Genomic DNA, 144,179 nt, shown 5'->3' on the forward strand with positions numbered 1-144,179 from the left:
GTAGGCGTTCAGATTCAAATTTATGGAATATCCTGATCTAATAGCGAGGTAAATACCAACCGTTTTTAATTTTTTGCATCTGCCTTTATAGCAGGAATTTAATTCCCAGTGTCTCACTAACAGCTATGGATTCATTCAAGATCATTTTATCAAAAAATCTTAGAGACTGTCAAATTCTGTTTTCCCACAGTCATAAATGATGGTATTCAGTTTTACGGATGTCACAGCAATACTTATCTAAATCAGATTGTGCTAGATTGGAGATGAGCAATATGTAGTTCACCAAATGTTATTCGTTTAGTTAGCAAGCTATTAAATCTTTAGCTCACTTTTCTGTTTGTAAAAGCACTCAGGGCGGCTTACGGTTCTCATTCTTACCACTGGTAAGGCCATTCAAGGGATATGCTGAAGGATAGTTGAGCAATAACTGGATAAACCCATATTTCCCGTCTATGGGTTATGTGATTAAGAATTTCATGAATACTGTAGAAAATATTTATTTATTTATTGGTTCGATTTATATGCCGCCCTTCTCCAGAGACTCAGGGCGGCTTACAATGCATTAAGCAATAGCCTTCATATTTTTGTATATACCTGCTTAGTAGGGCTTTCAGGGCCCCCTAAGCAGTGTTCTTTTTATACAAAGTCAGCTTATTGCCCCCACAATCTGGGTCCTCATTTTACCTACCTCGGAAGGATGGAAGGCTGAGTCAACCTTGAGCCTGGTGAGATTTGAACTCGCAGTAACTGCAGGCAGCTGGCAGCTAAGTGCTACTTAACAGCACTTTAGTCTGCTGCACCACCAAGGCAGGCAAAAAAAAACCAACCCTAACAGAAAAATATCTTACAAAAATTTGCTCTTACTACATAGTCAATCTTCACTTTGTTTTGGCCAGCAAATGGTACTGTTTTAGTGCAAGGCAAATTAAGTTGCAATAAATGGTGGATTTTTCTGCAGGCTGAAAAAAAATATATTCCCCAACCAGTTCTCCTAAAATGGGTTAGGGGAGGTCGTGAGTTTTGGCAGATAGTTACCCCAGTGGGTTCGGCCATCTGTTAAAACCTCTGTGTTCTAACAATCTTTGTCCAATCTAGTTGTCAGACACAAATAGGAACCGTGAAGCCCAGATGATAGGCAAGATGATTTAGAAAGGAACTGATCACCACATGCAATGATCATGGCATTATTTTAGCCATAGCAGGCAAAACGGAACTTAGTAGTATGGTAAATCAACCTGCCTGATGGGGCATTTATTATTAAATGGAGCTGACAGGCTGATCAGTTAGAAGGACACCCATCAACTACTTCCTCTAGCAATCTTGATGGCGTTTCTCCACCAGTGTCACATCAGTGTACCAGAACAAACCCTACCCAGGGAGGGAGCTGGTTGCAACCAGAGAAAAGGAGATCTTCCCACAGCAGCTCAAAGCAGGCCATAAAGGTTGGGGAAATTGCAATCCTTACCATTTCATCACCACGTTCATGGTAGAATGACAGAAATCTTGCATAGGAGTAAGGCTGGTATTTGGAGAAGAAATCTAATATCAGGGACAAAATGGTTAATTGTCCTTGGCTATGGGTTGAGTTGAGAGGAAGGTTACATCATGCAAATATGTCATTATAGAAGACATTGTTATTATAGAAGATAACAAGACATTTTCCTATTGAAATTAGGGGGCTGTGAGGTTATGTGTTTTCAATGACATATGATGATGTATGCATTTGTTGTACGAAAGATATTGTAATATGAACATTCTACTCAGGCTAAGATACAATTACTAAGATGAGGAATCTTCCTGTGGAAATTCATCTATCAATGCTCATTTATCTAAACATATTCTAAATAAAAACCTGTTTGCTTTAATGATTAATTATTGCATGTTACTACTGAGACTGGGAATGACAGTACAGTTATGGAGATGTGGCTTGCAAGTGCATCTTTTATTAAAAGATGTAAATTTTCATAAGCTATAGCTCACTTCATCATAATCACAGAATGACTAAACTTATATAGGATTTAATCAGAATGTGGTGGAAGAACTACTGAACTCATCTACATTCAAGTTTCAGATAATCTAAATATCTCAATAAACACAACTGAGGTTTCATATATTACAAATGTTAATTGTTAACATTACGATCTGTTTTACATGTAACCTGCATATCTTTTTTCTTTTCTGTGGTCTCTGAGCCATTTTGGCTTCGACTGCAGCAAGCATCTCCAAATTCATCCCATTTGCCTCTTCCAAACATCTTATTCATTGGCTGGTTTTGGATAATGTGTTCCTTCTTTTTTAATAAAATAAATTTTATTAAAAGTTTTACAAAGAACATAAAAAATATTAAGTTGGTAAAGGACAAAAAAAGCAACAAAAGAAAGGGAGGAAAGGAGAAAAAGAAAGGAGAAGAGGGGAGGGAGGGAGAGAAGAGAAGAGAAGAGAAGAGAAGAGAAGAGAAGAGAAGAGAAGAGAAGAGAAGAGAAGAGAAGAGAAGAGAAGAGAAGAGAAGAGAAGAGAAGAGAAGAGAAGAAGTGCAGAAACAATGAAGCAAAAAATGTAGAAAAATTCTGCAGCAATTTCAAATTACAATATTGGTTCTCAGTCTATGATTACAAAATCATTTTTTCTAAATCATCAAAAATCACAAATCATTAGTTCATTTTTTTCTGCTTCATACAAAAAGTCCATTAGAGGTTTCCACTCAGCCATAATATTGTTTTTTATCTAATCAAAGAGGTTTATTTAGCCACCTCTGCAAGTTCAATCATCTTCGCCAACCTTTCCTCTGTTGTGGGTAATGTTGAACATTTTCATTTTGAACATATTTGCTGTTGTTATATATAAAAACAAAGTTCCATTATTATTTTTTTCTTATTGTCTGCCCATTAGTCTCAAAAAAAAAAATTCCCTGGTTTCAACTGCACTTTAACCTTCAACATCTTCTGGATTAATGTATTAATTTGATTCCAAACATTTTTGCTTTTTTCCATGCCCAGCAAACATTGTAAAATGTCCCTTCAAGTTGTTCATGATTCCAGCAAAGATTTGAAGTTCCTTATATATTCTAGACAATTTCTCTGGTGACAAATACTAGCGATACAGCATTTTATAAAAATTCTCTTTAAGGCTACAACATGAAGTGAATTTCTATCCTTCCAATCACATTGTATGTTCCCCTTTGTATATTATAACCAACATTTTAGCCCATTTTATCATACATACTTTCACTTGTTCTTCAGATTTAGGGCACTTTCAAAATAGCCTGACAGGTCACATAGGCAAGTTACTACTTGTGACCTATTAGACAACTTCACAGTGGCCAAAACCATCATTCAAAGCACTAGCTTTCATTCAAGCAGCTTTCATCCACCTCCACCCACCGCGTGTTAAGAAAACTGAGTGGTGACCAGCAGATAAATGTTAGCAGGAGAAGAAATTAAGTATGAGGAATTATGTCACTGTTGATAGGAGGGAAAGATCTGTCTCAAGACTCTTGCTTTGCAGGGTGCCTCATGGTTTCATTCTCTCTCTGTTCCTGTTCAACATCTGTATGAGATTGCTAATCATCTTTCAGTATGGGATTAGATGTCATCCTTATGTTAATGATGTTCCACTATACATCTCAACTTTAGGGCCTCCATCAGACATTCACTCTTGGTGTCTGAAGGCTGTAGGAGCCTCAATGGATGCATTCAGTTTTATAAGACTGAGTGACTGTGATTTGTGGTATCTTGGGTCTAGATATATTCCTTCTTTGGTCTGGATGGAATTGCACTGCCCAAGATGCCATGTATAATTTGAGATCTTCCTCATTTTACAGCTCAAAGGGCCTTGCACAGCTCCATCTTCCACATCAGTTGGGGCTGCTCCTGGATTACAGTTGTTAAGGATATTGTTGTTGTGTTACCAACCAGCAGAGTGTAGAGCACAGAGAAACGTTGCTGAGAGCAATGAATAAGAGATGTGCAAACTGGTTTATCAAAAGTTTACTTTATAGTGAAAAAAACAATCTCATAGTCTTTAAATCAATCCAAGTCTTTGCCAGTTAAATCAGTCCAGTGATACAAAAATCTTCTTACCACACAAACAGTAGTTGGTTAGAATAACAAGTTCACTCTGGTTCACAAACTACGATGGTAGCAGATCCATCCAACCGATGATAGCACAATGATAGCAACTCCTCACACGATGGTAGCTTATCATCAACTGAATACTTACAGTACCTTTCTTAAATACGTTCATAACCAGTGATTATCTAATTACAGCATGACTCAGCATTACAATGAATCAGCAAGAAAACTTTAAAGTCACACAATACATATTCACATTAAAGTCACAGAACACATATATTGCCTGGACAACTTGTTAGGCTCAAACCATATCCTAACAACAGTCACTCACATCTCAACCGCCTTGTTGAGGAGATTGCTGCAATGTATTCCACATGGGGCTGCCCTTGGTGACCAGTTGGAAAATTCAGCTAGTCAAAAATGCAGTATCATTGGTAGTTATAGGCAAGCTTTATTATATTCATGTAGTATATCTGCTTCCCAAGCTGCACTGGCTACCAATGAACTTCTGGGTGCAAAGTAAGGATTTGGTTCTTACTTATAAAGCCCTTCATGGCACAGGGCCGGGCTACTTGTAAGATCATCTGCAAATCATTATTTCTGCCCATTCAATAAGATCAGACAGGCTCAAAGTGCTCTGCGTCCTGCTGTTGAGTCAACATCTTCTGGTGGGACCAAAGAGAGGTGTCTTCTCTGTTGCTGATCCAACCTTTGGAAAAGTTTCCTCCTTGAGATTCATCTTGCTCTGCTCCTCCTTCCTTCCAGAAGACCTTCACCATTTTTCCTCCCCCCCCCCCCACCTCCAGCATTAGATCTGACCTATTTGGATGATTTTTTTTCCCCAACACTTTATGTTTTTCTGTATTCCTGTTTTCGATTATATTCATTATGCTTTGTTTTATTGTGTGTGTGTTTTTAATTGAGCCATTATTTTTTATTAGCGAAATAAGCCACCCTGTTTCATTTGCTGAGTGGGCAGTGATATAAATCAAGCAAACAAATAATTAAAATACTATGATGTGTGAGTTCAGCTATTTGGCTTTATAAATCATGGTTGATAGCCTGGCATTATACACAAGCCAGGCCATTATGACTTGTTTAACTAACCTTGGTAAAAGTAAACATGACCATGGAGGTCAGCTAAACTCCAGTTAAACTGTTCCAGTAATTTCAATTCATATCCAACCTGTAATAATGTATGGTCACAGGAAGACCACCATAGTGGTCTATCAGAATGCTGTGGAATAACCAGAGATCTTTTAATGCCATGTACAATTTCAGACTCACTGGAGAAGAGCCTAATGCTGGGAACGATTGAGGGCAAAAGAAGAACGGGACGACAGAGAATGAGGTGGCTGGATGGAGTCACTGAAGCAGTAGGCGTGAGTTTAAATGGACTACAGAGGATGGTAGAGGACAGGAAGGCCTGAAGGAACGTTGTCCATGGGGTCGCGGTGAGACGGACATGACTTCGCAACTAACAACAACAACAACAATTTCAGCTAAAGAGCACAGGTGAATCACTGTTTAAAGTAATAAATTACTGACCCCTCCCTCCCAAAAATATGACATTAAATATGTTTTTAAATAGTTCACACTCATAGTCCTTTAGTTAGGCTTAATTTCTAATTCATATTATCTATATTTACAGCCTTCCTGCATTTAAGCGTAATCTTGCGTAAAGCTGTTAATTAATTTCTCAAACGTGGTCCCTTCCTTTCCAGTTACTTAGCTTTGGTTTTTCAATTAACAAGCTTATTTTTTTTCATTCATATCATCAGTTCAAAGGCAATTTCTGCTCAGAACGTCACTCCACATTATGGAAAAGAACAGTTGTACAACAGCCTTATGTGGAAATAGATGGAGAGAAATTAGAGTTTCCTACTTTCCACAGAATCTAGAACCTAAATCAGAAGAATATGACTTTTTTTAAAAAAAGAGTAACTGGAACACTGCCTCTGGCAACTTGAAACTGAAGGACATAAAGCATTTCTTGGGTGAAAACTATTCACACAAAATCCTTCATGATCAAACAGTAGTAAGCAACTCCTTGTGGTCAAGAGCTCCTGGTAGTTGCAGAAGTACCTTTCATATATCACAGAGTCATCAGAGTGGGATGCAAGCTTAACAGTTCATGCTCAGAGACCATAAGCCTAGTCAAAAAAAAAAAAACAGTTTAAATCTTGGTCTAGCCACTCCAGGAAGGCATGGAGGTTTCTAGGGATATAAATGCTGGAGGGACGTGGTGGCTCAGTGGCTAAGACACTGAGCTTGTCGATCGAAAGGTCAGCAGTTCAGCGGTTCAAATCCCTAGTGCCGCGTAATGGGGTGAGCTCCCGTTACTTGTCCCAGCTTCTGCTAACATAGCAGTTCAAAAGCACATAAAAAATGCAAGTAGAAAAATAGGGACCGCCTTTGGTGGGAAGGTAACAGTGTTCCGTGCACCTTTGGCATTTAGTCATGCTGACCACATGACCACGGAGACGTCTTCGGACAGCGCTGGCTCTTTGGCTTTGAAACGGAGATGAGCACCGCCCCCTAGAGTTGAGAACGACTAGCACATATGTGCGACGGGAACCTTTACCTTTACCTAAATACTGGAGACACCACCTGGCCTATGAGCCACCTACTCCCTTCACAGTAGAATTATGAGGGTAACATGGGTCAACTTTGAGTTACACCTGTTGGCCACGATGAAGCCTGGATGGCTATGGGAAGGACAACTTCATTGTCCTTCTCAAGATAGTGGGAGTAAAATCATGGGCAGAACGCAAGGAATTATAGTATCCCAAAGAACACAACAAATGAGATGTGATGTCTTTTCTTAAGAAAACCTTTTCCTTTGGTTCATCAAGATGCAGGACACATCCGTAATCCTTCTATAGACAACTTAAGCCCAAGCAATAAAGAAGCAACACCGACAACCAACTTAGAAATGGCACTTTAAGGAATGGAGGCAGGGAAGAACGGCCAAAACACTGTACATTCCAGAAAAAGACATTGACTTCCCATTTCCTTGCAATTCAGCCATGCAAATGTTGTATACAAAACAAATTACAAAGTGATACAGGTTTATAATAACTAACCTTGTAAGGATGGACAACCTGTAGCCCAAAACTATGTATTTTCCTAACCTTCAGCTGTGCCACCAAGAACTGTAATATACAAAGATGCCAAACTGGATGGGAGTGAAAAGCTTCAGCCCTGTCTATCTGCATGACCTATCACTAGCAATTTGGGGGTATTGCTCATCCTTTGTGGCTTTGGCATATCACAAAAAAAAAAAAGAAGAAGAGAGACTGTGTGATTTCCAGGTCCCTAAATATTGTCCAGCAGAAAAAGCTGTCTGCTTTCCTGCTTTTGAGTGATGATTCTGCTCCATCATTTCATAGCAGTTCCATCACCAAGAGATCCATTTGGTACCCTCAGATGTACTGAGACTGCAATATCCGGCATCAGGAAAGTGTCAAGTTGCCAAACCGTCCTGGTATAAAACTTATTACATTTATATGTTATGGAATAGAGGATCACATGGCAGGGTGACCTTTGGAACTGCAGCCATTGTGCTTCTTCATTTCGAAAAATGGCAAAAGAGCCAGGGAAGTCACGGCGTTGATTGATAGAGAAGTGTTTCCTGAAGAAATGAGTCAGCCTTCGTTCCATGATATAAAAAAAGCAGAAGGCAAATGCAGTGAGAGGTTCATCTCATTTGGGGCCAATTCCTCTTTATACATGCACAATGCAGTCAAAGACATAAGGGGGAGGGGAAAAGAGGTGAGATCAGGAGGATGTGGGTTAAAGCATAATTTGATGTACCTTCAGCTCATCTGGAAGCCCATCAACAGCCAACCTAGAGCAAGATGGAAAGGTTAAAAAAACCAAAAACCTAGTGTCAGAGAGGCAGAAGATGAGATGTTTGAATGGAATTTATAGCTAGATAACTAGAAGCACGGGGGATCTGGGATTCCTCAAAGGAAAAATCAAAGAAAAATCAGCTGGGTAATTTGTGAATCAAAGGACTCCCCATTCACTCCTGGCTACTCAACACAACTCGCTCACTGATTTTGGACAGGTTCAACCAGTGATGTCCCTCTCAGTGTTGGTGAGAAGGCATTTATTATTTATTATTTTTTTATTGGTCAAATTTGTACAGCGCCTATCTCACAAAAAGAAACTCTGGGTGGCATACAAGAATTAAAAAAAACAGATACAAAAACATAAAAATCCATATTACAAGATAAATATTATAAAAGGTTCCAAGCTAAGTCCATGTCATTTTTATAGCCCCACGATGGATGCTAGTAAGAACAACAGAAACAGAAGCTATAAATATTAGTTTAGATACTGCAGACCCAAGTGCCTAAAATCCTAAATCCTAGCCTCAGACGCCTTAAACTCAAATTGTCACAAGCAACACACAAGACTAGATTTTCATCCAAAAGGTTGTAACTCTGGACCCATGTCATCTATTGATACAAAAGCCTATGTGTAGCTTTGAGTCAATTTTTTGTCTCCTGGCAACTATTAGGATTAGTCCCTGCAATTTTCTTCGCAAGGTTTTTCAGAAGTGGCTTGGCATTGCCCCTTTCCTAGGTCTGAGAGAGAGGGACTGTCCAAAAGTTACTCATGCTGCCTTGTGCCCTAAGTTGGACTAGAACTCAGAGTCTCCTGGTTATTAGCCTAGTGTCTTAAGCATTAAACCAAACTGCTGTGCCAAAAATGGAAAAGGGCAGAAGGTCTAAGAGCAGGGGTGAAATCCAACAGATTCTGACAGATTCTGAAGAACCGGTAGTGGAAATTGTGAGCAGTTCAGAGAACTGGTAGCAGAAATTTTGAGTAGTTCAGAAAACCAGCAAATACCACCTCTGGCTGGCCCAAGTGGGGAGGGAATGGAGATTTTGCAATATCCTTCCCCCAGAAGTGGGGAGGGAATGAGGATTTTGCAATATCCTTCCCCCAGAAGTGGGGAGGGAATGGGGATTTTGCAATATCCTTCCCCTGCCACGCCCACCAAGCCACACTATGCCCACCAAGCCATGCCCACCGAACCGGTAGTAAAAAAAAATTGGATTTCACCACTGTCTAAGAGTCACACCATGCCAGAGGCAGCAACCCAGCTATTTCACTTTCGCCACTTATTCTTCATTAAACCATGCACTTTCCAAGTTCCTATCTAGGAATGACATAACAAGGGAATCTCATCCCATTAAGAGCTGTTTCTTTTCTCTCCTGAACAGACAACACTTTCCTTCCTTTGGTCTTCTCATTTGCTTTCCTCTTGACTTTCCCTCCCATCTTTTGTCTTCCATCTTCCCCATTCCATGCCCAGAAGAGACACACGCTTTTGCCAACCTACCAGATCCAGCCTCCTTCCTTCCTTCCTTCCTTCCTTCCTTCCTTCCTTCCTTCCTTCCTTCCTTCCTTCCTTTCCTTCCTTTCCTTCCTTCCTTCCTGAGACAGTGGGGCAGACCCAGATCTCCTGGTTAAGCCTTGCCTCCTTGCTCCTTGCTGCCCCTTCCCAGAGAGTCCAGGGGAAGCAGACATGCTGAAATGGGAAGGAGTTTCCCCAAAGGCAGTCTTACCCAGAGCAAAACGATTAGGACCTGAGACAAAGTCACAGCTCTCTCTCTCATCCCTGACACTGATGCGCATTAGGTCGCATTCATTTCATCGGCTCCAAAAACAATTTACAACTATTGAAAAAAGCCATGAATAGAAGCTTTTCACAACTCTGACTCATCTCACTATTGATTTGGTTTGCCGTAGTCTATAAACCTTAGTTAGAGATTTAATCTGTTTTGCTCCTTTGTTTTTATATCACCTCTACTGAAATAATTTTTTCTCTGATGCATCACAATGGCAGCTCAACTTACTCATCTTCTGTATGTGGAAGACTACCAGCCTAATCTGTGTTAGCAAACAACTTTCTAAGGATGACCTAATAAGGATGACCAGTTTATTCCGATAGGATATGAGCAGAGGTGGGTTTCAGCAAGTTCTGACCAGTTCTGGAGAACCAGTAGCGGAAATTTTGAGTAGTTTGGAGAACCGGTAGTAAAAATTCTGACTGGCCCCGCCCCCATCTATTCTCTGCCTCCCAAGTCCCAGCTGATTGGGAGGAAATGGGGATTTTGCAGTAACCTTCCCCTGCCACGCCCACCAAGCCATGCCCATCAAGCCACACCCACAGAACTGGTAGTAAAAAAAATTGAAACCCACCACTGGATACGAGGCATATTATACCCAGCTCATACATCTGAAGTTCTGAATAAATAGAGCAGACTTTTCCAAGACAGAAGGAACCAGTATTTCCAATTTTTGTCTGCTCTGGGGTATCCCATACTACCATTTTATTTTATTTTATTTTATTTTATTTTATTTTATTTTATTTTATTTTATTTTATTATTTTATTTTATTTTATTTTATTTTATTTTATTTTATTTTATTTTATTTTATTTTATTTTATTTTATTTTATTTATTTTATTTTATTTTATTTATTTATTTATTTATTGGTTCGATTTATATGCCGCCCTTCTCCGGAGACTCAGGGCGGCTTACAATGCGTTAAGCAATAGCCTTCATACTTTTGTATATACCTGCTTAGTAGGGCTTTCGCCCTCCCCCCAAGCGGTGTTCCTTTTTATACAAAGTCAGTTTATTGCCCCCACAATCCGGGTCCTCATTTTACCTACCTTGAAAGGATGGAAGACTTAGCCAACCTTGAGCCTGGTGAGATTTGAACTTGCAGTAATTGCAGGGCAGCTGGTGCTACTTAATAGCACTTTAGTCTGCTGTGCTACCAAGGCTCTTACCTTGATGAGAGGTAACCTACCTGACCACTTCAGTCTTGCATGGTTGGCTTGTACACAATTCTGTAGATGACCAGGCTGAACCGGTCAAAGCATGTCAAAGTCATGAGTCCCTTCCCACCCACAAGAGATCTAAGTCATCTTGAATTCCTTCTACCCTTATCTACCCCCAATTTCCTTTGGCCGTTAGTAGTTCCGATTCTTGTAGAAAGCTTAAGCTTGCAATAAAATCTTTATACCCATTTGAACTGCCTGGATCTCCTGATCTCCCTGATACTTGACATGTTCCTTCAATTAAACGTCACCTATCAGGATCCTAGAAGATAATCCAGACAAGAAATATAAACAGGAGTACCACCTCCATTTTTATTATAAAGCTATATTAACAGAACTTTGCAAAACTAAAAGTATTTCTCCTCTCCTTTCCTTTTACTCTTCAGAAAACAAGGAAGGGTCCATTTTGAAATGTTTCCCAACCTTGGCTGGGCTCAAGGTTGACTCAGCCTTCCATCCTTCCGAGGTCAGTAAAACGAGGACTCATATTATTGGGGACAGTATGCAAATAATGCTTCTAAGACTGTAAACAGCCCAGAGAGAGCTGTAAAGTGCTATGGGGCAGTATATAAGCCTAGATGCTATTGCTGTTGCAATTCCCACACCTCCCCTCCTTCCCTGGGCTGAGATATCCTTTATGTGCCTGTTGTCCAATCTATGGCTCTCACTCCTGTCTCCCAAGATCATTCCACATGTCATTACAGGAAGCACAACTTCCCTGAAGAAATGCCTACCTTCGGGAATGAGGTGGGGGCCCCCTCCCAAGATCAGATGCCCTCCCCTTCTGCTGTTATTCAAAAGAGCCATGAAAACCTGTTTTTTTGGGCAAGCCTTTAGTGAGGGAGAGTGAGACACCTCACTTCATTGCCCTTGCAACATATGCCTTTATTTTGTAGTAATTCTACTCTAATGTCTGATTGTTATGAGTCACCTAGGGTTGTTGGAGTCAGGTAGAATATAAATTTAAGATGTTCTGTTGTTGTTTCATCTTTCAGAATGGCAGCATAGAATCCTGATGGTCGGCCTGCCTCAGAAGAAGATGGTGGAGGTTAAGAATCCTTTCCTGGAATCTACAAGAGCCTTTCTACCAATAGAATAGAATAGAATAGAATAGAATAGAATAGAATAGAATAGAATAGAATAGAATAGAATAGAATAGAATAGAATAGAATAGAATAGAATAGAATAGAATAGAATAGAATAGAATAGAATTCTTTATTGGCCAAGTGTGATTGGACAACAAGGAATTTGTCTTTGGTGCATATGCTCTCAGTGCACATAAAAAGAAAAGATACATTCGTAAAGAATCATAAGGTACAACACTTAATGATAGTCATAGGATACAAATAAGCAATCAAGTCATGCTAGGAAACAAGTCAATATAAATTGAACAAAGTTACAGTCATACAGTCATTAGTGGGAGGAGATGGGTGATAGGAACGATGGGATTAATAGTAATGCAGACTTGGTGAATAGTTTGACAGTGTCGAGGGAATTATTTGTTTAGCAGGGTGATGGCTTTCGGGGAAAAAATGTGCTTGTGTCTAGTTGTTCTGGTGTGCAGTGCTCTATAAAGAGCCTATCTCTCAACAAAGCAGCCGAATCTAATTAAACACACCCATTTCCATTCCCAGACAATATCCATGTCCTTGAGAATCCATCCTTCAATTAGAAAGAGCTGGACGATTTGTTGATCTAATCCATTCATGATATGTTTTATTACTTACTTATTTAAACCATTTATATGGCCACCCATCCAGTGATGAAATCCAAATTTTTTACTACTGGTTCTGTGGGCGTGGCTTGGTGGGCATGGCTTGATGGGCATGGCAGGGGAAGGATACTGCAAAATCCCCATTCCCTCCTCACTCCTGGGGAAGGATATTGCAAAATCTCAGCTCAGCTGGGCATGGAGGGCGGGGCAGGGATTTTTGCTACCGGTTCTCCGAACTGCCTGCCGCCATCACTACCTACTCGCCCGAGCCGGTCCAAACCAGGAGCATTTCACCCCTGTGGTGTGGTGCTGCGCCAGCAGCCTGTGCAGCTGGCATTCGAGTCAGACCATGAGGAGACTGGAGAAGATGTGGTGCCAGAAGCGAGGATTCAGCCAGGGCCTTCAAAACCTCCAGAACCTCCCTTAAGTGAAGAGGATGAAGAGGAGGAGCCTCTTCTCAGTGCACGGGTGCGCAGAGCTGCCAAAAGGCAGGAGTGGCTCCTCAGGAGGAGGTCTCCTCAAGAGTAAGGCTTGGAGCTAATTGGCCACTCCCTTGGCTATTTAAGGAGGAACGCCGACTGAAGCAATTTGCAGGGAACAACTTCATTCACATACCTTCGTGTCTTGTCTTGCTTATCTTATCAGCTTCCTGCAAATTGCTTCTGGGCATTCTGCCAACCACAGTAAGTTTTCAGTATTATTCTTTGAATTCTTGGCAGCTGTTAATGCAGTTAATTAACAGCCGTTGTTGTAAAAAACTGGTTTATTTAGTAAACTAAGGTTTGAACGGACTTTGTGTGTGCTGCGTTCTTTGGGGTCCGTAGCTGGGGCAGAACAACGCAGTCCTAAGCTGTATTAACAAAGGGAGAGAATCAAAATCACGTGAACTGTTAATACCACTTTATAATGCCTTGGTAAGACCACACTTGGAATATTGCATCTAGTTTTGGATGCCACAATATAAGAAAGATGTTGAGACTCTAGAAAGAGTGCAGAGAAAAGCAACAAAGATGATTAGGGGACTGGAGGTTAAAACACATGAAGAACAGTTGCAGGAACTGGGTATGTCTAGTTTAATAAAAAGAAGGACTAGGGGTTACACGATAAAGTGTTCCAATAGCTAAGGGGCTGCCACAAAGAAGAGGGGGGTCAACCTATTCTCCAAAGCACTTGAAGGCAAAACAAGAAGCAATGGATGGAAATATTCAAAGAGAGAACCAATCTAGAAATAAGGGAAAAAATTCTGTCAGTTAGAACAATTAATCAGTGGAATGGCTAGCCTTCAGAAGTTGTAGGTGCTCCATCACTGGAGGTTTTTAAGAAGAGATTGGACAATCATTTGTCTGAAATGGTATATGGTTTCCTGCTTGAGCAGGGGGTTGGTCTAGAAGACCTCCAAGGCCCCTTCCAATTCTGTTATTCTGTTATTCTATAGCCAAGCAATTCTCTGAGACGTTTTAACAAAATATTTCCCTGTCCCACTAGATTTCAGATTAAAATAAAAAACTTCTTCATACAAAACACATGCTTTCTGTCCCAAGGGAATTTTCTTGAGGGGAAAAAAATCATATTAGAAAGAATAATGAATTCTGGTTTAACAAATTCAATTATCAAGGCATTCAACCCATGGTGCCAATTGTACACACAATGTCTCTGTGATTTATACCCATCTTTCTTGTTGTCTGTGTACTGCTCAGATTAAAAAATAATCATTTCATGGACAGACTTATAAATTCCATAGAGTAGAAATAAAGTGCAACAAATATTTAGAAAGCTCTAAAGCAGTGATGGCAAACATATGACATGTGTATGTCAAAGATGTCACACCACAACATTTTGGGTGACATGCCAGCATTCACCAACACCCAACAACTATTCTCAAAGGCATGATTCCAAAAATGAGTGTTTTATTCATATTTCATATTTGTAATTATTTGACATTTCTTTATATAATACATATCACTGCACATGATTGGATTGTATTTTTTTCAAAAACAATAAATATGTCAAGAATAGTTTGTCTTTTGTTGGGGTGGGACATGCCAGCAGAGTCCAATTAGGCATTTTTTTAATTTTTGACATGCCGAGCCCAAAAGGTTCACCATCGTTCCTCTAAAACATCTGAGAGTTTAAGGCACATTTCAGGGAAGCACTGAGGATACATTTCAGAACCAGTCTCATCCTTCACTCCACACCCCTTTTTGGATGGCTAGTTAAACGCACTGAATACAAAACAGGTGCAATCAATCTGACCAAAGTGGAGAAAAAGATGTGGTGTTTTAACAGATTAACAGAGTTGGAAGGGACCTTGTAGGTCTTCTAGTCCAAGCAGGAGACCCTACACCATTTCTGACAAATGGCAGTCCAGTCTCTTCTTGAAAGCCTCCAGAGATGAAGCTCCCACAACTTCTGGGGGCAAGCTGTTCCATTGGTTGATTGTTCTCACTGTCAGAAAATTTCTCCTTATTTCTAGGTTGAATCTCTCCTTGATCAGTTTCCATCCATTATTCCTTGTCTGGCCTTCAGGTGCCTTGGAAAATAGCTTGACCCGAAGGCCAGAAAAGGAATAATGGATGGAAAGTGTTCCACCCACTAAAACTGGGGTGGGTAGTTAATTTTCCCAAGGAGGTCACATGAGAACCTAGGACTGCGGTGGAGGGCCAAACCAATAGGGCTGTGAAAGTGCGTAGGCATGCACGCATGCAAATATATACCATACATTGGGGGGAAAAATAGCAGTAACCTTCAAAATAAAAGCAATCCATGTGGCCAGACAGGGACAGCCAAAGGGCCAGATTTGGCCCAGGGACTATAAAAAGCCCAGGTATGCACTAGAATGAATATCAACAGATTAAAGATGGAACAGCCGAGTGACAGGTCCTCATGATGACTATCTGATGTCAAGGCTCTATGTTCCTTACAACTGCAGGAAGATTAGCAATAACAAAATAAAAAGAAAACCAAATATTTTAGTAAATAAGAAAGACAACTAGGAAAACACAGTGCAGAGAGACATCTTGTTTTATAGAAAGGTTGGCAAGACTAAATATATTTGCCCAATGACTCTTCTAACTTTTTGAAGTTGAAAGATTGACAGCTTGGAATTGAAGACCTGAGAAATGAGTGCATGCTTATATAAATAATTGATCCACTAAAATTGATCCTAGTTTTCTAAAAGAGGACACATTTTCAAGGCCTTGGGTGAAGGTCTTCTTTGGGCCTCTTATTCTTTTACTGAAGATGCTGAATCCTGTGAGTTCTTGGACAAGGTGGACTAATAATTAGCGGTAAAGCAGCTGTTTTGCATGTAGAAGGTCTCAGGTTCAGTACTTGATATCTCCAGGTAAAATGTGGAGAAGCCATATGAAATTGGCTGTGTTAGAGCAGAGATTCTCTAAACTTCTCAAAGCAGGACAAGAAGTAATGGGTGAAAGATTATCAAAGAGAAATCCAACATAGAATTAAGGATAAATTTCCTGACTGTGAGAACAATTAATCAGTGGAATGGCTTTTCTCCAGAAGTTGTGAGTGCTTCATCATTGGAAGTTTTTAAAGAAGAAATTGGACAGCCATTTGTCCGGAATGTAATAGAGTTTCCTGTTTGAACAGTGAGTTGAACTAAAATCCCTCCCTACTCTGTGATTGTGTATTTATTCTAAATCCTGGACCACAAAAATATGCATGCCCTCATTTAATAAGGAAAAACGCTGCATTTAGTTTAAGTTAGTCCAACTACTGTATTTCTCCAGGATTTGAAGGTTTGAATCTTTTTTGTCAGTCAACAATGCTCACCTGTCCCTCCTTTTAATCTGAAATTCCCCGATTAAATACTAATTTCATTTAGTGTCACAGCATTATAATAAATTAAACAACAGAAACTGTGAGAGTGATGGATTTTTTCCCCCATGCCAATTACCAGCTGGTAAGCAATTTAGGAAATACGCAGAATTGTTAGACTAAAACAACATCAAAACATTATTAAATTATATCCCTGTATTATTCAAGTAATTTAATTGTGATTCAGATTTATGGAAATAGCTTGATTTGTAGATGAAAGTACACACGGAACAACAACGCAAGTCCTTCACCCTCCCTGTCCAAAATCTAATGTTCCAGTACATTTTAAAAATCTAATTTTTAAAAAAAACAGAATAAATAAAATGTCTCAAATAAAATGCATTATACACCTGTCTTTTCAGAGCAAGTCTTCTTAATCCACATGTCCATCTAGCAAATGCCACAGAAGCAGCAGCACATGTGGGAATTTCAATATAAACCTTTAGCGCCACCACTGGGAAAAATTGGGTATCGCACTAGACAACCACAAGAAACAGGAAATTTTCTGCCTTGAGGTTTAGAATGCCAGCTTCAGCATTTTGCTTGCTACTAAAATAAATTTAGTTTCCAAAGTACATACTGTGTGACAGGAATCAAAAATGTACCTCAGGTGAAAGACTGTATGGAAGAAAGAATCGTGAGGATGGCAGAGATAGTAGAAATGGCTCTATTGATTTGTCTGATTAAGGGAGGGAGCAGTAAATATTTTTATAAAAGACAGGAAACCCTATATGAATTTTTGCTGAAAATGGATTAAGCTGAATTGGGGATTTTGGGAATACATTGATTTAAAAAAGTAGTTTATTGAAAGAAGGGAACATATGTCGTTTGTGAGGCTGGAAGTGGCAATTATTTATGTTTGAAAGATTGGACGTTACTCTTTAGATCTTTTTTTCCCCATTTCTTTATCTTTTTCTTTTACATTTTCTGTCTTTTTTCACTTTTCCTTTTGTGTTTCTGTAGTTTTTATAATCTTGTGTCAAATTCCCTTTTAATATATTTCTTTTTAAAGAAATTGAAAACATACTTTAGAAAATTAAACTGAGAGTTTTGTATTTGTGGATGGGAAGAAGGGGGAAAGGCTTTTACTCCATGAAAAAGTGCAAACACAATTCACTTGAGAGGGGAAGTTATCAAGGAGGGAGGGAGGGAGGGAGGGAGGAAGGAAGGAAGGAAGGAAGGAAGGAAACATTGAGCATCCCTCCTGCTATGGATACCTCCAGAAATGTTGAGACTGTTTTATATGAATTACACAGGAGTTGCACAGGTCAAGAACTGGCATCTCCTGATCAATCTCTGGCAGAATTCTGTTGCTTTTTATTATCTCCTTTATTGTATGGTTTGTTCAATGATTGCGCTGTTCTGTGATACCCAATAACATAATTTGTAGTAAGAAAGTGTTATGCCTGATCACTCATGTTTACAGGTAATCCCTGAGTTATGAGCCTTCCCCGTAGCGAATGTTCCAAGTTATGCGATAAGTGCCCCGTAGTGTTTACAAACAAGTCCCAAAATTACAAATCATGACCACCATGGCTGTTTTTGCCCTTACAAACAGCAGAGGCTCTGCAACATTCATCCTGCACTTTGCTGGCCAAAATGGAGCTTCAGAGGGGTGGGCCTACCCCGGCCTCTGCCCCTCCAACGCTCTGTTTTAGGCCGGCAAAGTGCCGGGTGAGGCCTGAGCACACCAAAACAGAGCTGCAGAAGGGCGCGCACAGCTGAGAGGCTGGAGAGGAGTCAGCTTGCTAGATCTTCGCATGGTGACATGCCACAGCAGGTTGGTTGGGTAGGAAGCAATTGTGGGGAGTATGAGGTATTTCAGTGGGTTGGGGAGGCCTTGGGTGGTCTTAAGCAGGTGGCCTGTTCCATCACTAGCCCCCCCCCCCCATGGCCTTCCCCACCCTGAAATACCTGTTGTGCACTTAGCAAACTGCGCATTCGATTAGCGAATGTGTGGGCAAATGGAGGGAATGATCGCGTTCAAGGTATGAGATTCACTCCCACAAATCCTCAAGTTACGAATGGAATGGGCAGGTTCCCATTCCATTCCATAGTAACTTCCTGCATTTACTAAATGGTCCACATCTTACAAATTTTGCAAGTGTTGTATAAAACCTAGGAGCACAACTGTACACACTGGGCTCAGGAATTATTTTTAATGCCAAAAGCCTCATTTTCTCCACCCAGTTCCAAATGGTGGAAGAGTAGTAAAAATGAACGGGTGAAGTTGTATATGAAACTATAATGCAGCCGCTCCATCTGTCAGTACCAATGACTCAGGAAAGGCACTGGAGGCTCTTAACAATCATAAACAATAAAGAGATTGATTTAATCAAAATGCTTCTGTGAAGATTTTGTAATTTATGCAGATTACAGGGTTGCATTTTGTAAAACTAATGCAAAATTTTTAACTTTTTTTTTTTTGCTCTGGGTATATCTAGCAAGAAATTTAAGTCACCATGTAGGAGAAAACAAACATGCTATGTCTTATTGTGGGAGTCTCTAAGCTTTTAAATAGTGTTGCAAGTAAGAAGCTCAACAAAAGGACTGCCACAGGAACATAGCCAATCATTTGTAGTAATTTTTTGTAAAATAGTTACCTATAGACTTCTAGTGTAAAGGTGACAAACTGATGCAGAGATCAGTAAATATACATGATTTTTTTTAAAATTGCTAAAATTATTACTGGAGTATCTCAAAAATGTCTCATGTATGCATTTCTGTGACACCAAAAATCACCAGTGGCTTGAATTTTACAATGCGATCTTCTGAAACCAATACACTCTTTAGGGGGTTTTTTTTGGGGGGGGGTGATTTCATGTAAAAAAAATATATCACAAAATCAAGGTATACATATATCAAAATAATTAGTTTTTATCCATATCTAAGTTAAGTCAGTTAATCCATGATCTAACAATTCAAAATCCATAGATGGACAACTGTTTTATTAGAATCAAAAGACGTGTGTGTGCATGAATTCTCCAAAACTTATCAATAGTGAATACTACAGTACAGGAGCAATAAATTAATTGGTTGGTTGGCTGGTTGGTTGGTTGAAAGGACGGATGGATGGATCTCAATCCATCATTGCAGCTATGAAGTCTGCTGATAGGCTGGTTTTAATTTACAAGCCTTATGGCTACGTAACAGGGTGAGCTCCCGTTACTTGTCCCAGCTTCTGCCAACCTAGCAGTTCGAAAGCACGTTAAAAATGCAAATAGAAAAATAGGGACCACCTTTGATGGGAAGGTAACAGCGTTCCGTGCACCGTTGGCATTGAGTCATGCCAGCCACATGACCACGGAGATGTCTTCAGACAGCGTTGGCTATTCGGCTTTGAAACGGAGATGAGCACCGCCCCCTAGAGTCGGGAACGACTAGTACATATGTGCGAGGGGAACCTTTACCTTTATGGCTGTGCTAAATTTTGAATCTTCATAAACCAAATGCATTAGTCAACCAAATGCATGTAGATAACAGATTATATGTTTCAGAGACCAAAAAACTCACAGAAATCACTGAGACATAAATCTGCTATCTGCCATGGGATGGATTCACAGGCAGATAGCCTAGCAGGCAGCTTTTTCATTGATTGATTGATCATGTCCCAACATGTCAGTGTCAACTCTTGGCAATTACATGACAGTGTATTCCTAAACTAGTCTTTCAGGTCTTCCATTAGAGCAGTGGGTCTCAACCTTCCTAATGCTGCGATCCTTTAATACAGTTCCTCATGTTGTGGTGACCCCCAACCATAAAATTATTCCTAAGACCATTGAAAATATGTGTTTTCGGATGGTCTTAGGCGACCCTTGTGAAAGGGTCGTTTGACCCCCAAAGGGGTCGCGACCCACAGGTTGAGAACCACTGCATTAGAGCATGTTCATTGTACTGGATTCCACGGTTATTTGCAAACACAAAGAGAGATTCACCTGTTACTTTCACACCCTTGAAAAATAGAGATCGGACAACTTTTTTTTTTTTGCTTTTATTACAAGCATATAATATTAATTGGCAGAACACTGAATACAAGCTTCACTATAATAAAAATCAAAACAAGCAATAATTCCCAGAAAGGCTTATTTAGACAAAAACTAGCCACCAATAGTACAAAAGTTACACAGCAACACAAAGCATAAAAAAAAATGTAAACGTCCAATTGAAACCAAGCCAAAACTATGATTTTTTTTTTCCCCCAATACGGCAAGAATTTTCAGTCACTTTATGATGCCACATAGTAAGGATAAAGGATTAAATGGTTGCACTGGCTTATTGTCCTATAACCCTAAATTGCCTGGTTGCTATTTTTAAAAAATTGCATTTAAAAAAAAAATTAGGGCATTTTTTGGAGGACCCTGTTATACAATGGTTATACACAGCACATCTTAGTTGACTCCTCATGCAAGAACATGTGCCCAATCACACAATGTAAAGGGGACAGGGTGACTTATCAACATTTTCTTTAATTGAATGTTCATGGACCTTAAGTTTGATGTTAGACACCTGCCCTTGGCAAAAGCTATTCATTCAGCAACAGATCTAGATATGGGATTCCAGATATCTACCAAAGAACTTCAGTGCAGTATGTTGAGTGTGTGTTTTGTAATAAACAGATGGCGGACAGGCAAGAAAGAAAGCACATGGTGCTTCCTTTACCACTTTTCCTTGTTAAACTTCCTTGTATTCTTCAGTCATGGATAAAAATGTCTGTTTGCTGGGTTGCAGGACAAGTGGTGGATAGGAAAAGCTGTTAAGCACATGCACTCCTACTCCTCCACTGTACATCACCCTCTTGGCATTTTTAGGGTTAGCTATCTAGGTTCTTGGAGAATTTAGGGTTAGAAAGAAATTCTTGGAGCAAGTTTATATCATGTAAGTTCCACTTAGAAAGGAAAGCGTGTTTCCAAGCCAAGAATACACCTCTGAAGAAAAATGCTGTGTTTTCTGTGCACATTTTGACTACAAGGTGAAGATATCCACTTGCAATTTTGACATGCAATGGTCTGCCTGTGTGCCTTGTCATTTTATATTTTAAATCCCAAAGCACACACACAAATATATGCTAAGTTAAGGTATCACATGAAGTGTTTAACACCAGAGCAATTACCTGAGGAAATACAGAAAGAGGATTTTTTTCTGTAAAATACAGTTTGGTCTGCAGTAAATGCATTTCTTATGTACTGATTTAAAATATAAAGTTATCAAAGAGTCATAGTGTAGATGTACAAACTGGTTGGCTTTCTCCTATTGCATTTGCAGCTCAGTTTCAAATAATTGCAAATAGGTTAACATTAACTTAATGTTAATAAATCTGCCATCCACTGGAAAAGAAGACAGTAAATTTCCCAAAGATTAATTAAATTGTTGTGAAAACAACAGGAGCCAGATAAACTTTCCAAAATCTCGAATCCAATTGAAGAGAAAAAAAATAGCACCATCATAGTTTGTAATCTGATATTTAAAATTATTGTATTACTCCCAGAACATAAGAGATTGTGTCTAGAACATTGCACAACCGCAAAGAAATAAATATTTCCAAGTTCAATGGTATCATATTGAGAAATACCAGACATACCAATGGCACACAAGAAACATTTCTGATAGGCTGCAAGTTTCCACGGTTCACATTGAAGAGGTCTTGCCAGATTGCTGTTCAAATATTGCCGACAGGTAGTTCTTGCACACAGACACAACTCCCCATTTGTCACTCTTAAGAATCCCAAGAAAAGGGAGAAGGAAGGAGATCCCGTTCGAATGTAAACTTAAAACTACCTACATCATCTTTCTCCAAACTGCAGTTAGTCAATGCTACATTTACCATTTAAAAAGTATGCCTAACAGAAGCATGTTTCCAACCTATTGCACAAAAAGCATAAAGTAATGCTCTCTTTATCCATACAAAAACATACCATTTATTTTTTTAAAAAAATAATAAGAATAAATGGGGCCAAACTAAAATTACACTAAATGTGGCAACTATGGTAGCCAATCGCTGCTCTATGTTTGTTTGCTACTTTAGGACATTTCATTAAATTTACCCAGGATATAAGTTACAAAGTTGTTCTCTGAGATTTCCTCCCCCCCCCCCCTCCAAGTGATGAGAAAGAAATACAGAATGTAAAGATACCATGCTCTTTACATCAGACCTTACAACAGGTGGAAAGCAGGCAGACAGTTGCCATTTTTGGTAAGAGACCTCATTTAGTGCAAAATCTAATTTGGCCCCTCACAAAAGGAAGGAAGAAGCTTGTAAAAAACATCTCACAATTTCATTTTATATGCCCATAAATAAAGCTGGACCATCAAAACCAAAAGAAAGTAATAATAATAATTAAAAAAAAATACTTAGATGGTAAAAAGTAAGAGAGAAAGCTTAAAATAGAATAAATAATTTTATAAAGTTAACTTTTCAACCCCCCCATCTTATTTAAAATTCAATATTATATATTCTGATTTCTCTATCTTAAAAAGAAAATTATACCAAGCGAGACCATCAGCCTGCCTCGTCCTGTCTTTTTGTTGCTAAAGATAATGCAACAAGACCATTTGACTGCTTTCGTTTACCAGTGGTAAGCAGTTAATTAAAACAAAGAACAGAAATTACTTCACAGTTAATCATGTATCACTTAATCGATCTAGACAAACTTAATGTGGCCGGAGCAACTCCAAACCACTTACACTAGAAGTGAAGACCTAAAGCCAGAAAAATCAACAGAATGTTTTCCCACCCAAATCATTGTGCAACCTGCCCCTTAAAAGCTTCACAGAAGAGAGACAGCTGATATAACAAGAATCTGTTCTACTGGTATTAACCATCGTTTTTCTGATAAAACAAGACAGGCCTTTGAAACAAATAATCCCCAAAGGATGCCGTTTCCATAGGAGAAGAAATATTCTGAGAAACTGTTTAGAAGGAAAACAAAAATTCTTTTTTTAAAAAAGTATTTTCTGCCACTGTCTTTGTTGTCAGGCTGTTAGAAAATAATCATCTATGAGTGAAAAAACCAGCTTGGGTGTCAACAGCTGGCTTTTGTTCCATGCACCTGATTACATAATGTAGTAATATAGCACCGTATCAAATTCAAGTGATTCAAAAACTTGCTAGAAACATAGCAGTGCGGGTTCTGTAAACGGCTGCAGTCGAAGAGAGTAACGGGGTTACAGTTTGCACCTTAATACTATTTAATCCCTCAGTTTAAATTGCGCAATGTGTGTGGGGGGATGTATTCTGCATTTTAAGATGGCATTGGTGGAACAATTCAGCTGTGTATCTGTTCTGAGGTAGAGTTAATAGTTGCACAAGGTCATTATACCCTCTAAAGGTTTAACACACACTTTTCCCCAACCTGGTGTTCTCGAAATAAATGTATTGAAATAAAACTCTCATCAAGCCCACTGGCCATGTCTAGAGAGCAAAAGTTTGGGAAAGCCTGAATCAATTCAACAGGCTGGCTAAATTTAAGGCTCACTAAGCACTGTTAGCCAGGATGTTTTCAGATAGCACCTGGTCACCTATAAAAGGAGAAGATGGGGAATTTTAAAGGCTGTCCTATTTATGGCAGCCTGGCACATTTTCCCACAGCCCCCCCTCTCCCCCCCCCCCAATTTCAATAAAGGTGTTTTCTTCCATTCCCTAACCATTTTATTTATATCTCAGCTATTTTTCCAGAATAATGGCGGGCAATCATCTATCATTAGTAAGCACTTACTTATTATACAAATTTTATATAATTAAGAACTATTACCTTTTTAAGCGCACTTACTAGTAGAAAATCTCCTGCAACACACCCCAATTTAAATGAGTGCAAATGTTACAAGGGGTGCCAGTGCACTCATGTTCACCTCGTATGGTGAGTGGAAAATTGCTTTTAAGGTGTGTGTGATGTACTTTTTTTTTTCAACTCTAGCTCATTGCAACAAGACATGCGCAGAACGCTCTCTACCAAAAGGTTGCCCAATGTTTTTTCCATTTGTCCTCCATTCCCACTTCCACTGCTCATGTGCAAGCCGACTCTTGTACCTTTCTCCATCTCCTCCTGTTTCTTCTTTGTTCCTTTCTTTTGATTTCCATCTAATTTATCATTATGAAATTAGAGAAGGAAAACAACTCGGGAGGGATAGGCTCCTAACATAGCTAATATGTCCTGCCGACAGGAGAAGCCACAGGAGGAGAAATTGGTACTTTACAAAAAAAAAAAAAACGTGACCCTTTTAACTTCAGCAGATATATAGGAAATAATTGGCATTATGAAAGGAATGCGTTTTGTCTCCTTCTAACAGAAATTATAAAGGGTTTCCACGGTGTGAGAACAATTCATTTCAGAAAATGAGATCTAATAGCTTAATTGAATATATGTTATCTGATGCATTACCGATGTCTAAAAAATCCTGAACAGTATGAAAAGAGCCCTTCCTTGCCTCACATTTGCATTTACTCATTTCCATTTTGTTTCCTGCCCCATCCCTGTACTTATTCAGGTTTGTCCACTCACCCACACCCGTCGTGTATCTTTTTGCTGAGGCTTGCTCCCTATAGGAAAAATTCCCTGTGAGTCACACTTGCAGAGCAAGGATATTCAGAAGAACAAGAAACAAATGTTAGCAAATTGCTACCAGTCCTGAATATTCACCACCAGAACATACACCTCCAAACGGAAGTGACTTCCGTAAAGGATGGCGAAACTCAAGACTTTTGTCTTCCTAGTGATCTCTCTCTCAAACTCAGCCAAAATATAGCCCATCCTCATTGGGCTATCCTCTGCTTCTGCCTAAGGACCTGTTCAATCAGCAGCGGGATTATAAACAATAGAGCTAGTAAGACAGAGTAAAGGCAAATTCTGCATCAAAGAGAAAAATCTTGAGAAATTAAAAAAATATACCCTCTCAGTAATCCTTCTCGGCAGCACCTTCTTCCCTGTTCTGGTCATATCCCATCCAAACTGGTGTCCCAATGGAGGAAAGGCAGACTTGTGTTCATGCAAAGAATACTTGTGCCTCTGCATATATGTATGTGCATATGGAAGAGAGAGAGAGAGAGAGAGAGACAGAAAACATGCCTATATACATGCAACAAGGAGTATGCGCATGCATTCTTGAACACACTGGAGTATTTAAAATCAATGACGTGGTTCTCCCAGATGAAAGTGTCTTACATATCCCGTCCAGATGAAGAATAACATATATTTCGCATGGTCCATATTTGCGGTACCACCACTGAATGCAACCTTTTTTTAAAAAAACAAAAAACAAAAAAACAACCCAACCTTAAAGATATTAAAGGGAAAGCAACATTGCCCTTCACACACCGTTCCCACCTCTACTTAAAGAGAAAGTGCACTTACATAGTCTAGAGGGAGAAATCAAATCCCTTGGGGGGCTGGATTTAAAAATAAATAGATTTATAGGTTAAGGCCCAAAAGTACCATAGTGCCAACTAAATCCGAACACGTAAAGATAGTTCAAGTAGAGAATTAGGCAAACACAATGGTCTTCTTATAGAAGCTAGAACCCAGCAGGAAGGTCAGTGAACTCATGCCTGTCATAGAATGCATGCTCCAGCATTAGTATTATGTGTTGTTCAAGAGAACAATACTGGAGTTCAAGTAGTTAAGGCTGCTAAAGGCTTATTTCATTTTTCAGAACAGGAAATCCCAGTTTCCGCCCCAGCTATGTAAGTCACACATATTACAGAAAAAGGATGTTCCCCCCCCCCCGCCACCCCTAAATGCTCAACAGTTTGTGTGATCTGAGAAAACTGAAATAAAATGGAAATCACTCATTCCAATACCTTCCTCAAATGAATCAGCAGAGGAACAAAGGAGCAGAATCCAGAACTGTATCATGATCTCAAGTCACTGCCAACCATTACATTTTTTTTTCCAATGTTAAATACTATGAAGGGCTTACTGATCAACAATTGCCCGCGAGGTTTAAGAGACAGAACACTTGGAGAGAGAGAGAGAGGAGGGAGGGAGGGAGGGAGGGAGGGAGGGAGGGAGGGAGGAAGGAAGGAAGGAAGGAAGGAAGGAAGGAAGGAAGGAAGGAAGGAAGGAAGGAAGGAAGGAAGGAAGGAAGGAAGGAAGGAAGGAAGGAAGACGGAAGGAAGGGCTATGTTTAAGCTAAGTTGCAAAAGAATCCAAGAGCTGCTTGGTGACAAGAAATTGAAAATTACCTCCTTCCCTTACATTTTAACCTATTTTGCATCTTTCAAGATGATGACCAAGAACTGAGCTACACAGAGGGAACTGTGAAGTGCTTTCAATGTCTGTAAACATCATGCTGGTAGTGTCCGTTCAAACTGCACTTTCCTTTTTTTTTTTTTTTTTTTGTAGAAAATAGTATAAATATTTTTACTGTCCTGAACGTTGAGTTTAATGCATCTCTCAGAGAAATATTCAGAATGGTGGGGTGGGAAAGTACTACTGTTTTTCAGGAATGGATTTTGCTGGTCTATGTCACGAGTGAATTGAGTAACGATGCACTAAGAAGGTGCCTGATGATAGTCTCTGCAAAAAAACCGTCCACAAGGACAAAACAGTTCTTACAGCAAGTCCATTTTCGGTCTGTAATGTAGCAGTAGAGGTGCTTTCTGAAAAATAAACATAATTGCTTGAGGAACTCTCTGATGCAGACCATTAATAAACAAACGAACTTGTTTTTAAGCTTAACCTTTGTTTAGGACTCTGATGCCCATGATTGATGGCCCAGGAGACACAGCAACCCTCAGGCTCAATATCTCAGCAGGTTCTGCAGGGCTACCCCTAAGTGGTGGGGAAATTAGACATTTCTGGTCCGAAGACTTTGGCAGACATTATCTCTATCTTTGCCCAAAGCAAAGATGTCCCAAAGCCAAGCATCCCTCCCCCCTTTATTTTCCTGCCCAAGCTAAAACAAAACAGTAAGATAATTTCTGACCTGAGAACATGGAAAGAGAAGGACCACAAGGAATCAGGACATCAGTTATATCTTTATGAATGATAAAGTAAAGGTTTAGAGTTTCAAAGGGAGAATATTAAATGCATCAATCGATTACCAATGCTGCATACCTTAAATCTCCATCTTGTGACAACTACAAATTTGAGAGTATGGTCCTTGCCCAGAATTTCTTCATTGCATAATATATCCAGCTGATAAAGGAACAAAAGATTTATATTTTTACTAAAGAGATCGATTTACAAGATGCAAATAATGATGCAATTAAAACAAAATTTTGTTTTGCTTTTTAATGGCATGAAATGGTATGATACTACCAGTCAAATATTGCCTCCCAAAATCTCTTCAGGTGTCTGGACTTTTCCAATACTGTAAAACTCAGCTAGAGATTTAGTTCTAACCAACCATTATTCTACAAGTTGAATAATATGTATATTCTACCATTTAATTTTCCTGGTGGGTGGGAGATAAAAATTTCAGCACTTACAGGAGATGCAGAATTATTTCAGGGCATAAACTTCACTCTTCACTCTGCTGGATCACCATCTGCTCCATAATCTACAAAAGACCAGATATTCTGGCCTTACAGAAATTAACTAAATCCAGAGTGAGAAAATTAACAAAGTGAACATGTGCAAGTTCTGAGCTTCATCGTCTGAAAAACCTGGAAGCAAAGGCCTGAGAAAATGAGTTCTAAAACTGGTAGTTTAAAAAAGTGAGTTCCTGATAGGATTCTATATTGGATATGTGGAGGCTAACTTAATTAGCTGTCCAGGGAATGATTATTTCCAAATAGGCAAGTTACAAGCAATAGCAAACAGAAAATGGTAGAAATTGGATGTGAAATTTCTTGCCTGTTTTTAATTTGAAAGCCAGAGTCTGATATTATGAAGAACAAAAACCTCACGTAACTATTTCAGCTATAACCTATGTATGCCCTCAAAACATAGCAGATGTCCTACTTGACACGTAAATGATTGTACATTTATTTTCTCCTTCTGTTCCATCAGTTGCTGATACTAAAATTCTCACACTCCAAAAGTTCTTCTCACAATTTGCCAGATACCTCCAAAAAAGAGAGCACATATTGCCTAATAATTGGAAAATCTTTTCTCTCTGGATTGTTTCAACAGGGACTAGAACTTCATTCCCACCTCCAAAGAGCTACCAAACCAGCCTTGACTCTCAGTGTCTTAAGTTCACAAAGTTAAAAAAACAAAACAAAAAGAACTGTGGTCCAGGTTGAATAATCAGTTATTTTCTCTGAAATAAACACTGCTCCTGAATCAAATAGATGGTCTATAAGAGACGAATTTAGATATTAAATCCTAGAAATCCTTTTGAACCATTTTTACTGCCTATCTCTTCCAAACTACTAAAGTAGTACTGCTTCCCTCTGTAATGAAACCACCCCAAATCCTCCTCATATTTGTGAATATTCTCACCACACATTAACAAGTTCTAAGAAATGGACTAGAGAAACCAAAGGGGAAATTTCTAATGAACTGGAATGTTTGAAGACATGCAAGCATGAGCGTTTCCCAACTTTGGCAATGTTAAAATGTGTGGACTTCAGCTTGCAGTTGGCTGGTTGGTTAATTCTAGGAGTTTAAGTCCATACATCTCAAAATCACCAAAACCAAAAAATACTGATACAGATCAAAATGAGTTTGCTCCACTATAGTCTAAGTGAGGAAAAGAGGAAACTGAGATATACCTGAGTGAACAAAATTTTCAATGGAAACAAACAGTAAGATGATTTACATTTATCAACAGATCATACTAAACTGTGTGTGTGTGTGTGTGTGCACACGCGGGCACGTGTGTATGTGCATGTGCGTGGATAGGTGGGTGTTCTTAGTCAAACCTGCGAATCAAATGCAGGTTGAATTGTGCCATGAAACAGCAAAAATCTTTCTGCCTTTCATAAAATCCATGATTTTCCAAAATCAATGTGCTGAGGGCTATTTTCTTGACTTCAAGTTGATTTTCCAAAGAAATAGAGAGTCTCTGCATTTTAATTAACAGATCTTCATTAACATATATTAGAACATTTTGCTGTTTTTAAGACAGTATTGACTGCTGGCAATTGGATGGACAAGTCCCTGGAGTTTTTTTGGCAAAGTTTGTCATTGCCTTCTTCCTAGAGCTTGGAAAGAGTGATAGGCCCAAGATCACCCAGCTGGCTTTGTGCCTAACATGGCACTAGAAAACACGGGCTTCTAATGCCTGGTTCTTTAATCACTACACCAAACTGGCTGTATCTTACTCAAAAGCCCTAGTATACTGCCAAGTAAATATCAGACTAGACTTTTCCTCAAATGTAAGCCAATGTGTTTGCAAGCTAATGAAAAATGAGTCAAACTCAATTTCCTTGCAATAAATACAGCAGATAACCTAGACAACTGGCTTTCAAGATATTATTTAAATAAATGCATGGCACTTTAGCAGACATTAGTTGTAACAGATTATTTTTCAATAATATGCACTGAAATTTTACATCATCTCTTTCACAATCCATCCACAATACATGTGTAATTTAAAATCTTAAAGTTTAAACTTTTTTATTTTTAAAGAAATTATTGTGACCTTCAGAATTCATATAAACATCTGAAGGCACTTGCTTGTTCTGCAGTTTTTAAACTTGTCTCCACTAAAGGTCTCCCCGTGAATTTTTCTCACTAGATATATTTACATTAATGCTTCAAGTGCAAACTAAGGAATATTGGGAAGCTTCAGAATCACATTTTGAAAGCTTAATATCTGTTAAGGCACTGCTTCATTTATTATACATTAGTTAAGTGACTGAAACAGCAATTCTGTTTCAGGAAAAATCAACCATCTCTAAGGATTTAACATGACTTTTTAAGAAAAAAAAAGTTACACAGTTATTTTTTTAAAAAAAACCAGCCACACTTTTTTGTTTCTCTTTGTTTTACTCTATAACCCCTGATTACCTCATTAAATGAAGAAAGATTAAGTTTTTTGGCAATGAACTTCTTTAGATGCAAGACTGTAGCTTGTGCTGAACAACGAATCCATTTTCTCTTCAATCCACGCAATTTGCTACTGTTGCATTCCAAGCAGATGCTTACCTGTAAGGAAAGAGCAAGTACAGGTTACAATTTAAGTTCTCATTTCGTAGCAGCAGAAGCAGAGCATTCTAAACTGCATGATGCCCACGTTACGTAACAAGGGGAAACAACAGATCAGTGGTGGGTCTGCTTAAATTCAGAAGGGAGCCTATCTGGCAATCCTAGCTATAAAGAATGGTTTTCTGTGGTGGGAAAGTCCTCCCACCACAGAAAGCTCTTATCCTTAAACTCTTCCAGGAAATCTGGAAGAGCTTAAGGATAAGAAAGTAAAAGAGTGCACTAGAAAGGGGTGTTCTAATATGCTCTAAGGCAGTGATGGCTAAATATTTTTCCCTTGGGTGCCAAAAGCATGTGTGTGTGCACGACCACATGCCCACACCCATGATGCAATCCCCTGCGTGCCCCTGCGCGTGACCCCTCCGCACCCATTTTGGGCCTAGCAGGCCTCGCTGAAGCCTCCTGGGACCAAAAACGGGCCACGGGGGGGTGGGCGGTGCGCCACACCTTCCCCATGCCCCATTTTGGGCCTAACAGGCCTTCCTGAAGCCTCCTGGAACCCCCCCACACATGCGCACATCTCCCACATGCATGGCAGAGACCTGAAAATCAGTTGGCAGGCGGGAGGCGTGCATGTGCAGTGGAGCTGACCTAGGGCAACGGCTCACATGCTCGCAGAAATGGCTCCACATGCCACCTGTGGCAAGCGTGCCATAGGTTCACCGTCACAGCTCTAAGGAATTTTCTCTATGATACTTGGAGAAATTTTCACTAAGGTAAGGGCAATTGCCTATCAAACTGAATTAAATCATTTGTTTGCAAGTGTGTGTGTGTGTGTGTGTGGGATGGAGAAATTCCTTCACTGTGATGACAGTTTCTTATTGTGTGCAGTTGCTGGTTTACTAAAGGTTGTGCATACACCGTTTTACTAATCCCATGGACATTTGGATCTATGCTCATCCTAGAATCTCCAGGTTCCATAAACTTTTATTTTTTTATGTGTATGTATATTATTTTCCTGGGCTCCAAGATCATTGCAGATGGGGACTGCAATCAAGAAATTAAAAGAGGCTTGCTCCTGGGGAGGAAAGCTATGGCAAATCTAGACAACATACTAAAAAGCAGAGACATCACCCTGCCAACAAAAGTGTATATAGTCAAGGCTATGGTTTTCCTAGTTGCAATGTATGGCTGTGAAAGTTGGACCATAAGAAAGGCTGAGCACCAAAGAATTCAGGCCTTTGAACTATGGAGAAGACTCCAGTGAGTCCCTTGGACTGCAAGGCAATTAAACTGGTCAGTCTTAAAGGAGATCAACCCTGACTGCTGTTTAGAAGGCCAGATCCTGAAGATGAAACTCAAATACTTTGGCCACCTAGTGGGAAGGAAGGTCTCACTGGAGAAGAGCCTAATGCTGGGAACGATTGAGGGCAAAAGAAGAAGGGGACGAAAGAGAATGAGGTGGCTGGATGGAATCACTGAAGCAGTAGGCGGGAGCTTAAATGGACTCCGGAGGATGGTAGGACAGGAAGACCTGGAGGAATGTTGTCCATGGGGTCGCAATGGGTCAGACACGATTTTGCAACAAACAACAACAAATACACACACACACACAAATAAAACTTTACGGAACCTGGAGATTCTAGGATGAGCATAAATCCAAATATCCATGGGATTAATAAAATGGTATATGCACAACCTTTACTAAACAACATAAATTCCTCTCTGCCTAAGGCCTTTTCAACTAGAACACTGAGAAATAAGTTCCAGGTCTTCTGCTTCCAGTTATTCTCAGATGTTAAGCACAGATGCAGTTGGTCACTTTACATTCTTCAGTTCAAAACAACATAAATTATGCAGCAAGGAAAAATGTTGTGTAGACATGTAGTCCTCAATTTACAACCACAAATGAGCCCAAAATATCTGTGGCTAAGCAAAACAGTTAAATGAATCACTGCAGTTGTGAAGTTAGTAACACGGTTGTTAAGTAAATCTGGCTTCTCCATTGACGTTGCTTATCTGAAGGTCACAAAAAAAGGTGATCACATGACCCTGGGATGCTGCAACTATCATAAATATGAGTCAGTTGCCAAGCATCTGAATTTTGATCACATGACCATGGGGATGCTGAAATGGTTGTAAGTGTGAAAAATGGTCATAAGACACTTTGTTAGTGCCATTGTAACATTTCATTTGAACTAGGACTACCTGTAACATTTATTCATGCAAAATGTTCTAGCCCCGTGAACATAGGCGAACCTATGGCACGTGTGCCCAAAGTAACACACGAAGCCATGTTGCCCTGTACGCGGGGCCTTGCCTGTTTGCCTTCTGAGTTTCTGCTGTGTATGCGTGCACAACGATCAGCTGTCCTTCGCGCGCATGGCAGTGCTGAAAACTGGTGTGCGCCTGAGTGCCAGAACCCAGAAGTTTGGCTTTTCCGAAGCGTAATCCCTTTGTGTGCACCGCAGTGCTGAAAACCGGCCTGCGCATGCACGCTGACCAGCTGATTGTCGGGCGTGCATGCGCACTAGAACCCGGAAGATTGGCTTTTCCGGAGCGTAGTTTTGATGAGCATGCACTAAGTTTCCGTGAAAAGGTTCGCCATCACTGTTCTAGCCCTTCAGTTTAGTTCTAATGAAGTTGGTAATTTTTAGAACTGCTGAAGTAACTGGGAACAGCCATATAGGCCGGCTGACCACCAAAGTCAACCTACAGCTGCAAGCTATTGCGAATGAAAAACAATTTCTTTTTCTTTCAAAGAATTTTGAATAATTTGTAAGGAATAGATTGAGTTAGTAAATGAGAACAAAGTTAATAGTGAAAAGGGAGTCAGCCAACTGTGAGGGGATCACTAATGTCTCCCCTCATTTATTTTTGCCCAGAAAAAATTCAAGGACTGGTGCCAGAGATTTCAGTCAAGTTTGGGAAGTCACAACCAGCCATTCTTAGGATTTTTAAAAATTATGGTATCTAGGACATTCTTACTTTCATTTGTGACAATTTCAAACATTTCTTCTAAAAATGAACCTCCCTAGTTATTGATGGAAATGAATTCACTGAAAGGATCGTTGTGATTTAGAAGGTATTTTAAGGGAAAAAATTAAAGAAAAAATCCTATAACTTTAAACATGTATTTCTGTACTTGGGCAACTGCCAAAGGTGTGAACTTCAGCTCTTAGAATTATCCAGACAGCATATTGAGAATTCTGGGAGTCAACTCTACACATCTGGAAATTCCCTCACTGAGAAATACTGTCTTAAACCACCAAAAAGGGAAACAATTGCTAGTTCAAAGGTTATATTTCAACAATACCTGTTCATCACTTCTGTGATAATCATTATCTTCTTCCTGTTTCTCTTCTGATGTTTCTTTGTTTGTGTTCTCATCTGCTTTAGTTTCCCCTTATGACAAAAGCATAAAGGATCTGTTAGGAACGGGAAGACTCCAAAGATAGAAATATTTGCATGAAACAAAATGAAATCAAGATCAACAGCTTTTTCAGAATGAAGCCCGTTAATCACAGACAAGTCAAATCTCTTCACATCTCAAATCTCTGTAGGATCAGCATTATATTTTGATAAACTGTGTTGCAATAGCACTTAGCAAATTCTATCTAAAATATATCTGCAACCTACTTTAGCACTGAGAAATTTACAGTCTATCTACTCAATTTATATAGCTGACTATCTCACATACTTGACGTTGTGTAGTTCAACGTTAAAACACAAAAAAACCCAACACATTTATTTTAAAGTCCAACCCTGTTGCTCAACTGTAACCTAAGAAGCTCAACCAATTCATAACAAAGTAAAAATAAAGGAGAATTCTACAGCCAGCAAGTCATCTCTACTACATATTAAAATAATGCTTGTACAGACAAAGCACTACAAAATGACCACACTGTGATTTGAGACAAAGTGGCCCTCTGGATTTATTTATTTTTATTTATGTATTTATGAAATCTATTGGCCGCCCATCTTGTATCCAATAAAACTGGGCGCTTTATCCTTGTAAAGTGGCACAATCTTCTGCAATGATGCTATGCTCTATTACTGAATGAGGTTCTGTCACTGACTCTGGTGCAGCAATATACACTTTCCCAGCGGAGCCAAGTCTAGCATTTACCAATGTTATCTGCCTCAGAATTAGCAGCATGAACTCTTCTAGGAATTGCTCTCAAAAGAAACGGTTGCCACAAGACTTACCTAACAGATTTAAGGCACATAAAAAGGCAAACATTTTTGGAATGTTATTAAATGCAGCAAGCTCACAGGACTTGATTATTGATCATCAAGCTTGCTGCCTTGGAACAGTTTAATTTACAAGAACATCCAGTGTGCAGTAGTCTGTGAAGATTAGGATTATTGTCCTAGATCAGCAGAGGGCAACCTATGGCCAGGAAGTCTCAATATTTCATTTGTAGCCCTTTCCCAATCCCAGAGTCAATGGGGTTGAAAATGTAAGATCTCTTTTATTTTGTTATTATTTCTATTTAATTTTATTATTTATTTTAGCAATTTAAGGAGCATTTTACTCCTTTAACCTTACACAAAACTTTTAATCTTATACAGAACCTTACACAAAATCACTGATTTATGAGGCTTTGTGCAAGGTTAAAGGAGTAAAATACTCCTTAAATTGCTAAAATAAATAATCTACACTAGTGATTTCTACACTAGTGATTTCTTAGCAAAACTACTGTGCCCCATAGTGACACACCCAGAACTTTATAAACTAACAAATCATGCAAGAGCCGTCTTCCTGGAATGAGATTTTGGATCTTAATGTTTACATTTATACAATTGTTTATCTATTTCTTGGTGCCCATAACTATGTGTGAAATCACAAAATGGTTTCTGACAGTGAAAAGGTTGCCAAACCCTGTCCTACCACAGAGGTTCTCAACCTTTTTTTGTTCTAGTGAGCGTCACATGGAATTTTGGAAGAGTGCTATGCTTTGGTGAAGCTTATACCCATTTTTACAAGATATCCACAATTTATGGATACCATAAGTCTAAACAGAGAGACTACATATGCGCAAATAATGGGGCCACTTTAACAATTCTGGGGCTAAATGGACCATTCCAAAGCTTAGAGAGAAATCCAACTGTGAAGATCTTGTTGCAAACACATGGATCAGAAAATTAGTGAATTTTCAGCTTTCTAGTCAAGTACTCACAGCAAAGCCCTAATTTACGCAAGAAATTGACAGTTTGTATTTCTTTAGCAAGGTTGTGATAAACGTACTAAATTAAACTAATCTAGTTAAACAAAGAGCAAACAATTTCCTTTGGTAAGCACAGTAATTATTCTGAAAAGAACAAGCACATGCATTTCTATTTACCATTACGGTGAGTATCTAAATGCTGCTTGGCTGAGCACGTCTCCCCTTTGATGTCACCTGGTACTTCCATGCCCAATTTGTGGTAGAATTCCCTCTGCTTTTTCATTTCCGCTGTTTAACATTTTAAAATAGTGTCTTTAACTAAGAATGTGGACTTCATCAACTCAAGCAAACATTGTATTCCTCTCTCTTTTTTTAGAACATATAACAAGAGCCCCCTCTAATGTTCAAATGCTTTTTTTGTGGCTAACTCGTAACACAACTGGATTTTAAAAATATCCCATACAATGCAATACTACTTTTCAAGTGTTGCATCCCACATTAAGATGACTCAATACTGTTCCTCTCACTTGTCTACTTGTTCAGTAACATTTGGCAAAAATTAGAATCCAGGGAACAAACTAATTTTTGTTTTATAATATTTACTTATGCATTCATTTTTTTGAATTTTGGAAATCACTTCCCCCTCCTATTGCCATACATCAAGAGATGTATGTTTTCCAACCACACTTTTGGGAATAGAGCCTAGCAACTGGGAGTTAACTTCTTATATTAGTCTTCTGCTGAAGTAACACCGGATTGATCAAAAATATGATCCACCAACTATTATTTTATAACATAGTTTTTAAAATCCTAATCATGGTATTTACAGTCCATCTATCATAAGATTCAAAATATTTATGTGAGTGAAATAAGTAAATGTAAAATTGGACACTTTAATTCCTTCTATACTATCAAAATTACTTCTATATTCACTTTATGTTTATAAGTATGAAGAACTTTGGGAGATGCCAATATTCCTTCAGATTTAGAAAATGTCCTGGGAGGTGCCAGGAATGTTTAAATTGTAAAACCTGTTTCTGTCAATTTCTTCCACTGTTTTTTAGAAAAAGACTTTTTTGAGTTATATGACTAAAATGAGGATACAACCAACCATTTACTGAAGATATTTTAACTTTTTACTTATTAATGTTGAGGATACCTGCCTCTTTATTCCTCTTCAGATCTTGTAAACCATCTTATATAATTTATGATTATTATGTGGACAAAGAATGGAGAAATTTAGAGCAATACCAGGTATACTGATTGGGGAATTCTGGGAACTGAAGTCTATCTATCTGAAGGCTATCCACATTGGGAAAGGCTTCTTTGATTTTTCTTTTCAATTCTGAGGACACATTTAAAAAATAAAACTTTTGCCGTGGGCTCCAATGTGATGTGTGGTTGCCCTTGCTTTCACAAAGCAAGCAAATAAAGCGAAGCAACAGTAAATTGTATCATTTCCTGCAAACATCCAACAGTTTAAATAGTGTCTTCCAAACATCACACAGAGGCGATTTATTCACATACAAATGCCTTTTGAACAGTTTACTGTTCTCTTACCTTCTTGAAGACCTGGAACAAGCTTGTAAACAATATCTTGCATTGTTCTGTCATGACTGACAAGACAAAAAATGAGAAATTAAAATAGTTACTGCAAAGACCTGTAATAAACCTTTATATATTTAAACCATTAGGATAACTGAAAAATATCCTCTTCCTTTGGGCACAAATGAAAGGGAAAATAAAGAAAGAAAATAAGTGGTTGCTTTATCTATTTCCATTTTGCTGAAACACAATGGAAAAATCCAATCATAGGCACACTGTTTTGTCCAATTCATGTTTTAGAAAAGGCACATCCAGGAAATTTCTGCACGTATTTCTTTTAACACAATACTTACCCAATATACTGGAGAGGGTGACTCTGGTGTATTACTATCCTGCATGTGGGGCAGGTATTATTTTCCTCCAAATATTTTACCAAGCAACTCCTGCAAACTGTTTTTACAAAAAATATATATATCAGTTAAAATGATTGTAAGGAAACATTTTCATCTGCTAATAACATTTAAATTCTGCACATAATTGAACCTGTATTGCTCAAGGAAACAAAGTTAAACAATGTCACTGTTTCATAGTTGTGGATGCAGAACCAAATGGTTGCTTTCAAAGCCCAGTTTTAACAAACACAGAAACTGCCCCAAAGGGTGCTTGTAGTCTAATGAACATTTTATAAGGAGAACTTTCTTTTCCTGAATAAACTTAGCATATCCCAAATTTGCATCAGAAAAATGCAAATATAAAGACTTTAGAAATAAAATCAGTGTCTTTGTTGTTATTTGAGATATGTAAGACTGAAATAAATTTATAAACATTGTGGGGTCATTTCAAACACAAAATAGACAGCTACTGTCCTATAAGCAGACTTTTTTTTAAAGAAAAAGGAGTATTATTTAATATTTATAGTGATAGATTACTAGCCTTACTTAAAAGTAAGTAATATACTGAAATATAAGCAACAGCACGGCATAATTGGTTGTTGGCTGTCGGTATACTTGCAACCAAGCTTATTCTGAAGCTAATGATTGCTGTTGGAAAAGTGAAACTTCCTCAGTAATGATTCGATTAACATTTCGCTGTATCTTCAACTCTTGAAAAGTGACAACACCAAAGACTAAAAGCTGCGGTTAAACAGTGCCATCTACTTTTCATACATGACGATACACATTCTAGCAGATACATGAGCAAACTTGGGATAATGTTTACAGAACAGAGAAGAGATTCCCTTCAGAGGGAAACTCAGAAAGGAAGAGGGTAAATCCACACACTTATATACTGGCCTTCCAGAAGACCTTGAAAATCTGGTTTTGTGCCCAAGCCTGGGGCCACCTATTCCTATTCCTGCTCCTTCCTATTCCTACTCCTTCGAAGCCTCCCCGAAGAATGTGTGTTGTTAACACATTTGGGCATCCCCTGGACAAGAGCTTATAGCTGGCCAATCCTTTCAATCCAGAAGCATCCAAAGCGTAGTGAGGTGCTCATTGATATGTATGTATGTATGCATGCGTGTTTTGTTGTGCATCACCCAGAGTCATGTATGTGAGATGAGGCCATCATACAAATCAAATCAATAAATAAAGTATTATTATCATTTTTATATGTGAGTAATCTACATTTAGTTTCACAGTCTAAGATTGGAGGAAAGTTAATAATTCAAATCCTAACCAAGGGCCTAACAATTATTAAGATTGGGGGAAAGTTAATAATTCAAATCCTAACCAAGGGCCTAACAATTATTAAGGTAGCATCTAAGAATGTAGGCAGTTCCAAGCAGGGTTGTTTTTTGTTAAATTAGGGTGTTCCAGTCCAATAAATTCTGTATTTTCAGATATTGAGGGAGTTGTTTAGGTATTGCTCCAAGGGCTCCAATCACAATTGGTATAAGAACTGATTTTTTCCCCATAAACATTCAACTTCAAACTGCAAGTCCCGGTATTTTGAAATTTTTTCCAGTTCCTTTTCCTCAATCCTGGCATCGCCTGATATAGCAACATCAATGAACCAGAATTTCTTCTATTCAATAACCATTATATAAGGCATGTTATGAAAAACTTATCTGTCTGTTTGGATCTTAGCGTCCCGTAAGATCTTAACCTGCTCATTTTCCAAAACCTTAACTTGATGGTCCCAGTACTATTTACTACATTCAACACTAAACCTCTAATAAAGTTTCCAATGAATAATTTTAGCAACTTGATCATGACCCTGCTTATAAACAGTTTGTGACATTTTGCTGTAGACACTGATCAAATGGTTAATTGTTTCATCCTTTTCACTACAATGGTGACACTTCTTGTTATCTGTTACATGTTGAATTTTCACCTTCTTCCTTTCCAGACCAACAGACCCTATTCAGGGTCACATATGCCCTAGACACCTTCCGCCTTGACTGCTGCAATGAGCTCTAGATGGGGGCTGCCCTTGAAAAGTATTCAGAAGCTTCAACTGGCTCAAAATGCAATGGCTCACATTATTTATTATAGAGTTGCACATGTGTCACCCCTCCTTCAGGAGCTTGATTGTCTGGTGATTTGCTTCCAGGTCCAATTCAAGATGCTAATTATCACTTTTAAAGCCCTACAAGGGGCCAGGTTATTTTGAAGGACCATCTTTTGCTAGTTCCATCTACCCAACCCACCAGAGAGGGGAGGCAGGGAATGCTAAGGGCCCCCTCTCCTAAGGAAGTCTATCTACTGGGACCAAGAAGAAGGCCCTTCTCCATGGTAGCTCCCTCCTCTGTGGAACATCATCCCTGCAAAAATAAGATTGGGCCCCCATGTTAACACTCCTCAAGGCCCTAAAAACATGGTTTTGCCAGCAGGCTTAGGAATCCCCCGTGTGATATAGAACCCATCACGTAGTTGATTTCATTGTTGTTGCCTGAGGGGTGGGGGATTTATTGGTTTTTGTACTGGGGTTTTATTTCTATAAGCCACCTGGAGACACCACAAACGAGTTGGGCTGACATACACATTTTCTAAATAATTAGGTGTGCACTTGAGGAGGCAAAAGAGAAGTCACTGGAAGGAAGTTCTTGGTTTTGGAAGCACCGAATAATGGCAAGTTCTATGAAGATTCATTTTATTTGATCCATTCTTTCTGTTCACAAAAAAGGAGGGTCTTTAATATGCCATCATATTCATAAAATCCCCAGTACAAAAAGTAAAAACTAGAAAAAGCAAAGAAAGATTAAGGTGATTAAATGCAGTGCAGCTATACCTGAGCTAAAGAACTTTATCGCAAGCCTCTCAGCTTTTTGACCATAATTACACATTACATAATTCTCATTAGCTACCCTGCAAGCTGTCAGTTTTGTAAGACACTCTAGCATTCAAATTAGATCCCATCATCTTGTTAAACAAAGCCGTAACTGGGTCTACCAACTCCTATATAACCGTGATGGCAAACCTGTGGCACGCGGAGCCATATCTGTGGGCACATGAGCCATTGCCCTAGCTCAGCTGCATGCGTGATTTTCAGCTGGCCCGCCCACACTGCCCCTCCCCTTCCAGGAGTCTCCACATGGCCCATTTTGGATGCCAGGTAAATACAGGGCTTGCGCGGAGGCTCTGGGAGGGCATTTTCAGCCTCCAGAGGACCTCCAGGGAGATGGGGGGGGGCTGTTTTCACCCTCCCCAGGCTCCAAGAAGCCTGTGAAGGGCAAAAAATGGGCCTCCCGGGCCCACCGGTAATCTTTTTGCCGTCGCTTGCCAAAAGTGGGGATCACGTGGGGGTCGCATGCGAATGCATGGGGGGGCGGGGCATGGGGGCATTGAATTATGGGTGTGAGCATGTGCACATACACCCCCCCCCCGCTCCCCTCACTTTTGGAACGCGACTGCAAAAAGGTTAGCCATCACTGCTATATAACAATATGGCAAACATTGTTTTAACTAAATCAATTTATTTGTTATTTCTAATATCCTTTAATGTACTGTCAGCAAAATTCTCTTCATTGTATTAGCTACAGATCTGCTCATTCAGTTCAAAGGGGAAAAAGAGGGGGGGAAACATGATGCCTTTGCAGCAACAATTAGAAATATATTATGACTTTCAGCAAAAGGGCATCATAACCTTTACATCATGCTCTTTAGTAAAAGCTCCCTTTTCAGCATTCCTAGGTATGTACCTGAAGGAGCCATTACCTTCTGTTTTAAGTAAAAAAAAAAGTTCAGAACATTATATGATGTCACGTATTTACATCCTCTCCTAAATGAATAAGTAAGAGGTCTTAACACCTCAGTTCAGAGCAGAGGATTTTTACTGCTATGTTCTGGTCTCTGGAAAGATAATAAGGTGCCTCAGTTTCTTCTGCAAGAGCAGAACTGTTCTTCCCCATTCCTTATATAATCAGCCTTCATTTATTTGCTTCTCAGAGAATTACACAACATCCCAATATTATGGGATTAATTAAGGGAAAACCTTTTCAGGTATTAATAGAATTGCACAACTGGCTCACATTGGTTGCCCCATTGGTTGGTTCACTAACTTTATTGCAAGGTGAATCAAAACAGAGCTGAGAGTGGACACCTTTTAGGCAAACCAAGTGTGGGAATTTTAAAAATAATGAAGATTCGGACAATTTCTATTCCATACAGAAACAGGTAGAATAGAAGTGGTAAATGAATAAAATACATGCTCTACCCATCTCAGTAAGTAAGCAAGCAAGCAAGCAAGTAAGTAGATATATCTAATTGTGCCAACTACTGTAATTCAAAGTTCTCTGAATTTCTTGGTAAGAGCCGAGGCATGCATTTAAAGAAAGATTCACATATGAATAAATCTTTTGAAATTAAGGTCTTTTAAGCATTAGCCTTTCAAATAAAAATCAAAACTAAATCCCAAATGATTATCTTTACATGAAAGTAAATCTTAATTCACAATACACGGTAATAATCATACTCACAGGTATGCAAGCATTCCGTTACAGTGGTAGCATCGATAAGATAACCATTGCAAAGGCGGCAGGTTATATGGGCATTGATGTCCCAAAGTTTAATTTTTCTTGTCAGCATCTTTGGTGTCTGTAAGAAAACCAGGATAGGCAGGTATTTGAGATATAAATGTCTACTTCTTTTAAAATATCTGACCTTCATAATAAGCCTTGAATGCAGGAAAAAATGAAAATGATCGAAACAGTTTTCTTCTCCAAAGCACCTTATTTGGAAAAAAAATAAGAGTTGTTTAAGAATAATGTACAACCATAAAGCTAAAGATAACGCAGCAACTGTTGTTCTGGCCTTTACACTGCAAGATTTACAGCATTCCACCCCACAAATTTTAAATCAGCCTATTTTTCAGAAACATAAATGAATGCACCAGTTTTATCTGTAATCCATATTCTGGAAAGTCTTCCAAAAAATGCTTAGCTCCTTAAAAAATCTATACTTTTCTGAATCGTATCAGTAGTGTAAGAAAAAGCCAACTCTAGTCAACATATCTTTTCAGATGATTAATTTTTAGAAGAATGTACATATAAGATAAATTTTACAGCATTTGGGGAAAACAAAGTTTCTTGCTTAAATATGTTTAGGAGTTAACTCCCCACTTTTAAACTATAGCGAAATAACTTAAAGTAGTTTTCACAAATTGAAAAATAAGCGCATTATATTTGAACTTTATAAATCATAGCTTTTTTCATTTTTCCTTCCAGAAAACATTTTAATAGAATTTGGTTTCTGAAAAAGAAATTACTGTATGTTTTTATGTAGCATTAAAAATTTCCAGGAAAGTATTGGAAAAGTTTTTGGATTTGGTTTTTTTTTTTGGTTTTCCAACATTATTTGGGAAAGTCTTCACCAGGTAGACAATTAAAAAATAAATGCTGCAACCTAAAAAATCAGATGCTGCACCCTAACTATGGAACTCTCTGCTTCTTTATCTCCTTTCCTACTTGTGATTTCACTGTTTGTTGTTTAAAAATCTATAAATAGCTTTAAAATTTGAAATCATTAGTTACCCTGGGACCTCTTTTGGATAAAAAGGTAATTTAGAAATTCCTACATAACTGTTTATAAAAACCTTCACATCTATCAGAAATAACATAAAAACATCTGCTTTTATTTTCTCACTGGGGAAACCAGTGCACCAGAGGAAACGAAATAGAGTACTAAATAATAAAGACAGGAGGAAAGTATTTTTACCATATGCTGCAATGAGTTTTTACACAGCAGGTGTCACCAAACTAATATGTTTTCAATAAAAATTGCTGAGACATTTTGGCTGAAAAGTTGTAAATTTTTGCAACTTAGCCTTATAAGTTGATTGTAATTAAGACAGTCAATGTTTATGACCTTAAAATCAGCATACCTAAAAACCAGGGTTTTTTCACATGATATGTAGTCGGCTCGATTAGCAGCTTTTTTTCCCTTCTTTCATTTTGTGTCACTAAAAAAAACTTGCAGCTTTCCCACCCTCCCATCCTTATCTTTCTCTGAGCTGAAGATGTGGCAGCCAGCCAGCTTTCCCTAGTTGGCTGGCTGGTTGGAGCCTTACCCCTGGAATTGGGACAGGGAGGGACCCTGGGGGAGATATATGGGAAAAGTAGTCCCCAGCAGAGGGAATTAAATTAGAGTGCTGGAGAGGGGACTACAGATTCCAGCAGCTCAGAGAGAGAAAAGGAGGGGTGGTAGTTTTAAAAGGACTGAGAGGGAACAAAAAAAGGAATACTACTATGGGGAAGGAGACTGAACTTCTTTGGAATGAGAGAGGAATTGCCACCCCAAGGAAGAGCAACTGTTATATTTTGGCCTGGAGACTGTATCCTAGCTGCCATGAGAGGGGTGGCATCAGTGGTAAAATTCAATTTTTTTTACTACCGGTTCTATGGTCGTGGCTTTGTGGGCATGGCAGGGGAAGGATACTGCAAAATCTCCATTCCCACCCCACTCCAGGGGAAGGATACTGCAAAATCCCCATTCCCTCCCCACTCTGGGACCAGCTAGAGGTGGTATTTACCGGTTCTGCGAACTAGTCAAAATTTCCTCTACCGGTTCTCTAGAATCTGTCAGAATCTGTTGGATTTCACCCCTGGGTGGTATTCTTATCCAAAGCATGGTTCCAGAATAGCTGCATTTTTGGTTCAATGGAGCTCCTGAGCCATTGTCCCTTGCTGGAAGAAGTGGACCCCATAAGCCTCTCCCTGGCTTATAGAGGACAAGTCTGCAAGACAACAAGATCGGCGAGGAACCATTTGTCCAAAGGACAGTCTTTGGGACCTATTTGCGTGTTTTAACTAAATCCTCTAATGGAAGCTTGAGCCTTTATGCTGGCCATTGCTGAGCCACATCGAAGGCACTGGGACAATTGTTGCTCACCATAAGGTTTAACATTTTATACTACTGTGCTGTTTAATCTTATTTTATCTTGAGAGCCACCGTTTTAATGTATTAGTTGTGTTGTGTGTCTATTGCATTGATGCTTGTTGCCATTATCTGTAGTTGTTGCTTAATTTTATTTTATTTTAAGGACCACTATTTTAATCTGCTTGCTGGGTTATTGTTTGTTTATTGCACTGGAGCTTGTTGTTACCTGTAGTTGCTGTTTAATTTGTTTTTCTCTTAACAGCCATTATTTTAATTAACGCCCATAATTCTCTCCAAGATGTGTTGGTGTGCCTGGGCCAGGTGGGCTGGTCACCTGGGAAAAGGGATAGAAGGGCCCAATTGCTAGCGTCCCCTTTGGGGAAAGCACTGCATATATTTACATCATACCGTCTTTTTTATCAAATATATATGAAATGATTTAGAAGTAGCGAGAACCAAGAACCAAGTTTGAGTAGAAAAAATGCAAAATCTTCAAGTGATTCACATTCCTTTTCCATTCTCCCTTCAGAGGATTTCTTCAAAATGCTAATTTGTTTTAAATAAAAATGTACACCCATCAAGCAAAATATTTTTTTGTTAAAATTCTCAAGGCATTCTGCATATCTCAAGACCTGAGGAATTCACACAAAAGTGTGATGTGGTAATCATAGGTGCTTTTCATATATCTGATAGAATATAAATATAATAGCTAACAAAAAAGCCTCTTTTATTTGCTTATCTTCTTTTCTCTAGGATCAGCTAAATGTTTATATAACAAGATTTAACCATTATCATTCCCTCACCAGCTAATGTTACCAATTAATTACCCATTGTGCAAGCAAGTAAACAAAGATGCAAGCCATCTACTTAATCCAAAAGACAATGAAAGATATTTTCCAAAATCCACAATAAGTAAACAGTGTACCATGAATCTGAGATATCCAATGCCCAGAGGTAAAAACTGAACAAGTTAATCTAATCCTCAAAAAACATAACTTAATCCTACCTAATCTATGAAAATAGAAAATTCAGTTGCTTCAGGAAAAGCAAGGCATGAATTGAGTTTGGACTAGCAATTGTAATGAGATCAATCTGCAATCAGGAATACAGTATTTACTAATTCAACTGTCAGAGAATTTCCAATTTCCAATCCTTATCCTAGTCTGTTGCTGACTTCTTTGGTATCTTAAAAACTAAACCCTCTCGAATACTGTATCTGTGAAAAACTGCATCTTCTATTGAGCAAGTGGGAAAGCAATTTTCACTGAGAAATAGCACCAGGAAAATATTATATTTGAAAGTTCATTAACATCTGAAAATGCAACTATGAAACAAGTATGCATGTGTATGGACATATTATATATCAAATTATTAATGATACCAACACAGATGCACAAAGAAGATTATGCTGGCTCATACCAAAGAGCTATTGAGTCCAGCATTCTGTTTCCATGGTAGCCAATCAAATGCCAACAGGAAACTGACCAGCAGAATATGAGCACAACATTGTTCATGTTCCCTATGACACTGAAAGAATTCTACTTGACTGATATTACAGGTGATATATATACCCATTTCAAATAGCAGTCACATCCCATCCTGATCAAACTGAAGATACAGCATTCAAGAACATGCATGGAAAAGAGGAGAGGGAAGCTGAATTGTAGTTCTCCCAAGTTGTACCTGGCTTAGTCCCGAGATACTCTTTGTTCCTTACAATGGCAATTTTTAAAGTTATTTTTCAATTTATCAGCAATAGTTGTTGTTATTCCCCCCCACCCACCCAAACAGCATAAAATTGCAGTGCTTGCTTTCAGAGAAAGTCAGTCAACAGAACCATTTTGTTCATTTCCTTATTTTTGCCTTGTTACACAATACATATATATTTAAAACCTTGCATTTGACCTAATTTCACAACTGAAGCAGATATATATATATATATATACTGTACCTACAACATTGTATTGATTTGCATAGTTTTGGATAAAACTCTAGTAACTTCCCTCTTTTATTTCTAAATCATGGGGAAGACTCCACTTCTTTTCCATGTTTCACCAACTGTGTAAAGATGGATATTTTACATGATGCTAGCATGAAAATGAGACAGCAGCAATTATTTTACAAATCTGCGTGGCTTGCATATTTGTGTAAATGCAGTTATCAAAGTACTATTTCTAAAATATTAGTGACCAATTGTTGGTTCATTAATTCCCAAATTATAGCTACAGGAAAGAACATGCATTTTATTTTGAAAGGTTCTGCAAGCTGAATGCCCACCCACAGAGTTGACTGTATACCCCATTGCTTTATGAGTCACTTTGTGTGACTAGTAGCTTGGATGAACTTCCTTTTCAACAGTTTCTGCAGAAGGCTCCTTTCAGACGTGTGTCTACATTGAATGCAGCTGAACTTTTCACTTGATCTGTATGGGAAGTGAAGCAGTTTTCCCATAGATTAGGTGTTTCACTTTCTCCATAGATTTATCAAGTATTTCTTGTTAACAATTACATTATTTTGAATATTGTTCCTCCGATGACTAATGTAACTACTAAAAAGCTTGCTTGCTTGTTAAACTTTGTGCGACATGTCAAAATTAGTAGCATGAAAGAGCACTTGCCACTAACAGGAATTCCCTAATTCCTATTAGCATAAGTGATATGGGAAAATTCAAATATTTTTCTGTGATTTACATTTAAATAGGTTTTAGGAGTTCCAACTGAAACATTTTCACAGATCAAATATTATGATTAAAACAATGAAATTATTCCTTTTTAGTTTCAACACAGCTATCACACTGTAGCACTTGGAAGCCAATATAAAAACAGCTTATACCTGGCCTGGGGAAAAAACAGGATGTTCACATTAGAAATATTGTAGCCATATTAGGTGAAACCATAGCAATATTTCCTGTATATATCAAAAATAGACATTCCCTAAAGAAAACACTCTTTAAGCTATAACTAAACCTCAAAAAGGTTTTCAGTTTTCAGAACACTTAGTTTTTTTTAAAAAAAATCACCTTCTAGATACTTTTATATATATTGAAGGAGGTTGTAGAATTCAATCAGAAAAAAATCTCTTCACATACTGAGGGAAAAGTATTATTTTTCTCTAAGCATACCTCTTAAAACAGCATTTCTTTTCAGTGTCTGCCATCCAGAGACCTGAAAAAATAGAAAAACAAGTCTGAAAATGAACAGCTACTTAGAATACATTGAAGGAAATTCAACAGTATTTATTAATAGACAAATATTAGATGAACTATTCGTTTTTAACATGAAAATGGTTAATTTCAGCTAGAAATCAGTGGCTACAATTTAGTCTGAATTAAATATTGCTAAGTAAAACTGTTGCCATTCTTCTTACCACCACAGGGTGACAGAAATGAGAAGACTAATGTTTTTCTATTAAACTTTCGTCAGCTTAAAATCAAGTAGATTTTGACCTAACTTTGATATCAAAAAGCCAGTTATTTTGTTATTTAAAATAGCACATTCAGTAAAACATCTCCCAAGATCTATACAATGCTAGTTCTTCCCAGTATTTAAAGGTCTAAATATGTTTCTTGTATCAAGTTAAATAATTTATTTATGCTGCCAAAATATGCTCTCACATTTATATTCCATATGTTTTCCCAAGAAAAAGACAAACACCAGTTCAGCTCTATGCAAAACAATCTTTAAAACCAAAATGAGCAAACAACAGCATAGCACTTGACCGTAATTGCTTGAAATGGTTTAAAAGAGATGCTCAAGGGCTAATAAAACTATTAACTAATAATGAGAGTCAGTAATAAATGGGAGGCCCCTAGAAAGGGCTGCTCACTTTTTCCTCTATATGAAGACTGTTTCTGAACAAGTTTAGGAACTAGCTTTAATTTACAGCTTAGCTCCAGTTTGTCAATCCCAGTTTTGAAAGGCAGGGAGGGGTTTTCTTGCAAATATTGTGTGCATTCTATCATCTCTCCAGCTCCTGTGTGCGTAGTAAGCCTTTTGACCAAAATTTCACAATCAAGATCCAAGGCCAAGGAAGTAAAGAAGTATCTTGAGAGGACTTTTCAATGTTTCCTTAATTCTGTCAAAATAAAGCCCAAATCTACAGAATGAACTGCAACCAAGCAGTAGCCAAAGTATACTCAAATAGCCTTCAGAATTATTATCCTTTTTAAATGAAAGTAACTATTTGTCTACAAGATTTCATAGATCTTCCAGTTCTGCCTTTCAGCAAAGTCACTGGATATACAGATATATAAAAGATGATTAATATTAATGACATAATTAATATTTTTAGTTGGATATCTATTTATCCAAAAAAAGGTACCACTCATGGACTTACATTTTTCATTATGTACTGTAAGTAAACACCTAAAAATATGGGACCATATAATTTTCAAAAATCCTCTATCAAAAAAGGATAATGGAGTTAGGACTGGCTATGTCCCCTTGCTGAAATGATCAAGGATTAAGGTATTTTACTGTGAAGAAATCAGCTGCTGCAGTTCCTTATACAGGTAGTCCTCGACTTATGACCACAATTGAGCCCAACATTTTTGTTGTTAAGTGAGCCTTGTCCCATTTTACGATATTTCTTGTCACAGTTGTTAAGTGAATCACTGCAGTTGCTGAGTTAGTAACCTAAGTTGCAAAAGAGGATCACATGATCTTGGGACACAACAATGAAATACGTAAATATGAACCAGTTGTCAAGAATCTGAATTTTGATCACATGATCATGAGGATGCTTCAAAGGTCACAACTGCGAAAAATGGTCATATGTCACTTTTTTCAGTGCTGTTGTAACTTTGAATGGTCACTAAATGAACTATTGTAACTCGAGAACCACCTATAGATTGTATCTTTGTTACAATACATCTGTATGTATACATCAATGCACTTTTCAAGTGCATAGAAAGATTTTACACTTGACTAAATCCTTAATAAGATTATTTGTAAAAGCTATTAACAAATGAGTCCTAGTCGCTCCGATAGTAAGCTGATTCTCTGATGAACATTTGGTTTCGTTCACATTACTGATGGGTGTTACATACATGCACAGAGAGACACACACACACATACCCACCTACAAGACAGTGGTGGTTAAAAGTTCATGTACTTTTGCCACACATTTTTCTTAATAAAAAATTGACAGATGTAATGTTTTGGACTCTTTTTTTTAAATTCTCTTTATCTTGCTTTAGGATTTGTGTAGAGAACAAATCACATTTTAGGTCATATTTATGCAGAAATATTGAAATTTCAAAAAGGTTCGCAAATTTTAAATCACAATTATTGTCTATGTGTGTTTTTAAGAAATGTTTTGACTAAACAATCACAAATGACCAATTAAGCATCATTTGTTCAATGACAACCATTATTATATAATCATGTACCATTTCCTTCACCTTCTTCTCAGCATTCTTTAGCGAACAGATGGTGCCAAAGGAATGGATCAGAACTGCCTGGTTAATTAAGCGATGTAAGGAAGTCTAGCATCATTTGCCTGCAAAGAGGATAACCACAGTGGGGAGGGAAGAAGACTGATATCAACTTTCCCTCGTCATATTATCACTCAAACTAAGTAAGCTGGTGAGCACACCCTGCAGTTCTTACTTTTTGGATGGAAAGAAGAAACAAGCCCATATCCAAAATGGAAATAATGGGCAGAGTTCAACTCATCAAGTCATCCAAAAGCTAACTGGAAGATAATTCCAGATAACAAAAACACTAGAATCTTTTGATACTCCAAAAACAGGGCTAGTAACTTTGGGGACAAATGAGTAAAAAGCTAAACTCAAAGATGCACATACTGTAGCATTATACTACATACTACTAGAATTTTGATTCTAGTAGTATAACTAACATAAAGCTAGAAACAAATTTCAATGAAATATTGATAAGGGGGAAACATTCAAGCAGATGGCTCAGCGTATTTTTTTCAGAGATTCTGAATGCAGGTAGGTGGGTACTAGGTAGGTAGGTAGATACCGTTTCCCCAAAAATAAGACATCCCCTGAAAATAAGCCCTCCCTGAAAATATTTAAATGCATGCAGAGCCGGTCCCTGCCATTTTCTCTGGTTAGGTTAGGGAGACAGAGCTGGAAATCAGGTAAGAAAGCAAGAGGAACCCCATCATGCACCCCAGATTAATAAGACCTCCCCGAAAATAAGGCCAAGTGCTTATTTCAAGGTTCAAAAAAATATAAGACAGGGTCTTATTTTCGGTGAAACACGGTAGATAGGTAGGTAGGTCGGTCGGTCGGTCAGTAGTGTAGGTAGGTAGGTAGATGGGTAGACAGCTAGATGGGTAGATGGATGGACACCTGCATGCCACCACAACTACAATCTCTCCTACAGTTTACTAAGATGTGATCGATGCTCATAAAATCCTTCAAAGGAGAAGTTGTGGAATGTAAACAAAGTGCTTCATGTGCCAATATCAACTTCCTCCTTGAAATATTGCAGTTTCTGAATAACTCAGAGACATTGCTCCATCCATTTAAGCTTTCTGCAAATCTACGAGAACTTTTTCATCAGCAACTTGTTCAATTCACTCAATAATACAAGCAGCTTTATGAAGACAGCAGTGGCTCTTGCAAATCTAAGCTCTTTTGCGAAAGCACGCCTTTCTGTGCCAGTAATAAAAATTAAAAAATGACAGGTTAAGATGAAAAGTAAACTATCATAAATTCAGGAGCAGAGTTAGCTTTCTTTTACACCTGGAATGCATACCATGGCCTGGTGGTCTTCCATTCTAGTAATATCCAAGTTTGAACCTGCTTAACTTTTTGAGATCAGCTAAAGTTGGTTAAGCACTGTCACATACATGTTCGGATAACATATGGAGTCCACAGTTTTTAGTACAATACACAGAATTTCTCCCAGAGTTGCAACTAAAATCTCTTTTAAAAATGGCACAGCAAGAAAATAATTAAATAACCATATTAGATGATCTTGATTAAAGTTTAATTAAATTTAAATTTAGTATTTTATTCTGGTCACACTCACTACTTCTTTTCCCTAGTCCTACTTCTTTGGCAGTGCAGCTCCTGGTAAGGCAACGAAAAATTGAGAATAACCCTTAGCCTAAAAACCTAGTTCAACTACTTGTTCAATTGCTTTAACAGGAGGAGCTGACACTGGGACAGGGCCTCATTAATCAGAGATACAACAAGTAGTTTGCCTCTTGTACTTTCTTTACACAGATACTTAATTTGAATTACTGTTCTTCAAGAGGTCTCAACACCAAAGAAGTACAACAGGAGCAAACCACTTTACACTCTCCAAGTGTTTTAGATTACACTTCATAGAGTCTGTAATTATTGGTCATTTTAACTGTGGATTATAAAACTTGAAGTGCAATAAAAATGGAGGGTACCACATAGTCTGGAGAAGCAGAACAGAAAGCTTAATTTATTCTGGTTTTGTGGCTAAAGAAAAGCTAGATATACTGCCTTGAATTCACAAAGAAAGGAGTGATATAAATCTTACATAATTAAATAAGCAGAAACTGGTTTTGCATCGAATCACAAAAGATTTCAACTGAATTTGGTTTTCTAAAATTACCAAAGTATTTTTAAAATACAAAATTATTCCACCACTCTGCTACAGTATGAAAGTCCTCCCCAAAGAGGAGTTGTTGTTGTTATTAGTTGCGAAGTCGTGTCTGATCCATTGCGACCCCATGGACAACGTTCCTCCAGGCCTTCCTGTCCTCTACCATCCTCGCCAGATCCCCAAAGAGTAATGAGTACAAAATATAAAATATACTAACCAGCAAGCAACAACAATAAAAAAGGAAACAGTGGTGAAAATGCAAGATGGATTTTAATAAGAGGAAACAGCACTGTGAGAGATGGCCTTGACATATTTCTGAGCTCCAGAGGACCTAGTTATGGGAGAAAAGTATGCCTACGAGCCAAAACAGAATTAAATCAATCCCCAAGATCTTAACAATGGCCTTATACAAGGCAAACAAGAGCAGCTTCTGTGATACCCAAAGCTAAAAGTTTGAAGAGCTTTAAAAGCCTTTGCAAAAACTGAAATGAATCTGAACATCATTGACAACTGCTATGAAGTGCAAGGGACGCAGTGGTTCAGTGGCTAAGAGATGCTGAGCTTGTTGATTGAAAGGTTGGCAGTTCAGCGGTTCGAATCCCTAGTGCCACGTAATAGGGTGAGCTCCCGTTACTTCTCCCAGCTTCTGCCAACCTAGTAGTTTGAAAGCACATAAAAAATGCAAGTAGAAAAATAGGGACCATCTTTGGTGGGAAGGTAACAGTGTTCCATGTGCCTTTGGCATTTAGTCATGCTGGCCACATGACCACGGAAACATGTTCTGACAGCGCTGGCTCTTCGGCTTTGAAATGGAGATGAGCACCATCCCCTAGAGTTGGGAACGACTAGCACATATGTGCGAGGGGAATCTTTACCTTTATGAAGTGCAAAGTATACTCTTCTGGAGCTCACCCTCTCAAGCATCCTATCCTGCTTTGAATCAAATATTTATTCACGAGAACTGGAACCACAAAATGTAATAATACGTTTCACATTCATGAGATAAAAGCAGTGAATTAAATTTCTGAAGCTAGAGGGCAAAGTCATGGTACTGTTCTTCCCATCTGATCACCTTTACAATTTAAAAAGTCTATATTAAACTAATGAGACTTGCCATCTTGCTAGTCCTCAAGGGCCACCTTCGTAAGTGCTTGAGAAGATTCAGTTCCAAACTTGGGATGGAAATTCTGAAGTTCTGAAATACTGAAGGATAATATGGCAGAATATTCCGGTTTGTTAATATTTGTTGCAGAGTTTGTGACATAACAGAATGACTTAAGGTGCACCAAAATGTTTCGAAATTCCTTAAAAAATTATCAGTTAACTAAAAATACCATAGAAAGACTTGTTTCCTTCTTAAAAAATTTCATCCAAGATGGTTTTTATCTATTGAACATTAATCATACAAAATTTTATTTTAACTCATACCTTGATTTGTCTAATTTAATGTAATCAACTTTGGTTACTGCATATTGGACTTTTAATCGTCAAGATCCTTTTTATTTAGAGTTTCATTTCATTTTATTTTAAAATTTTTATATACTGGACGGACTCAGAGCAATTCTGGCATTTCACAAACAGGGCTTCTCGCTTTCGGGAGAGAATTGACATTTGAACCCTTACACAAATCAGCTTAAAAATAGTTGCAGCAGTTAATCTCACTATAGCACAAGAATTAGCATCTAAAAGAAACTGGATCGCTGTATTCACAAAACATTGTATGCGTGTCAATTTACATTCAGTTAATATTTATTCCCAGATAAGTATGCAAATGATTGCAAACTCAAAATGTATAATCATTATATTGTACGGTAAACTTCATCTTTGAAATTTCATTGCTTAATTTATTTGTTTGTAACCAGCTCTACTACAAGAATTTGGAGAAGTTTTTTGTATGCTGTAAAACCAGTTTTGGAAAAAGACAGCAAAACAAGCTTTTACACAAAGGAATTTTGGCCCTATTGCAAATTATCCTGAAAATATCATTACACTGTTACTCCAGACTACTGTAAGTAAATCCTCAATTTACAGCCATTTGTTTAGTGACCGTTTGAAGTTACAACAGCACTGAAAAAAGTAACTTATGGTTTCCACATTTACGACTGTTGCAGTCCCCATGGTCACATGATCAAAATTTTGGTGCCTGTCAACTGGCATGTATTTATGACAGCTGTACGGTCCTAGGGTCATGTGATCCCTATTTGTAATCCATTGGCTTCCAACAAGCAAAATCAATGGGGGAAGCCAGATTCACTTAACTGCATGGTTCACTTAACAGCTGCAGTGATTCATTTAACAACTGTGGCAAAAAAAAGTCATAAAAAGCGGCACAATTCACATCACAACTGCCTTGCTTAGCAACAGAAATTTTGAGCTCCATTGTGGTCATAAATCAAGGATTACCTGTAATAGGTAAAAATGGTTGATAGCATTTAGGGAACCTGGCTCCCCCCCCCCCCCCCCGCTTCAACTAGAAATCTATTATTCCATCCTGGGCAGCCCAAGAAATGATCAAGAAATGGGTCGATTAATGATCACTATTTTCCTTTCTGCTTCTATGTCATATTTAAGTAGCAGGTTGTAAAATAATTATCATTAACATAGGTTAGATGATCTACTCTCTATAGACAACTGCCTCAGAGAGATAACTGGCCTAAGCAGCAACATTTGAACTCTAATATTTTAGAAAAACATACAGGTGAAACTCGAAAAATTAGAATTTCGTGCAAAAGTTCATTTATTTCAGTAATGCAACTTAAAAGGTGAAACTAATATATGAGATAGACTCATTACATGCAAAGCGAGATAGTTCAAGCCTTGATTTGTCATACTTTTGATGATTATGGCTTACAGCTCATGAAAACCCCAAATTCACAATCTCAGAAAATTAGTTTATTGTGAAAAGGTTCAATATTCTAGGCTCAAAGTGTCCCACTCTAATCAGCTAATTAAGCCATAACACTTGCAAAGGGTTCCTGAGCCTTTAAATGGTCTCTCAGTCTGGTTCAGTAGGAATCACAATCATGGGAAAGATTGCTGACCTGACAGTTGTGCAGAAAACCATCATTGACACCCTCCATAAGGAGGGAAAGCCTCAAAAGGTAATTGCAAAAGAAGTTGGATGTTCCCAAAGTGCTGTATCAAAACACATTAATAGAAAGTTATGTGGAAGGGAAAAGTGTGGAAGAAAAAGGTGCACAAGCAGCAGGGATGACCACAGCCTGGAGAGGATTGTCAGGAAAAGGCCATTCAAAAGTGTTGGGGACTTTCACAAGGAGTGGACAGAGGCTGGAGTCAGTGCATCAAGAGCCACCACACACAGACAGATCCTGGACATGGGCTTCAAATGTCGTATTCCTCGTCAAGCTGCTCCTGAACAACAAACAATGTCAGAAGCGTCTTACCTGGGCTAAAGAAAAAAAGAACTGGTCTGTTGCTCAGTGGTCCAAAGTCCACTTTTCTGATGAGAGTAACTTTTGCATCTCATTGGAAACCAAGGACCCAGAGTCTGGAGGAAGAATGGAGAGGCACACACTGCAAGATGCTTGAAGTCCAGTGTGAAGTTTCCACAGTCTGTGTTGATTTGGGGAGCCATGTCATCTGCTGGTGTTGGTCCACTGTGCTTCATTAAGTCCAGGGTCAACGCAGCCGTCTACCAGGAGATTTTGGAGCACTTCATGCTTCCTTCCGCAGATGAGCTTTATGGGGATGCTGACTTCATTTTCCAGCAGGACTGCCCACACTGCCAAAAGTACCAAAACCTGATTCAATGACCATGGGATTACTGTGCTTGATTGGCCAGCAAACTCGCCTGACCTAAACCCCATAGGGGATCTATGGGGCATTGCCAAGAGAAAAGATGAGAGACATGAGACCGAACAATGCAGAAGAGCTGAAGGCCGCTATTGAAGCATCCTGGTCTTCCATAACACCTCAGCAGTGCCACAGGCTGATAGCATCCATGCCACGCCGCATTGAGGCAGTAATTGATGCAAAAGGGGCTCAAACCAAGTACTGAGTACATATGCATGCTTATACTTTTCAGAGGTCCGATATTGTTCTATGTACAATCCTTGTTTTATTGATTTCATGTAATATTCTAATTTTCTGAGATTGTGAATTTGGGGTTTTCATGAGCTGTAAGCCATAATCATCAAAATTATGACAAATCAAGGCTTGAACTATCTCGCTTTGCATGTAATGAGTCTATCTCATATATTAGTTTCACCTTTTAAGTTGCATTAGTGAAATAAATGAACTTTTGCACGATATTCTAATTTTTCGAGTTTCACTGTAGGCCACAAGGAGTGTATTTACATATTCATATTTATGCTCGTATGTAGTCAGAAAGCTGCATGCAAACTCCCGCCAGCATTTTGCAGCTCCAAGTTCCACCCCCAAGATCAGAATACAAAATTCTGCTGTGCAATATTTCTCTCCCACCTGGTCAGTGCACACAAAGTGATTTTTTTTTAAACATTTTCAGACCCACTTCCAGATACCTTTTAGCACTTGGGTAGTACTGCTACAGAACTGAGTATCCTGAAAAATGAGGTGTAGGGCATTTTTACATAAAATCATAAGAGAAATTTGATATAATTTGGAAACACATGCTGCTTTATCTATTCTGTCTGCAAACCTCTATGTAAATTACCTGAAAAAAAGGACTAATCTGATTGTTTTTCCACATTACATAATCTTTTAACAAATGGCTCCATTATAAATAACCTATTATTGTTCTATTTTTCAGACCTACAGGCAATCTGATGCCCAACCAGACTTCAACTGCATTTTCCACTTCAGAGATGGTCATGCTAGCATTCGTAATCAAAATAAAGAATTTTGTGAAGCCTTAAAACATTAACAAATTTATTTTAAAATGTGTTTAATTATCAGATGCTGTAAGAAAAAAGAAGCAGCTAAGATGCAGGGCAAAGAGATGCAGTTGGTGGAGAGGAGTTACAAAATGCCTTTTTTTTAAGTATGCCCATTGTGGATCCTTTGTATCATCATTTTAGAGATATTTTCCTACCAGATTCCTCAGTGCTTTCAACAATATCCGAGCTTCTAATATGTTGCATTCACTGGAAAAGTTCATTAAAAAAATTCAGGGAAATATTCAGAAAAAGATCTGCCTTGAAAATAGCCCATATTGAACTGTATAGCGCAGTCAAACATCAGTAGTCGACCACTAGAAATGTTTCATGACATTTTTATTACTTCATAAAACGCTTTATGATAATTTATCTGTCATAAAATGTTTTATATAATTTGCCAAATTCCCATTCCACAGGAGACATGGGTTCGGTATTTTAGAGCTATTCTGTAAATTAGATTATTTAACATTGATTGTGTACATATATATAAGCAAATTTTTGATATATATACAAGCAAGCTAATTTTATTATCTCTTTTTTACTTTTGTTTCAGTTGGGGTAACTGCTGGCAGCTTTCAATCCATAGCTTCTTACTCTGGCCTTCCCCACACACACACACACTTTTTTTTTTTTTTTTTTGGTTTGGTTTGCTCTTTGGTCTTCTAAACACAGAGACCATTTTTTTTAATGTGTGTATTTTTGCAAATATAGGCAACAATATAAAACCTCCTGGCAAGAGGGGAAAAAAAGACAGGAGAAACAAGAACAGAAGAGCAAAATAATCAGCTGCATCCAGCTTATCTCACATGATATTTGTTCTTCCACAGTTAGATAAGTTTCTGTCTTTACCCGAAAACAAATGACCCTGATTTTAAGTTGACCATTCCAAAAACAGAAGTACAAACACAGAAATAAAAATCCTCTGCCATTCCCACCTTCCAACTAAAACTAATATTTTTCCAACATATAAGATCTTAATTTTTATCTTAAAAAGTAAGGTAGCCATTTAGAAAACAAACAGATTTGACAGCCATCCCATGACACACATGAAGTACTCAGAAAATCACAAAGCTACACATAACACTCTCATTCCTTCTTCCAGTAAAAAAGAAAAAAACAGCAAAAGGGGGGGAGGGAATGGCAATGGGTTAAAGAAGAATAGTTACACTGGATACTTTCTCCTTACAAGCACAAAGAAAACTTTACAGAAATAAATGTCTATGGAGATTCTCATTCATCTAGGTCATGGTTATCCCAAAGGTTCTTTTTCAAAAGGTAACTAGACTTTGTTTTTCCTTGAAGATGTTTCGCTTCTCATCAAAGAAGCTTCTTAAACCGAAGAAGTTTCTTAGAAGAAGCAGCGAAGTCTTGAAAAAGCACCTTTGTACAGAAATCACTAAAGAGTTTGTTTCCACATAGATTACGAAAGGAAGGGACATCTCTCTGAAGAAAATAGATGAAATTCTAAATAAACACAATCTATCGAAGATTACAGAGGAACAGAAACAATTGTGAATAGATCTATCTAAGGAAAATGTCTAAAGCTATAAAAAAAAATAAACCTGGAAAGGTGCTTGGACCATATGGATCATCAGGTTCTTATTATAAATGTTTTTAGGATGAACAAAACACTATGAATTTTATCAAGGGGGAAAGTGCCGGACAGCTGGAAAGAGGCCAATATAACACTAATATTTAAAGAGGGGCAAGATCTGACTTTAATAAGAAACCACAGGTTGATATCACTACTGAATAATGAGTATAAGCGATTTACAATTCTCTAGGAGATTAAGTTTATTTGCCATCATTAACAATAAAAAAGGAAAAGGAAAAGACTGCACTGAATGCTCGAAAGCTCCAAACCAGTTAGGAAATAATTAACATAACATTTGTACAATTCAACACTTCAAAATGCAGAGTTAAAGAGATATTTTCAAAGAACTGCAAAAACTTAGAACAACTCTATCACTTTTCCTCTAACTCATAATCACTGAATAGAAGTGAGCAAGTCTAAAAAAGTTGCTCTTGTAAAATGTGGATTACAAAAATAATGTGAAACAGATAAACATTTAGCTCCCTTGTGGAGGAAGAGACTTGAATATTATAGGAATTCTAACAGAATCAACATTTTAATATTATTTTATGTATTTCTCAGTAAACCCATCAGCTATCAGAAAACTAACTCCTGAACCTACTTGCACTAAAAAATTAGTATAAAGAAACCATCCACCTTATTTTAAGCTTTAAAAGTGTGCCCCTTTGGAACATCATTTCTTTGGAGATTAGATTGGTCTTGTCCCCGTTAGTCTTTCATAAGACCCTGAAAACTTGCCATTGTGCTCAAGCCTGGGAGCCTGGATGTGGGTTAGATATAAATATATGGATGATAGTCAGATCATAACTCCGCTGCAGAGGACTCATGTAGCAGCTGCTGTGTGCTTTTATTTTTGTTTTATGTTATGTATTTTGATCTGTTTTATTCTAAGTCATCTAGTCACGTAAAAGTATCTACAATGAACAGCTATATAAATTGAGGAAGTAAATAAATACTCAACATATATATTTACAGAATAGTAGAAAACTTTTTTAAAAATGAAGAGGGGGGAAAAAAATGACAGTTCAGGCCCTATAGAAAGAAATGACGTGGCCGATGATGAAAACAAGATAAGAAAGAGGAAGTGGAGAATGAGACAAGGGAATAGCGTTTATCAGAAAAAGCAGCAGCTTCCCAATAGGTCATTGCTCCCACAAATATGTTTCTGGATTTAAAAGGGGTGAGGGAAGATATATGCCAGGTCTTTGTAATCTAAATACTGTAGGCCTTCAGGCAATATTTCTTCTTTGAGGACTTTTTGTGAAAGCCAAACTATTCAGTATCACAGGTGAAGAGGGTTTTAAAAAAAATCTTCAGTGCAACAGCATTCTTTCATTCAGCACTTCTATGCAAATGAGTAGTTTTTTAAAAAATATTCCTTTTTTTCCTGAAGTGAATTTAACTGGATTATTTAAAAAAAAGAATCATCAAAACTCACCAAAGAGTTTCTAGGACATTGGAAATCACATTTAATCCATTTAAAATTTAGTTAAAATTATAATGGTAAATGCTCAAAACCTTTCCCCCTCTGCTTTACCACTTCAAATTTTCACCAAGATTTCGTACAATACTGAATACGTGTCCTCATGCTTTCTATAGAAACAATGCCACTAAGACAGGATTTTGACTTCACTGGATAAAATCCTTGAATTAAAAAAGGCTCAGAGAAACCCATAAGGACAAAGGCAGATGTCTGAAAATTTTATAATGAATCATGCAAAATCAACTGGAATAATGAAAAAAGCGGGGAAGGTTTATCAGAGGTTTTCATACCACAAAGCAACCATTTGAGTACTTTCTCCATAAAACTGAACAGAGTTGAACAACTAATAATTAGCAAACTTCTTTTTTTTGCATTTGAGTCAGACTTTATTCCTAGTGACAACCTGAACAAGTCTATATGCTTTTCTAGACAAGGTTTATTACTGCTTGTTGTGGCCTGTCAGCGGCCTGTGCAGTTAGTAACTGATTCCGACAGCGAGGAGGCTGGTGTGGTGCTGCGCCAGCAGCCTGTGTAGTTGCCACTCGAGTCGGACAATGAGGAGGCTGGAGAAGATGTGGTGCCAGAGGCGGGGATTCAGCCAGGGCCTTCAGAACCTCCAGAAGCTCCCATAAGTGAAGAGGAAAAAGAGGAGGAGCCTCTTCTCGATGCACGAGCGTGCAGAGCTACGAAAAGGCAGGAGTGGCTCCTCAGGAGGAGGTCTCCTCGAGAGTAAGGCTTGGGGCTAATTGTCCACTCCCCTAGCTTATTTAAGGAAGGACGACGACTGATGCAATTTGCAGGAAACAATTTCGTTCAAATTTCTTCACGTCTTGATTACAGAAAATGTTTGATTTGGCTCTTGTTTCTTTCTTATCAGTTTCCCTGCAAATTGCTTCTGGGCATTCTGTCAACCACAGTAAGATTATGGTTATCTGAAATACTGTGCCTCAGAACTGAGTTATTATTCTTTGAATTCTTGCTGGCTGTTAATGAAGTTAAATTAACAGCCCTTGTTCAGAAAAGACTGATTTATTGTACTTGTGTTCAAACAACTACTAAGAAAGCTCATTAGTAGTCTTTAATTAGTAAATTAAGGTTTGTACGGACTTTGTGTGTGCTGCGTTTTTTGGGGTCCGTAGCTGGAGCAGAACATTGCCTTCTTCCTAGGGCTATGAGAAAATGACCGGCCCAAAGCCACCCAAAGTTGGTTTCCCTGCCTAAAGCAAAAATAGAACCCAATTTTCCTACTCCAGTACCTTCATCACTAGACCAAACTGGAACCAAATGATTTGGTTCTCAAATCATTTCTTCTATGTAGAAATGGTAGGGCCAGTAAAGGATCCCACCAGCTGGATCATGCTCCAATTACTGAAACGGTTATACTCATTTCAGAAAAGGAGGAAAAAAGATGTTATTTCCTTTACTTCACAAATTTATATTCTACTTACTACAAAATGACTCTGGCCAGCTTACATTAAAAATACAAACAGATTGAAAACCATGTATGAAAACTTTCAAAAAGCAACTACATAAGTTCACTCAAACTCAAAATTTTCAATGATAAGAAGATACAAAGAGAAAACATGTGAACAACTCACTTCTTTCACATAAAGCTGTGTTTTGTGTCACTACAGGAGCTCCAGGTGGAAGTTACCGAGTGACAAACGACACTGAGAAAAGACCCTAAAGGATAAGATAGAAATGCAGGTAAATCCTCAGGTTATGACAGCAATCGAGACTGGAATTTCTGTTGCTGAGAAGTGCGGTCATGAAGCACAATGCCATATGACCACATTGCCTAGCAAAGGCGATCCCACAATCCTGGATGCTGCTGTAATTTCAGGACTGCGCAGGCAGTTGAATGGGAGGTGGGAGTCCCAGGCAAGCAGATTGGTGAGTGTCCAGGTGCCATAGTAGAGTGGGCATGGACAGAGATACTCTAGTGCAGGCAGGTGTGTGGGTGCTGCAGGGGCAGAAGGGACCACCGGCAGGCACAACAGAGCAGGCAAAAATGTAGTGCAAGTGGAAGTGATTTCTTACCAGCTTCCAGTGGTGGGTTTCAAAAAATTTTACTACCAGTTCTGTGGATGTGCTTGGTGGGCGTGGCATGGCTTGGTGGGCATGGCAGGGGAAGGATACTGTAAAATCTCCATTCCTACCCCACTCCAGGGGAAGGTTACTGCAAAATCCTCATTTCCTCCTGATCAGCTGGGACTCGGGAGGCAGAGAATAGATGGGGGCGGGGCCAGTCAGAGATGGTATTTACCGGTTCTCCAAACTACTCAAAATTTCCGCTACCACCTCTGCCAGCTTCCCACTAATTTTGCTTGTAAAATCCTGGCAGGAAACATCAGAAATCACCCTCATGTGACCATATCTTACTAAACTATTGTAAACATGACCCCAGCACCAACAGCCTGGATTATGGTCTCTTGACCACGGAGGCACTGCAATACCTGGAACTCTGTCCCCCTTATTCAGTGCCATAACTTTGAAAGATCACTGAACAAGCAGTCATAACCAGAGGACTACCTGTATATTCCAGGCAGTGAATTCCAGACTCCAAATGTGTGACAGTAGTAACCAAGGAGGGTTAAACTTTTTCAGTGTGACAAAGGCCTTGACCTCACAAAATCCCAAAGCCAGGGAGTACTCACAACTCCAAACTTTTCTGGGATGTTAATGAACGACATAACTCTAGAGTTGTATTTGTCCCAAACAAGAGATGGAAAACTGATAAAGAGCTACAGCTACAAAATACTTTTTATTTTATTACTCACATTAATATGTTGTCATCACTGTATGCCTATCACTGACTGAATTCACACAACTCATTAAGCCATAAACTGATTTCTTTGATTCTGGCATGCTATGGGATACATGAACTTGGCTACTGAGTTATATAAATAATACTTTACATATTAGCATGTTTTGTAAACTCAGCCATGACTAAGCAAACCATTGCTTAGCACATCATTCAAAGAGCCAAGACTGACAGACTTGGGCCAGATGGAGAAGGAAGGCTGAAATGAGCAGTACAAGCATGTTGAGGCAAGACTCCAGGTAATATCCCCCAGCAGCATCATACTCATATTGAAAAAGTAATATGGAATATATTTTTACTTGTGCATTTAATTGAAGAGGTTCTAAATTATATTTGAAATTCTAAAGGTAGTAGAGGAAGACACATGAAATTTGGTTGTGGAATATAGGCAGTCCACAAAACTATTTCTACAGATGATAAAGTTATGACTGGAATACATAGAGTAAATATTAAGTTCCTGGATATTGTGGGTAAAACTTGCTTGATTCTATAACAGGAGCTATGTCAAATTCCACTAGGTTCTCAATAATACCCATATTTTCCCCTTACTTCCATTAAGCTCTGCCGCTTTCTGTCACTCACAGGCTCATTCCTGACATTAACAAAGAGCAAAGGTCTTCTGAATGGACTGTTGGATTTCTAAAGGACTGCCAAACTAGCACACCGTTCTACTCTTCGCAGGATGGCTACACAGCACAAACAATATCAAGACATTACCTTTTCAGGTGAACTTATACAGTAGATAAAATACAAGGAGCAGAGTTTATTACTAGTGTGGTTCTCATTCAGAAGTGTCATTGATGATACGGAAGGAATTTCAGTGAGGATGCACTACAGGTAGTCCTTGACTTACGACCACAATTGAGCCAAATTGTTGGCTCAATTGAACCAACACAACAATTTGTGTTGCTAAGTGAAACAGTTGAGTCTTGCCTCATTTTACGACTTTTCTTGCCACAGTTGTTAAGCGAGTCACTGCAGCTGTTAAATTAGTAATACAGTTGTTAAGTGAATCTGACGTCCCCATTGACTTTGCTTGTCAGAAGGTTGCAAAAGGTGATCCCATGACCTCGGGCCACTGCTACCGTCATAAATATGAGTCAGTTGCCAAGTGTCTGAAATGTAATCACATGACTATGGGGATGCTGCAACGGTTGTGTGAAAAATGGACATAACTCACTTTATTCAATAACTTTGAATGGTCACTAAATGAATTGTTGTAAGTCGAGGACTACCTATACAGCATCCATGAACCAGAGCAACAGGAAGCTGCAACAAGGTGAGAGCTGGAAAGACAACAGCAAATTCAGTACAGACAAGCAGGAATGGGCTCCAACCCCAACATCTTGATTTTAAGCTGCCTAGTTGCCTTTGGTGAAATGAACGACATATAGGTTTAATAGACAGACAGACAGACAGACAGACACCAATCCCTGATTGGCAGCCTTGGTTATACTTATAGAAGGCAAGACTCAGTGGCAGTATTTTAAACATATTTATCTCTTGTCCTGGCTCTACCCTGGCTCTACTTACAGCCCTGGTATAACTGCTTCATAGTTACTCTGCCACTTTCAAGGGGATGCCTCACTTAGTCTCCTCCCACTAGCCCCGGTCTAGACAGATGGGGTTGCCACAACTTGTATAGACACTTAGCCATATAGTCTAACAGCATATTATTAGTAGTTTCAACCTTTCTCCTTGTTAAAAGAGATAAATCAATCTTGCAAAACAAAAATCACACTTTTTAAAAATAACTCAAAGATAGATAGATAGATAGATGATAGATAGATAGATAGATAGATAGATAGATAGATAGATAGATAGATAGATAGATGCAACTCAGTTTATAAAGATTCATGCATATAGAGTGATGGCCCAGTATTAGCAATCTTGAGAGAGATGGTTTCCAAGTTATCTATCAGCTTCCAGCAAATGAATAAAGAGAAAAGTAATGTCTTGAATACAGTCTGAAATTATGCAGAATGTGCAAAGAAATAGGAGTAGGAGAGAACACAGAGATAAAAGAAATAATAAACTTAATACAGTGTCTCGCTAAAGCAGTTACTTATTCATTCTTCTCTTTTTCTTTCTTACTTTTTTCCTTTTTTCCTTTTTTCCTTCTTTTTTTCTTTGCTTTTCTGATCAGTTTTTGACTCTTGGTGGCTGCAGTTTTCTTGGCAAGGTTTTTCAGAAATGGTTTGCCATTGCCTCCCCCAAGGTCTGGAAGGTATTACAGACCCAAGGTCATTCAGCTGGCTTTGTGCCTAAGGTGGGACTGGAATTCACCTGGTTTCTAGCCTGGTGCTTTAACAAATTAAGAACAGCTGCCTGCAATTACTGCAGGTTTGAATCTCGCCAGGCTCAGGGTTGACTCAGCCTTCCATCCTTTCTAAGGTAAGTAAATTGAGGACCCAGTTGTGGAGGCAATAAGCTGACTTTGTATAAATATACAAAAGAATGAAGGCTATTGCTTAGCGCATTGTAAGCCGCCCTGAGTCTCCGGAGAAGGGCGGCATATAAATCAAAAAAAAAAAAATAAATAAACCAAACTGGCTCTCTTCATATTCCTTAGAGAGATCTTAAACCTTGAAGTAAAGTCCTGCTTCTTTCTCTCCTGGCTTCTTGGAGTAATTCCATTTATCAGAGCTGCTGAAGAGATGTTACATCTGTTTGCTTTCCCAGCTCAGGGTTTGCTTTGAGTCCCTGGAGTTTCACCTGGATCTTTTAAAAGAACAAACTTTTTCTCTATATAGAAAGGCAAAGGTGGATGGAATCTCCTAATTATGTCTCTGTCCATGCCAGAGAGAAACTATAAAAGCAGACACAATTTGACATTTAAACTAGCAAGGGAGGCTACAGAGAGGTGAATACTAGCTGGCTATTCATAACACCTTATTCTCCACTGACATTTCGATGTAAGGAGATACACATCAAGTGTAAATTTACTTCCTTTTCTTGTAGCACCATCCTGATATGCTGTGCTACAATTCCCATAAATACCACTCTGTACAATTTGGGACATACATATTTGGAATTGTAGAATTGGAGGATACTGTTCTAGGTTACTTTTTAAATATAGTTACCTCTACCAAATCTTCAGCACTCCTCTCTCATTCTTTAACCATTCTCCACACCCCAATCTCCAGAGGTGAAAACTAAAACCTTCAATCCTCTATGACACTGAAATATGGCAGCTCAAATATTCCCACAAAGATGAATGCAGTTTTTAAAAACTAGAACCAAGTTAAAATACATTATTCTTAACAGAAAGCATTTGATTTTGACAATCCCTCCATTTTTCAACTCAAGCTCAAGATTGATTCCTAGTGATTACATGGACTCTTCTATATCACAATGGGTTGGAAGCTGACCTTAACCATACTGAAAAATGAGCTGAACTGGAGCCGACTTGGTCAGGACATAGATAGGAGACCATCAGGAAATCTCAAAGCTGTATGCCAGACTAGGAAATTGAAAATATCTTATGTATTATTGCTAAGGATTTCTCTATACAGACATTTGGAGTCAAATATGATTCAACGACGCCTACATTTTTCATCTCATGACAACTAAGGATCACCTCCAGGCAACTAACTAAAATTTCTCCATTATATGTAAATTAATTTAATTAATGAGTTGGGGAATGAAATTCCATAAAAGTCAGCAAAAATCTGAGCACTGTGGTGGCTATCCATATTGTTAATTGACTAAACATGAATTAATTTATCCCTATGTAATCTTTCTATATCTCTAAAAAGCTATTGGTATTAGTCCTTAAGATTTAAATTCTGACTCCAAGTGTTTTACGCTATACCTTTTCTTAAATAAAAGTAAGCAGGATGGGAAAGTAGGAGTTCAGGCTTCTTCCTGCTCAATAAGACAACCAGATACCGAGATTGGAACCTGAAACTAAGTATATAAGGAATAAGCATATACTGGTCCACTCTAATTCTAATATAAGATGCAAAAAAGGAATGGGTGTGTTATTTCTCCCATTATTAGATTTATGGGAAAATCTACACCCTGGTGGCAGAATCATACTGTATTTTCATGCACAATAACACCATGCTGTTTGTTTCTCTGAAATCATTCAATAATAATGGGATGACAGAGAAAATTATCCAACACAGTGTTTCTCTAACTATGTATTATTGACAGGGCAGAAAATTTGACACACCATTTGTATTTCCAACAATCCTATCTGTGTTGTGATATTTTTGTTCTAAACCAATTACATACTGAATGTGTGTGTGCCTCTTCTATGGGGAAGAAAGGCTTGCTAATTTTTGCTATAGCACAAGAAAAAAGTACCTTCCAAATGTGAATTTGTAGCCTTTTTTTTTCCTCTCTATGAATCTTTTTTTCACCACTAATGAGTCCAAATTAATCTGTACTGTTAGCTGACTACCAATCAAGGTAAATAAACTACATTAGTAGAAAAGCAGAATGTGATTCACTTACTGGGATGCTAAGAACCTTTGATCACTTCACACCTAATTAGCAACGTGCTAAAAACACTTGGAGTCAAAGTGCTATTGTTCAGAATGACTGTTAGCATGCCACATTACTGCCAAGTCATTGATTTATTTGTTTGCTTGCTTGCAAACTTATGTATTTTCTCCAACTTATATTCTGCTGCAGTCCCAAAGAACTCAAAGCAGGATACACCATCATACAAATATTCCGCTGAAATACATCAAGCAGTACAATTTAAATAATGAAATTTGTCAGAAACAATACAAAACCCAGAAAACGTAGATAAGTGTCACCATCAGGATGTGGGGGGGGGGGGATCTCCCTGTGTGATTCATGTAGCTTAGCTGTTCACATTCTGATTTACCCAGATTCCAAAATATTGGTTAAACATGGCGATGTGCAAAATAGCTCAGTTTGATTGCCAGAACAATCTAACAACTGAATGCTTTTGCATCTTTATCCAAAGAAATAGAGGATACAAATTGTATGCCAAATGTTTAAGCTACTCCCACACAGTCAATATAATGAAAATTCGGAGTACATGCGAAAAATCTTTGAAAATCTGAGAGTAAATAACAATGGAAAGCAAGATGTTTATAAATCTCTCTCTCTGGAAATATGGGTCCAGAAATCACTTTAAAGTGGTCAAGAAAATTCCAAATGAAAAAGACCCCTGAAAATAGTCGACGTTATCCACCACTTACTAAAAATGAATCTAAATGTTATATATGAAAATCTGAAATATACGAAAATCAGACTGCATTTTAGTTCAATGAAAAGACATTATGACTTTTTTTCATGAATAAAGCTAAAGTTCCCCCATAAAAAGCCAAGCCACACAGGTATTAGAATCCTTGAACCACTGATGCAACAGTCTCACACTCTTATCACTGGAGTGTGAATGTTTGCACAATAGGGAAAAACAACATGCAGTTTGAGAGAAATCTTCACCCCTTGACACTTCTTCATCTTCAATCATATAATTCCGAAATACGTTTCAGCTGTTTGAGATACTTCTAGGCTATGGCCTGATCTCCATGGGGTGTACAGCCCCACTTGAAGAGAATAGATAGGTAAGAGAATAATTACTGAAGGACCCTCTGATGCATTCTTTCAAACAAGAAATACAAAACCTGAAAGCATTTGGTAATTAGGTTTCATCCAGTAAAATGCATGCTGGTTTTCTATTAGAAAGGTACTATGAGAGAATCAATGAACATCTGGAATTCTCAAGAGTGCAATATATTTTCGTAAAACAAAAAGTAGCCCAATTTAACTTTACCCTCATTCAGTGAAGTTGCTCCAGGCAGCTTGATTTCTAAAAACTCATTTCCCCTTGATAATAATCACTCCAAAATAATGTGAAGCAAACATCAAAAGTTTATCCAAAACCTAAATCTCTCAAAAAGAATGAATTCCATTCAAAGTAATCTTAGAATGATATACACTTGAGTTGCTTATTTAATGATGGGTAATTGATTTTAAAATATACTAATCTGTTAAGGAGTTCAGGAACATTTCAATTAATACTGAGCCAGAAATGCTGGTTGAGCTTCCTGAATGCTTACTGCACCTGCAAAAGAGATTTCTGATTTTTTTTTCATTCCTTCAATTCTGTTATATTTCTCTCCATTATTCTGCACCTTCTCTGCTTTTTTCTTCCATCCTCATCTGAAAAACCACATGGGATGATTTTCTTCCCAATATCTTCCCCTAGGGTCAATTGAAACAAAAAAAGCTAGACTATTCCAGATATTAGAAAGATGATTGTATAATGAAACAGAGAATTTTATTTATATTGTTGATTATAACTGTTTTAATATGATTTACAAATGCACGCTGCTTAGACAGCTTTGATTGAGGTGGCTTACAAACCTTGTAGTTATATAGAGACAAATAAATGAGAAATTCCTATAACCTATTCAGTGAAAATTTTGATCAGACTTCTTTCTTCCTTTAAGAAAAAAAACCATTTTCTATTCTATCAAATTGAATGAAAATGGTTCAATAAAAAATAATACAAAATGAAATACGGGCATAAAATTAACCAAAATGACCAGCTGTCTGCAAGGAATATAAATCCTTCCATTCCCCTCTATCCTGTCAGAGCTGAAGAAATTTCTTGATGAAAAGTGAAACTTCAAAAGAAAAAATAGTTCTTTCTGCTATGTCCATCTGGAGTGTAATTCAGTACACAGATTATATGTTCCTCCAAAGTACCTCCTAGCTGTGCAGTTTACAATAGGAGGACTCATGACTATTCTTTGAGCTATCACCATTTCAGAACCACTAGTGAAAGTTTCTATTTGCATCCTTTTAGAATGTCATTGAAGCACTTGGAGGTTTATTTGTGTCCTCAGGGTCACCTGAGTAGTGCTCCTGGTTCCTGTAGTCTGCAATTTTTCCTCTGGAAATCCATTCCTACTCCCACAGTTCCAGAGGATTTCCTCTGGATTTCCAGAGAAAAGATTGTAGACTACAGGAACCAGGAGCCCTACTCAGGTGACCCCGAAGACACGGATAAACTTCCAAGTGCTTCAATGACCCTCTAAAAGGATGCAATGACCAGCTGTCTGCAAGGAATATAAATCCTTCCATTCCCCACTATCCTGTCAGAGCTGAAGAAACTTCTTCGATAAGAAGCGAAATGTCTTCAAAAGAAAAAAACCAGAAAGTCCAGTTGCCTCCTGAAAAAGCACCTTTGGGACAACCATGACCTGGATGACTGAGAATCTCTACAGACACACCTATTGTGTTCTATGTATAAAGAGTCAGATATAACCTGTATCATTTCTTCTCTCAAGCACCATATACAGGCAATCCTTGATGTACCAATTGAGCCCAAAATTCTGTTGCTAAGCAAGACATTTATTAAGTGAGTTTTGCCCCGTTTTATGGCCTTTCTTGCACAGTTGTTAAGTGAATCTGACTTCCCCATTAACTTTCCTTGCGAAAGGTGATCACATGACCCCAGACACTACAACCGTCATAAATATGTGTCATTTGTCAAGCATCTGAATGAACACATGACCATGGGAATGCTATAACAGCCGTAAGTGTGAAAAACGGTCACAGGTCACTTTTTTCAATGCTGTTGTGTTTCAAACTGTTGTAAGTTGAGGACTATCTGTATTGTTGTAAAGTGTACGAAGTTGTAATGATTGGTTGATCATACTGCTTCTATAACAGGCAATAAACACCAGAACTGATACTGACATATATAATATCTATACAGTTGCAATGTCCCAGGGCCATGTGATCACTTTTTGCAACCTTCTGTCAAACAAAGTCAATGTGGAAGCCAGATTCGCTTAACAACCATGTTACTAGCTTAGTAACTGCAGTGATTCACTTAGCAACTGTGGAAAAGTCGTAAAATGGAGCAAAACTCTCTTAACAACTGTCTTACTCCTCACCAGAAATTTTGGCCTCAATTATGGTCGTAAATTGAGGACTACTTGTATATATAAAAAACCACTCCTCCTTTCTAGCTGTTACCTTTGAGAAAAAAAATTAAATCAGACGCACTCACCAAAAAAACAATGGTCAGAATATTCTTTAGTATTAAATTTAAACAAGCCATGTATAACTAAGAAAATACGGGGCACACTCCCATCAGGTCAAAGAGCAATAGACATTCATACTATTAGAGAGTTTGGATGCAGTTACTTGCTAGGAAGAGATACTAAGGTCAAGTAATCGTTTAACTTGCATCCTGCTTTATCACAGGAACAGATAGCAGTTTGTTTGCACACACAGCACCTTTTTGGTCAGAAAAGTTCATGACAACTGAAAGCTGCTTTAGAACGTATGCACATAAGCAGAGGTGGGTTTCAGCAGGTTCTGACCAGTTCTGGAGAACCGGTAGCGGAAATTTTGAGTAGTTCGGAGAACCGGTAAATACCACCTCTGACTGGCCCCGCCCCCATCTATTCTCTGCCTCCTGAGTCCCAGCTGATCGGAAGGAAATGGGGATTTTGCATTAACCTTCCCCTGGGGTGGGGTGGGAATGGAGATTTTACAGTATCCTTCCCCTGCCATGCCCATCAAGCCATGCTATGCCCACCAAGCCACACCCAGAGAACCAGTAGTAAAAAAAATTTGAAACCCACCACTGCACATAAGCAAGTATTATCATATGGATGATAATGCATGTGGGGTATTATACTACTGTTCTAGACTGTTCTGATAACCCCCAAAACAATCAGCAGTAAGTTATTCAAGAAGTACCATTCATACTTGAATAATGGATCAAACTAAGCAGCATTCTTTAAATACAGTCATCTCAACAGTACCAAATCTTATCTTGCAACTTATATATTTAATCGTGTGAGCTTTTCCAAGGAAGAAAAGCTATTTGCTTTAGTTCTGATTTACATATCGCTGCTATTAATTACCTGGTTTTTCCCAATTTACAGGATGGCACGTACATGCAGATTTGGCAATTTACTCACTCAGAAATCCCTGATCCCTGATCCCAGGTGTGGCTATTTGTAAGGCCAAGCTTAAAACACACAAACACACACACACACACAGAGAGAGAGAGAGAGAGAGAGAGTATCCAATGCTTTTCTTTAGTACTCAATTTTAGAATAGAAATTGGATTTAACAGAATTGCCAAATAAGACTCTGTCAAGAGGCACTTTCTGCTACTGCTTCTTTAAAAAGCAATGAAAACGTAACAAAACAGGGGACAGACCAGATTTTAACTTCAAGGTGACAATGCTTTGCAGTTTTTTAGGAAGAAGAGCAGAAAAACTACTATGAATACTATATTAAGTATAGTAAGCATTCTACAACAATATATTACAAAACAAATTTGCAGTTAAGCCTTTAGGCTAGCTTCTTATGAATCCTTTCTGTCTTTGGACAATACAAGGAATCACATGATGTAAATTATGTCTGCTTATTTTACAATCTTGGCAGCAATTTCCACTTCATTTTTGGCTCTAGGTGTGCAAACCGGTACAAGGTACAAGGCGACACCCACTCTTGGGCATCTAAGTTAACTTTGTAGTATCTTTTCTTACAGATCCAATTGTACACTCCACGCAAAATTTAGGGACATGCTAAGTGTTCTGTGCATTAAAAAGCTAGTTTCAGGGAGACAGAAATGCACATGTATGAAGCTGAAGTATTTTAGGAAACGAAAGCAGGAAAAATCTAATTAATTGTGGGCAGTGAAAAGCATTGGCTAAGGAAAGGTAGGAAAGAAAGGACTCACAGACCATGTGGTGAAGGATGGGAGAGACTGACAATATGCATTATTAGGCTTCTCCTACCCATTTGATAAGTTCTCTATTTTTTTCTAGCTGAAATAGTTTCACTTCTGCCAAACTACAGCCAATTTAAAACAATTCAGTATAATCCCAAAACACAATGCGTTTCTTTCAGGTTTGGAACTAAACATATTTTCCATTTTTGCACATTCCCAACATAAATTTAAATTTTAAAAAACTGTAATGGAGTTTGAAGAGCAGTTAATCCAACACCCACTACAATTCAGGATCTGCAATACAGTATTCTCAATAGTTACAAATTGTATTTTCTTTGAAAATACTTCCCACATAACTAATCACATCTAAGGGATTCATAATTTCAGAATATATTGGGGACACAAAAACAGGTTTACTTTGCTGGATGTCGGATGATAATTTGCATCTACAGATATCACCTATTTAATATCAGAGCTTAATTTAAACAAAACATTTAACAAACCTTAATATTCAGTAACAACTGAAGAGCTTTCTGTGTATATATCACACATACTTATGCCTTCTAAGCAACCTTGAAAAAGTAAGAACTAACAATCTTAAAAAAATAATAAAAAGAAACTAGCTAAAATTTTTACACCATTCACTATAACTCTTCGTATCTTTTTATTCTTCCAAATCATTTTTGCTTCTATCATGGACATACACTGCTTCATTTTTCTTTAAACTTTTTTTTCTGACTTTTTGAGGATCTCATCAATATTATTCAACTATGACTTCCTTGTTCTTCCCATTCCTATTAAATCATTCACTGTTTCTTCATATATTTGTTGTGTAATTTAATTCTTAATCATTTTCTATGTGATCAAACTATCGGTAATACTATTTTTTCCACACTGGTCACTTACTTGCATATAATTGCAAAGTTATATACATAACCTCACCTGCTGGCTATTTGAAGGACTGCCTCTTTCTAGTTACATCTACCCATTTAGAACTGAAAGACAAGGTATGTTCCCATCTATTAAGGAAGTACGTGTAGCGCAGTGATGGCTAACCTTTTCCGGACTGAATGCCCAAAGCACATCAGTGTGCTCAAATGCGCGTGCGCATCCAAACCCCCAAAATGCAATGTGCGAGCACTCCCCGCACACACACACACGCATGTGCATCCTGCATGCTCCCTGCCCCCCCCCCGTGGATGCACACACACCCACAACATGTGCCCCAGCCCTGGCCCCTGAGCACATGCCCTGCCCCTTGAGCATGTGTGGCAGAGACCCGAAGACCAGCTGGCTGCCGGGAGGTGTGCGCACATGCGCAGCAGAGCTGAACTGGGGTGACGGCTCACGTGCCATCAGAAAGGGCACTGCGTGCCACCTCTGGCACATGTGCCATAGGTTCGCCATCACGGGTCTAGTGGGACCAAGGAAAAGAGCCTTCTCTGTGGTGGCTCCCTCCATTTGAAATTCAATCCCCTTGGAGATAAGATTGGCCTCCACATTGATATTTGATTTGGAAGGCCCTGAGGAGATTATTCTGTCAGCAAGCCTAGGGACCACAGGGGGATATAGACTGATTAAGTGGCCGATCTGACTGTGTATCTGCTGCTGCTGGGGTGGGGAAGGGGGTGGGTGGGTTATGGTTTCTTAATTTATGAAATTTTAGTGTTGTAAGCCACCTAGAGTTACAGTGAGTTGGGCAGCCATATAAATAAAAATATAACAGCGGAAAAAGTACACTTGTGAACTATCATTTTTGCTTTTATGACATTCACTCATCCCTTGCAACAGACCTTAAATTACCATAACCTTTCTAACAGCATTTGTATATCCTATCATAGTTAACCTGGCATTCTACACAAATATACTTGTTCATTAACTTCCAAAACAACTTTAAGCTTACATCTAAATTGTTCTGCATTTTTTTTCTGCCTCTTTTATTCGTAACTCTTTCTTGCTCTCTTTTGATTACATTACTTGCAACTATCTTTCTTTCTTTCTATATATAATATCTGGATGGGACAAAACAAGTTGAAGTAAAAGCCAAAAAAACCAAAGCTGCTATTTGTTCACCTGGATTCCTAAATATCTCAAGAGCAGAACAGTAACTTGGAGGTCCTCTTGAATTCATTACTACACCAGTCGATAGGTGAAAGTCATGGCCACGGAGATCTTTGCCCAACTCTGCCTCGTGTACTAGTTGTGGACCAATCTGAAAACAAAGGGCCTTGCAACCCTAATTTATACTCCATCTGAACTGTTACCATGTATACAACATGAGTTGCACCCTTGAAGATGACTAAGAATCTTCAACTGGTCCAGCATGCCATGGCCCATTACCCCACAGCTTCAGACCTTGCACTTGCCCTCTATGAGCTTCCAAGGGCTGCTTTTGTTCCTAAAGTTCTTCAAGTCTTGGTACCAGAGTACCTTCTCCATCTGATTTTGACCCACTTGAATCAGATTCTTTTCATTTTGCTCCAAGATTTCAGTCCTTTTCCTTACATCCACTTTGTTTGGAGATTAATCTTCGAGTGGGATTTTCCTAAAGGACTAATAATTTATCTTCCTGAAAATGTTCACTTTCACGCTTCTTTCTTTCCCTCCTTTCATTTTCTGTCATATGCTGTTTTCCAAGATTCATTCTCAGTGCTACCACTAACCCACATTCGAAGCCACACGATGTTCGTATCCTTCAACAATTTTAAAGGTCTTTCATCATAAACAATCATGCTTTCATATGCATATTCATTCCTCTGTCATGTGTACATACAGACACATGCTTAAGCCACATATTTGAAACAAACAGATGTAAGTCATTACTTATCAGTCATAGCTTGGGTCTCTGAATGACCAAGTACCTTTTATTGTACTCTCACATTTTGTTTCCAAGTATCCATTCGTGCCATATAACAGATTTTCTCCCTCCTACACCCCATCATTCAGAATGTTTCCTAATTTTTCCTACAACTTGTCTCTAGTTCTTCTATCATCAACAGTGACTAAAGTAAACATCTCCAACTTCTGAACTTTCATATGTACCTGTAACAATCTAAATGATACTTTCTGACATACTCTTTAGACCATTTATTCACAAATCTACACTTTTATTTACTTGCAGGAAGTTATCAAGTTTACTCAAAAAGGCATTTCATTACGTTTCATTTGTTGATTTGTGGTCTTTACTATCTACTCTTCTTACACGTTGAATCACAATCTTTGATTCAACTCTTGACTGCAGACTGCAGTCATCACCACCCACTAACCTTCATACATTTGCCCAATTGAGGCTTTTTAAGGTCTATTTTAATAGACTAGAGAAATATAGACTAAATTATCAGATTTAATCAAACTTATGCCAGATGCTGCATTTCCTGTTAAGTGTTTGGACAGTATTGGTCAGCCCTGGCACATTTGGGCTGGCATCCAACAAACACAACCAAAGTTCAATTCTATCCCATACAGGCTAATGTTTCTCAATCTCCACTGTACAGGCCACATTAACAAGAAAACAACCAGTTGCCCATCTCACCAATTAGATGGTCTGGGCAGTGTACCGGTAGTCCTCGAATTGCAACAGTTCATTTACTGACAGTTCAAAGTTACAACAGCACTGAAAAAAGAGACATGACCATTTTTTCATACTTATGCCAGTTGTAGCATCCCCATGGTCACCTGACTCATATTTATGATGGTTGCAGTGTCCCATAGTCACATGACTTCCATTTGTGACTTCTGACAAGCGAAGTCAATGGGGAAGCCTGATTTACTTAACAACTGTGTTATAATTTAACAGCTGCAGTGATTCACTTAACAACTGTGGCAGGAAAGGTCGTAAAATGGGGCAAATTTCACTTAGTAGCTGTCTCACTTAGAAACAGAAATTTTGGGGCTCAATTGTGGTCGTAAGTCGAAGACTACCTGTACTGATAGGCATTCAGTATACTGACGCTGCATAATGAGATCCTTCACTTCTAAAGTTTTTTAAAAGTAGAGAAATTCCAAGAAAATTATCAGGGTGGAGGGGGTTTTGAGAGGGAGGGCAGTCCATTCAATTTTAAGCGGCTGTTGATCTTAACCTTAAGTACTAAAAGCAACTTTTATTCAGAAGGTCAAATTTAAGGAGATAATAAAAAGTTATTTGTTCGCAGCATATTTGTGAGAACAGCATAATTCCTTGTCAAAGTGGTGACAGATAAAATAATATTGTGACAGGGTTAAGAACAAACAAAAAAAGTTGCAATAGACTGAGGAATGGTTCTGAATGCAAGGGAAAATAATGCTGTTTTTTTTCACCTAAGCTTATTTGAAGAGAATGAAGGTAAGAGAAAGTATAACAATTTACTCCCAAAGCAGACCCAACTGGTCGAAAAAAAAATGGAAAAGAAATTATTACAAACTAGAGCATCATAAATTTTTCAAGACTACTTATTTGCTTTTTCTGGACTGAAGCTAGAGGTGACACCAATATATGTCTGAATGCTCCCAGGAAAAACTCCAGCACATAGAAAATTAGTTGTCAGGAATCAAACGTTCAGCATAGCTTCTTTCTTCAACTAGCTTTCTCTAGACAGGGAATTTTAGAATGACGACTACATTTCAAAAGCAGTTCTGTAGAATTTCCAGCTGTTGTGCTTCAGAAGGCTATTTGGGAAGACGTGTCTGAATGCCATCACCCATATAGACCAGTGGTGAAATGTAAACTTTTTTACTACCGGTTCTGTGGGCGTGGTTTGGTGGAGGGGAGGTTAATATGACTGAGTGGGCGTGGCCAACTTTTTTTTTTTTTTTTTTAACTTTTAAAACCATTTTTCTATAATCTCTTCGGCTGAAGAGGTTGTTTAAAAAATGCTTTTAAAGCCTCTGACGATCACAGCGGACTTGCCTGATCGGCAGAAGCTTTTTCTTTTTTTTTTAAGCCTCTGACGATCGCTGCTGACTTGCCTGATCAGCAGAGGCTTTGTTTTTACTTTTAAAAGCATTTTTTCTATAACCTCTTTGGCCGAAGAGGTTGTAGAAAAAATGCTTTTAAAAATAAAAAAAAGCTTCTGATTATTGCGCGGCTCAGCTGGACAATGGGGGGGGCAGGGATTTTTGCTACCGATTCTCCGGACCACCCGCCTCCATCGCTACCGGATCGGGCGATCTGGTCCGAACCAGGAGCATTTCACTTCTGATATAGATCCATAAAGAAGAATCCTGTATCAAAACGTAAATGCTGTTCCTAACCTATGTCTCTCTACCTCTGCAAATTTTCCATAAAAAAAGAAGACCATCATTATAGAGTAGGAGCAACATCCTCGGTAAATCTGTTCCTACAGTGTGCAGTTTATGTCAGACACGTAGAATCACTTAAAAACCTTTGCTGGAACATTTAAAAAAATAAAGTCATCTGGCTATAGTTTGAAATTTCAAATTTCACAGGTTTCCCGTCTCATTCCACAATTTTCTTCTGTAAAATGTGTAACCGACTCTTATTCATGTGTGCGCATTCATATGTTGCCTCTACCGTTATTTGCAGCTCAAGATCATATAGTAAAAGTTTAACCACTTTTTTTTTTTTAACCAACTGTACAAATTGTTCATCAGAACAGGATGATCATGTGTTGGATAAGAGGGAATAAAAGGGAGATAATTTTGCAGGGAAAATAACATTGTGAAAAAGATGATAGTAAAGGTTTTGCCCTAAATTCCATCTGTACTTTAAAGCTACTCTCTCTCACACACACACACACACCTGTTTGTACTCGCAGCATCTGAGAAAACAGTGACTCATTTTTCTTAACTGCATAACTACTGGAGAACCTGTGCTCCTTGTTTTAAAGTTTAAGGTTTAAACAGGGAATAAATATGGCTTTTTTTCCCTTGACAGTAGAAAAAAGGAGGATATGGCATTCTTTAACCAAACGTTTTTCAGGCAATAGGAATAGTAATTTCATAGTGAAGAACAACTAGTTATTTAAATAAATTTTCTTGACTAAGCCAGCACATGCTAGTTTATGGAAAGAAGTTAGTTATGGAGCAAGATGTGAGGATGTGACAAAATGATCAAGATTACATTAATATACTTTTCCTTGAGATACCATAGAATAGGTACTCTCCACTTAACTATCATTCGTTCAGTGACCATTTCAAATTACAATGGCACTGAAAAAGTGGCTTATGACCAGTACACTTACAACATTGCAGCATTCCCTTGGTCACGTGATCAAAATTTAGGCACTTGGCAACTGGCATGTATTTATAACAGATGCACAGACCTGGGGTCACGTGATCACCACTTGCAACCTTTCCAGATGGCTACTGACAGCAAAGTCCATGGGGGGAAGCCAGATTACTGACTGCATGATTTACCTAACAACTGCAGTGATTCACTAAACAGCTGTGGCAAAAATGTCATAAAATGGGACAAAACTCACTTAACAACTGCTTTCCTTAGCAATGGAAATTTTGGGCTCCATTGTAGTCATAAGGTTAACGACTACCTGTATAGAGCAGTTTCATGCACATGCCTTTCAGAAATGAAATACAAGGAAAATTGAACTATGGCAAAAGTAAATGGGAAGTAAGAATTTATTCTACATACTGCCTTCCTTTTGACTACCACAGTCAAACGGAGCAGAATAAGTGCTGGTTTCTGAAATATAACCATTAGTGGCTGTACCAGGAGTTCAACTGAGAAGAAGTATGACAAGACTGTTCTTCCCTTCTTTCCTCACCTACCATGTATTTCACTATGGCTGCATCAGTATCAGTTCTGAACACCAGAACCAAAACAGTATGTAGTGTATTTCTCCAAAAAGGAGGCCAGGTCTTATTTTCTTTTGACCCCGGAAAAAATGGCTAGGCCTTCTTTTTGGAGGGTTCTAATTATTGACTCACCTCGCGGCGATGGCACTGACAGCCCCACCCAGCAGAAGTCCGCTCCTGGCCCACTTCTTCTGTGGCTGCTTGCCACCCCTTGCACGCATCACCCCAGCCTCAGTTTTCCCTTCAGATGCCTGCCGGAAGGCATCTGCAGGTGATAACAGAGCTCTGTTATCGGCTGCAGATGCCTTCCGGCAGGCATCTGAAGGCAAAACGGAGGCCAGGGCGATGCATGCAAGTGGCAGCAAGTGGCCACAGAAGTGGCCGCAGAAGGCAAGGTAGGTGTCGGAATATGCGACGCCTGGTAAGTAGGGCAGCTTCACCCCCCCCATCCCCACCCTAGCTTATTTTTTACCTGTGTGCCTCACCCTACCCCCTGCACTCTGGGGTGGGTGGGATCTTAATTAGGGCTAATTTTGTGGGTGGGGCTTAATTTGATTGCATGTGCTCAAAAACGTGATAGGGCTTCATTTTAAGGTGGGTTGTGTTTTTGGAGAAACACTGTAGAATGTTTCACATTGACATAACGTTGGAGATGACAACCCAATGTTCAAGGATGAGTAATAAAGGCACCAAAACTCATAATTTAATTTACTTGGAAGATAAAAATTTTATACAAACAAGAACTTGAAACTTCCATAGAAGCTCACTTTGCTTACCTTCACGTATCTGATGAAGTTAACCCATGCGTTATAATACTATTATACTGAAGGTTTTTCACATTGTATGTAGTTCTCTATCAGATGTATTACATGCCCTGTAATACAGAATTCTCTAGACTCTGCAATTTGAGATACAATATCAATAATCCAAAATTATAATAGCAAAATAACAAAATCAAACACAGCCTATCTAAAATGCAAAGACAAAACCTAAGCCACTAGCAGGGTACAAAAGTTAATTCCACATGCCAAGAAATGAAAAAAAAATACTCATAAAAGTCTTGAGAATACTGTAATACTTAAAATGCCTAAGATAATGGGAAAGGGTTAGCCTAGAACTGCGAAGACAGGAATGTGGTTGGATAGAAATATTTCCCTAGAAGACTTAAATAATAAAATTAGGCTATTTTTAATCTGAACAGAAAACTTTTATATTAAAAAGTATACACAGCTAGATAATACACCATACAGATTAGACCATAGGTTTCCACATGCTTACTAGAAATTGTTCAATCAAAGCACCAGTACAAATGGATCACATTACTCCCTACCTCCAACTGGAAAGCACAATTGTTATCTGAATATTCAAAGTAGTAGTCTTAGTTTGCATAGGGCTATGGGGACCAACAGCCTTTTGTGCCCCATTAACTTTCCATGCACCCTAAAACATGCCTAGGAATCCTTGGAACTTCCTTAACAGTAAAGTTGATAAAGAAATGGAAAAGAAGTTTAAAATTAAGTCACTTCCACCCTCACCACAATATTCACTAACTTCATTTAAACAATGTATCTGACAAATTCCAGCAAACTATACTTTTCAGGTCTAGGTTTCTAAAGTATATATGCAGTGCACAAATCACACACATGCAACAGGTCCATGCATTATGGGGTATAAAATACATTTTTAAAAAAATCTAATATAGAAGCTTCAATTAAACAAAGCAGTTGGGACATTTAAATTGGGCTTTTTTTTGAACAGCAAGATTCCCCTCCCCACTTTCCTTCTGTTCAATTGTGTCCAATTTTTGAAGACTGCCTGGGACAAGTCCCTGCAGTTTTCTTGGCAAGGTTTTACAGAAGTAATTTGCCACTGTCTTCTTCCCAAGGCTGAGAAAAAGTGATTGTCCCAAGGTCACCCAGCTGGCTTTGTATCTATGGCAGGACTAAAACTCGTGGTCTCCCAGTTTCTAGCCTGATGCCTTAGCCACTATATAAACAGGCTTTTTGTAAAAAAAAATGTCTTGTTTATTAGTAAGACCTTCAACACTACAAACATCTTAGTCAAACAGGACACCAGAGTTTGGAGCAAAGTTTCTAAATAAGGATAGTAGAAAACCTGGATGAGAATGTTAGCATTTTAATGAATACTACAATTATAATCAGATTATGCGAATTCGGAAAAGGGGGACGAGGAGGATGCAGTGTGTGTGTGTACATATGTATTGTATAAAATGACTTCAAGAATAAGTTGCAATGCTGTATGAAATTAAGCACACCTATAAATGAATAAACCCAATTCTTACTAGTTTCACATTATACTTTTCCATGCAGGATTATATTTGTTAAACATAGTAAAATTTTTGAAACTAGATTATTACAGTATAGACAGTCTTAAGGGTTTTTTTTCCAGAGTGCTTGAAATTTACAGCAACTCATAAATTGGTTAGGAAGATTATGTATTTACTACCCCATTCTAACCATTACATTACCATAGCAACACAAAACTTAAATGCCAACCAACTGATTTTAACATAATCAGGAAGAACTCAGTTTGAAGCCACAAAAGTGTCTTTCTTCAGCAATCATACCTTATGACAAGAAGCACACCTCTAAAACTCAGAACATATTATTTAAAAGAAAATCATATTACTACTGAATTACCCAATACATATATCTACCATTTCCAGTACAGCCATTCCCCAGAAGCAAAACCAAGTGCATTCACGTAGACAAACATTTGAGGCCATGAACATTTTTAAAGTCCACACACTGGTACATAGAGGCGAACTACAAAGATAGTTACTGCTGCTATTGAGTCAAGAGTTCTGCAAATTAACTCAAGACTTCCAACAACTGTGCCACAACCTTAAACTGTGCCACAGCAGAGCTTTTGTCCTGCCTGATAAAACACAACCAATCACACTTTTTTTCTTTTTTTTTTCTTAAACACAGCTAAACTTGTAGGGCAAGCTTACCAGTTGAGCGGCAATGGGCACTGCTACACAAGTACGGCACTGATGGTGAACAAGCCCTTAGTCACTATGCAAAAGCAAGCAAGACTATTTCTCGCCATAATTTGGGGGCGGAAAGGTGGGGTGAGAAAGAAGGCAAAATTAAGTGTAGTGGGTTTTTTTTCCCCCAAATCAGGACGAGTTTCTTTTTCAGTGGGACACACACGTCTCCTGCAAGGAAGAAGCCAATACTTCAATGTTGAAAGGGGGGGGGAGGAAGAGGGAAGAGAGAGGAAGAGGAGTCCCGGGACAGGATTTTAAAAATACATTAGGATAGCTATGGTTGACTGGGGGAGGGAGAGCAGTGTAGTTACCCAAAAGGAGAAAGCAAAAAGTCTCCAACTCTGAATCAGAGAAATGACCACCCCGCCCCCTGGAAGTATTTGCTGCAGTCCCAGAAAGTTAAGAGAGGTGCCCTTGAAATCCACCTCCCCAAATTAGGATTTCCCCCCACCCCACCCCGCCCCAGGCTCAAAGGCAGAGGAGGAGGAAGAGGGAAGGGGGTCTGGCCCAAGACTTCCCCCCACACACACACACACACCAGCCCCTCCTCTCGATCAAGGAGGGGGGGCAGGCGCCCACTGCCGCCACCCAGGAGGTGGGGGGCTCCTCTCGCAAAGACCTCCACCACCCACCAACTCCTTTGGCCCAACCGCGGGAGGGAACCCGCCCCTGTGGGGCCTCCGTGGTAGATCTGGGGGAGAAGAGGAGGAGGAGGAAGGCAGGGAAGGAGGGGGGCAGAGAAGCAAGGAGGCAGCCCAAAGGAGAAAGACACTGACCTGGCTGGGGGAGGAGGAGGAAGAGGAGGAGGAGGAGGAGGAAGAAGCAGCAGCGGCGGCAGCAGCAGCAGCAGCAGCAACGAGGACGGCGCCGGCCACGCGGGTGGATGACGAGGGAGGGAGCCCGCTCCCCTTTAAGACTCTCGAAGAGACCGGGGGTGGGGGGGATTTTAAAAAAAAAAAACCAAACGAAAACGAGAAGCAGGAGAAGGTTAGAAGGGGAAAAAAATTATTCCGGTCGGGAGTTAGTACAACAAAGAGGCGGAAATAGCCGAACCGAGCCGAACGCTCCCGAGCGGGGGCGCCCAGAGCATGCGCGCTTGGGCCAATCCGAGCGCGCCGCCCCCCCACTCCACCACCACCACCACTATTACCAACGCGGCTGGGTCTGCTCAGCAGCGGCCAAGTCCTTCAGACCTCGGCGGCGGCCCCAAAGCAGAACGGAGGGGAGGGGGGGTTGGCGGGAGGTGGAACGGCAGAGCGCGAGCGGGAGGACTGACGGCGGGGGGGGCTCGCCAGAAGTGGGAAGAGCAACGGCGGCCCCCAGCAGCGTCCGCCGAAGGAAACGGGGAGGAAGAAACACCCCCCCACACACACACCCCTGCCCCTCTCACCTCGTGCGCGTTCCACACCTTCCGTTCCCATGACAACGGGTTGCTACTTCTGGCCCGGGTCGTGGCTTTCTCCTCACCCGGGGTGTGCGGGATGGCGGTCGGGTGCAATCCTACAGGTGGCTCGGTGTGTGCCGGGCGCCCTGAGTACTTCCTCGCCCTTGACCGCTCCTGCTGCTGCTGCTGCTACCGCCGCACTTGGCTTTGCGCTTATTAAAACGGCGGCGGCAACCCCAAAAAAACAAACAGGTCGCCTTGCAGCAGCGTGTGAATCCAAACTTGCAGCACCGCCTTGTTGAATGAAACACCTTTTAGCCTCGAGGAGGAGAGGGGGTGGGTGCGGCGGAATCAATAATCTTTTAAGAAATGCGTGACCAAGCTATCTATCCAGCTCAGGCTCGTGTAATCACAATTAAAAGATTTGATAAATTGAAAGTTTGAAGTTTTGGTGGGTTTTTACAAATGCGGGGGAGGGGGGGATACTGCACGCCATGTAGAGTAAGTGCAATTGGTTATCACCCCCTCCGAGTGCTAAATAAGGTGGCAGTCCGAGTTCATATAAGTTTGTGCCACGCTGTAGATAGGGGCACTGTCCCAAAAGTACTAGGTATTTCCCCAAAGAAATGACATTCCTGGGGAAGACTCGCGTGGATGTTTCACGCAGCAGCTAATGCAAAGCTAATTGTAGCACTAAATAAAATCTGGTGTGCTGACAGAGAAACCTGGACTAGCCCAGAGAAACACCCCAAAGGATAAAGATACAGAACAGAATAGCTAAAATGATGATCAGCGTGGTCCTGTTAATGGTTTAGTAACAGTCAGGGCTCCGGTTCAAGAAATTCCCCTATCACAATTTCACAAGGTAGAGAAATTAAAATTATTCTTGGCCGCTTGGATAACCCTCCTATCATTATCATGAAGAACCTAGAATATGGCTTGAATTTCTAATAGTATCCTAATAGATATCTCCTTTTCTGCCTGTCGGGGTCACTGCAACTCTGACTCTTTTAAGAACTTTTTTAATTTACTTTTTTTTTTTAAAGGGGAAAAAAGGAAATTGGTAAGCTTTTAAAGCAAAAACACTAATTCTGGTGTTATCTTGATTTTTAAAGCCTCTAAGACCTGCATTGTCTCTAGAAGCATTTGTGGATGGGCAGGTAAGTAATAAACCTCTGAGAGGAGAGATGCAGCGAATATTTTCATCAGCTTGCTTCTTAATAAATAAATGCTTTGTAACTTCACAATAATCGTTGGTGAGAGCATCTGCAACGTTTCCTCAAAAGTCCAATGGTTCCAAAGTGGTGGTGGTCTATGGATTATAATGTAACCATCATTGGGTCTCGGGACACCAACATCTGTATGGGAATCGCACAAATTACTACTCAACTATTAAAAGTCTACACTACAGCATGGGACTATACCTCTGGTTCATGTTGGAACTTGCAAAGGACAACAGATATGGTAAATTAGGAATAAAATTCATAATGCAGAGAAAAGCACACTGCAGAAAATAGTTTATTTCAGAACACTTCCAAGAACTAGAACCCACCGCTGACAACTTCTGCGAATACTTCTCTTGAAACACTGGTAGCATTGTTAGAGTGGCTGTGTTCCTATGTTCATCTCTGCTGGTCAGCTGAACTGATTTATTTCAAGTTCATCCTTGATGTATCAGAAAACACTGAAAATCTGATTTTCATTCAAAATACTACAGCTGCTTGAGAGCTTGTATCTCATCCATCTCTGGAACTGAGCAGAAGGATGGTTCCATTTTGCTTTTTCACCTTCCCACAGAGTAACAACTGTAATTTTTAGAAATTCCCAAACACGAATCACAGTGCAGAGAAGGACAGGCACTACCAGTTGGGTACTATTTTTATCTAATTGGGTAGGTTAGAAGGACCAACCATTTGGCTCATGGGGGATTCTCAACAATTCTAGGTCAGCTATCGTGAGGGCAAATATAGGTATGGTATTTTTGGGAAATGAAAGCAATGGCCATATGAAAGAACTTTGTTTAAATACCCCATAGGAACATTATAATGGAATATTACACATAAACTAGACCTGTGCAGTCCTTGGAACTGATTTCAGCAAGATGCTTCAGAATAGGGGTACAAAAATAATACCTTTCTCAACTCTTTTAAGCCATCTGTAGCTGACGTGTGATCCTAGGAAGAAGTAGAGCTGCTTTAGAGACATAGGTGCTATGTTCACAATCCTGCTCACTTGGATGCAGCTATTTGGCAGCATATTTAAAACACTGAACAGCTGTAACAAACACCCAGTGGCGAAATCCAATTTTTTTTACTACCGGTTCTGTGGGCGTGGTGTGGCTTGGTAGTCGTGGCAGGGGAAGGATACTGCAAAATCTCCATTCCCACCCCACTCTAGGGGAAGGATACTGCAAAATCCCCCATTCCCTCCCCACTCCTGGAGGAAGGATATTGCAAAATCTCCATTCCCACCCCACTCTGGGGTCAGCCAGAGGTGGTATTTACCGGTTCTCCAAACTGCTCAAAATTTCCGTTACCGGTTCTCCAGAACTTGCTGGATTTCACCCCTGCAAACACCCCAAAGCAGCCCTTCATGTTCAACTGGGTGTGGTAGAGCATACTATTTCCTCCCCCCCCCTCCAAAAAAATGAACTTTGTTGTACAGCTGGTACATCCTCCTCCTTCCTACTCATCAAATGCTCATGATCATTTTTATCTTGCAGGATTAGCCTGGATACATGGAGCAAAGCAAATAGTTATCCATACCCAGTGGTGGGATTCAAATAATTTAACAACCGGTTCTCTGCCCTGATGATTTCTTCCAACAACCAGTTCACCAAACTATTCAGAAAGTTAACAACCGGTTCTCCCGAACTGGTGCGAACTGGCTGAATCCCATCACTGTCCATACCCATATTTGCACAACATCTGGCATGAAGCATGCACACATATCACTACATAGGGAAAGGTTTTTGAGACATGAGCACTTCTATGTGACTTCTTCACTTTTTCTTTCATACCCTTACAAACATCATAGAGGATCCATCCCACATTTTGGACCAAGGCATACTGAAATAACTGAAAATCAGCTTTGCGTGTATCTTTTTTAGGAGCTTCACAGTCTATTGTCTTGATAAATAAGTGATTTTGCAACTTGAGTCAATACAAAGTTGATGGGCCTTTCTTTTCCTCCCCTTTGTAGGATTCTCTGGTTCTGCTGGGTCCAGGACAATGTCTACTCTCTATACCTGGGCTGTTAAAGAGTAGATCTTTCACACTTCAAAAGGGAGAGGTGGGATTCAAAAATTTTTACTACTGGTTCTGTGGGCGTGGCTTGGTGGGCATGGCATGGCATGGCTTGGTGGGCGTGGCAGGGGAAGGATACTGTAAAATCTCCATTCCTGCCCCACTCCACAGGAAGGTTACTGCAAAATCCCCATTTCCTCCTGATCAGCTGGGACTCGGGAGGCAGAGAATAGAAGGGGGCAGAGCCAGTCAGAAGTGGTATTTACCGGTTCTCCAAACTACTCAAAATTTCCGCTATCGGTTCTCCAGAACTGGTCAGAACCTGCTGAATACCACCTCTGGAGTGTTAGTATCATGAAATCAAATATAAAGAATTTTGAACAGGAACAATGAGACTTATGGGCTACCACCTGATGGGCCTATTTGGCAAAAGGGCAGAGACAATGATTTGATTATATGGGTGGAAACAGCAATGCGAGACAAAACAAATGTGTTGCACTCTACAGGCTACTACTTTATATCAAGTACTAGGCAAGCTTTCAGAGGCTGAGGGCCACATTTAACATTCAGGAGGAGCCCAAGGCCTAAGAGTACCAAGTGATGATTTCATTGACTGAATGAGATTTGGCCTTTGCTTTTTGTAAGCTATATTAAACTCATTTTAGAAGTTGAGAACCACAGAAGTGACATTATGGGTTTTTTTTTCTGAAAAATGGCAGACTCGAACTAGTTTTAGCAAATTGTCCAACCTATTAAATAAACACAGGAGAGAGTATCAGTTGTCTGGTCAGTAGTAAAAAAACAACCCAGAATGATACAATTGTGAGTTGTTGCAACACCTGGCTGAAAAGTGCTTTGAATGTTTAATAAAAGTTTACATGAAGTAATGTTTTCCTTTCCCAAAGCTGACCTAAGTGAGATTCTTTCCAATCTTCTTCCTTCTAATCCATCTCCCTGATTCTGGGGAGGTTTCATTTTAACAAAACTGCCATGTTTTTTCTAAGGGGAAACAAGACACAGGCATAGAAAACTAGATGTGGGATGTTGTCATGGAGAATATGTGGTTGCTTCAACATGGTCTTGATGGCAAATCAATGTGGGATGTAGACAGTAATTTTTTTCATATTAGTTTAGCCCAGTTATCTAGCAAAGCTGAATGTTTAGAGAGTCCAGTTAAAACTGGGCTCCTCTTTCACGTAGCACATAAATGAAGTTCATGACTGCAACATGTTATGGTGAAATTTTACCAATCAGTAGTAATAATAACAATGATAATATAATCAAGCTGTTAACACATCTAGGAATGAATACTTTCCTTGATGCCTCCTATGTTTCCTAGACCATCCAATTTTTCTTTTTAAATCCTTTTAATTAAAAAGAAAAAGAGTAGAAAAGTAACTTATCAAACAGAACACTAAGATAAACTCTTATTTCCTCCAGGAAAAAAAGAACACAAAAGTAAGCCAATTTACTAGAAACAGTCTAAGGAAGATGGAAGGAATGCTGGGAATTAAACTCACATATATTTTCTATTAAATTATTGTTTTGTGACTGGACACACACATTCTAGAACAATTTTATAACACTCTCCATATCATGCTCTCAAAATTCTAAGCATGTTCTCTGGCCCAAAAGGTTGGGAACCCTTTTGCCATCTCCAGTAAGGAAAACTATGGCTTATGGGTCCAAATATGAACTAGAGAGTATCTCCTAGAACATTTAAAAAAAAAAAAAAAGCATTATAGTTACATTTTCTTAAAAGACATTGTGTATTAATTAACAACAAATATTGGTTATTTGCCATCAAGTAGGTGTTAATTCTTAGCAACCATGTAGACATGATGTTCTGTCCTCAACCTGGCCTTTCAGCACTTCCATTGAGGCACCGAATGCTGCTCTAATTCAGTCCATCCATTTCCTGTTGGTTGTCCTTTTTTTTTTAACAAATGTAGATGTAGACCAAGCATGTCCAAGCCATGGCCCATGGGCCTCATACAGCCCTGGGTAGCTACTAATGCAGCCCCACATGATTGTAAATCTGTAACACTATTATGTGATTCATGTACATTAATTAGGTTATATATTTTATATGCAGCCCAAGACAATTCCTCTTCACTCAATGTGATGTGATGATTCACTCAATGTGATGCAAGCCAACCTTAGCATCTTTAAGACTTGTGGACTAACTCCCACCCAGCAAGATATTCTAAACTTAAAAAGCTGAGAAACAGTAAAACAAAACATAGAGAAAAATAAATTATAAAAATAAATAAAATGGAAAGGGGGAAAATAATTAAAATACCATTATTCAATTTTCAATGTAACATTCTATAGTTTCAAGTTTTTAGTTTTATCTTACTGGAAAGATAGTGACAATTCATATTTTAAACAGTGAATATTGGCTGGTCCTGGCACTTCTTCAGAGTAAAGTTTAATTCAAAACTAAGAGCTGACAAATTTCCTGAAGCCAACTTTTTGAATCAGGAACCCAAGTATAATTCTAGGAGTGCATAATCAATTATTTTTCTCCCCATTCCAGGCCTGATATTCATAATAAAGGGATTCCAGATTTGGGGATATTGTTTAACAATGCATTAACATCTTGGAATCTTAATTCCTTCCAAGAACTAACCAACAAGGAATTATCAGTGGACATGTCCATAAAATATGCATTAAGATTTTTTTCAGATTGAGTACATCTGCAGCATAGAATGGATGACTGCCAATCTTTTTGAAAACATTCTTTGTGGGATCCAATAAATTCCCCCAAATAATGTTTAGCTGAGCTAACCAAGCTTTTAAATTATATAAAACACTTCTATATTTCTTCAAAGTCTGAAACCATCAATTAATGTGACTCTTCCAATTCTCCATTCCCCCGTTTCCAGTATATTTTCCAAATTTATCTTGGGAAATATTTTAATTTAAGCTTATAATAAATTGCCCATTTACTTTTGATGAAAACCTTTTCCCATACAGTCAATAACTTACAAATTTCAGAGGTTAGGTGGACATTGGGGCCAAATAATTAAAATAGCAAGTGTTTTAGTTATATGTATTCCCACATAGCCTTATTAAGTAAATTATAGTCTTTTTAAAAACTTCTAATGTTTTAAAATGTCATTACTTATTAGCTGGTTAAGAGTAATCATCCCAGTTTCAGGCCACGTTTCCCCACCCTTCCTACCAAAAATAAAGAATTTTAGCCATTGAAGCTCGCTGATTGATTTTGGGCCAATCACTCAGTGTCAGTTTAAGCTAATTTACAGGGTTGCTTTTATGGCAAAAATCAGAAGAAAGGGAGGACTCTGCCTTGAGCTTCTGAACAAAAGGCATGATATAAATCAAATGAATATATAAATATATTACAAACTATTCTAAAATAAGAATTAACCCGAAGTGTCAATTGTTCATGTCAGCAAAGATCTTTTTTTTTCCTAGCCCAATTAAGTCTAAATGTGTCTTACCATCTTCAACCCTGTGAAAAAGGACCAAATTCCTGCTATAGTTAGAACTAGGAACTTGTGAGGAACAGAAGGGAGATAAATAATAACTCTTAAATTGAGGCCACTATGATAAATAGCATCATTTTCAGTCCAGTACATTATTCAATTTAACAAATATGCCCAATATTTTTTTTAAAAAAATCAAGAAAATTAAAGACAGCATCAATATGTGTAAATTTATTAAAGAATTTTTTACTCAAAATTTAACTATTCCCATTTAACCATTCATTTGCCAATCTGTGTAAAATATTTGAGCAGAACTGACAAAAACTTTACTATCCAAGTCTGTACAGGTCCTGATGCAAAATTCATTTTCACTCCTTCAAACCCTGAGAGTCATTTTTAACCACCTCTTAATGACCTCTTTCATCTAGGCAATATAAATTGAAATGTTCTTAACCACTAAAGAGGATACTTGCCCATTTAATAATCCCCAGATGGATTCTGAACATGATCTGGTGCTTTGCAGTGTGTTGATATCGGCTTCCTAGGGGCATTTGGTTGAAAAAAAAATCTTGGTCTTCCTCTTAGGTCACAATTCTTCTTCCTGTTCCCTCCATGTGTGCAAAGCACAGCCAATACTTCTCAATTGATGAGCATTGCAGGGATCTCAAGGGCAGCTAGATATGTCTCAAATTGTACCATAAAACAATTCTATACTTTGGCCATGATTTAAACAAATTTTTATTACAGTCAGAGGGTGGTGTGCAATCAATGAAACAGTATAGATAGAAGATCTAAAAAAAAAGTTATGGCACGCTGAAAGATATGAAACAGAAAATATAAATTAAAAACAAGAGCCTAAAAGAATCTAAAGCAGGGGTGTTCAACTTTGACAATTTTAAGACCTGTGGACTTCAACTTGTAGAATTCCCCAGCTAGCAAGTCTTAAAGCTGGTAAAAGATGTAATACTGCAAAAGTAGAGAAGGGGCCAAGCTGGGCATCATAAATAAGTTGTGCTAATTAGCTTGGCTTTGAATAATTTGAATACTGCAGGTATTTGTCTTAAGAAATGTAAAGATAGTAGATGAGGTCCTTTGTGCATTTTCATCAACTTACTTCATAGGGTTTCCCACTGTGCAGAATGTAGGACTAGTCCCAGGTATTTGAAACAGGATGCCTGCTCAGGCTTATGGCCATCAGTGTTCCAGGACAGATGGCTACAAGATTTACGATTTTAATTTTCTTGTGATTGAGGTCTAGATGGTCTTCCTTGCAATACTGTGTCAGTGCTCTCAGTGCTTCTTTTAAAGATCAATAGATATTCTTGAATGCAGTGCTGCATCATCTTCATAGAGTAGATGTATCTTCCAGCATGTTTTGGGAAATGAAAGTTTTCATTGTGGAGATGGCCACCATGGAGTTGAAATAGAGACTGAATATGAGTGAGGCCAATATGCAACCTTGCTTGATGCTTTTCTCAGTCTTAAAGTTGCTACCGGTAACGGTTGGACACCCCTGATCTAAAGGAAAGGATAGGGTCATTAGATGGATATAGGAGAATATATGCAGAAGACTTTATCAAATTGCAGAACTCTCTAGTATGGCGAAGTAGATGCTCGTAAATCTAGTTTATGGCCTAGGTCACCATCAAACAAATTTTAAGGGCTGCTATGGAGAACTTGGCAACATTGTATTTTGCAACAGGGTTGATATCTGAAAGCAGTCGAGAAGTCTAAAATTGTCCTGGGCACCCCAGATATTTGTGAAACCAACAGTGGCACTGGTGGTTACATCTTACTTTAAGCTAGATCCCTTCATCTTAAATGAAGTAGGCATTGGTCAATCAAGGCCTCCAGTTTTTCCCACAGTTTAGCTCAGAACATGGAATCAAACACTGCTTTGAAATCTATGAAATTCACATAAGAGGAAATTGTGTTGCGAGAGAAATATTTTTCCATGAGATAACGGAGCACTAGACACTGATCAATGACGGATCAGCCTTCCCTAAAGGCAGCTATACTTCATGTTTTCAACTCTGATGAAGGGAGCTTATGGAAGCAATACTGTAACTTTAAAAAAAAAAATCAAAACCAGGTGCAATAAAAAAGGTTTGATTTATACTTTTTAATGATAGATGAGAAGCGGTGATTGGATACTGAGCCCTAGAGTTTGCCAATTCTGAACTTAATAATTCATAAAGCATGTCAGATGGTTTTATTACCAAATGCCGTTTGAGATGTTGTGTTATTCCCTCCCCATCCTTAAGAGGCACAGCAGCAAAGTTGAAGAGAAGAAAAATCATTCCATTGCCGTCTTCCCAACTTGGTAAGAGGAAAAATAAATTTTACCTTCACAGCTAAAGGAAGGATTTGAATCCAAGTCTCCCTGATTAAATAGCTCCCTTGGTTTACATCCAAACTAACTCCCTGGGTGACTTTGAGCCTGTTGTGATCTCTCAGTTGTTCTGGTATGAAAAAATGGAGAAAGAAGAGCTGTACAGGTAGTTCTTGACTCACAATAATTCATTTAGTGTCCGTTCAAAGTTACAACTGAAAAAACTGACTTATGACCATTTTTCACATTTATGACCTTTGCAGCATCCCCATGGTCAGGTGATCAAAATTTGGATGCTTGGCAACTGGTTCATATTTATGACGGTTGTAGTGTCCCGGGGTTATGCGATCCCCTTTTGTGAGCGTCTGACAAGCAAAGTCAATGGGGAAGCCAGATCATTTAACAACCATGTTACTCACTTAACAGCTGCAGTGATTCGCTTAACAACCATGGCAGGAAAGGTCATAAAACGGGATAAAATGTATTTTTAAAATGTCTCACTTAGCAACCAAATTGTGGTCATAAGTTGAGGACTACCTGTATATGCAGCTTTGAACTCCTGTAGGAAAGGCAGGATATCACATACAGTAGCTATCTAATAGTCTCAGAAGTGCTTCCACTATAATTAAAGAAATGCAAAAATCTTTGGTTTGACTGATGCCTTAATTCAGCCTTGCTGTATTATATCTGCACTGTGAAAGAGACTTTCCTTCAAATTTCCAGGCCATTACCCAGCTACGGTGATCTATGCGTTTGCACAAGAGGGGAATATTAAGAGCTGCCAAGTTAAGACGTAACCATTCATTTCCTACCTCTCCAGTCCAAACATTCTTATGTAGTTTGTTATGTACCCAGGTATTTTTTAGTATTTCTTAAAATAAGAATTTCTTATTCTTTCATCTTATTTCGTATTTCTTAAAATAAGAACCCGCTGAGAAAGTTTGCACTTACCCATATGATAATGCAACCACTGGACTATACTGTTTGCTTACTACAGTTCTTGGCAAAGTATCCAATCCCTATTTTTCTTTGCTTTTCTCCTGTTCTCTGCTAAACATGAAAAGGCGATTAACCCAACAGACCAGTATTTATGATATGCTAGTTTAATTGTCATGGTTTCCCCCAAGGAATTCCAGGAATCGTCTATTGATGTGGATGCCGACAAGTTTCTGTTAGTAACCTACTATTAACTTTGTTTGGGTGGTTAGCAGAACACATAGAACTATCCAGTGGGAAAGCATTTTGAAATTTTTGAGGAGTGCCATGCATACAAGCAAACATTTCCCTTTTTATTTTTTTCCCCCAGAAGAATTTTGGAGGAAGTCTCATAGAAACTTGAACTTAGTGGTTTAAATATGTCCTCTGGCTATGAAAACTCTGTGTTCCTTGATGCAAGAATCCCTTCGCTGAATTACAATCACTCAGGCCCTCAAATACATTCCCCCAAATAAGCAGCTTTTATGGAGAAAACTATGAGGGGGATACTGCAAAACCAGTACAAGAAGAGGAACAAACACGAAAGAATAGCAGAACTTCTGCTTTCTTACACTAAGAAGATTAGCTGAAAAAGACTATCAAAGTAAATAGCGAGGCCTTCTAAAATAGGTTAGAAAACAGAAGCGATGGGAATGTGAATAGGCAAAAGAAGAAGAAAGGTTCAGATAAAGTTTTTCATAAACACACTTTTTTTGGAAAATAAATATTTGTGTATGTTGATTTATTGCATGCAAGAGGAGAAAATACATTTATTTGTAGGAGATGATTGGAAGTCAGTTTGTTTGGGTGGGGCTGGAGAGAAGAAGAAAGAGAGGGAAGGAGAGCCCAAATTGCTGCTACAAGAAATAGTAATTAATTTGATTATTTAAAGGATGAGTTTCTTCCTAGTCCCAATTTATTATTTTGTGAATGGGGCATCCCTTCTGTTACCCCTTCTTCAGAATTCTGAAACTCAACAAAATATCTGTCCTTGACATTAGAGCCAACTGCAATTCTTCTTAGTATACCATAGACAGCTGCGTTTCTATTTGGTTTTTTTTTTGTTGTTGTTTTTTTACATTTCAGTAAACAACTACGGTGAAATCCAGATATAGATTCCCATATGCTGGGGATGGGGGGGGGGTAAACCTCCCAGGCTCATTTTTGGAAGACACTCAGACATTCAGTGCATACATTTAAAATAAAATACTTGGCACAATCTAGCATTCTAGCATATAGTCATGTGTGGGTGTGTTTTTCAAACAAGGAGTCCAGATCAAGAGGCATGAAGAGCAATTTTTCACAGGGATAAAGTGGCAGCAGGTCCAAAGCAGCTCCATATTTCTGCAATTCCCTAATGTTGACTGCATACAAGAAAGTCTGTCTCAACTCCATTGGGTTTGTAACTGCAAGAAATCTCATAAACGTCTCTGGAATTCATGGGACACATCTTTCTCCATTTTTTTTTTTTTAAATTTGATTTATATGCCGCCCTTCTCCGGAGACTCAGGGCGGCTTACAATGCGTTAAGCAATAGCCTTCATACTTTTGTATATTTATACAAAGTCAGCTTATTGCTCCCACAAACTGGGTCCTCATTTAACCTACCTTAGAAAGGATGGAAGGCTGAGTCAACCTTGAGCCTGGTAAGATTCGAACCTGCAGAAATTGCAGGCAGCTGTGTTAATTACAGGGTGCATTAAACGACTGTACTACCAAGGCTCCATTTGCTAGAACTCCTGCCTCACTGCATCTCCTAGCTTTTGGATTCCATCCCTGTTAAGATGGCTTGACACCAGGAGTGAAATGCTCCTGGTTCAGACTGGATTGCCCGATCCGGTAGCGAAGCGGCGGGTGGTTTGGAGAACCGGTAGCAAAAATCCCTGCTCCCCCCATACCCAGCTGAGCCACGTGATCATCAGAGGCTTTTTTTTTTTTAAGCATTTTTTCTACAACCTCTTCGGCCAAAAAACTGCTTTTAAAAGTAAAAAAAAAAAGCCTCTGATGATCGCGCGGCTCAGCTGGGATCATCAGAGGCTTTTAAAAGCATTTTTTTTACAACCTCTTTGGCTGAAAAGGTTGTAGAAAAAATGTTTTTAAAAGAAAAAAAAGCCTCTGACAGTCAGGCAACTCAGCTGGGATCGTCAGAGGCTTTTAAAAGCATTTTTTTACAACCTCTTCAGCCAAAGAGGTTGTAGAAAAAATGCTTTTAAAAGTAAAAAAAAAAAAAAGTTGGCCACACCCAGTCATTCACATTACCCCCCACCAAGCCACGCCCCCAGAACCGGTAGTAACAAATTTTACATTTCACCACTGCTTGACACCCTCCTGACTCATCTTTGCAGGAATCAATACATTGCTTTTGGGCACCCCTAAGATGGCCCATGTAACATCTCTACTATGTGAGCTGCACTGGGTGCCAGTTTGCTTGGGGCCAAGATACCTGAGGAACCATCTCATCCCAATTACAGGTAATCCTCGACTTACAACAGTTCATTTAGTGAGCATTCAAAGTCATAACAGCACTAAAAAAAGTGACTTATGACCATTTTTCACACTTTTGACCCTTGCAGCATCCCCCTGGTCACATGATCAAATTTCAAATACTTGGCAACTGACATGGCTCATATTTTTGACAGTTGCAGCTCCTTGGGATCATGTGACCACCTTCTGCGACCATCTGACAAGCAAAGTCAATGTTAAGATTCACTTAACAACCGTGTTACTAACATAACAACTGCAATGGTTCACTTAACAACTGTTGCAAAAAAAGTTGTAAACTTGGCCAAACCTTAGTTAACAAATGTTTCATTTAGCCACAGATATTTGGGGCTCAATTATGGTCATAAGTGCTAAGTAGTCATGGTCATAATTGTGATCGTAAGTTGATTTAGGATATGTGCAAGCAATTAATTATATTTTCCTTTTGGTTATTTGTTGCTGTCTGCAGCAGCTTGAAGTGGAAAGTTGATTTTTTTTCCTGCTCCTTCTTCAGAGCATTTTGAAATGGCATGAAGACAATTATGAGTCAACTTCTTTTTAAGGAACTGAAAACAGTGTGTGGTAGGAAGTGACCCCTCCTACAGGGTGCTCTTAATCCAGCTTGAACCCCTGAATCCTTATCCTAATATATCTATGGAGAAGGGATTGTTTGGATAAAATAGGAGAGTGGGATGAAATCAGCAATGTGAAATTCAATACAAATGAAAAATTCAACATCAGGTTACCCAAAAATCGAATCCCTAAACACAGGATGGCAATTCCTGGCTTGTTAAAAGTTCTTGGCTTGGGAAAGAATCTTGGAGTTGTCTGTGGCCAAAACCTGTACAAAAAATAAAAGTTTAAAGCGGGAAGGAAAAGGAAGAGAAAGGCTAATCTGATTTTAGGCTATATTAATAAAACTGCCATACCCAAGAATGATTAATACTTTTTAATTTTTAAACTTGTATGGATTCTGCCTGATTCTATATGCCTTACTTGAAAAGCCATTGAAAAGGATTAGTGATATGGAAAATAAGGAAGGCAAGATGGAAGGAATAGGCAAAACTGAGAGGAATAAAATGACAATACTGTTGAAATATCTGTAAGAAATATCTGCATAGGTTTTGCTTTCTATGGACTGGACTACATTTCATGCTGCAATTTAGGGTTTTGGCTGAAGAGTAGGAATAATTATTTTATGGTAAAAGGAATCCAGAAATGTAAACTTCTGCTTGGAGAACCAGTTATCTTGTGGAGCAGGTCTTACAGACCTTTGGAATACATCACTCAGAGCCTCAACATTCCTGGATCAAACTGGGGATGGATTAGATTACTCTCTGTGCAATGAACAAATTGGTCCCGATTCTAAAATTTCAATGACTTGTATAAGGATCGGTACAGGTCCATCTAGGAATATCAGCCTCCTCTAGCCCACTAGATGGCAATGAAGAGATAAATCTATATCTCTTTCCAAGCCAAATAGAGTAGCCCTAGTTTGGGTACATTTTTACCTCTAGCCCAGGGGTGTCAAACTCAAGGTTGAATCCAGTCCACGGGGTGCTTAGATCTGGCCTGCAGGGCCACCCTGGAAACAGCGAAGGTCCGCCCCGAGGTGCCTCTGCCAGCGAAAACGGAGCTTGGGAGGGCCACACGCAGCCATCCCAGGCTTTGTTTTCAGCCGTGACGGTCTCCTGCAGCCTTCTTCCAGTGAAAATGAAGCTTGGGGGGAACACACTGGCAAAGGGCTGCAGGAGGCCGAAAACAGGGCCCAGGAGCCCATTTTCGCTGGCAGAGCACTTGGACCACCACAGGCGCGCCTGACATGAGTGATGTCCTGCTGTCCACGCCCATGCTGTCCACGCCCATCCCAGCCCCCGAGGTCAAACACAGCCCTGATGCAGGCCTCAATGAAATCAAGTTTGACACCCCTACTCTAGCCTATTGTGAGAGTGAGAGGCAGACAAGATTCTAAGCCACAGTCTAGCTAAGAAATAGTAAAAATGTGTCTAAAACGTTTACATCTTGTGGCACCAGCCCAAAAGTAATGGTGTTTATTCATTATACAGGATGGTAGTGATGGATCACAGGGTTGATAGATCTTACACCAGGTTTCAGGAGAGGACAAGGGTTTACCTATGGACTCCATGGATGCCCAAGTCCTATTCCTGAAGAAATGCTCCTGGCAGGATGAAAGTAAACTAATTAGCTCGCTATGATGCTGTAATACGAAAAAGGAATGTATAGATAGAAAAGAAACCATAAAGAGGCAGTAAGGGAAAAAAAGCTGATCTCAGGCCAAGAATTCATGCAAATTTCTCCAATCAGAAGACTTTCAAATGTCTCCTGTAGTAAATCATTCCCAGTCAAGGTTGCCAATGTCCAAGTGGGTTAAAAACTACTGCAAGTTGTCCAAGTTTGCATAACACCAAATCATAAACCATATGGGCAAAACTTTCACAATATCAGGATACTACCTGGATGGCTAGTTTATGAGCGTGTAAGTTATCATTAACCCACAATGATTTTTCACTAGATTGCATGAGATAGAACAGATAAACCATTCTCTGTTATGCTTCCAATAAATCTCTCATCCCTAAAATGCCATTAATCCTCAATTACTTTTATTAGATTCATATTCCACTTATTCTCCAGGAACTCAAGAGAAAGCTTTCCCTGTTTAATTTTAATTGAAGCCGGTCAATAATAGAGATCCCCAAGACATTTGAAAGAGTATAATAGTAATTTCCTCTGTCTAGAATCCCCAAGAATTGTTGCTATTTGAAGTCTCAAAGGATCTCAATTTGCTGTATTCTTCTTGAAGTATTATTTCCAAGAAACATGGCTAAAGATTGGTTATAAGAATGTTGCAGTGTAAACACAAGCTGTTGAGGGGGTGGGATTTCCAAGCTTTATTCTAGAAGACCTTCCATTTCCTCATCATTTATGGCAGCTCCAGGTCTCGATTCAACTCTAGAATTCGCAATCTTGGCATCCTCCTTGATTCACGGCTGTCCTTGGTAGACCATCTGACGGCCATGACAAGGGAGGCCTTTGCACAGGTTCACCTGGTGCACCAGTTGTGCCCTTTCCTAGACAGGGATGTCCTCCATACAGTCACTCATGCTCTCATTATCTCTCGGTTGGATTACTGTAATGCCCTCTACATAGAGCTGCCCTTGGGGTGCACCCGGAGGCTCCAGCTGGTCCAGAATGCGGCCACGCGGGTTGTTACGGGAGCTTCTTGTTACTCCCGTGTAACACCACTCCTGCGCAAGCTGCACTGGTTGCCGGTGGTCCTTCGGATCCGCTTCAAGGTGCTGGTGCTTACCTATAAAGCCCTTCATGGCATGGGCCCGGGATACTTGCAGGACCACCTCCTGCCAGCCTCCCACCGCCCAGTGTGCTCACATAGGATTGCCGTCCTCCGGGTGCCATCGGCCAGACAATGTCAGCTGGTGGTGCCCAGGATGAGGGCATTCTCTGTGGTCGCACCGACCCTCTGGAATGAGTTACCCACTGGGCTCCAGACGGCCCCCGACCTCTGCACTTTCCGCGGCAGCCTGAAGACATGGCTTTTTCAGCAAATTCCCTGATCTGTCAGGAGTTTTAATTGTTTGGGGATTTTAAATTGGATTATTTTAATATCATTTTATTGTCGTGTTGTTTTATTTTGTGAGCCGCCCCGAGTCCTACGGGAGAAGGGCAGCAAATAAATAAATAAATAAATAAATAAATAAATAAATAAATAAATAAATAAATAAATAAATAAATAATAAATAAATATCAGCCTCCTCTAGCTCACTACGCAGCAATGAACTTGGCACCAACAGACCATAAGCCTATCGTTCTAGGAAAATCAAGATAACCTGCCTCCGGAAAACAATGTTTCAAAGACCCTTACCTTTGAGATGATCAGAGGTAGAAACAAGATTTTCAACAGGGATTGTCACAAGCCAAATCCACTAAAATGCAATGTCTATACAAGAGATAGCCATTCTACCCTTAGCCAACACTACCATTAAGCCAGAACATCATTAAACCTTGCAGACAGAAGAATTACATTCACCTGAAAAACAAGTGTCGATGTCAGGCTTTTCCTCAAGAAACTGGCTGCTCTTAAATGTCTCTGCTGCCTAATTAATTCTTCTGCTCCACTCTATTCAAAGTAGTTAATCACCTGGGATAAATCTCATCGAGATTTAAATTCCATTTAGGTGGACTGATCATAAACTCTCCGCACTTCATTCATTGCTTATCAGCTGTCTGAGGATATAAGTAGTTTTTATTTTAAAGCACCAAAGGTTTCCTTCCTTAGTACTACCATAAGTTCCAGTTCGCTTTGATTTTCTACAGCCTGCCAAGCTTTTGTTGCTGTGTGCTTCACAAAGAGAGACTTCTACAATACAGACCTATCTTGTGGAAACAAATCAATCCAGCTCTACCTGAGGTTATAGCTGGGTGCAGCACAATATTAAGAGCAGATCTAGAAACAACTATCCAACTGCAAATTTTTCTTTCTGTGCCTGGTTTAGTATAGCTACCACCTTCCCTACTCAGCCTAGATTCAGTAATCTGTGCCCCAATAAATTTCAATTAGGTTCTCTAATGTATTTCACATGGGGTATTAATACTCCAGGGGTGGGTTCTACTTACCTTTACTACCAGTTCGCAACAGCATGCGCAGATAGCCAATGACGACATCCGGGGTGGTGGGCGGGGCCTCCCACCAGTTTTACTACCGGTTCTTGCAAACCGGTCCGAACTGGGGGCAACCCACTACTGTAATACTCCCTAAGTAAGTGAAGACAGGATTATTTGAACAAGCCATCAGTTTTGAATGAGTGTGTTCATTTTTTGTACTTAACGGTGATGTCTTAAGATTTTTTGTTTGTTTGTTTGTTTGTTTGTTTGTTTGTTTGTTTCTTGCTGTGTGTTGCCCAGAATTCTCTGGAATTGAGGTGCTATATAAGCAGTAAATAAATAGGTTCGAAAGGACTAATTTGGAACCTAGCTGCTTGGTTGTTAAATGCTTAAATGGTATGATTATATGAACAACCGTTAAAGTGGGGCACTTGTCTAAATAGCACAATACAGAATAACAGAGTTGGAAGGGAACTTGGAGGTCCTCTAGTCCAACCCCCTGCTTAGGCAGGAAACCCTACACCACGTCAGACAAATGGTTATCCAATCTCTTCTTAAAAACTCCCATTGTTGGAGCATTCACTACTTCTGGAGGCAAGTTGTTCCACTGATTAATTGTTCTAACTGTCAGGAAATTCCTCCTTAGTTCTAGGTTGCTTCTCTCCTTGATTAGTTTCCATCCATTGCTTCTTGTCCTGCCCTCAGGTGCTTTGAAGAATAGCTTAACTCCCTCTTCTTTGCGGCAGCCCCTGAGATATTGGAACACTGCTATCATGTCTCCCCTAGTCAGTGGTGGGATTCAGTCAGTTTGCACCACATCGGGAGAACCAGTTGTTAACTTTCTGAGCAGTTTGGTGAACTGGTTGTTGGAAGAAATCATTAGGGCAGAGAACCGGTTGTTAAATTATTTGAATCCCACCACTGCCCCTAGTCCTTCTTTTCATTAAACTAGACATACCCAGTTCCCGCAACCGTTCTTCATATGTTTTAGCCTCCAGTTCCCCAATCATCTTTGTTGCTCTTCTCTGCACTCTTTCTAGAGTCTCCACATCCACCATTAAGCCAGAACATTATTAAACCTTGCAGACAGAAGAATTACATTCACCAGAAGAACAAGTGTCGATGTCACATATTTATGATGGTTGCAGTGTCTTGAGATCGTGTGATCATGTCCTGGGATTTGTGACCTTCAGATATGCAAAGCCAGATTCACTTAACTACCATGTTACTAACTTAATTGCAGCGATTCACAGTTTACAATTGTGACAAGAAAGGTCGTAAAATGGGGCAAAATTTAACAACTGTCTCACTTAGCAACAGAAATGTTGGGCTCATTTGTGGTCATAAGTTGAGGACTACTTGTACCAATAGTTTTGGCCAGGGGTGAAATCTACTTACATTCCTTATCGGTTTGGAAGCGCACCCGCCGTGCATGCGTGCATTACATCCGTGCGCACACCTTCTGCGCATGTGCAAAACCTTCTGCGCATGCGCAGAATGTAAAAAAACATTACTTCCTGGTTAAAACCAGGAAGTAATGACACCCAAGCGGCGATCGCAACCAGATCGCCGAACCACAGGGAAAAATTGCTACCGGATCAAGCAATCCAGTCCGATCCGGGAGCATTTCACCCCTGGTTTTGGCTCATCATACAGAGGCCAGGAATAAGGTTTTCTCAGTATCACTACCTACTTAAGGATTTTTGTCAAGATGTTCAGCATCTTCATTTACAAACAAACGAAGGCATGCTTGTTTACCCAGGCATTTCGGAGGGTAACATCTGCTCTAGAACTAGGTACTTTAAAGATTGTCTATTTTTATATTGTTTGTTTTTAGTCTGCACTTTTCGTACTTACTGCTTTTAAGCAATTTTGGTTTTATTGCCATGGTTTCCTTCTAGACTCCCCCTGCATTTTTGTATCTCTCTGGGCTCCTCTGGAAAAAAGAGTAGCATAGAAATTAATTGGAAACAGACTTTGTCATTGCCAACTAATGTATCATCTCATGAGATAAAATGAGAGGTAAAAGGATGGGCATCCTTTGAGTCCTGCCCAGCTAGCAGTTCAAAAGCATGAAAGTGTGAGTAGATTAATAGATACCACTTTGGTGGGAAGGTAAGAATATTCTATGTGCCTTTGGTTATAGCCATGCTGGCCACATGACCACAGAAATTGTCTTTAGACACCACTGGCTCCCTTGGTCAAGAACCAGAGATGAGCACTGTGCCCTAGGTATAGACATGACTGACAAGGAAACTTTTATCTTTTTACCTTTGTGTCCTGTGTTTGAAACAATGGCACCTGATTGGCCCCAGACAGGGACATTTTCAGTTGATGTACCTGATGTACTTTTGATGTACTTTTGGAATTATCTTCCATGAAATACAGCTGGTCTGGACCCATCCCCCATCCCCACTGACCTTTAGAAACTGTTTAAAAATCTGGTTATTTCCCCAAACCTTTGGACTCCCATGAGTAAATTCCCATCAGGGGAGAATATGAATGTGAGCTAAGTCACATATTACTCTTTATTGTTATTTGTCATTTTTTTATCCTGATTGTTATTTTTTGTAAGCTATGCAGATATGTGTTGTTTGAATAGGGTGACCATGTAAGAATGATTTCAATAAATCATTAATTTAAAAAGAAAAGTTAACGATTGCCAGTACTCTGAAGTTTATTATTTATTTATTTATTTATTTTATTTCTATACCGCCCTTCTCCTGGAGGACTCAGGGCGGTGTACAGCCTGATTAAAAGCACAAAGACAGACAGAATTTAAAATAAATTAAAATTATTAAATGATAGGCTCAATTTAAAACCCCAAATTTAAAATCCCATTTTTAAAACCCAATTAAAATCTTTACCTTGATAGCCCAGCCTGGCGGAACAACAAGGTTTTGAGGGCACAGCGAAATACATGGAGATCAGAGATTTTACAAATTTCTGGGGGCAGCTCGTTCCAAAGGGCAGGGGCTACCACAGAGAAGGCCCTCCCCCTGGGTGTCGCCAGCCGACATAATTTGGCCGATGGCACCCTGAGGAGACCCTCTCTGTGGGAGTGGACTGGCCGGTGGGAGGCTACTGGTGGCAGAAGATGGTCTCGAAGGTATCCAGGTCCAATGCCATGGAGCGCTTTAAAGGTGGTGACCAACACCTTGAATCGCACCTGGAAGGCCACTGGGAGCCAGTGCAGCTTGCGCAGGAGGGGTGTCACGTGGGCACAACAAGTTGCGCCCATAACCACCCGCGCGGCCACATTCTGGACCAGTTGGAGCCTCCGGGTGCTTTTCAAGGGGAGCCCCATGTAGAGAGCATTGCAGTAGTCCAGTCGTGAGGTGACAAGGGCGTGAGTGACTGTGCGCAAGGCATCACGATCCAGAAAGGGCTGCAATTGGCAGATCAGGCGAACCTGATAAAAAGCCCCCCTGTCCACGGCCATCATATGTTCTTCTAAAGACAGCCGTGCGTCCAGGAGGACACCCAGATTGCGAGCCCTCTCTGTGGGGGATAAAGACTCACCCCCAATAGTCAGCGATGGCGCTAGCTGACTATATCGCGACGCCGGGAACCACAGCCACTCAGTCTTGGAGGGGTTGAGTCTGAGCCTATTTCTCCCCATCCAGACCCACACGGCCTCCAGGCAGCGGGACATCACATCAAGGGCATCGTTGGGGTGGTCTGGGGTGGAGATGTACAGCTGAGTATCATCAACGTACAGATGGACTCTCACCCCAAAACTACAGATGATCTCACCCAGCGGCTTCACATAAATGTTGAACAGAAGGGGCGAGAGGACCGACCCCTGCGGCACTCCCCATGCAAGGCGCCTCGAAGTCGACCTCTGCCCCCCTGTCAACACGAACTGCGAGCGGTCGGAGAGGAAGGAGGAGAACCACCTCAAAATGGTGCCCCCTATTCCTAACCCCCTCAACCGCTGCAGCATGATACCATGGTCGATGGTATCAAAAGCCACTGAGAGATCTAACAGGACCAGGACAGCGGAGCAACCCCTGTCCTGAGCCCTCCAGAGATCAAGTTACTCCTGAATTATGTTTTAAAATCAAACCTTGAACAATATATGTCTTTCAAGCCAACCCATCATTTCAGGATCTAGTAACTAAAATGAAGATTGCCTATGTGGATATAGTTCACAGAAATTTTTTAAAAAAAATTTAGAGAGACAAATAAATGCATTAAGGCATTCTTTTCACAGACTCAAATCTCCTTCATCAGACCGACAAAGTGAAGTGTGAGTCACAAAAAATATGCTATTATTTATTAGTTTATAGTTATCAAAAATGTGTTGTTTTGGCTACAGCAGACTAACAAGGTCATTTCTCTCTGAAATTTTAACTTCATCTGTGCTGCAATGCAGATTAGCTTTAACAAATCACACTACCACCGTCTTCCAACACAATATGAGACTCCTGGTTGAATATATCAAAAATGTGTTGGCTACAGGAATAAAACAGACCAAACTGTTTAACCCTTAACAGCCAAAAACATTAATGCTGAAAGATTCGCCGTACATGTGGTTAGTAACAGGATCTTGTTTCGCAACATTTAGATTATTTTAGCTGGTCTAAGAAACTAAGCAGGTTTTTCCTCAATTATTTGGGTGGTCCAAAGCAGTAGTTTTACTGGAAGGCTGAAACACAGTCCAAAAGAAGACATGGTAAACATTTTTGTATCATCAAAGAAAATTGTATGGGTGTGCTAATCTAGGCTGCCAACAACAATATTTGTTTGATGAAACTACATTGGAAATGTTTGAACTGATCAGCCTGAAATGATAGCTCTTCCCAACACAGATGGGCAGAGTGCAGAAGAAACAATACAGGTAGTCCTCAACTTACAACTGTTCCTTTAGTGACACAATAAAACTGAATCCAGGAAGATCTTGGATTCATCCCATCAGGAACTTTGTAGAAATCACATTGTCTTTTGAAATAAGCTAAATACAGATACAAAGGCACTGAAAAGAAGTGACCGCTTTTCACACTTATGACCGTCGTATAACCCCCCCATGGTCATGTGATCAAAATTCAAATGCTTGGCAACTGGCATGTATTTATGACAGCTGTAGTGCCTTGGGGACATGTGATTGCCTTTTGCCATCTCCTAAAAAGCAAAGTCAATGGGGAAAGCCAGATTCACTGAACAATCGTGTTGCTCACTTAACAGCTGCAGTGATTCACTTAAAATGTGGCAAGAAATGTCATAAAAGGAGGCAAAACTCACTTAACTACTGTCTTGCCTAGCAACAGAATTTTTGGACTCTATTGTCGTAGGTCGAGGACTACTTGCAGTAGGTTTTAGTGCTGCTTCTCTTTTCTGTTCTCCTCAGCAGGTGGCAGCAATGCATTTAGCTGATCCAGAAAGCAAGGCAAGATCAGACCTACTTAATACTTGGAGAGAGAGAGAGACTACCTTACTTTGGAAGATAAGGCTAAACTGGGAAGCTGAAATTTAAAAGAAAAAGGAATCCCAGAGAAAGAAAATGGCAAACAACATTGGTGTCATCTAAATAAAATTATATGGATGGACCTCCAGGAATCAAGCTTGATGCAAAACAGACTTTGCCCTTATTATATTCAGATTTCCAGAAGAATGCAAGTAAATATTTATTTATTTTTATTTTGTTTATTTATTTGTCAAGAATGTATTTGGTAATAAGTATAAGCATGGATTGGATACATAAAATAGATACAAATAGAAGAAACATTAGGACAGGGACGGTAGGCACGCTGGTGCGCTTATGCACGCCCCTTACAGACCTCTTAGGAATGGGGTGAGATCAACAGTAGACAGTCTTAGGTTAAACTTTTGGAGGTTTTGGGATGAAACCACAGAGTCAGGTAGTGCATTCCAGGCATTGACCACTCTGTTGCTGAAGTCATATTTTCTGCAATCGAGTTTGGAGCGGTTCACTTTAAGTTTGTATCTATTGTGTGCTCGTGTATTGTTGTGGTCGAAGCTGAAGTAGTCATTGACAGGTAGGACATTGTAGCAGATAATTTTATGAGCTACGCTTAGGTCATACTGAAGGCGGCGTAGTTCTAAATTTTCTAAGCCCAGAATTTCAAGTGTGGTAGCATCAGGTATTTTGCTACAAGCAGAGGAGTGGAGGACTCTTCTTGTGAAATATTTCTGGACACGTTCAATTGTATTAATGTCTGATATGTAGTGTGAGTTCCAGACAGATGAGTTGTATTCGAGAATTGGTCTAGCAAATGTTTTGTCTGCTCTGGTTAGTAGTGTGCAAATCTTTCCCTTATAATTATAATATCAAACCAGCTTTGCATCTTCTAAAGCAATACTATATTTTGTAGTAAGAAAGGCGGGTATATGTTTTTTTACCATTAACAAGTGCCATATGCTAAATAAATAAATCATTAACAGGAAGCCTAAATCAATCCTAGTTTCTTGATGGATATATAATACCTACATAACGTGCATGGAAAATCATGATTGGTCTATATCTAGAATCTGGTTATTTAAAGGACTACCTGTCTCCAGTAGTTTATGTCTTCCCAGTAGGTTTGGACACAGTGGGTGCAAACCAGATCCATGCAAAGAAAGAGCCTCATCTTCTGGATCCCAGGAAATTTGCTTCCTCTGTTGTGGCTGCTACCTTCTGAAATGGCAATTCTCGAGCCATCTGTTGTGGGTCCCACCTTGATAATATTCTGAAAGGCTTTGAAAACCTGGCTGTTCTCCCAGGCCTGGCAGTAGGATGCTTTTTTTTAGTCCCTGTGGGTTTTCTCTGGCGTGTTGTGTTTGTTTCTTCCAGACGTGATCTTTTATTTTTATCTTATTATTTATTCTTGACTCCTTTAAAGTGTAAGCTGCCTGGAGTCATTTGGAATCTAGCAGACTCTCCTTTCTTTTTTCATTTATTTAACCTTCTTAACGTACACAATTAACAAAACAATCTTGAATAAAAAAAATTAAAAAGAGAAAAGAGACAACTCCAAGCAAATTAAATAAAGCTTTGGTTTCTAGTTCAGCAAGCGGCCTTCAAGTTTAATAAGTTAAATAAAGTGGAATGCATTAAAAAGATCTTCAGAGTTGATTCCCGGTTGATTTGTTAGTAGGTTAAATCCACAAAGGTTAAATATGTCAATAAAAACTCAATCCTCCAGGTCAAAAGTATCTTTAAAAAAAAGGTTAAATCATGGCAACTAGACCAAAGTTTGTTAATGTGAGACGTTTTGATATTCATCCAAATAACTTCACCAGTCAAAATAAGATACAAAGGTTAAGTGTGCATGACAGTGTGTATTTAGAAAAAGAGGATGTACTTGTTTAAGCCAAACACACCAGAGATGGGTTTCAGCAGGTTCTGACCAGTTCTGGAGAATCAGTAGCAGAAATTTTGAGTAGTTTGGCGAACCAGTAGTAAAAATTCTGACTGGCCCCGCCCCCATCTATTCTCTGCCTCCCAAGTCCCAGCTGATCAGGAGGAAATGGTGATTTTGCAGTAACCTTCCCCTGGATTGGGGAGGGAATGGAGTTTTTGCCATGCCCACCAAGCCATGCCACACCCACAGAACCGGTAGTAAAAATTTTTGAAACCCACCACTGAAAAACACGTACCTATAAATACAAAGGAGAAATTAAATCAAACACCTAGCAAAGATACTTTGTTTATCTATCATGTAAAAAAAAAGATTGGATGGGTATCTGTGAAAAGCTTCCACTTCAGGTATCAGAAAGTTCTACATTCCAGGTGGAAGAAACCAGAATAAAATTAACCTACAGACCCTCCTACTTAAGGAGGTTCTTATGGGAGAAGGCATTTTTTCAGCTATTCTGATGTGAGATCTAAAAGGCATATCTTTTTTTCCCCACAGCAATTTTGGAAAGCTGATGTAAAAAAAAAACCCATCCCAGCTGAGACTGTGCTCTTGTGGACAAGGGGCTATCGAAACTACTGTATGTATCCTACTGTACTGTACCTTCTATAAGGACTCACGGACCCACTCATAACACCTCACCTGATAAAATATCCAGGAAACACCGATCTCTTTAATGTACGATTGCTGTTATCAGATCAGTGCAATGCAGTCTCTTGAACGTAGCTAAATTTTGTTGTACTATCTGCAAAATTAGGCAGACTTTGACTATCCATTGACAATGAATTAATTGTAATATATTATCTTGTCTTTTGATCCATCGCACAGTCAGCCAGATGTTCAGATTGCATTTGATATTTTTGTCCACTTATCGAGGCCTTCCAAAGGACCTGAGATAGACAGATATGGATGTTTATGGTGTTAAGAGGTATCGTCGCAGGACGTAAGTTGTTCTGAATAAAGCTGCCTACTGCAATTGAAATTGTTGTTTGTTGTTCTTGTTATTGATAATTAATGCTTATTTGTAATGCCTGTCTGTGACTATAATAAAAGAAATACTATAGGGATATTTTGTCATCACCCTCTTAAACCAACTCCTTCTGTGGAACCAGTGCTATAATAAGCCCTATCCTCTCCCAGTCAAGATCCTGATAGCAATATATATCTCCCTGGAGCATTTGAACCATCTTCAGGAACTCTGCCTATGAAGTTACGTGTGTATGTGTTATTGTTGTTGTTTTTAAATCCCAAGGAAGTCAGCATCCTATGAGAGATAGGGACAGGATCTTCTGCTCAGTGAAGTATTCAATTTGAGGCAGTACAATATGGGAATTTACCAAGATGACACCCTACATCTGAGCCCATGTGAGTTTGCTGTCCACATGGACATTATGATCTCCTTTCTAGTGTATATGCTCCAGATTTCAGGCAAAAAGGCTAACTTGGAAGCAGAGCTGCATGGCAGAGAAAACCATATCTTGTTGGGTGCTTAGAGCTTGATTGTTTTCTTGCAGACATTTCATTACCCAACTGGTAACAACATCAGTGCTAGGTTGCATAAAAGATGCTAAACTTTTGCATTTGTATGTTTTTTAATTTTGGCTGTTCACCGCCCTGAGTCCCTTCTGGGAGAAGGGCGGTATACAAATTAAATTAATAAATAAATAAAATAAATAAACTGTATCTTCCAATACCTTTCCACTATTCCTCGTCTTTTTCCTCCAGTCACCAGTTGCTTCGGTCTGTCTGAGGAATGGAGCCACGTCTGTAAAGGCACTGAGAGTACACAGCTTCTAAGATCCCTCATGACTCCAACAAAGGCATGACATCAATATGTTTTATTTTAGACATGATTTGATTTTTAAACGTGCAGATCTGGGAATTCAGCTGCCATTTTTTAAAAATTTGATTTATATGCCGCCCTTCTCCGGAAACTCAGGGCGGCTTACAATGCGTTAAGCAATAGCCTTCATACTTTTGTATATTTTATACAAAGTCAGCTTATTGCCCCCACAATCTGGGTCCTCATTTTACCTACCTTAGAAAGGATGGAAGGCTGAGTCAACCTTGAACCTGGTGAGATTTGAACTTGCAGTAATTGCAGGCAGCTGATGTTAATAACAGTGCTTTAGTCTGCTGCGTCACCAGGGCTCTGCCTAGAATTAGTTATAGCACAGAGCTCTGCCTGCCATTAATTATAGCACAGAGAATATGATAAGTTACTGATCAAAGGCTATTTGGGTGCAAAGACAGGCCCAGAAACATTGCCATCCTGTGCACTTTTCATCTTTAAGCAGTGGTGGGTTCCTCCCGGTTCGGTCCGGTTCCGCCGAGCCGGTAGTGGTGACAATATGACGTCACCGAACCGGTTCTTCCCCCCCCCCCCGCCCTCCCCCCCCCACGTTATTCTTACCTTTTATTTGGTCCTACCCCCAATCTATTGCTGCCTCCTGAGTCCCAGCTGATGACTAGAGGGAAAAAAAACTGTTTAAACTTGTTGCAATATTTTCAGGATCAGACTCAATAAAGATAATAGAAGTTAGAGATTTAAATATATTTCTCTTTAATCATAATAGGCATTCTATATTCGCTGAATATTCAAGATAGAAGCAATGAAAATGGGGAGGATGGCTCCTTATATATACAAGGGGTGGAGCCAGGAATGGGAGTGGTAAATTATGAATACATTAAAGTCCAAAGAATAAGTTAACCCCTGATGTTCCATATATACATTATTTACACATTAGAGAATAAGGCATTTACATCTGACAAATCCCCCTCTAAATGCCGGTTCGTTATACAACACCAGTTACATTCAGATTCAGGACAATATAATACATATAATTTAGAAGTTAAATATTTGTGTTGTTTAGAAGGTAAGGGTTTTGTTAATATGTCAGCTAATTGTTCAGAAGTATCACAATGTATTGCTTTGATGAATCCGTCTTGAGATAGTTGTCTCACGTGCTTAAATTTTATATCAATATGCCTGGACCTTTGTCCAATTGCATCGGATCTAGATATTTCAATGGCCGCTTTATTGTCTTCATGCATAATAAATGGTAAAGTAGGTTTCTTCCAAATATCTGTGATCAAATCATTGAACCATACAAGGTTATTTGCAGCTTTAGACAAGCAAACATATTCCGCTTCTGTGGTAGAAGTGGCTACCAGTTCTTGTTTACCAGTATACCAGTAAACTGGACAATCGTTCAATAGAAAAACATAACCAGAGGTACTCTTTCTGCATGATGTATCACCAGCCCAATCTGCATCAGCATAACAAGTAATTTTTGGTTCTTTGTCATTATTGGGTTCCAATATTAAACAAAAATCTAATGTACTTTTTAGATATCTTAAAATTCTTTTGACAGCTTCCCAATGATACAAGGTTGGTCTGCTAACATATCTTGACAATAAATTGAGAGGTAATGCAATATCTGGCCTAGTCCAATTGGATATATAAAGGAGTGAACCTATAACTGATCTGTAAAATGTGTTGTCTTTAAACTCAGGGGAAGATTCATCAATGTTTCTGAGAAAATCAGTTTGCATAGGTGTGTCACATGTTTTGGCATTATTTAAGTTACATTTGTTTAGGAGTTCAATGATTTTATCTTTCTGAGTAAGTTTGAATCCCCTTTTTGTTTTGTTAATTTGTACACCAAGGTATTTGTTCACTCTACCTAGTGATTTCAATGAGAAGTGTTCGTTTAACTTATTTACAAAGATTTCCCTGCTCTCTTTATGCTTTCCAATATATAAAATATCATCCACATAAATTAATACAAATTCAATATGATCATTACTCTTTTTTACAAAGAAACAGTTATCAGCAGTGGTGGCGTTGAAATCCATGGTTTTAAGTACTTTTACCAAACAATCGTACCATCTTTTTCCAGATTGCTTCAATCCATACAGACTCTTATTTAATAACCAAATTTCGTTCTTATTAGTGTATTGACTGTGTGGTGCTCTTACATATATTTCCTTATCTAATTTTGCATGTAAGTATGCAGTCTGTATGTCATATTGAAACACGTCCAGATTGAGTGCAGATGCTACTACAAGAGCTGTTTTGACACTCTCTGTTCTCACTGTTGGTGAATATGTGTCAGTATAGTCTTCTGGATATTTTTGTGCATAACCTTGTGCAACTAGTCTGGCCTTGTATAAGGTATTACCTCCTTCTAAATTCTTAATTTTATAAATCCACCTGGTACCTATAATTGTTTTATCCTTAGGTGCGATCGCAGGTGTGAATACATTTAATCCTTGTAAACTTTCCATCTCTTTTTCCATAGCTAGTTCCCATTTTTCTCTTTCTTCACGGGGAAGTTTCAATACTTCCTCATATGTATTAGGTGTTATTTGTTCTCTATCCATATGCATTATGTAATCTTTGTATTTATTTGGTATTTGGTTTCTATTGTTTCTAATATTTCTTTCAGGTTTGCTATGGTTGTCATGCAAAAATCTAGCTTCCTTTTTTGTTAATGTGTCTGTCTTTATTTTATGCTGACTATTTGTCCAAGTTTTGGTTTTGTTCTTACTTTTGTTAATACTTTGAATTTCTGTTGTTCCTTCCTCGCAAGATATATTATCTTTGCTTTTATTAGGAAATATTTCATTAAGGTGCAATTTAGACCAATTGGCCTGCTCATGGAACACAGCTGTTCTGGATACTATAAATTTGTTATTATTATCAATGAATCTGTACCCTTTGGTTCCAGTTTCGTATCCCATGAATCTTAATCTCCTGGATACGTTTTCTCCCTTTCTCCTCAATTGTTTAGGTATGTGTACGTCTGCAGTAACTCCAAATATGTGCATGTGTGCTAATTTGGGTTTTCTATTGTACATCATCTCATATGGTGTCTTATTCACAATACTGGACCATGTCCTATTTTGAGTGTAATTTGAATAATGTAAGGCTTCTGACCAAAATTGTTTGCCTAAACCAGCATCCTCTAATGTGCATCTAATCATGGTTTGTAGTGTGGAATTCTTTCTCTCTGCAATCCCATTTTGAAATGCAGAAAATGGATTGGACGTGAAATGTAGCATCCCTCTATCCTTTAACCATTGGGAGAATTCTTTAGACATGAATTCACATCCCCTATCTGTCATAATTTGTTTTATTCTAATATTATGTTGTGTTTCTATGCGTTTGTAGAATTCCTTAAATTTCTGAAAGGTTTCATCCTTGTGCTTTAATGTGTAAACAAAACCATAGCGACTGTAATCATCCACTATTGTTAGGAAGTAACGTTTTCTATAGGTAATTGATGGAGTTAATGGACCAACTAAGTCCATATGTACCAAATCAAAAATATTGTTGGTTGATCTGTTAGATTTTTTTGGTCTGGGACTGGTTTTTAGTTTGGTGGATTTACATACTGAGCATTCCAAATAATTTTCACAATTTTTTATTTTGACACCTTCTGCGTGTTCAGTCATTTTTTGTACTACAGGAAAGCTTGCATGTCCTAACTTCCTATGTAAGATGTGAGCACACTCATCATGAATTGGTTTACCTATTTTTGGTTTCTTCTCATTGTGTGTATTTTTGTTATCATGAGTTATTTTACATTCATCATTGTCACTGTTACTGACATTTTCATCATCTGCTTCAATACAATCTTCCATATTTGAATCAATGTTATGTAACCATCTTTCTTTGGTTATCAGATAGGGTAGACCCCCTTTTATCATCACAGTGCCTACATTTGTTTTGTTCTTTTCTATAGTTGCTTTCCCCTTTGAGAAAACTATATTGATGTCAGATTCTCTGCTTAGTTTTATAGCACTCAGTATGTTGTGAGGTATTTCTGGGATTAATAATACCCCCTCTATTTTCCCTAAACCAGGCAAGTTCACATTTCCTCTGCCTAATACTTGAACCTTTTCTTGATTAGCTACCTTTATCACAAACTTATCTTCTGTAAATGAAGATAATATACTTTTGTTGTTAGTGGTGTGATTTGTTGCACCAGAATCAATAAGCCAATTATTGTTCTCATCTTGTTGTGTTCTGTTGCTGTCTTGTTTATTTAGCCCATTTAGTGACCCAGATTTTCTCTCTTTTGAATTTTCTCTACCCCCTCTACTTTCTCTGTAATTTGGTGGACTTCTATATTTGTGTCTATCTGTGGAAGATTGTCTGTAATTGTATTTGCTCCTATATTCTGGTCTATGTCTCTCTCTTGGGACTTTGTGACAATCTCTTCTACTGTGTTCCCTGGATCCACAATTGTGGCATCTAAAGGCCTCATTATATTTATCTTGGAAGACTACTTTCCTAAAAGATTTGTGTTCTGTTTGGTTACTGAAATGATTTTTTCTTGAATTGTCTTCTGCTATCAATTTGTTAGATAGACTTTCTATTGATAAATATCCCAAATTAATGGTATCTAAGTGTGACATAAAGCTATCCCATGATGGATCAAGTGAATTGATAATAACACTTTTCATTGTTTGATCTGAAATCACTTCCCCCCTCAATTGCAGCTCAGCTCTTATTTTGTTTAGATTTATCAAATGCTCACTTATAGAAACCCCTGGTTTCACTCTAGAAGAAAAGAAATCCTTAGACATTCTTGTGGTTGTGGCTACGCTATCGCTGTGAAATAGATTAAACATGCATTGAATTATTTCTGATACAGTTAGGTTTGGTTTGATGCTATGATACATTGCAGGAGACACGCTAGAAATTATTATGAAAAATGCTCTATGATGTAAACAATCTATTTTTAAAGTCCAAGGTCTTCTTGGAGGACTAGTTATAAAGAATAGTAAATTTTCTTTCATAAAAATAACCTGAAGCTGTTGGTACCACTCTTGTAAATTAATGCCATCAACTCTAAGTTTTGGGAAGTCACTGGGTAAATTCCCTACATTATTCTGTCCATTACTTACAACCTGAGGCAGTCCGTGGTCTCTCAAGTGCAGGAAATTACAGAACGGCATTGGGATGCTTGTAACGAGTCTGCGCGGTTCTCTGGCCAGTTCAAGTCTTTCGGGGCCGTCTACGTAGTTTTGCACATGCGCGTTGCTCATTTCTTCTTTGGCGCCGTTGTGGAAGGTTCTCTCCATTTCAGCTCTCTCGATCCGCTCCTCTTCAGATGAGTCGGTCTCTGGCTCGGTTTTTGGGGTTTTGGTGATGGCGACGGTTCTTCTCTTTCTCTTGTGTGCGCTGGCACTCGATTCTGTCTGCGGTGTAGGACGGAATCGGCATGGCTCTCTGGGCTCGGGTGTCGTCGTTTTCGAAGTCAGGATGGGAGCGTGCAGGTCTTGAGTTGTCGGTTTGATTTCTTGCTTCTTTGTTGATGTCTTGGAAATTTTCAATCTTGGCCCAAAAGCAGCAAAAAGCGTTTTCATTGCTGACTTTACTTGAGACTTTGTTAAATCGTCTTCACTTTCTGATTTTGGTTCATCTGAAGAGTTTGTGACTTCTTTTTCACTTTCTTCGTCTGATAGCGTTTTTCGCGCCAGAAATTTTGAACTGAGCGTTTTGATTGGCTCTGCTTCACTCTCTTTTGAAGTTCGTTGAAACCAAGATGGCTGCCATTCAAAATTTCGCGCGATGTCACATCTTTTCTTTTTTACAACTATTTTCTCAGTAGTCATTTCACTCACAGTTTTTTGGTCTTTGGGTTTTTCTTTAATGACGTTTTTCTCTCTCGCTGCTCCGCTGTTTCTCAGCATCTCCTGGAGGTCCGCGATGAGGCTTTCATCATTCTTTTGGCTTTTTAGTATCTTTAATATCTCTGACCTGAGTTCGTTATTTTCTATCTCGATTTCTTCCTGGTCGTTATTTTCACTCATCAGTTCTTCTTCTTCAGTGGTGTATTCTTCGGATTCTTTCGAAATCGCATTAGTGGATTCGTTGATTGTCTCTTGATCAGTTTCTATTTCTTTGCTGTAGGCCCTGGTGTTGGGCCTATCTTTCTTGGACATTTTTAATTACTTATTGAGTCAATTAACCATCCTGTGCTACCAGCTTGTTGCAATATTTTCAGGATCAGACTCAATAAAGATAATAGAAGTTAGAGATTTAAATATATTTCTCTTTAATCATAATAGGCATTCTATATTCGCTGAATATTCAAGATAGAAGCAATGAAAATGGGGAGGATGGCTCCTTATATATACAAGGGGTGGAGCCAGGAATGGGAGTGGTAAATTATGAATACATTAAAGTCCAAAGAATAAGTTAACCCCTGATGTTCCATATATACATTATTTACACATTAGAGAATAAGGCATTTACATCTGACAAAACTCTTGCCGCAGGGCTTCAAAGGGCCGTCCTACAGCTGATCAGTGTTAAAAGCAAACAAATGAGTCAGGTCGTAAGTGCGAGGACTGGTCGTAAGTACGAGGACCTTCCAGAAATGACTTACCAGGTAGCCACGCCCACCTAGTCACATGACCTCCAAGCCACACCCACAAAATAAGCCACGCCCACAGAACCGGTAGTAAAAAAATTTAGAACCCACCCCTGTCTTTAAGGGAAGTAAAAGCTGACTTGGAACCTTATCTGGAAGCTGGTAATTGAATGTGTTCCAAGTGCTTGTCAAACATGAGTCATTCTATCCTTAGAATGCAATCATGCTCTGCCATATTAGTATTTGATTAAGAGGTGGAGGCTTAGCAAGCACCTTTGGCTTACCTGAGGCTATCCAGTGACTAAGGGAAAAAAATGAACGGAGGGCTTTTCATGCTGTATTTGAGTGTATCTTGTCATTACAGTGTCAAGAAGTATGCCAGTTTGAATTCTTGTACTCATATGGCCACAAGGGGAACAAGGAACAATTGTCAAAAGAAGAAAAAAGGGGAAGAGGGAAGAGGGAAGAAGGAAAGGGGAAGGGGGAAGGGGGAAGGGGGAAGGAGGAAGGGGAGGGGAAAGGGGAAAGGGGAAGGGAAGGGAAGGGGAAATGAGGAAAGGAAGGAAAGGAAAGGAAAGGAAAGGAAAGGAAAGGGGAAAGGAGGAAGGAAAGGGAAGGGGAAAGGAGGAAGGAAAGGGAAGGGAAGGGGAAAGGAGGAAGGGGAGGGGAGGGATGAGAGGAGAGGGGAAAGGAGGAAAGGAAGGGAAGGGAAGGGAAAGAAAGGAAAGGAGGAAGGGAAGGGGAAAGGGGAAGGGAAGGGAATGGAAGGGAGGGGAAGGGAAAAGTTAGCTTTTTTAGAAACTGAGATATGGGACAAAACATATAATCATTATTCTTCCCATTAAAAAAAAGTTCCATACTAGATTTTAGTGCTTCTAGGCAATGAATGAACTGGGCTGGTAATGACTGACTTGTTTATTATCTGGAGAAGAAAGTTATTTGAAGACCTTTTCACTTAACAATAAAAACTACTCTGGTAGAGATGACATTAGAAAGTAAACTTGTTTTGTGCTGAGCTCAGCTCTTTTGCAGTTTTTAAAAACTTTCCAGTCTAGGCTACAATCACCTAGACAGCTTCATTTTTTTCAAGATCAGTTGAAGTTTTGTAAGTACTGCCATCCAGCTAACTGGGATGTTATTCCAGCCCCTGTCTATAGTCAGAAATCTGGTCTGGGGATAGCCATGAATAGGTGATCATGTATCTCCCCCAGAAGAAAAAAAATAGGAGTAAAGTTAGAAATTCTTAAGATTCCTAATTTTTTTTTTTTTTTAAGAATTGATGGTTTGTAATCTGAGTTGCTGTTTTTATTCTAATAGATATGCATAAAGGACATCATTTTAGAATGCATCTTGCCAGAAATAGGATGGTGGCTAAGAGATTGTGATCATACCTGCAAATTTATCAAATTTTCCCTTTCAGTTCATTCTAAAGTTAATTGTTAAAATTATGAACATCCTGGGCTGAGGACTGGAGGATTTCACTTGGGACATCTTTCTAAGCTGATACAGAACCACTTGCAAGCATCTTTGGAATGTGACTCTTGCAAATCCCAAATTATAGCATCTTCTAGATATTCATTCATCTTCATCTCTACTCCACTCATCTTATCCACAGAGATGAGAAGAACCACAAACCAAGGAGATCATTCTAGGTTGTATCTCTCTTTGATAAGCTTCCATTGGTTGCTTCTTATCCTGCCCTTGTATTTTGAAAAATAGGTTAACCCCTTCTGTGACAGCCCCTCAAGTAGTGGAAGACTGCCATCATATCAACATTATCTTTGTTACACTATATATACCTAATTCCTGTAACTATTCATCATGCAGTTTAGCCTCCAGTCTCCTAATCATCTTTGTTGCTCTTCTCTGCACTCTTTCTAGCGTGTCAACATCTTTTTTTGCATCATGGTGACCAGAAATAGATGCAATGTTCTAAGTGTGGTCTTACCAGTGCAGCATGGTAAGTACTAACACTTCACATGGCCTAGATACTATCCCTCTATTGATGTAGCCAAGTAACATTCTTATTCAGTGGCAGCTCTGGAGTTTCTACAGGAAACAAATTGTCCATCCACATCTGTCTGGGATAGTTAGATTAGCTATAACCTTGATATCTGCTATTACCTATTTTGTAGGCCTCAGAAGAGAAGTAGCTGAGAGTAAGTTTACCTCTGATAGAGCCTTGAAATCCTTGAGATTTGAAGATGAAAGCCCATCAATGTCTTCAGTGTCCTTAGGAGGTGATGATCAGTAATGGTAGGACCATGTCTCTGCTTGCTTCTAACAACAGCACATATATGCCCTGGCAACATCTATTTTCTTTCTTCTGCTTTCCCACAATGTTGCCTTCATCTCATCTGCAGCCTATGAAGCCATCCATGCTATGTAACTGCTGCTACAGTAGTATTTTTTTCTCTCATTCTGATACAGTCTAACTATAGCCAACAGATGCCTAAAATGGGTTAACTTTCTAGGGCAATCAGGTGATTGGGAGCGATTGAGGACAGAGGCAAAAGAGGCAGAATAGGAATCAGCCGTGGGGACAGCACATTGATTTTGTTTCTGCAGACTCAAAGTGGGTGGTTAGCACTTTAACTCAACCGCAAAGAAACATCCCACTTACTGTTTGCTGAGGACATCTCGTAAGCAGATCCCTGCTGAGGCAGACTGAAGCATCCCAACATGTTCCAGTATGAAAATAGTATTTTCCCTGAGAAAATGAAAAAGCCGCAGTCTGACAACACATGAGGGATGGAGAAAAAAGGCTTAGGTTTGATGAAGTTGTGGGGGGGAAATCTATGTAACATATCTCCCAGATCTATTATGGGACTGTCCCTTTTGTTTGGTTCCTGAGTCAGTGTGTACTCTGCAGTCTTGCTGTGGCTCTGAGGAAACCACAGATCCCTGGCTTCTGTTCCACAGCTGCTTCCCTTTCCTCTTTTCTTCCTTTTTACAAGATTGGGTAATGAACTGAGCTCAAAGATAAAGATAAAGGTTTTCCTAGTCCAGTCGTATCTGACTCCAGGGGCAATGTTCATCTCAGCTAAGGGAGCCAGCATTGTCCAAAGACATTTCCGTGGTCATGTGGCCAGCATGACTATTGCTGAGGCACATGGAACCTTCCCACTGTTACCTTCCCACTGAAGTGGTACCTATTTATCTACTCCCATTTGCATGCTTTCGAACTGCTAGGTGGGCAGGAGCTGTGGCAAATAACAGGAGCTCACCCCGTCGCATGGTACTTGGGTCTTGAACTCGGGGTGTCAGCTGATAAGCTCAGCATCTTTAACCCCTGAGCCATCGCGTCCCCTTCAGACTGAACTTAGAGGATGTGAAACCTTGAAACTGACTTGCTTGTGCCTGACTCAACTAGCTGATGTTTTCTGGGCAACAAAAAGGCAGGGCTTCCCAGATGGAGAACATCAGGAAAGGAAGACATGGCTCCCAACTTCTCTTCTTTGAAAAAGTTCACTCCATCCTAGATTGTAACCTGGTGTAGATATGACTTCAAAATACTGCTATCTTTGCCCCGCTTTTTTATGAATGTTCCAATCTAATACCAGAAGCAATAAAAGTGATTTCTCATATTTGCAACTCTTATCTAGTGGCTGTCCAAATCCAGATGGCCACTAGATGGCAGCCAAGAGAATCAAACTCTTGTTTCTCAACCTTGGCAATTTTAAAATGAGAGAGATTATCTGTTTGCTGCCCTCTTGTGGTTGCTAGGGTTGTAGAATGAAAGTCTTTTGGAGAAAAAATTAGGGGACAAAAATTAATTGACTGAGCACCCAGACCTTACAAACATTACCCCATCACCCATTCTATATACCAATTGGTGGCTGCTTTTTCCCGTGATGGGTGACATTTGGATTTCAGGTGATGTAACCTGGAACGATGCAGCTCCATACTTGAGCAGGGAATTGGACTAGAACATTTCCAAGGTCCCTTCCAACTCTTTCATTCTGTATTCTATTTTTTAGCTAGCCTTAGCACAGCCATCTTCCTGTTGCACAGTAAGAGCATATGTAGTATTGGTGTAGTGGTATGAGCTAGATCAGAGTTCTAATGAGCAGTTCATTTCTTTGTGGCCTCACTCAAAGATTCTTTCAATCGACTGTATGTCTTAATAAAACTGGATTATATTTAATAGATAGACAGACAGACAGACAGACAGATAGACAGACAGACAGACAGACAGACTGATAGAGATAGATGATAGAGATAGATAGAGATAGTTAGATAGATATAGATAGATATAGATGTAGATATATAGATATAGATGTATTTCTCTTTAGCCAGGTTCTACCTACGTAAACCAAGATATTATGCAGCCCTAGTTCAGTGAAATCACAATTCACTAGTTTCTGGGCTTTTTTTCTTCTGGCAGCCAGCAGACCCTTTGCTGCCCATTGAGAGACTAATAAAAGAAAAACAAAGAAAAACAAACATAGATATGTATGTGTGTGTGTGTGTGTGTGTGTGTGTGTGTGTATATATATACACACACACACACACACACACACACACATATATACATACACATACATATTAAAAATATTTAAAATGTAAGTCCTTTGCCAAATCTAAGCAAAGTATCTTCTACTTCATGCACCTCATCTTTTTTTCTGGAATCTTAATGTGTTATATTACTTAATTGGCGATTTTCCATATTCATGTTCATCAGAGATTCATTAACCTCTTGTATTTATATGCATTTCTCACAGAAATTATAAAGAATTACCAACTCAGCACATTTAAATACTTCCTTTAATATAACATCAAGGTAGTGAAAGTGCTTTTAAATACTATTGTAATACTATTTTGGGTCCTAGGTTCATCACCTGTTCTACCCAGACCTTTTAATCTTCAATGGAGGCAAATTTAGTTTTATAGAAGAATATATGCATTTTTTTTAAAAAAGAAAAACCTGAGACCAATCAGCTTGAAATCTCCGCTCAGCCATAAAGAAATACACATGGAATAGACTATAGTGTTGCTTAGCTGGCATCATCACACATTTAAAAAATCCTAAAATGTGACAACGTCAACAGAAAAAGAAGCAATAACTGTGTAACCAAATATCAGAGCCACAGGTATGTTGATTGCGGCAACATTTTCTGTAATAAGCATTTATTTAAAGCAGAAGTGCTTCACACATGAGTTTCCAGGGTGTGAAATTATTATGGTAGTGGAAAGTTTTGATGGGGTGATCAAATTCCAAGGTGATTCCCTGAACAACCACCCCCCCTCCTCCCCAGTAAAGTAATATCTATAAGGAAACACAACACTTCCATTGATTGAACCTGAATAGCTGTGGCATTTTGGCCACTTCTCTGACCCTTTACTGCTTTTCTGCATAACCTTTTTTTTTTAAAGGGAAATGCAAGTCAACCCTACTTCAATGATTCACTGCAGACTGCCAAAGGTTGAGTTTTCAATGGTGTTCAGATGCAGAGAAAGATAGGTTTAAAAAAAGCAACTGGAATCACACTGGATTTTAATTGGAGCCTAATCTATTTAATCATTTTAAATTTTAATCGTTGTTTTGTTTTGTGTTTTTAAATAGGCTGTACACCGCCCTGAGTCCTTCAGGAGAAGGGCGGTATAGAAATAAAATTATTGTTATTATTATTATTATTACACAATATAAGATGGAATTTGAAAGTGAATTTCAGGTAGTCCTCGACTTACGACTACAATTGAGCCCCAAATTTCTGTTGTTAAGTGAGATATTTGTTAAGTGAGTTTTGACCCATTTTATGACCTTTCTTGCCACAGTTGTTAACTGCAGTTGATAAATTAGTAACCCGGTTATTAAATGAATCTGGCTTCCCCATTGACTTTGCTTGTCAGAAGGTCACAAAAAATTATCACATGAGCTTGGGACACTGCAATGGTCATAAATAGGAACCAGTTACCAAGCATCTGAATTTTGATCACATGAGCATGGGGATGCTACAAAGGTCTTAAGTGTGAAAAATGGTCATAAAGTCACTTTGTTCAGTGCTATTGTAACTTTGAACGGTCACTAAATGAAGTGTTGTAAGTTGAGGATTGCCTTTATGTACAAATGATGCAGTTAGGAAAAAAGTATAATTTTTATTAAGGTTTGAATAAGTAGAACAAAGACTGCATAATAAAATGGACTATGAATTTTGGTTATAAAATACAGATGGATAAATGAAAGAGAATGTGTGGGTAAATGGGATGAAAGTCACATGGTGTTACAATTTAAGAGAGATTTTATATATATATAAAATGAGGCACTGTTGGTATACAACACCAGAAAATTTATTAAAGATATATAAAGGTATTTCAAGCCAAGGTTGGAATGTAAACACTGTGAAGGAATATTTTACATAGTGGACTTGTGAAGAACTCATAAAATTTGGGCTTCAAAGTACATGTCATGATACAAGGGATTTTAAAAATCAATACTGAAAAACAAAAAGAACTAGAAGATTGATATTGTATGTGGTAATTGCAGCAAGATTGTTATGCAGGTGGCCTTTGACCTTGTATGACCATAATGGAACCCAAAATTTCCATTGCTAAGCAAGATAGTTGTTCAGTGAATTTTTGCCACATTTTGCAACCTTAACCAGTTGTTAAGTGAATCACTATAGTTGTGAAGTTAGTAACACAGTTGTTACGTGAATCCGGCTTTGCTTGTCAGAAAGTCACAAAAGTCACAAATACATGCAAATTGACAAGCATCTGAATTTTGATAATGTGACCAGGAGGATGGTCATAAGTGTGAAAATGGTCATAAATAACTTTTTTCAGTGCCATTGTAACTTTGAGCGGTCACTGAATGAGTGGTTGTAAGTTGAAGACTAACTGTATGCACAGCAATGGAGGAATACCAAAACTCCCACAATAGCGGAATGGGCTGTGAATTTGTCAGGATTGGCAGAAATGGCAAAACTGATTTCTTTGGCAAAATAATAAGTATTTTTTCTAGAAGACTGGAAACCTTTTATGGACTTTTTTGTTCAAAATGGAAAAAAGTAAAGTGATAATTTATTGATTTGATGATTGAGAAGGGATTAAAAAGGGTGTGAAGAAATTTCTGTAACACCAAGAGGGAGGACAGAAAATAAGTTTGTTTATAACATTTGACAGGAAGGTCGCAAGTCACTTATATTTTTGAACTCTTGTTCCTTTACCCTTCTTACTTCCTATTTTACTTTGTGCACATTTTTTCCTTCATGTTTCATATTTTTATTTACATTTGTCTTTTACTGATGTAAAAATTCTCAATAAAAATTATATATAATTACCCCGATACTAAAAGAAAAAAAATAGCCAAAAGTGATTTTGGCCTTTTTGCACAGGCCTAGAAGCAAAATGAACTCAGGCCTCCTCTTTTGCCTCTTTTGCAAAAGGTTCCAAGCTAACAAACAGGATTTACATTTGTCCATCTGCTACTGAGGCCTACCTGATAATACTTCATATTAGCCTAAGGTGACCAGACGTCCCGCTTTTGGCGGGACAGTCCCGCTTTTGAGCAATTTGTCCCGCGGCGTTTCAAAAAAGTCCCGATTTTTCTTGAGCCCCAGCTGATGGCTAGAAGAAAAAAAAACTGTTTAAACTCTTGCCCGGGGCTTCAAAGGGCCGCCCTACAGGCAATCAGTGTAAAGCAGTTTTTTTTCCCCCAACCGAAACCAGGGTCTTTGGTGCAGCGTGACAAAATGAGGCAGAGAGAGATTTATTTTTATTTTTATTTTTCCTCCCCAAAAAAGGTAGGTGAAAAACTGCAAACAATGGGAAATTTAGGAGGAGACTTCAAGATTTTAAAACACAAAGGAAAAAAAGCTGTATTTAACTAGGGAATTGTAATAATTGAGATACTATTAATTGTATATTGTGTTGAAAGCAGAAATGGTTAAGTTGTGGTTCGGAGGAATATATGGGAGAAATTATTTGGTTTATTATTATTGGTAAATATAATTAATTGATTTGTAAGAAATTGGATTGCATGGAAATAATTGGAATATTCATGTTCATATTGATTAATATACAAAAAAGATAGTTTTATAACTAATTGATTTATATTAAAATGTTGAATTTGTATTAAACAACTGTATTACATAATTACATAATTAAACAATGTGAGGATGGATATAAAAATAGATGATAATGGGAAGGGGTATAATATAGAATAGAAGGGAAAAATTGAATTTGATTAAGATTAGAGATGAGGATGAAGGGTAATATTGGTTTTTTAAAAAAATAGATGAGGAATAAATATGGCAAAAAGGAAATATAGAAATTGTAAATTTAATTGAAATGACTAAACACTGTTTAAATTTGTGAACCAGCCAAATATTCTGTTCAAAGAAAATACATTGTATGTTTGTATGTGTGTTTCTAATTATTGCTATTTATTCATATTTGTTCTCTTTTATTCTTTAAAGTTTAACAATTCATTCTTTATCTTAATATCTTTATATTTGCTTGGGGTTGGCTTTCTTCCCTTTCATCTTTTTTATTGTACAGCAATCTTTCTCCTCAAACCTACCACCTCTCTCTTTTCTTTCCTTCTTACTTTCTCTTCCCCCCACCCTCTTTTTCTCCTCCCTACTTCCTCTTTCTTTCTCCTTCTCCTCCTCTCTTCCTCCCTCTCTTACCCTCACTCCTACTCTAATTTCCATTCCTTCATCCCTCTCTATTGCTGTAATCCTTTAATGCATATGGACTACTCAGAGGGCTGAAAAAGTTATTTTTGACTGGTCCTCGCACTTTTGACCAGTCCTCGAACTTACGACTGTCCTCACATTTTACATTTTTGCCCTATCTTGTCATCATGGTGAAGAGAAGCAGTTGTGAAATGAGTGACATGGTTGTTAAGAATGCTGCACGGGCATAAATGTGAGGATGGTCATAAGTATGAGGACCAGTCAAAAGTGTGAGGACCTGTCAGAAATGACTTTCCAGCCCTCTGAGTAGTCCCTATACACATAGCCATGGCCACCTGGTCACATGACCAGCTAGCCACGCCCACCCAGTCACATGGCCTCCAAGCCACGCCCACACAATAAGCCACGCCCACAATGGTGTCCCTCTTACCAATGTTAAAATCTGTTCACCTTACCCTATACACATAGCCATGGCCACCCGGTCACATGACCAGCTAGCCACGCCCACCCAGTCACATGACCAGCTAGCCACGCCCACAAAATAAGCCACGCCCACAATGTCCCTCTTTACCAATGTTAAAATCTGGTCACCTTATATTAGCCTTAGGCATGAAAAGCTGACTGGGTGACTTTGGGCCAGTCATTCTCTCAGCCCAACCCACCTCATAGGATTGTTGTTATTGTGGGGGAAATAGGAGGAGGAAGTTGTGTTGGATATGTTCATCACCTTGAGTTATTCACAAAAATAATAAAAGTGGGGTATAAATAAATAAATAAATATCCTCAGTGTTTTTCTTTCCTTTTGTCAGAACTAGTCAATTGTTTTGTTTGATGTTTCTTCTTTTTTTTATTCCAGAAAGGTAGAAGCAGCCTTTAAAAAGGAGAAAGAATGAAGTATGAGCTTACAACTGAATTAATAGATCTGGCCTTCTAAAGGCAGGGCTATAAATAAGGTCCAAACTTACATAGCTGCATCAGTGGTGAAATCCAAATTTTTTTACTACCAGTTCTGTGGGTGTAGCTTGGTGGGCGTGGTGTGGTTTGGTGGGCATGGCAGGGGAAGGATCTGCAAAATTTCCATTCCCACCCACTCCAGGGAAAGGATACTGCAAAATCCCCATTCCCTCCCCACTCCTGGAGGAAGGATACTGCAAAATCTCCATTCCCACCCCACTCTGGGGCCAACCAGAGGTGGTATTTGCCGGTTCTCCAAACTACTCAAAATTTCCGCTACCAGTTCTCCAGAACCTGTCAGAACTTGCTGGATTTCACCCCTGAGCTGCATGATATGATTGTCTCCATCTCTCGCACAGAGCACCAGATTTGGTAGGACGTTCATGGGAAGAAAATGCTTTCCCTTCAAGTCTTCACACATCAAGTTTGAAGAAGTCAGAACACATCATGTGATAGGTTCCACAACAACGTCACATGAAAGCTCCAGTTTGGATAAGTATGTATGCAAACACCCTGATCCTTATTGTGCCAAAGTTCACCAGCAAATACGTGTGTAAAGTTCAAATTGACATGTCGTGTGGAGCCAAACTATAAGGAAATAAGAACCTTTAGACTCTGGTTTTGAAGGAACCTTGGATTCACTGCTACAGAACAGCAACATCTTTTTGTAGGTCAATAAAGTTGTACAACCAAACAGTATACAAATAAGGCAAAAGAAAACAAAGAATTACAGTGGCTTTGGGACAAAAGCATGCAAAAAGGACTCAAAATAAGGACTCGGCTGTGGAAGAAATTTAACTCAAACCCTGAAAGCTACTGCTGGTTAGCTCAAACATACTGAATTAGATAGGACTTGTATTAGTGAATAGAAGGCAGTTTTGTGTCTAGATCAGGGGTGCCATACTGATGTATCGGAACTGCTGATAACTTGTTGGTTTTCCCCCTTCTTAACCTCAAGATGGTGGGGACAAACATGTTAGTGTGTTTTTTTTCCTGGAGGGTGGGGGGAGTGGGCAGTTTAACAAGCAATATGGTGGTTGGATGGCCTTGGAAAAACATCCATTTTACTTCTTAACATTAATGACTCCCTGCACTTAAAAGATAAGGTATTAGTCTACCTTTGGAGTATGACCCTTAATTTACTACTGGTTTCTAGGAAATCTTAATATCTGTGTGGGTGTTTTAAGTGGCCCTTACTTCTTTGTGCATGTTTCTCAGGCTACAATCTGAGATCTATCTCCCTACACATCACTTACTATTTTATTCTGTGCACTGTACTTCATTATAAATAAGCATATATTAAATAAAACTAATACTGCTACAGAAAGCCTGATGCAGCTCTCCAGCTGGTGAAGTTATACACCCAGGATCTAAGGAAATTTCTTGCCGTATGATCACAGACAAACTTAGTGTGGGAGGAAGGGTGGGGAGAATCAGGTATTTTCAATCTTTGCAAATGTATAAAAGCAAATAAAATCTAAAGCAGAGGTGTCAAACTCACGTCGTCATGGCGGTGTCACGTGACGTATTGGGACTTTCCCCCCCCCCCCTTCGCTAAATTGGGCATGGGCATGGCTAGTGCATGATGCATCCTGCCTGTGGGCTGGGAGTTTGGCAGCCCTGATTTAGAGTAAAGCCTCAGAGTACAAATTGTCCTCAAGGACATTCACAAACTCTCAGGTGACATACCACTGGGTTCATAGATTGGGCAAAGTCATGATGGTTTGGCTTTCGTTTTCTATGATCAGCAAAATTGTGGTAAATATGATGGATTATGGCATTAGGGAAGAATCCATTCCATTAAGGTATATTAGGAAACCCTAACTGGTGGGGCAAATTTGGACACAGAATGGTTCAGCAATTTGAGATTATATTCATAGTGCCCTACCAGATAACAATATAACAATAATTTTAATAAGTAGTACAAAATATACAGTAAAAATTAACATAAACCTTATAAAATGGCTATAGGGCAATTGATTTAATATACATGAAACTCTTTGTTCAACTTCAAGGGCTAATTAAAAACAAAAATGAATCAGAGCAGCATTTCCAAAACTGATGTACTGCAGATACTTTTGGGAGGTCATTAGCCATGCTGGCTGGCAATACTGGTAACTGTAATCCAAACACACCTGAAGGGCAACAGATTAGGGAGCCTTAACTTCAAGAGATGCTCTTCTTTTCATTAGTAGCTTTTTCAGAGTTACTTATGCTGACTCATCCACACCCACCTTTCCCTGTTAAAGAAGACCTGAGATTATATTTTAATCATGTTGGCAGGTGCCAGGCTAGATGCTCCTTCAACATGGAGAGTTGGAATGGAGAAGACAAAGCCTGAAGGCTCATCCTTGTCTTCCCACCACACTAGATGCTCCTTCAACATGGAGAGTTGGAATGGAGAAGACAAAGCCTGAAGGCTCATCCTTGCCTTCCCACCACACTTAACAAGGTGTAACACTTGAAAAACATCTGCATAATTTTTTTAATGTGTTCCATGAGGATCAAATTATATAATGGCAGAGCAGATATGAATTCACCAGAGGCAGATGTGGCCACAAGTCAGAAGAACAACGGAGAAAACAAGAGGAAGGAAGGATCGCCAGCTCCTGCCTTACTATACGGTCCACAATATGCATCCATAACACATCTGCTATGCATTTCCAGAATCGCCAAGTTGTTTGTTCAGCAGTGGGTGTGTTTGTGGGAACTGAGTCATTGGTCATGAGATTGCTGCATTCCCATCTCTCTTTGTCAGACCCCAGTTGGACAAAACCAAAAAGTTATACTGCTTGAGATAAAATACTTTTCTTCCATTTCCCAGCTGAACCTACAGGCAGTGGAAACTTTTCTTTGGACAGTATTTTCTACCACATCAGAGCTCTGATGTAGCCAGACACTTTTAAATTCTGGTCCTAACTCCTCTTTTTCTCTCATCTCTTTAGAAGGCAAATCAAAATATGATTTTGAACAGGAATGGCTCTGTTCAACTTGCAAATTGGGGTCTGGACTTCTTCAATGTTCAACCAACTCAACTGCTGAGAGCAGCAAAAAAAACAACAACAACAACAAAAAAAAACAAATCAGGGGACGTTGGGCCATCAAGTTAATATGCAAAAGTCTGAGCTTTAAAATATTGCCGTTGCTTCTTTCCTCCACCCCCAACCTGGGCACCTCATTCAGCCTAAGAGGCCTATGGGGGTGGTCTTGACTCCAGTACAGGATGTGGGAGCCACATCATGAGTCTAATGTTATGAGATAGCTGAGGAAGTTGTGGTCATATGAGGTCCTTACAAACTTGTGCGATTCTTGCGAGCAACAGCAGCTGGGACTGCCAGAATTGCTGTTCCTATGCAATGTGATCATGTTACATCATATTTTACAACTGTGTCACTTACCACTGGAATTCTTGGTTCCAATAGCCATTTAATTTGGGGACTACCTACAAAAGGGCTATCAAACTCCTGGCCCACGGGCCGAATGAGTCATGAGCTGGCCACGCCCACGCCCAGTTTAACAAGGGGGGGGGGAAAGTCCTGATACATCACATGATGCTGCCATGATGACATGAGTTTGACACAGTGGTGAAATCCAATTTTTTTTTACTAACGGTTCTGTGGGCATGGCTTGGTGGGCGTGGCTGGGGAAGGATACTGCAAAATCCCCATTCCCTCCCCACTCCTGGGGGAAGGATATTGCAAAATCTCCATTCCCACCCCACTCTGGGGCCAGGCAGAGGTGGCATTTGCCGGTTCTCCGAACTGCTCAAAATTTCTGCTACTGGTTCTCCAGAAACTGTCAGAACCTGCTGGATTTCACCCCTGACCTACAGCATCCACCATTTTTTACTTTCTAAGAAGAGAAGAGCTGTGTTTTAAATCAATTCAACTCCATTCAGTTCAGGTGCAGCAATGAGCTAGTAAATGCTAAAAGCAGCCACTGTGAAATTTGGCGGGCACAGCCAGCTCTGGATTAACCATTAAGCAAAATAAATATGTGCTTTGAGCACCGAGGGAAGGCAGCACCACAGAGTATTTTCCTTGTAGCTATATATCCTTAACTATTTCACACAACTGTAGCTTTTGGCACTTACTGAATTTTAATATCTTGTCCATGAAGCAATGGAAGGTGGGAGGCAGCATTGTTCGCCTGTGTTTCTGTTGGCATTTATCTGGCTTGCAGATAGCAACCATCAGATGGTCACTCTCTGGCCTAAATTATGCTTTTCCAATTCTTTTATACAGATCTCCCATTCAAATCTAGCACTTTTATTATTTTTATCCCACTTTTTTTCATATACAAAGTGGCAAATATACCTAATAGTCCTTTCTCCTCCTATTATTCCCAACAATAGCTCTGTGAAGTGAGTTGGGCTGAGAGAGAATGACTGCCTCAGAGTCACCCAGCTGGTTTTTCATGCCTAAAATGGGACTAGAACTCACAATCTCCTGGTTTCTAGGCCTATGCATATGTTTTCTGAAATAAGTCCCATTGTCTGTCTTCACACACTTCACTTAACTAGGTCAAGTACTTTTGGATGCTTCAGTGAATATTAATCTTAGGCTATATCACTTTGGGCAACAGAAAGGAAATAAAATTTTAAATGCACACATATTCAGAAAAAATAAAAAGAACTGAGTGGAGTTGAATTGATTTAAAATACATATCTTCTTTTCTTAAAAAGTAAAAAATGGTGGATGCTATAGGTAGTCCTCGAATTAGACGGCTATTGGAACCAGGAATTCCATTGCTAAGTGACATGACTGTAAAATATGATGTAACATGATCACGTTGCTTAGTAACAGCAATTCTGGGAGTCCCGGTTGCTGTTGCTTGCAAGTTTTAAAGCAAGGCAAGGACCTCATATGATCATAATTTTCAACTTCCTACCAGCTTCCTCATTGACTTTGCTTATGGGAAGCTGGTAGAGAACGTCAAAAATCAATATCTTAACTTTGAATGGTCACTGAGTAAGTGGTTGTAACCCAAGGGCTCATCTACCGCCTAGAAAGAAATTGTGGGGTCCTTGGTGCTCTCTGAGCTTGATGGTTTTCTTGAAGACATTTTATTACCAAACTAGATTTACATCATCAAGTGCTAGTTTGCTAATGAAATGTCTGCAAGAAAACCATCAAGCTTAGAGAGCACTGGCTTCAGAGAGCACTAAGGACCCTACAGTTCAACCCTGAGTTACAAATATCCTCTTCTAAAGTCAACTGTAGAATACAGGAGAAGGTATTTAGAAAAGAGTCAAGAAAGTTTGTTTTCTGATAAATGGACATTGCAGGCATATGATTGACCATGTTTACTACATGCACTTCTTTTTAGGTTCTCCCTCCCATTGCAGTCAATTTGTGAGAATCCACACAATATGCTTCCTCAAATCCATGAATATCCATAGGCTGTTAGTTTCCAAAGCAAGTGGTGCTTTGGGACAGCAGATGATGTCTTTTTACCCAACACAAGCTGCAAATGGTTTCTTCTTGCAGATGACAACTCAACTAAGATCTTGCCACTGACATAAATACATACATACATACATACATACATACATACATACATACATACACACACACACACACACACACATACACACACACATACACACACACATACATACCCTCAGGGTTCTATCCCAATCCTGGACAATCATACAGCAATAGTGATGAAACCAATAAGAGGTTGTTTATATCTTTTAAAAATAAGAAAAATCCTTTCTTCTTGTATGACTCAAACTCTGATGCCTCAGGTGGCCACCTGCTTGTGTCAAATGAAGTAGTTCCTTTTCTGACTTCAGAAACCAGCCCCAACTGGTTTGGGAACTTTTCTCTGTCTTTGATTTAAGGGGGTATGTATGAGGACCTTGATCCTTTGCCCAAGGCACCCTTTTTCTGGAAAAGCATCCTATTTTAGGACTCTGGCTTCCTGAATGATTGAAGTGTCTGCACCCATCTGGGACTTTTCAGATGCTTTGGCCTTTGGTTCAAATAGTTCCTAGCTAGCATAACCAAAGCCTAGATTAGATAAACGTGGTTGGGTTGTACTAGGGTTTCTCCTAGTTGAGCCCCCCTGCCCCCAACCTCACTTCCACTTCCCTATTTGAGCAACAGGTTGAGAATGTCTAGTGAGATTCTCAATCATCCAGATCTTTCCCCCAAAAAAGCTTTTTCCAAAGGCAACTGGACTTTCTTTGTTTCACTTCAGCGAAACCTCTTCCAGAAAAAACAACAACTCCAAGTTGTCTTTTGGGAAAGCACCTTTGGGACAACCATGACCTGGATGAGTGAGAATCTCATAGACAGCCAAGATCATGGTTGTCCCAAAAGCAACTTGGACTTTCTTTCTTTTTGTTTGTCGAGTACATATTAGATAATATATATAAGTATAAGCATGAATTGAATACATAAATGAATACAATTAAAGGGAGCATTAGGACAGGGATGGTAGGCACGCTGGTGCTCTTATGTATGCCCCTTAGAAACCTCTTAAGAATGGGGTGAGGTCAACAGTAGACAGTCTTAGGTTAAAGTTTTGGGGGTTTGGGGATGAGACCACAGAGTCTGGTAGTGCATTCCAGGCATTAACAACTCTGTTACTGAAGTCATATTTTCTGCAATCGAGTTTGGAGCAGTTCACTTTAAGTTTGTATCTATTGTGTGCTCCTGTATTGTTGTGGTTGAAGCTGAAGTAGTCATTGACAGGTAGGACATTGTAGCAGATGATTTTATGAGCTATATTTAGGTCATACCGAAGGTGGTTTAGTTCTAAATTTTCTAAACCCAGAATTTCAAGTCTGGTGGCGTAAGGTATTTTGTTGCGAGCAGAGGAGTGGAGGACTTTTCATGTGAAATATTTCTGGACGTGCTCTTAGTTGTTGTTTTTTTCCTCGAAAATATTTCACTTCTCATCCATCAAACCCGTTTATTTGATGAAAAGAGGGCTGTGAAAATATATACAGACCCTTACATCCTGGACATAAATTGTTTCAACTTTTACCCTCAAAACTACACTATAGGGCATTGCACACCAGAACAACTACACACAAGGAGAGTTTTTTTCCTGAATGCCATCACTCTGCTTAACAACTAATTCCCACAACACTATCAAACTTTTTTTTTTATTATTTGATTTATATGCCGCCCTTCTCTGAAGACTCAGGACGGCTTACAATGGCTATTAAGCAATAGCCTTCATACTTTTGTATATTTTATACAAAGTCAGCTTATTGCCCCCACAATCTGGGTCCTATTCACTAAGACTGTATTACTATTATTCTTCTCTTCCTTACTAGTATCTATCTCTTCCAATTTATTACTATAACCATGTTGCTTGTATCTTTCAATTTATATTGTTTTTACTGGTTTCCTAGTACGATTTGATAACTTATTAATAACTTTGACTATCATTAAGTGTTGTATCTTTTTATGATGAGTGCATTTTATTCTCCTTATGTACACTGAGAATATATACACCAAAGACAAATTCCTTGTGTGTCCAATCACACTTGGCCAATAAAGAATTCCATTCCATTCCATTCCATTCTTATTCCTATTCCTATTCTATAAAGCTTCTTGGGTGAGAAGTGAAACGTTTTCAAGGGGGGAGGAGTCCAAGTTGTCTCATGAAAGCCACCCTCGTGACAACAGGCCGAAGAAACACAAAGCTCCAAAAACAAGGCCGGCGGGTAAGCAGACCGGCGGGAAAAAGAACAGGGCAGGCGCTAGGATCCCGCGGACCCGTTTGGAAGCGGCGAGGCTGCAAGAAGCCGCTTGTTTCCCAATGCGTGAAGTCAAGAGGAGTGTCCCGCAGCCGCCGCCGCAAAAGCAGCGGAGGCGAAGGGAGCTTCTTCGATCGGCGGGGAGGAAACCGGATTTTCAGGCCCTGCTAGCGCGGGTGTGGCAATTCCCCCTTTTTTTTTCTTTTTGCCGACTCGGCTATTGCAAGCAACCCTGCATGGGAGACGACGATGAGGATGGCTCAGAAGACCTTGAGCAGCGCGGCGGAGACTTTCCCCTGAGAGCAGCCTCGGGACGGCGGAGGAAAGAAGGACGGCGCTCCGATGGACGACAGCCACTCCATCAACCATGAGCCCCAGCCTTTCACGGGGCAAGCCTTCAAGGTTTACAAGCGGCGCTGGTTTATCCTGACGGCTGTCTGCGTGGTGAACTGCTCCAATGCGATGGTAGGTACAATAATAGCCCGGGGAGTTTCGCTTTCCTTCCCGCCGCCGTCGGCAGCCCGAGTTTGGGACTTTTATTTTTTACTTTTATTTGCCTGCTTTCCCATTTCCCGAACAGACCGTCCTCCTGGCTCGTTTTTATTCATTTCTTTTGCAAACGCCTATCTTGTACACCGTACAAAGACCATCATCTTTCCTAGGCGGGTTTTAACTCCGCGGCGCTACTACGCATCGCAAACGCGACGCCTCGACAACACTTCGCCTCCGCAGTAGCCCTGGCGTTGGCTTGGTTCCTTCGCCCGGAGGGTTGAGAGATTTCTACCGGCGTCCCGAAAGCGAAGGAGGAAAGTTATCCAGCTGCGTTTCCCAGCCAGGCTCCTTCCAGATGTGTGTGTGGGGGGGGAGTCAGTGGGCTTGGGTTTTGTAAGAGATGCCTGGGGTTCCCCATACCTATCCCTGCTTGGGGGAAAGCCCCTTACATGTTTCCTTAAGCGGGGTTGCATGCAGGCTGATCTACAGAACAGAACAGAACAGAATAGACTTTTTTATTGGCCAAGTGTGATTGGACACACAAGGAATTTGTCTTTGGTGCATAAGCTCCCAGTGTACATAGAAGAAAAGATACGTTCATCAAGAATCATAAGGTACAACACTTAAATGATAGTCGTAGGGTACAAGTACAATCTGAGTACCGGTAGAAGAAACGTGACAACGTGTGATTCATTCATAACTTCCTCCATAGGGATGTCGGATTCAACGAATCGGGTGTCTCTTTAATTAATTAATTTCATTGCTTTCCTGTCTTCCCACTAATAGTCCCTCTATTGATCTTTATAACAATCCCTTGAAGCAGTCTGGAAAGATTAGCCCAAGTGATGTTCATGGTAGAGTTACCCTGATAGTTTCCTCCCCCCCAATCAGATAATTCCCTAATTCAGATAATTCCCTAATTCAGTGCCCCCCCCCCCCAAACCTTTCAGGCACCAGGGACCAGTTCCTGGTGAGAGGTTTTTCCACAGACCAGAGAAGTTTCCTGTGCTGCTGGCATCCTGTAAATAGGATTTCGCTTGTTTATGCAACCCAGTTTCTGGCATGCCACAGACCTGAGGTTGGGTATCCCTGCCCTAATTTCATAATCAAAGGTTAAGAGTTTGGAACAGTAGAGATGAAGACGTCTGGAAAGCAGTAGGCTTGGAAAACAATCCAAGAGGATTTCTTCTGAAATTCTTCTGTATTCAATAAGAGCCTTGCTTTATTATAGATTTTACTCCTGGCTTGAATGTAAAAAACAAACAAACAAACCACTGATAAACAATAATTATCAAGAACCTCTGACTATGTGCAGAATACACTTCCTCTCTTAGTACTTTGAACCCAAGTGAAGGGCCAAAGCTTCATCTGTATAATCTAATTTGCTTTAAAAACCAAGAGAGACTGAATAAAAGAATCGATTGTTTTGTTATAGCTAATTTTACCAACAGAGTCTTAATATTCTAAAGACGCTTAATTTTCTGGGATGTGGAGAAGATGGGGAGAAAATAAATCAACAGAATAAGATGTCTTCATTTTGTTTTTCATTCTGGAATCACAGACAGCTGATCTAACTTATTTAGAAACTTGATAGATTTAGTCAATTGATCATATCAAAAGTATAAAACTAATACAAATACACTGGTAGATACAAGGAAAACAATGGAACATGTTCATAGTAAATTGTCAGCTCTATAGTTAACCCAATTTGGTCTAAATATTCTGTCCTCACTGAAATGACCTTTAATGCTATATAAAGAGTGTGGTCTATGGAGATTCTCAGTCATCCAGGTCATGGTTGTCCCAAAGGTGCTTTTTCAAGAGGCAACTGGACTTTCTGGTTTTTCTTTGAAGACATTTCACTTCTCATCCAAAAAGCTTCTGGCTTCTTGGATGAGAAGCGGAACGTCTTTAAAGAAAAACCAGAAAGTCCAGTTGCCTCTTGAAAAAGCACCTTTGGGACAAAGAATATGGTCTTATTTTATTTATTAAATGTATTTATTTATTAAATTTGTTTGCTGCCCATCTTGCCACATCTTATTAGTGATATGCAGGTTCATTTCATACCCTGCAAAATGTAAGACCCAATATTTTTTTTTAAGTAGTCTAAATAAGCAGCTCTTTCTGCAGCATATGGTTTGCCGTTCAAAAGAATACATCCAACGTCTTCAGTGGCTCGTATGCCACAAATGCGCAGCCTTTCCTTAAACGGAGCTCCGCGAAAACTTTCATGCCTTATCGTGAAGTTCAGTTGTTGGATGTGATCTCTAGAAAAAGCTCTTCTGAGATGTTGAGGCATATAAGCTGTTAGATGCTTTTCTAACTGGGAGGCGGATTTTTTGTTGAGCCAGCCACTTCAAAGACTTAGCATATTTAAGCGCTTTAATATTATTTTAGGCAATCACATCTATGGCAACAGCTTGTCTGAAATGTCCCTTGCCGGAGAGTGACAGTGAAAAAGTGCATTTTCCCTCCTGTTTGGTCCATGCTTGCAAACTTCCCTAAAGGCACAGGAATGTAAGCCACATCTTGCTGGCTCAAGGCAGTAGCCCATCTAGCCCAGCCATCTGTAAGATGTGATGTCCAAGCAGATGAATTTAGGAATAAACCCATTGTTAGCTCTCCAACACTCTCACTCCCCAGCAGCTGCCATTAAAGGCCGGTGATTTTGGAGGCAAGATACAGCCACCCAAAGTCACTTCTCCATGAATCAAGCCTTTGAAACTTATTTTAAACTGATGACCGTCATCAGACGGTAGTAGCAAATTCCACTGTCAATGCCCCATTGTGCAAAGAAGAATGCCCTTTTATTAACGCTGCATTTTCCCACATGGTTGCAGGATGTACTACTGGATGAGTCCAAGTTCTAAAACTATGGAGGAGAGAGAGAAACACTATTTTCCATACAGTGATTTTTTTTGAGAGAGAGTTTGGAGAGATCCTACACAATTTTTAAAAATTTCTTTTAGTACCATGAACGGTTTTGAGAGCTCTAATATCAAGAACAATTAAGGCTAAAAGCCAGGTTCCTTTGGAAGGCACACGCCAGATCCTTCTAGATTACCAGGTATTATGGAATCACTGTACAAGGAGTGTTCTTAATCTCCATTGTCTCTTTAATCTAGTTATAAAAATAATCCGAGTAATCAGGTCTGAAGGATCATTGGTTTACAAGGATACACAATACTGTGGGTTGCTTAGCATATGGTTTAAGTATTTAAACATGGGTTTATTTTATATAAATGTGTTTGCATTGAGGAAGTATGCCACAAACGTTGAGATTAATGTTAATTGACGGCTACTTTTCATGTCATATACATTCGATGAGCATCAATTTAATGTATGAAACAAGGGACACCATATGATAACAGATTAATAGAGCCTGGTGCTTTAACAAATTAAGACCAGCTGCCTGCAATTACTGCGAGTTCAAATCTCACCAGATTCAAGATTGACTCAGCCTTCCATCCTTCCGAGGTAGGTAAAATGAGGACCCGGTTTGTGGGGGCAATAAGCTGACTTTGTATAAAAAAGAACACCGCTTAGGGGGGCCCGAAAGCCCTACTAAGCAGGTATATACAAAAGTATGAAGGCTATTGCTTAACGCATTGTAAGCCATCCTTAGTCTCCGGAAAAGGGCAACATATAAATCGAACTAATAAATAAATAAATAAATAAAATTTCTGGCAGGAAAAAATATGGAAGCTGCTACCTTGTTTTATACTACTACTGCTCTACAGCTTATCCTCTCCTTTTCCTTTCTGCCAAGGTATCAATCATCTGTCAGGATCAATAGCTGCTGAGCATCCACAACTTGCTTTGTAAAATTTGTTTTCACGTACAAATATGAGCAAGTAACTGACTTGTTAATGATGTGTTCAATAGAACTTGGAGCTTTTCAGGTGTTGCTTGACTGTAGTTCCTAGCAGTGTGAATGGTGCCAATGGTGAAGGATGCTGGGAGTTACTCTCCAATAATTCCTGGAAGCTCACAGATCTTCATTGCTATATAGAAGCAAAATAAAATATATTCAACCTAGACCAGACGAGGATGCTATGAATGCTAATAGTACTTTATTATAAGGATACAATAACAGAATTTTGTAAGTCTGATTGCACCCTATTTCTTTATCTTTAAAAGAACTACGGATGTTCATGTCAGAGATACTTCATCAAATTACGTTTCTGCCCCAGACTCGGATTTCGCTTATCTAACTTTTGTTGCATCTCTCTTCCCCTTGTTCCTCAAGGTTATTCTGACTTTCCATTACAGGTAGATGTGTATTTTGAAAATTGACATAACATTTAGGTCAAATCTTTATTGCAGTCATAGACCAGCATATATAACACTAGGTTTGCCTTAATGGCTCAGATCCACAAGTTTTGTAACTCCCTTTCTAACAGCAAGTGGCTCAGTGATCTAGGACTATTTGTAAGCAGGATGTGGTGGCAAATCCCTTATGTTCTGACATTTGTTCTAGCCACTTCACATCTCTTAGACCGCCACCCTTCGATGAAACTAATTAAATGCCATAATTAATGCATACAGAGGAGTTGCCTCTCTCCTTATTCCTACAACTAACATCTCAAAAGAAATGCAGATATTGGGAAACGCCCAGCCAGGCAGGGAGGAGGACTGAAATGGGGAATTAGCCTTGAATAATTTCATGGCCACAGGGATCCAGGACTCACTCTCCTGCCCCCCCCCACCGCCTGCTGAGCTCCATGAAACAGCAAGGAGAGCAAGCTGTTTGGGCAAATTCCTGTATTATAGGCAGGAAAGTATTTAAATTCTACACAGGTGGTTCTGGTTGCTTGGGCATGACAAAAGACCAGTGAAGAAAGTAGCAGGAGCTCTTCTAAAGTTATTTTCTGAGTCTGCTGTTACCTGTGAACTCATCCAATGATTCTACTTTTTTCTATGTTCTCAAGTTTCTTTGGGGGAAGAGAAAAGATAGACACACACATGCCCTTTCAGACTGGGTTCAAATCAGTGGTAAAATCTAAAATTTGCTATTACCGGTTCTGTGGGTGTGGCTTGGTGGTGGTGGTGGTAATGTGATGGTGGGCGTGGCCTTTTTTTTTTTTTAACTTTTAAAACCATTTTTTCTACAACCTCTTCAGCGAAGAGGTTGCAAAAAAATGCTTTCAAAAGGCTCTGACGATCCCAGCTGAGTTGCCTGATCGGCAAAGGCTTTTTTTCTTTTAAATGCCTCTGCCGATCAGGCAACTCAGCTTGGATCGTCAGAGGCATTTAAAAGAAAAAAAGGGTTTTTTTCTTTTAAAAGCCTTTGATGATGCCAGCTGAGCCGTGCAATCATCAGAGGCTTTTTTTTTTACTTTTAAAAGCATTTTTTCGGCCGAAGAGGTTGTAGAAAAAATGCTTTTAAAAGTAAAAAAAAAAAAAGCCTCTGATGATTGTGCGGCTCAGCTGGGCATGGCGGGGGGGAACAGGGATTTTTGCTACCGGTTCTCCGAACGACACGCCTCCATCGCTACCGGATCAGGCGATCCGGTCTGAACCGGGAGCATTTCACCCCTGGTTCAAATCTGCAGAAACTAACCCCTCATTACAGAACATAGAGAATACAGGGAACACCGTTACAGAGCGTACAGAACATAGAGAATACAGTTCTGCAACATTTTTTAATCGTTTTAGTACTAAAGACCTAGCAATATGGATTCCATCCACTAATTTCAGAAAGCGTTTAAAAACCTTTATGTAAATCCTGTGTATTTTAAAAATCTTTGGAAGTTTTCATGTAGACCATATATTCACTAGCCACAGTTTCAGTAGTCTCTGGTAGAAGTGGGTTTGTCCTTCCCATTCTTCTCTAATTGTTTTAAAAAGTTTCTGTAGATTCCAATTGGAGTATCTAGTCTACTCAGTTTCCTCTAGAACATTCTTCAACCCATTAGTGGTCAACAGTTGTAGGATAATTGAAACCTATAAATATTAATTTAAAGGAAGCTGCACTGATTTTATCAGAATTTAAACAGCCAGGTCTTAAGCTCACGGCAGAAGGTACGAAGTTCGGGGGACAGCCGAAGACCCACGGGAAGTTGATTCCAAAGGGTGGGGGCGGCCACAGAGAAGGCTCTACCTCTGGGGGTCGCCAGCCGACATTGTCTAGCCGACGGCACCCTGAGTAGGCCCTCTCTGTGGGAACGCACCGGGCGATGGGAAGTCGATGCTGGTTGCAGGTGGTCCAACAGATATCCTGGGCCTAACCCATGTAGGCCCAGGATAAATGTAGATTATAAAGTAATAATCCTCAGTAATAGCAGAGAAATTGAGAAGCTCTGTTCCAAGTATCTTTGCATGCCAACTAGCTGTTCAAAAGAAGGTTTTTCTAATTGAGGAATACCTTATGGATATTTTTTTTGGTCTTACAGTATCTTTTAATTTGAGCATTTAAACTCAGTATATCATTTTACTGGCAACTTACTGGTTATAGCAGTCTCATGCTATTTAATATAAAGTTACTTTTAAATAATTTGTTCAGTGTTGTATTTCTTTTTGTTGTCGACTGTATTCAGCACTTTCTTCAGAACTGTTGGATATTCATCCAAGAGAGGCTGGTGGTGATGATGATAAGTGATATACGGTGCTTTAAAATGTTGTATTATATTTTATTATATTATTCTATTATATACATTATATAGGAGGGACGAGGTGGCTCAGTGGCTAAGATGCTGAGCTTGTTGATTGAAAGTTTGGCAGTTCAGCGGTTCGAATCCCTAGTGCTGCATAACAGGGTGAGCTACCGTTACTTGTCCCAGTTTCTGCCAACCTAGCAGTTCGAAAGCACGTAAAAAATGCAAGTAGAAAAATAGGGACCACCTCTGGTGGGAAGGTGCGTTCTGTGCGCCTTTGGCATTTAGTCATGCTGGCCACATGACCACAGAGACGTCTTTGGACAACGCTGACTCTTCAGCTTTGAGATGAGCACCGCCCCCTAGAATTGGGAACAACTAGCACATATATGCGAGGGGAACTTTTACCTTTACCTATTATATACAAGAGGTAAGAAATCATAGTACGCCTAGCTTAGAAGGTGCCTAAATTTTAGTACTCAGAAACAAGGATATTTGAATGTTTGACAACGTTTTGTTCTTCTCATTTCCTTTCTTTAGCTATGGTTGACATTTGCTCCAGTGGCTGACATAACAGCTGAACGATTCCATACCTCACTGGATATGGTCAATTGGCTCTCCATTGTGTACTTTGTGGTATCAGTTCCTGTGGGACTTCTAGCAATATGGATTCTGGACACCATCGGACTCAGATGCTCTGTAAGCAAGAATGGAGATGAGCACAAGTCATTTCATTCCTATCGTGATCTTCAGAATGGGTTTTCAGGATTTTTCCAAAAATTGGTGGGGGTCTGCTTCACTAGAAAATCAAGACTGGCCAATGAGCTTCCCCCAAAATCAGATAACTCACTTTCCACTGCTGACCCTACACAATTGGAAGCCATGGCTGAAAGGCATTGAGACGTATGGCAAATTGTAAGGCAGGGGGACAGCACACCATGAAATGCTTGACATAAATGGAAGGATGGATGCAACATTAAGTGAGATATCATATGTGCTTTTTCTTTATATTAAGAAACAAAAGAAAATTAAATTCAGGATCTGGTGGATTCCTCCACTCAGTTTTCTGATGAAACATGTTGCAAACATACTGCAGTTTAACTCAGGGGTCCCCAAACCTGGCAACTTTAAGACTTGTGGACTTCAATTCCCAGAATTCCCCAGCCAGAATTCTGGAGTTGAAGTCCACATCTTAAAAGTTGCCAAGTCTGGAGACACCTGATTTAGCTCAAGAGAGGAATATGTTATGGATTTTCATTGCAACTGGGGGAGTGGAGAAAGAGTTATCCACGCCTGCACTTCAAACCTGAATCACATCAAAAGCATCCGACTAAATACTCGAAAACTGCTATTTACTACTAGAACATTAAAGTATCAAGGTTTTAGTTTGTAATTTCCCAGCCTGGTGGTTTTATATATGTTAGCATTTCTGTTCACATAATCACAGCCAACATAGGGTGGATAGGATGGATCACATCCAGCATAGCATGCATTAATTTATTCTGGGAACTAGAATCCCAAGATAGGCGCAGAGCAATAGACTCAAGAAAATATTAAAATGGTGCATTAATTTATTTTTAGATTTGTTGATTGGTTTGTTCATTTACAGTGTTCATAGCCTATCCCATGATTATAGCCTATACTTCAGGGGGTACAAATATGGACATAATAGTTGAAGACATCATCTAGCTTTGGCCTTCAGTGTACGTCCTAAAAGATGTGATAGGATCCTTTGTTTGTACATGTATCCTTCAGCAGCCAGGGATGTGGGGATTTTCCCATGGAGCTAGGAAATGCTATTTTTAACAGTGTTGCACAATCACTTTAAATGACTTTAAGGAAGTTTTGTGCAAATGTTTGTTGAGCAGCAACATTGTGATCTGGATTTGCTGCCATTTCTTTTCTGCCCATGGGTTTGGAGTTGGAGTCTTCCCATTTGATTTCACTGTGTTTGAAACTGATCTTTGATAGTCCACATATATCTTTGCTTGGAGATGCCTTGATAGCTGTTCTTTGTCCCATCCACTGCAAATTCTATATTTTTGGACAGAGCCTGCTTGCAGCTAACACTATCCTTTTGGGTTCATTTACACACTTGCAAATGGCATTGATCCAGGTTCAGTTGAGCAAGGACTCCTGCATTCACATGGTCTCTTTTTCACTAATATCACAAATATGTCTGTTGAGAATGAAGTGGGAGTGTCTTGACAGTTTAGGACCATGGACAGCGTCCCGCACCTTACCAACTTTCATGTATTTCTGAGAGGGGATGTCATTCCTTGGATGCTTTACATACTGTGGTGTGCCGCAGCCGGCTGATACTGGCTTGTAAAAGACAATCATTAAATTTTCTGGAATTTTACAAGCCAGTTGAGAGCAGAGTTGAGCTGCAAAGCCTAGGATACTGATCAGTTTGGCAGTTAGTGGCACGGCAGTGGCAGAGCTAGATGAGCTGGTTGTTATACAATTTATCAGCATGCCATTTGTTTAATTAGCACCACCTGCTTGAATTTATGCTGGGTGAGACTTAACGCCACAGAATATCCCTGCCCATCTTCCAGATTCTCTGCTTCACCATGGGCTAGCAGTCTCATGCTATTTAATACAAAGATTAGACAGCCTTCTATTAAGTACTTGGAAATATAACACAGGAGGGCATTTTTAGCATTGTTACTCAAGTCTTATGATCATGGATAGCATCAGGTCATGGAAGGCTGATTTATGTTAACCCTGGTTGTGTGGCTTTTTCTCTTGCAGGTGCTACTCTGCGCCTGGCTCAATATGGTGGGCAGCATCGTTCGTGTTTTCAGTGTTATTGATAGCCTGAGCTTAGGCTCCCTAAACTACGTCTACCTTCTTGTAGGACAGTGCCTCTGTGCTGGGGCCCAGCCACTCATCATCTTTGCACCAACCAAACTAGCGGCCCTATGGTTCCCTGAAGACCAGCGAGCCACAGCCAATATGATTGCCTCTATGTGTAAGTAATTGAATCGGTATTGGTTATTCCAAAGATGATGCAGTAAGATAGGAACGCTGGGTTTCAGATGTCAGTTTTTTCGAGGAACGCAATACTTTCCCTGTTGAAGCTCCCATCATCAGTGCAAGAGTTTATTACTAGCTTACTGGACAGGGCTATTTTGTGAAGATGTATGTACTAGACTTTTGAACTGTATAAGTAGGGTGGAGA

General features: G+C 39.2%; 2 protein-coding genes across 2 annotated transcripts in view; one reads left to right on the forward strand and one right to left on the reverse strand.

Moving 5' to 3' along the window:
- Positions 1–26,627: 26,627 nt before the first annotated feature.
- On the reverse strand, positions 26,628–80,129 carry PCGF3 (polycomb group ring finger 3). The gene is made up of 10 exons (XM_070935439.1): positions 80,094–80,129; positions 47,667–47,709; positions 42,148–42,265; positions 37,583–37,679; positions 37,245–37,300; positions 35,862–35,972; positions 33,830–33,918; positions 30,379–30,516; positions 27,535–27,615; positions 26,628–27,077 (listed from the first exon to the last, which is right to left on the reverse strand). Exons 3-10 carry the CDS (start codon positions 42,254–42,256, stop codon positions 27,030–27,032), a joined length of 729 nt encoding a protein of 242 aa, XP_070791540.1. The 5' UTR covers positions 42,257–42,265; positions 47,667–47,709; positions 80,094–80,129; the 3' UTR covers positions 26,628–27,029.
- Positions 80,130–134,246: 54,117 nt separating this feature from the next.
- Positions 134,247–144,179, forward strand: part of SLC49A3 (solute carrier family 49 member 3) — a 26,748-nt gene continuing 16,815 nt past the window's right edge. Inside the window, exons 1-3 of the mRNA XM_070935440.1 lie at positions 134,247–134,369; positions 141,533–141,691; positions 143,750–143,969. Of these exons, the coding sequence (XP_070791541.1) occupies positions 134,247–134,369; positions 141,533–141,691; positions 143,750–143,969 (502 nt within the window). The remainder of the gene's footprint in view (positions 134,370–141,532; positions 141,692–143,749; positions 143,970–144,179) is intronic.

The sequence above is a fragment of the Pituophis catenifer genome, unplaced genomic scaffold (assembly GCF_029215685.1).
Source record: "Pituophis catenifer annectens isolate HBS135680 unplaced genomic scaffold, rPitCat1.0.hap2 SCAF_2, whole genome shotgun sequence".
NCBI classification, from domain to species: domain Eukaryota; kingdom Metazoa; phylum Chordata; class Lepidosauria; order Squamata; family Colubridae; genus Pituophis; species Pituophis catenifer.

Excerpts from the sequence above, each read along its gene's own strand:
- PCGF3 (XM_070935439.1), bottom strand. The coding sequence starts at position 42,256 with ATGCTGACAAGAAAAATTAAACTTTGGGACATCAATGCCCATATAACC. Across the intron at positions 37,680-42,147 it reads AACGGAATGCTTGCATACCT|TTTGCAGGAGTTGCTTGGTA; the intron begins GTGAGTATGATT and ends TTGTAAAAACAG. Across the intron at positions 27,078-27,534 it reads TCACAAGATGGAGATTTAAG|AAAGCACCTCTACTGCTACA; the intron begins GTATGCAGCATT and ends TTTATTTTTCAG.